Source organism: Macaca nemestrina, chromosome X, assembly GCF_043159975.1.
Source record: "Macaca nemestrina isolate mMacNem1 chromosome X, mMacNem.hap1, whole genome shotgun sequence".
In the NCBI taxonomy this organism is placed as follows: domain Eukaryota; kingdom Metazoa; phylum Chordata; class Mammalia; order Primates; family Cercopithecidae; genus Macaca; species Macaca nemestrina.
The window spans coordinates 36,523,141-36,648,422 of NC_092145.1; the positions used below are offsets into that span (position 1 = coordinate 36,523,141).

General features: G+C 42.2%; 2 protein-coding genes across 3 annotated transcripts; one reads left to right on the forward strand and one right to left on the reverse strand.

Moving 5' to 3' along the window:
- The first annotated feature begins 3,303 nt into the window (after positions 1-3,303).
- Positions 3,304-83,578, forward strand: LOC105468385 (KIAA1210 ortholog). 2 transcript variants are annotated; one of them, XM_011718503.3, is made up of 12 exons: positions 3,304-3,414; positions 32,604-32,674; positions 39,259-39,427; positions 46,667-46,793; positions 47,428-47,562; positions 50,750-50,905; positions 65,614-65,811; positions 68,576-68,684; positions 72,415-75,615; positions 76,617-76,780; positions 79,109-79,214; positions 80,719-83,578. In XM_011718503.3, exons 1-12 carry the CDS (start codon positions 3,380-3,382, stop codon positions 80,892-80,894), a joined length of 4,647 nt encoding a protein of 1,548 aa, XP_011716805.2. In that variant the 5' UTR covers positions 3,304-3,379; the 3' UTR covers positions 80,895-83,578. The 2 variants fall into 2 exon arrangements, with proteins under 2 accessions (XP_011716805.2, XP_011716806.2); XM_011718504.2 differs by lacking the exon at positions 3,304-3,414 and adding an exon at positions 27,608-27,719.
- A 1,223-nt stretch (positions 83,579-84,801) lies between these two features.
- LOC105468384 (cancer/testis antigen family 47 member C1) lies at positions 84,802-88,821 on the reverse strand. The gene is made up of 3 exons (XM_071088578.1): positions 87,808-88,821; positions 86,766-86,921; positions 84,802-85,728 (listed from the first exon to the last, which is right to left on the reverse strand). Exons 1-2 carry the CDS (start codon positions 88,601-88,603, stop codon positions 86,797-86,799), a joined length of 921 nt encoding a protein of 306 aa, XP_070944679.1. The 5' UTR covers positions 88,604-88,821; the 3' UTR covers positions 84,802-85,728; positions 86,766-86,796.
- Between the last annotated feature and the right edge of the window lie 36,461 nt (positions 88,822-125,282).

Below are 125,282 nucleotides of genomic sequence, written 5' to 3' on the forward strand. Positions count from 1 at the left end.
TCTTATCCAGCCTTATCCAGCTCCTACCATGTTATTCTAACATTTTCTACTGGTCTGTTCTAATGATGGGCTTTTGGGCATGTGGTCATTTTCAAGTCAATGCTATGACCACAGATCCCACAGAATAGTAACCACAAAGTCCCTCAACAAGGTGTTTTATTCACTACCTATGATTCACTCAGCACTGTACCATGGCAAATATAAGAAAAAAATGTGCAGTTTGGGAGGCCGAGGCAGGTGCATCACTTGAGGCCAGGAGTTCAAGACCAGCCTGGTCAACATGGTGAAACTCCGTCCCTACAAAAAATACAAAAATTAGCCAGGTGTGGTGGTGCACACCTGTAATCCCAATTACTTGGAAGGCTGAGGCACAAGAATCACTTGAACCCTGGAGGCAGAGGTTGCAGTGAGTGGAGATCACACCACTGCACTCCAGTCTGGGTGACAGAGCGAAACTCCATCTCAAAAAAAAAAAAAAAAAAAAAAAAAAAAAAAAAAAAGAAAAGAAAGAAAGAAAAGAAAAAAAGAAAATGTAAGAAATGTGTTGTTTTTTTTTTTCCTCCAGAGACTTCTAATCTAAGTTAAGGAGAAAAGTTATATGCATTTGAAACACCACGAGGACAACAAAAGACAGTATATAATAAAATGTGGAATGGAAATGGTATGATAATAGCAATTCCTATCAGTTATTGAGGTCTTCCTAAGGGCCAGGCACTATGCTAAAGGCATCACGCTTATTATCTCATTTTAATCCTCATAACAAAACAACCCTTTGAGATGGGTTCTGTTAATATCTCCACTTTTGAGCCAAGGGAACTCAGGTTTACAAAAAGTAAATAATTTGCTGTAAGGCAGCTGGTAAATGCAGGCAGAGCAAACATCCCATTCCCAACTTTTTATTTTGAAAACACTTCAAAATTACAGGTAAGTTGAAGAATACTGTAATGAAGACCCATATATGCCTCACCTACATTCACCAACTATTAACATTTTACCACATTTGCTTTATCATTCTCTCTCTCTCTCTTTCACCATACACACACACACACACACACACAAACTCCTATGCATTTTTTTCTGACCTAATTGAGCATAAATTGCAGATATCATTACACTTCCTTTCTAAATACTTCAGCATGTATTTCCTTTTTTTTTTTTTTTTGAGACAGAGTCTCGCTCTATCGCCCAGGCTGGAGTGCAGTGGCACGATGTCGGCTCACTGCAAACTCCGCCTCCCGGGTTCACGCCATTCTCCTGGCTCAATTTTTTGTATTTTTAGTAGAGATGGGGTTTCACCGTGTTAACCAGGATGGTCTCGATCTCCTGACCTTGTGATCCACCCGCCTCGGCCTCCCAAAGTGCTGGGATTATAGGCGTGAGCCACCGCGCCCGGCCAGCATGTATTTCCTAAGAACAAAGACATTTTCCTACACAATCACAATGCAGTTACCACACCTCAGAAACTTAAACAGTGTCAGAATTTGAACACAACTCTGACACCAGAGCCTTGACCACAGGTGCTATGAGATTTCAGTAGAAGGAGCCATCAATGCAGTTTGGGGATTATAAGATGGATTTTCTGTGGACTCTCTACTTCTGATTATTTGAAGTAATGGAAGGAAGGAGTTACACAGAGAATCACAAAGCATGCATTATCCAAACGCTAAATTAAAGCTCATCGTTTTCAGAGTGTGTTCTATTTGGGTGGGAGGGGAATGATACAGATTTGCCTTTCTAATTAGCTTCTTTTCTGGTCAATATTAAAATTGGTCTTTCTTAACTGCCTGCTGACATTACAACTGGAGTAGGTATTCCAGAAGTTATTCTTTGATTAAAAACACAATTACAGGAAATGTACTAAGTGGGTAAGCAACAGCCACATATGAATAATGGAGAACTAACCACAAATTTGAGTTAGAAAGGAATTCTAGTTAGAAATTCTAGCCACAGGTCAGAATTTAGCATCTACAACATAAATCTAGTACTTGCTAAGTTATGTGTCTTTTCCCCGAAGTTAACAAGAGAGGGTCGCATGTACTGCCCTGTCCAGAGACCCCAGCCTACCCACCCAGTGAAATTCCAGAAGCAGGGTGTTGGCTATTTCAGGCTGAAAGGAAGAAAAGGCCTCTGCTACCAGACTTGCCAAGATCCCCTGAAGGGACCCCAGCCTAAATTTCTTCTTTCTTCTTATTCTTATTTGGGCAAACCCAATTTGGAAAGCCTGTCAGATTAGGCCCAGCTGGACAGTGTTTAATGCCCCTCGTGAATACATGCACAGGAGAAATCACGACCTTTTGAAACTCTTGATTCCTCTAAGTCATTTTAAAAAGCCAGAATCCTGCATCTGCATTTGTTTCGCGTGTCGCACTCCCACTAGGCACTTTTAAAAAATCAAAATATTGCAGATCTCTGCATCTCAGAGGCCAAGGTAGGGACACACGCCTCTTTATGGGACTGAGACTGGGAAAAGTGCCCTACTGGGTCTTCCAGGCCGTCAACGTTAGGTCACACTTTTGCTCGCTGTCTCTCTCTCTCTCTCCAGTTCTTTTGGTTTTCTGTGGACACGATCTGATCTTCAACATCTCTGAATCCATGTAGTGTAAGCCATGTTATAACTGGGGTTCCCTGTGTACACACAACCTTTGGTAGGGACCTTCATCTCAAGAGCAGAAAATATTTCACAATTTTACGGAAATTCTTGCTTTTTTGGTTCATGGCCCCAGACTGGCTAAGGGAGTAAATAGTTTTCCTTAGGACTGAACAAGAACAGCTTAGAACACCTCAAAAACAGTGTTCACATCTAGATGGGAATGCTTGCAGCTATGCTACTTAAATTTTCTTTCTTCCCTGTCTTCTCTCTTCTCCCCTCTGCTCCCCTCTCCCTCCAGCCTGCACCACCTAAAATGCCAGAAAGCGACTTATTTACATCTCCTTCCCAAAGCCCTTGAGTGTCCTTTACCGCTCGGATAAAAGCCTCTACTCTTTCCTTAGAGTTTCATCTCCAAATTACTTCTCACACTCAGCCCTGCAGGGATACAGAGAGGCTAAGAAAGAGCATCTGGTATTTTGCACTAAGGATGCAGTAGTGGCGGGAAGATGGAGACAGAGGAAAAAGGGGAGTTAACAGTTCCCAGCCATGTAAGGAACAAGCCCAGCCCTTTTTGGAATGAGATCAGAAGACAGCGAGAGGCCTTGGAGAAGAAATTTTATCTGGCTGGTTATTGCTTCGGCCTGCGGGTCTGGGGCTGCGTGCGTGTGGGCGCTTGAAGTGCCGAGCTGCCCCCACGTGGCAGCCTCTAAGGGCATGCCCACAGCGCGGGCTCCCATGCACCTCAGCAGGCAAGGCACGTAACCGGCCAGCGGCTCCCTCAGCAGCACCATGGCTAGCTTTCATGCTTGCCTCAAGATTTCAGAGTAAGTGGCGGGCGCAGCCGACCTACTCCCCCTAGACACCACGGAGTGGAGGGTGGCAGAACGCCAGCCGGCCTTGCAGCGGCTCCTACCCGCCCAAGTGGTGCGCTCGCCGCAAAGACGGGCGGCGAGGTGACCCGGGGGTGGGCGGCGGGCAGCGAGACACCTCTGGGCTCGAACTTGCAACATCATTCCCCTGTGCAGCCCGCCGGTTGGGGGCGGTGTCCTCCTGGGAGAGCTCGCGCAGGTGTGCGTGTGTGTGGGAAAGCTCAGCAGCGGGAGAGCCCTCCACCCAGCTTCCGGGACTCGGCAGGTCGGGGGACACAGAGACAGGTCAACTCTATGTGGGGAAATGAGGGCCGGCTGGACGCCTTGAGGCTTCTCTGCGTTTCACGCTTCCTCTCCTTCCTGCCCGGCACCCCTACCTTGCTCACCTGGGCCCCAGGGACCCAGGGGCCAGGATGGGAAGTCGAACGTATTCCCAAGGCTGTTGCAGTTGTGGTTGGTTGACTTGCAAAGGCAAGACGGAGGGAAGCACCAAAGGGGAACTTGGCCCAGCTGCAGTGACTGACCTGGAAATACCTAGTTATTTCCGGGGTTTCCTGTCCCGCACACCGCGGTTCCCTACTTCTTGGTGCAGGGGTACTTTGTGGCACTCCTACAGCCTTGGCTTTGCCAGGGTTTGTAAGAAATGGCTCAAGTATGAGAAGGGAGATCTGCACAAGGGTGATGTTTATATAACAGACAGACCAGGGAGAGAGACTGGACAAAGCTATAGATTCTCTATGTGTCAAGAAACCTAGCCAACACCATCTCAAGGTAAAGCATCCCACAAACCTGAATTTTACAAGGCTCATTTCATTGATTAGTAACACCATTCAAGTAACTGACGGCAATAATTCTGTCAAATAATGTGGCTCAATTACATTGGAACATGATGTTTTGGCACTAGTAAGCAGCCGGCAAGCAGCTAGCATGACTGACAATAAATGATCTTGTAGGGAGATAAGGGAGATGGGGGACTGGGGCCAAGAAGTGGAAGAGAGAAGAGAGGAAGGCAAAGAGAGAGGTGGAAAGAGAGAGGGGAACACGGATGAGTAGAGAGGAATTACCTTAAATTTTCTGAGTTGTCTTAATTTTCTAAATTTGTTCCAAGCTGTACAATATGCAGTCTCCCAGTTACTCGATGGGGTATTATCTCCAATAAGTATATTCTTATTATGTGTCCACAGTGTTGTTTTTGGATGTTGTGTGTGCATATGTTTACATATTGCAAGCAATTCCAAAAGGAAGAAGATATTAACCAAAATGGATTTAGTCATATGGTTAATTAGTGGGTATGTGATTGTACATGATTATTGCCAATTTTCAATCATGGAGTGAACACTCTTCTTTTCCCTTAACTATTCCAACTTGGAATCACAGCCAGAAACCCATTTCACTCATTGCAAGTCTCCAGTCATTGGGAGTTGCATGGGTTCATCTCGCCCTGCAATTCTCTCCCTACATGGAAACACACTGCATAAACAAGAACTGGCAGCCTCCAGCCTGCAGGCCCAAAGTAGAATTCCATGTGATTTCTAATGGTACTCCACCTGGAATGCTAAAGTGAAGTGGTTCAGGTATGGACGTGTGGGTAGATTGGCTGCCCATTTCCGCTTCTTCCCCAAGATCAGTACCATAACATGCTCCCATTTTTCTGCTGGTGAGTGGGCCTGGACTCTTGAAATGCTGCTGATCCCCATAAAAAAGTGTCCTTGGCAACTATTGTAAAACCCTCTCTCCAGGGCTATCATCTCACTGTTGTGCCCTCAATCTATGGCCTTGAATGGATGCTGTGGATGTTACAAGGCTTTCTCTGTGTAATTCATGGTAGCACCAGATGACAGAGACATTGTCAGTGAGTGCTTTGGGAGGGCCAAGGGAGATGATAACAGCAAGCATTTTACTCCCAGGTGAGCTTCCAAGCCCTTTCTCCCTGGGGCTCAGTGTTAGCTTATGTTAGATTTTCCTACTTGTAAACGAGCAAGGGGCCTTTCTTGGGGCCCCTTCACCCTAACGTCTACTTTCTGTGGAGGGAATTTGGAGCAACCTGAGGTCTTTAGGTTGGAAGAGGAAAATCAGTGGACAAAATGGCTTGCTCTTATGGCCTCAGGTGAAGAAGTCTCAGTCCGAGCTCATGTTTATTGAATCTGGGCTGAAGGTACAGGAGAAATGATAAGAGGGCATTTGAGATTAAGGAGCCAGGGCCTTTACAAATAAGTGGCATAGAGTGTTTCACAGGACCTAAAAGGGAAAAGAAACTTGGTGTACATTTAAAAACAGTGTGTACCTACACTGTAGCTAGCTTTGTGCCGAGCCCTCTGGGAGAAACTTTTCCTTTCCCCTCCCGGAGCCAAGCAAGCACAGTGCCTGGCACAAGTATTTGTTGAAGGAATCTTGTTAACTGAACCAAGATGCACTTAAGGAGCTTGCCTTCTTAGGGGGTGACCAGGCCAGTAAACAACAGTTTGCAAGAGGTGGAGGGTGGGGACATAAGCTCAGTAGGAGAGAATGTAAAGGAGAGTAGGAGCACTTGGAAGCGAGCACATGGAGGAACTCTCGGGTCCTCTTCTTTGAGCTTTTTCCTAGGCTCCACGTGTTGTGGGAGAGGAAGACTGGGAGGGAAATGGTGCTGGCTCAAACATTCACTGCTCCCCCTGTAAACCTTGGGCACTCTCACACTCTCCATCCCCCTAACACTCCCACCTCCCCGCAACACAAGGAGGTTTCCTAGGATCACAACTTGGCCAAATCAGTAGGGTTGCACTTTCTCAACGAAGCCCAATAGGCCTTGAAATTCAAATTTGGGCAAAACACAGGATTGGTTCACAGTCTCCTCTCCCGCATACAATCGCAGTCTAGATTTTATATATAAATATATACATTTATCATAGTGGAGATGTTTGAAATGTCTGGCCGGTGGTGGAATGGGTATGTTCAGAGCAGCCATCCATATTCTTGTGGGTCTTGACTCCATGGCAAGAGCCTCAGTGGCACTTTGCTCTAATCAAATGAGTCTGTAGTTTAAAAACCCAGTCTGGGTTTTTAAATTCCTAACCAGTTACTGTAGATATAGATCTTGCTCAAGATAAGTAGTTATTAAGTTCTGTTACTATTTTCATAGAGATGGAAGGACAGCAGGTTACAGGAGAATTATCAAGAGTGGTGAATATGCTTATTGGAAGAAGGGAGAAAAGAGCAGTAGACTTGAATTATGTGACACCATATTGCACAAGTATAAAAGGAGATGAAGGCAAAGCAAAATAACTTTTTAAATCTGACAAGACCCTGTAATGGTGGGATGGGTGACAATGTCTTCACTTCAAGGGTAAACAAAGTGGGCCCCAGAGGTTTTAAGGTATTCTCTTTGGGTCATACAGTCAGTGGCAATACCAAGATTAGACTCCTAAGTACCCTGACTCCCAGCATAGAGCTGTCTAGCTTGGATAGATGAAAGATCGTCATCTGAGTAGTAGACCAAAATCATACATTGTGGGATACTGTGGCCGGCCTCTGGGACTGCTGCAGAGGTCAATTCAGCCTAAGGCAAAATGGTGAGCTCAGGCAACTTTTTGTTGTTGTTTCTGAACAGGGTCTCTTACTCTGTCACCCAGGCTGGAGTGCAGTGGAACAATCATAGCTCCCTGCAGCCTTGAACTCCTGGGCTCAAGTGAAACTCCTGCCTCAGCCTCCCAAGTAGATGGGACTACAGGTGTCTACCACCATGTCTGGTTAATTTTTAAAAAATCTTTTTATAGAGACAGGGTCTTGCTATGTTGCCCAGACTGGTCTCAAACTCCTGGGCTCAAGTGATCCTCTCACCTCAGCCTGGGATTACAGGCATGAACCACTGTGCCTAGCCCAGGGCAACTTTGTTTTTAGCAACCCCAGTCTCTCCTGTTACAACCCATTTCCGATTTCAGTACGCCTTCCACTCCACGTGTTCTGGGCCTGAACTTTGCCCTTCTCTCCAAGCCTGTCTTCTCCAGGCCTTTGGCCTTCTAGGCCGTGGATTTCCTCTTGGCCAACACATTGCCATCTTGTGGCCCAGGGGCTAGCTCTTAGCCAACTGACCTGTGATGACAGGTTAGTAGACATTAATGATTAACTCCTGATAATGTGTATTTCAACAGGACCTGGATGCTTTTGTGTCACTCCAGTGATTGCTGGTAATCTTGGGGATCTAGCCAGGATAGTGAGCCCCTCACATCATGCTAGTCAGCTTCTCCTACTCCAAGAACAGGATTCAGGAAAGCGAGGCTGAGAGCTTCTGCAACAGGTACTTGACACCTGACCAGGGAATTACTATTGTAAATTATGTGTCAGTCTGCTCCCCTTGGCTGCAAAACTTCCCTGATGCCCCTGGAAGCAGTGTGGGTTGCAATTTGCGATTAGAAGCCATAAATATTGACTTGTAATGCGGTCCAGTTGCTGGTATTCTGGGGATCCATGCATTCTCTTTTGGCCCTGAGTAGCCCCCTGGAATTCAGATGCTAGAAGACAGCCAACCCTGAAGTGCCCTCTACTGACCTGGGCCCATCTCCCCATAGCATCTGCAACCAGTTCTCCAGAACCCGAGACCTTGTGGCATACCTAGCTGCATGGAGAGAACAATGATGAACATGAAATTTGACTCTATGTGACATTCCAGTTGGGGAAGGCAAATTTAGGCCCTTCGAAAGCACCAAAAATGTGTAGCTGCAGCTTAGCCTGCCAGATCAGACCCAACTTCCACTCCTCACTATAATTAGGAGTGTTTAATGTGGTCATTAGAGATCACTGTGGCACTTCACTTCCTTCTCTCCCTCCCTTCTTTCCTGTTTTTTTTTTTTCCCCTAGTTTTAGAAGAAAGATTGTTAACTCCCCTGGCAAGGGGCTCAGTCTGGGCGTCGCATTTTGCTAGCTTGCATTCACTCAGTTGCATTTTTCATTCATGAGAGCAATAGGAGGATTGATAGGTGCCATTGGAGTGGCAGGTACCAGTGTAGGGGTCGGAGGGAGGAGGTACTGTCCCAGGCCCCTGGCCTCACCCTCTGTAGGGAATTAGGGGGAAACTGGCTCTTGGGTAATTTCTTGAATATATTATTTGCCATATTTACCAGTTTACCTAAAGTTTTTTCTTTCAGTTATTTAGAACATAAAGTATTTAAGTCTCTGCAAAAATTCATTTAGAAGAAAATGATTTTAAAAGCTTTTGGAGATTTCTCTAAACATGTAGTCAACAGGTTTCATTTGGTCTTTAGCAGCATTCTAAGGGATGTTCCATTTGTTATAGGGAGGTTTGGTTTCCTTGGGAACATATGAAAAATGCGGAAAAGTATATTATTTCATCAGGAGCCAAAATTTCAGCATATTATATGGGAATGCTTACATTTGTTTCTTTTAAAAAATTTATGTATTTTCTTGATTGACAATGGAATATTTGTGTGTATTTATGGTGTACAACCTGATGTTTTGATATATGTATACATTGTGGAATGATTAAATCAAGGCAACTAACATATCCATCACCTTATATACTTATTTTTTGTACACTAGCTTCTTTTGAATCCTTTGAAAGTGCATTTTCAGTTGTATCAACTTTAGCATTTTTAGAATTCTTTCCTCAGTTTCTCATATAGCACAATTTTTTGTTGTGTGTTATTTCTGGAAATTAGTAACCAAAATGTAAAATGCGATGTGATTGCCCCTGTCATTTCCTAATTGATTTTCTATTTTAGCATTCTTTTAGCTTTTTAAACCAATCTGCTTCTTACCCTTCCTTCACAGTTTCATAGTTATGGTCAATGGATAGCAAATTTGAGGAATGAATCCTACAATGTATTATAGTAATCCTTTCTTGGCATCTTTACTCTCCTTCTACTGCTTTACTCTTTCATGAAATCTTCAATAGGTATCAAAACCGCCCATTCAATTCAAATTGCTATAAACTTTATAATTCGCTAGAAGAAATTAGTTTTAGTGAATTGGATTGCTTTCAGAAGATCAAGTTAAGTTAGTGAAGGCTTGCCATTTGATTACTTCAAATACATATATAGTAAATACATATATAGTACTTACCTTGACCCAGTACCTCAGGGTCAAGGTAGGTACTTGTTCTCCTACCAGCTGGATGAGCTCACCTCACCTGCCACTCACCTCCTGCTGTGTGGCCCAGTTCCTAACAGGCTACAGACCAGTAGTGGTCTGTGGCTTGGGGGTTGTGGGCCCCTGTTGTATGCTATTACTTCAAATGCATATATAGTACTTACCCTCAACTGGAGGGTGACAGGGGCATGTGGGGGATAATTTTGCTCCCCAGGGGACATTTGGCAATGTCTGGAGACATTTTTGGGGCCAAGGTATGCTACTGACATCTAGTGGTTAGAGACCCAGGGATGCTGCTAAACATCCAAGGATGAGCAGGAAGAGCCATCCCCTACCTCCCACCAAAGAATTTTGCAGCCCCAAATGTCAATCATCCCTAGATTATGAGATTCTACCTTAAACTAATAACAGTTTCCCAAAGTAGAAGTCTGAGGAGGACCCACCTTAAGAGCATTTAGACCAGCACTGTCCACTCGAAGTTTCTGTGATAATGGAAATGACCTCTATCTCTGCTGTCCAATAAGATAGTCACTGGCCACGTGTGGCTACTGAACCCTTGCAGGGTGGTTAGCATAACTGAAAAACTGAGTATTTAATTTTATTTTATTTCAAGTAATTTAAAATTAAACAACCACATGTGGCTAGTGGCTTTCATATTGGATTCAGTGTTAGAGGCATTATGATCTAGTGGAGCATAGTCCTGGGTTCATGTCCACAGTCTACCACTTTCTAGCTTTATGGTCTTGAGTATGTCATCTAGGCCTTCTGAGCCTCGGTTTTCTCATCTGCAAAACAAGAAGTAACAATGGTACCTACTTTTCAGGATAGTGAGTATCAAATTCAATTATGCCTGAGAAATAAAACATGTAGCAGTATCCAGCACAGTAAGAATTTGAGAGATGTTAGCAATTATTGCTAGAGATTTGTGATAAGTATAGTAATTGTCATCATGTAAGTGAGTCTTGTGCAGGGCTTAAAAACAAGACCTCCCCTGCAACATTATTTAAAGGTCACTTCAGAGGCAGAGCTCCAACTCTCTGCCCTCACAGGATTCCTCTAGGCATGTTCCCATGCCTCTCTGGCCACATCTGCAAAGTGGGAATAATAAAATGCTTCTCTCCTAGCTGTCTATGCTACAGCATTGTTGGGATGTGCTCTGAAGAGTACAAAGCCCTCTGGAAGTATAAGGTTTGTGCCATAAGTTTGCACATTGCAGCTGTGCTTTCATCCAGATTCAGTACAAAATTCCTGCCTTGGTAAAACTGTCTTAAATTTGGAATGTAAGTGTCTGAATTGGGAAGGCTGTACCGGAGAGCAGCAGGAAACCGGGAGTTCCTCACGATGTTAGGCCCTGCTCTGTTGGTCACCTGACCAGAGTATGGCAGGACAGCCCATGCACCATTTTAAGGATGCATTGAAGCTTGGCATTTGGGGCTGGGAAGCCAGAGCACTATATGGACAAAGCTGTCTCCCAGGCTCCTAATGAAGGAGCAAGGCATCTGGTTCAAGGGGAAAGAAGAAAGTATACAAGGGGAAAGTATAGTGTGCCATCAAAGGCCATACTGCCCAAGGGTTCAGCCTCTTAGGCAGAGTGTCTGGACTGACAGATATATATGTACACATGTGGAAAATATTTTGGTACCATATAGTAGAAAGTGCATGGGGCTTTGGAGTCCAGTATGGGTTTGAATCCTCACAATGCTACTTACTAGCCATGTGGCCATAGGTGAATGCCTTAACCTTTCTGAGCCTTAATTTTCTCATCTGTAAAATGGAGATGATTCCTACCTCACAGTGTTGTCACAAAGATTAAATCAGGTAACTGGCGGGCACAAGTAGGTTGCCCTCAGTAAATATGAGTTCCCTTGTCACCTTATGTTGACAAACAAAGAGCGACCATTAACCAATTAGCTAGTCATGATCCCATTTCTGTTCCTTTGGGATAGCCAAAGGAAATAAAAGTTTCTGCTGTTGGTATAGGAAAGCCATTTAGTCCTTTCTGGAGAAGAGGAAAGGGGAAGGATTTTCCTTGCTGTGCCACTGCAGTGTCCAAAAAAGCAGTCTGAACTGTTTAAGAACAGACTCGGGTGAAAGGTTAAAAGCACAGGGCCTGGATGGTCACAAATACAGTTAATGAGGAGCCTGAGCGGCCTCACCTGGGCTTGATACTTGCCCCAAAGAAGTCACTACATTCTGTGAACCCAGAGAGAGGCTTTCTGGGGACAATCAGTTTCCCAGGAGTCTGGGATTGAAACTCAAGCCATATCTGTGGCCTATTGATCCAATGGTAGCTAATGGGCCAAGGGCACAGGTTGGATCCGGTTGGCTTTGCCCTCACACACCCATGGGCCCCAACCCCCAATACAGGTAACCGTTGGACAAACCTGCTGGTTACTGGGGGGCTGATGGAGAGAGTATGGGTAACTGCAGAAAGTCTCATCCCCTATTTTCGGGAAACTGATGAAGAGCAGGGAACATAGGTCATTAACACCATGGGGAGGAAAGCCTTCTGGTGGAGAAGAGAGAGTAATACCAATAATAGTGAACATGTATTGAGTGCTTACTGTGTTTTATGCCTCATGCCAAGAGCTTTATATGAGTGATATAGTTTAGATACTTGTACCCTCCAAGTCCCATGTCGAAACCTGATCCCCAATGTTGGAGGTGAAGCCTAGTGGGAGGTGTGTGGGTCATGGGAATGGATCCCGCATGAATGGCTTGGTGCTCTACCAGTGGTAATGAGTGAGTTCTCACTCTATTACTTCACATGAGATCTGATTGTTGAAAAGAGCCTGGAACCTCCTCCCCTCTCTTTTCTCTTTCTTTTCTTTATTCTTTTTTTTTTTTTTTTTTTTTTTTGAGATGGAGTCTCACTTTGCTGCCCAGGCTGGAGTGCAGTGGCATGATCTCGGCTCACTGCAACCTCCGCCTCCTGGGTTCAAGTGATTCTCCTGCCTCAGCCTCCTGTAGCTGGGATTACAGGCATGCGCCACCATGCCCAGCTAATTTTGTATTTTTAGTAGAGATGGGGTTTCATCATGTTGGCCAGGCTGGTCTTGAACTCCTGACCTCAGGTGATTCACCCACCTCGGCCTCCCAAGGTGCTAGGATTGCAGGCGTGAGGCACTGTGCCCACCTCCTTCCTTTCTTTCACCATGTAATCTTCACAAACCAGCTCCACTTCTGCCATGATTAGAAGCTTCCTGAGGCCCTCACCAGAAGCAGATGCTGGCAGTCTTATATAGGTTGCAGAACGATGAGCCAAATCAAAGTCTTTTCTTTATAAATTACCCAGCCTCAGATATTCCCTTATAGCAATGCAAAATGGACTAATGCAGTGAGTTAGTTCACCATGCTGTCTGTGAGAGCAGGGCCCTTCTCTTTACTGAGCACTGCTCTGGGCTCTTCTTAGCACATACCAGGAGCTCAATGAACAATTATTAAATGAATGAATCTTCACAGTTAGCCTATGATGAAAGTACTACACTTAGCCCCACTTATCAGCTAAGGAAATTTAGGTTTTGAGCAGTTCAGTGTCTTGCCCAAGATCACACACCTAGTAATTGACAAGAACTAGGATTCAAACCTAGATTTGTCCAGCTTCATAGCCTAAGCCTTTCACAATTATGTTATGCTTCCTCCTCAGAAGGTCAAAGTGCCAGATTTCTCTTTCTGTGACAAAAGCACATCTGCTTAGAAACTACTGGATCAGAGTCAAGAGCACTACACAAAGACTTATTATGATGTTCATACTTCTTTCATTCTACCTATTCCCTTCATCTCCTAAATTCTGTCCCCAGACCCTTCTATTATCATGTTCATTCTGTAAATCAGGAAACTGAGGCATGAAGGGATTATATGACTTACCTTAGGCCACACAGCTTGTCAAGATCTGCATTAGTCTGAGGTTCTGGTCCTCAAAAATTTCCCAGCCTCATAGGAAGAGGGAGAGTTTCATCTAATGAGGCCAAGGCCCCAGGAGAAAAAATTAACAAAGGGCCCCATATTGTTAAATCAACTTGCTTGAACTTTTAAAAGTAGAAAAAAAATACTTTACCCATCTAATTTGAACATTTTGAACCATATTTCTTGCTACAAACACAAAAACTTAGAACAATATAATTCAGTTATCTACTATAACATATAAGGGAGATGTTCAAAATGAGAAATAGAAACAAGAGAACAAGAAAAGAAGAGATATGGACCTGGGAAAGTCCAGATATGAGTAAGAAAAGAGCAACAGCACAGGAGGCAGTGTATTTCAGAAAAATATTGCTACAGAAAGTTGATAAAGTCATGTTGCATTTTTACATTAACGAGGTCTTTATTTCTTATTTCCTGGCCTGTGAACTTCATGAGCTAAGGACTAACTAGCCCATCCTATGAACTAAGGATCGTGATACTTCTTCCTTGCTGCATTTAGATCTTCCCTTTCCATAAGCCCAACTGTCCTGGGAAAATGGAAAGGAAAGTAAGTCAAAGAGAGAGTCTTCTGAGCCAATGGGAGAAAGGAAAGGGTCCTGGGAGCACAGGCGCATCTGCCTCCTCAGATTTGCAACAGAACCCAGTAGATCAGGCACGGAAAGTTTCCTCTCTAGAGTTTGCCATCAAGCATGTGAACAGAGGTTTCTGCTTTAGTTCACTGTTCATTTATGATAGTTGGAGGGGTATCCAGAAACCTGTTAAGGGAAAGAGAAGGGGGAAAATCCTCACTAAACCTCCAAAACCTTTTTTTTTTTTTAATGCGGTCTTGCTGTGTTGCCCAAGCTGGCCTCGAACTCCTGGGCTCAAGCAATCCTTTTGCCTTAGCCTCTCCAGTAGCTGGGACTACAGGAATGTGCCACCATGCCCAGCCATGCCCTATTTTTGAAGGACATAATTTTAAGTTCACATGTGAAGAATGTTTGTTCCTTTTGTCCTTGTGGCTCCAGAAGCCAAACATCAATGATCCTGAGACTTATTTTATACAGAAATGGCTTATGTTTGCTTCTTCAGAGTTAGAGGAAGGAGGAAACTCTTTGGGATGAGGTAGTTCTCTTTAGAAGTGGAGGAAATAATGAGTGGGGAATTTTTAGTTAAATCTGCAACCTGTGCTTTTTTTTTTTTTTTTTTTGGAAAGAGTCTTGCTCTGTTGCCCAGGCTGGAGTGCAGTGGCACAATCTCAGCTCACTGCAATCTCTGCCTCCCAGGTTCAAGCAATTCTCCTGCCTCAGCCTCCTGAATAGCTGGGATTACTGGTGCATGCCACCACGCCCGGCTAATTTTCGTATTTTTAGTAGAGATGGGGTTTTACCATGTTGGCCAGGCTGATCTCAAACTCCTGACCTCAGTTAATCCACCCACCTCAGCCTCCCAAGGTGCTGGGATTACAGGTGTGAGCCACCACACCCAGCCTGTGCATTTTTTAATGACAAATATAGCTTAGGTTTCTAAACAATCTGAAAGTAAGACAGTGTTCTGCAATATTGAAAGGCTTCTAAAAGGCTTGCTGTGAAGGCTGGGCCACCATTGGCCAACTCAGGGAGGACTTATAGTGAGCCTCTGCAAAATCTGGCTACTCTAGGATGAACTGGGAACTTTGAAAGATCATCTCAGGAAATAATGGAATCCAAGAATGCCTGGGCTAAAAATAACCCTAGACTTCAAGTCTAGTTCAACCACTTAGTCCTTAGGGGAGTAAACGGAGGCTCCAAGAAAGGACTCCATGTGCCCCAGGCCTCACAGCTAGTTAATTGCAGAGCTGGGGTTTGAACTGTCCAAAAATTGCTGGAGGCCTCATTGGAGGCTCACACCTTAGAAGTGTTTATTAGAAGAAAAATACCTCCATCTGTGGTCACGATTCTCTCTAGATATCATTCAAATTGCTTTTTCTTCACCACGCTTGCCTTACCATCCATTTCTTTTTATTATTTATTATTCAAGATATAGATGTAGGAGGTACAAGTGCAGTTGTATTACATGGACATATTGCAGGTAACTGCAGAATGTCTCATCTCCTACTTTAGGGAAACTGATGAAGAACAGGGAACACAGGTCATTAACACCGTGGGGAGGACAGCCTTCTTGTGCAGAAGGGAGAGTAATACCAGTAACAGTGAACATGTATCGAGTGCTTACTATGTGTTATGCTTCTTGCCAAGAGCTTTATATGAGTGATACAGTGTGGATACTTGGTGAAGTTTAGGCTTCTAGTGCACCCAACACCCTAGTAGTATACACTGTACCCAATAGGTAATTTCTCACCATCCACTCCCCTCCCACCTTCCCACTTTCCTGAGGTTCCAATGTCTATTAATCCACACTCTAGCTGCCATCCATTTCTTATGTCTTCCCAATTCAGGTTTTCTGTTTCAGCCATGCCCTGTACCCAAGGTGATTTACAGCAGAGTTTCCTTAAAGCGAGGTATTTGGAGCCCTCACCTCCCAGGAGTCACTTGGAAGGTTCTGGACTTGCAGGTTCCTGGGCCCCACTCCAACTGAAGAAGCAGCATCCCTGCGAGTGAGTGCCAAGGAATCAGTGATTGTTACACATGCTCTTGACTTACAGCCTTCCTCCTTGAACCTTGTACTCACAGTTCGCCTTTATCTGTCATGGAAGTTTTGAAAATCCCACTATTTATTGAGCACTTTCTTTGTGCTACTTTCTATGCATCTCATTTATTCCTCACATGCTGGTGTATACTTTTCTCTCATGCTCAAGTGGACAACTGGGCAGTGTCCAGCTGGGTCAGGGGCCAGCCACCTGCCACCCCCATTTAGGAGCTTCTCCCGGTCACTGTGAGGACAGATGCTACCCCCAGTGTGGCTTTTTCTTTTTCCTAGGTCATTCTGACTAGGGATTCTTGTGCCTGAAGTTTAGAGAAGCCCAACAGATTTCTGCTCTCCTGGCGTTCACTGCCACTTTTCTTTTCCTTCCAGGTAGCATACTGTAGGAGGAAGAGCTTGGGCACATTATTCACTCCTTCCTGGTCACTAGGGTTTGTGGATGTCACCTGCTCTCTCTGTCCTCATCCGTAACTCATCTGTGCTGTCTCTCAGTGCCTCAGTGCTCAAGCTGTCAGCAAACTTTTCTGCCTAGCACCTGGAGCATCTTAAGTTCTGCCTTCTTGGCCGGGTGCGGTGGCTCATGCCTGTAATCCCAGCACTTTTGGAGGCCAAGGCAGGCAGATCACCTGAGGTCAGGAGTTTGAGACCAACCTGGCCAACATGGTGAAACCCTGTCTCTACTAAAAATACAAAAATTAGCCAAATGTGGTGGCACATGTCTGTAATCCCAGCTACTCAGGAAGCTGAGGCATGAGAATTGCTTGAACCTGGGAGGCAGAGGTTGCAGTGAGCCGAGATTGCACCATTGCACTCCAGCCTGGGTGACAGAGCGAGACACCGTCTCAAAAACAAAAACAAAAACAAAAACAAAAACCCAACAACAACAACAACAACAAAAACTTCTGCCTTCTCTATTGAGCCTTTCATGGTGACTTCAGCCTGCATTGAGAGGTCCCTTTTAGTCCCTTCTGCTGTAGATGGAGCCACCCGTACAGGTACCTTCTGGTCACTTCTGTAGCTTGACGGCCTCCTATGTTGTTCCCCTTCAGTCTCACCTTCTCTTGTTCTTTGACCTCATTTACATCTAAATCTCAGCATACTAGCCTTGCTTTGCTGTTCCTTGCCATTCTCAGCTTTGCCATGTGTTATGGACACCCTTTTCTGGCTTGATCTTACCCCTCTGCCTCATTTCTGGCATCTAGCCCTCTGTACCACACATGTAAGTAAAGTACACTCCAGCTTTTTGTTCCACAACTCTTGGGGCCTACAGACTCCTCCTATATGTAGCCAGTGCCCTAGAGCAGGGGCAGCCAATATTTTGGCTTCCCTGGGCCACATTGGAAGAATAATTGTCTTGGGCCACACATAAAATACACTAATTACAGCTGATGAGCTTAAAAAAAAAAAAATCGCAAAAAAAAAAAAATCATGATGTTTTAGGAAAGTTGGCAAATTTGTGTTGGGCCACATTCAAAGCCATCCTGGGCCTCATGCAGCACAGTAGCCGTGGGTTGGACAAGCTTGCCGTAGAGTTTAACCCTGAGAATCCTTGTCCTAACACATGATAATTTTGCCTCATCTTATTTTACAAATGTGAGAACTGAGGTCCAAAGAGGGGCTATGACTCGGGCAGGGCTGCAAAGACAACTTTTTGGAACAGCAGATTTCAGGACACAGGCTTTCTGATTCCCAATGTAGTTCTATTCTCAGTTGTTTCATGTCTATTCTTTCTCTTTGTCATCAGAGAATCGGTCACTTTCTGTAGCACTTATTGGCTCTGGAGTCAAATTGCCTAGATTCAAATCCTACCTTCAGAATTCGAAGTTGTCATGTGCCCTGGGCAGTTACTTAGCCTTTCTGTTTCCTCATCTACAAAATGGGGGAGAAGTGAAGATAACTAGTACCTACCTCATAGGATTGCTCTGAGGATTAAATGAGATGATGCATCCAAAGCACTTCGAACAGCATTTGCACATATTCATTGTCAAGTAAATGTTAACGATTTTATTTTGTCATTGCCTACATAGCGCCTGAAACAGGTCTGAGCACATAGTAGCTGTGCATAAAGACCTTGGGGTTACTAATGAGACAGGCTCTGGGAAATAACGTTCTGACTTTGTTGTCTGATTCAAGGGGAATGATTCCGATGGTGGATATTTTAGGCCAGGTAGAAAGAGAGGGTGGTGCCGTGGCTGGGGTAAAAGGAAAGATTTGGGGCTAGAGAACCTTCGGATAACTCTTCCCATAACTCCAGGTAGGGAGCTGCCTTTGCCAAGCTGCAGGGCTGTCCATGGGATTAGGGTTAAAGAAATCTGAGGTCCTAAAGGCTCAGATGTCACCTTGACTGAGAATGTCCAGTGATCTCAGATTCTTGGAGGCGTTTTTATTTCTTTTCTAAAAAATTTTTAGAAATGTTCTAAAGTTTTAGAAATTTTTTTTGTAGAAATAGGGTCTTGCTATGTTGCCCAGGCTGCTCTTGAACTCCTGGGCTCAAGTGATCCTCTGGCCTCGGCCTCCCAAAGTGCTGGGATTGCAGGCATGAGGCACTGCACCTGGCCGTGGCATTTTTATTTCTGTGGGTATGTGCCCTCCGGGTACAACGACATCAGCATCACCCCTCCTTATGCCCATTCCCTTCCTGCTAAGATGAAATTCACTCAGAGACTTCTATATCCCTCCAGAACTGGGAGACCAAAGGCTACTTCTCATAACCATGGGGTGATGCTGAGATTGCTTTCCCCAACCTCCACCCCGTGGGCCAAAAAGCTGCAAGATGAAACCAGAAAGTTACAATGTGCCTGCACAAAGAACACAGATAGTTCAGCTTGGGCTGGGAACACATTCCAGAGGACTGGTTGTTCTTTCTCCCTTATCTCCCCTTCCTCCCCTGGCCAGAGAATGACTCCTGGTGTCTCCACTCCTTGATGGCTTTTGAATTCTAAGGGCAGGAGATGTCTATATCAAATCCCACATAATCCAATGAGCTATGTAAAATTCACATCCTCCACTAGCAACCCCCTTTACTTCTACTTTTTTTTTTTTGAGATGGAATCTCGCTCTGTTGCCAGGCTGGAGTGCAGTGGCATGATCTTGGCTCACTGCAACCTCTGCCTCCCAGGTTCAAGCGATTCTCCTGTCTCAGCCTCCCGAGTAGCTGGAACTACAGGCATCCGCCCCCACACCCAGTTAATTTTTGTATTTTTAGTAGAGACGGGGTTTCACCATGTTGTCCGGGATGGTTTCAATCTGTTGACCTCAGGTGATCCGCCCACCTTGGCCTCCGAAAGTGCTGGGATTACAGGCGTGAGCCACCACCCCCGGCCTTCTTCTACTTTTACTTTTTTTTCCTCTTTGGAGATTTTTACCTCCTCCCTCAACTGGTATGTTATTGACGGTTAGAAGCAGTAATAACAGCTACTGCAGTAACTCAACAATAAGATCAAAAGCCTTAGACACATTCTGCTGGGATGGGCTTGAGAACTGGCAGAGCATTTGGGGGCAGAGCTCTTGGCACCCAACACATGCTCAAAGCTGTGAAGTCCATCCTTAGGGCCCCTCAATTCTGACTTTTCTCTTGAGTCTTCTAGTATTCTCATGCTTTCCTGTCCCCCCCTCCCCAGTGCTGGAACAGTACTTCAGCCTGACCACCCAAGGGTCCCCATGCCGCAGACCTATCTCCTTTAAGATCCCTCATCACAATATACGTATCTAGTGGGTCATTTTTGGCAGGACTCTGCACTGTTAAAACGTCAACAAATATCTGCAAAGGTGTTAGGGGCTGCTAATGGCCTGGTGAGTTATTCTATTTTCAGGTGATATAATAGACCAGTAAGGAAGATTCTTTAGGGCAGCAGTGAGTGGGCATTTCAAATTGACCAGATTTTGCCAAGTGAGGAAGGAGAAGAGTATAGTGGTCGAATCATGGGCTTTAAAATCCAGAACTGGGTTTGAGTCCTAACTCTATTACTCATAACATGTATGACCTTGCACAGACTGCCTAATTTCAGCAAGACTCAGTTTCCTCATCTGGGAAATGGGGGTGAAAAGAATAAAAGCAAAATAACCATGCCTACTACATAGGACTCTTGTGAGGACTCAATTAGATAATGCACATAAAATAATTTTTTACAGTGCCTGCCTGGCACAGACTGAGGACTCAGAAATTTCATTAGTTGGATTAGTTGTATAATATTAATTGCCCCTCACTGCACAAGAACAGAGCCTTTGATCATAGCATTTGTGGACTGAAAGACGGAATAGGACTCCCTGTCTGCTAGGCTTCGAGGCCGCTAGAGAGATCTCAGAAAGGACCTTTTAGGCCACGTTCTTTGCATGTTCGCTGGATGACAATCAGGGTGCTCAGAGGTATTTCTGAAATGGGCTTCCTCGTGATGACGAGGTGGAGAGGGTAGATTCCATTATTCTCTGGCCTCCTAGTGTGTAAGAAAGGCCTCAGTGACAATTGCCCTGCAGCAAGTATCTGAGGCAGGCATCCCCTAGAGCCTATTTGGGCATCTGTTTGACGATCCAGATGTTCAAATACCCACAGGTGAGGGTGTGGGATGTAGAGGGGTGACCTTCTCTCCCTGGTGTGTCTTGCTACTGACATCCATGGACATTTGGAGGGTTGACTTTGCAGAATTTGCTGAAGATGTCATTTCAAGCAGTGTGCCATTGCAGTAGTGAAGATATGGAATCAATCTAACTGTCCATCAATAGATGAATGGATAAAGGAAATGCAGTATATATACACAATGGAGTACTACTTGGCTATGTAAAAGAATTAAATCCTGTCATTCACAGCAACGTGAATAAGCCTGGAGGACATTATGTTAAGTGAAATAAGACAGGCACAGAAAGGCAAATAATGCATGTTCTCATTCATATGTGGAAGGTGAAAAAGTTGATCTCATGGCAGTAGAGAGTAGAATGATAGTTACCACAGACTGGGAAGGGTGTATGGGTGGCAGGGATGAATGAAGAGAGGTTGGTTAATACAAACATACAGTTAGATAGAAGGAATCAGTCCTAATGTTCCATAGCAGAGTAGAATGACTATAATTAATAATATATTGTATATTTCTTTTTTTTAAATTTATTTATTATTATTATACTTTAAGTTGTAGGGTACATGTGCATAACGTGCAGGTTTGTTACATATGTATACTTGTGCCATGTTGCTGTGCTGCACCCATCAACTCGTCATTTACATCACGAATAACTCCCAATGCAATCCCTCCCCCCTCCCCCCTCCCCATGATAGGCCCCGGTGTGTGATGTTCCCCTTCCTGAGTCCAAGTGATCTCATTGTTCAGTTCCCACCTATGAGTGAGAACATGTATATTTCAAAATAGCCAGAAAAGAGGTCTTGAAATGTTCCCAACACAAATGATAAATATTTGAGGCGATGAATATCTACTAAATACCCTGACTTGATGATTATACATTCTATGCATGTAACAAAATATGACATGTACCCCATAAATATGTACAAATATAATGCATCAATACAAAATTTCCAAATTAAAAAATATAATAATGTGCCACCAAAGCCATGCATCAGTTTCTGCTTTGGGTAGATATCTACCCAGAGCTCTCAGAGCCAGCATAAATGGCCATCAAGATTGTTCTCCACCACTACACTCCAGCCTGGCAACTGAGACACAGTCTGAAAAAAAAAAAGAAAAGAAAAGAAAAAAAGATTGTTCTCCTCTTCTACCCAGGTTCCCATGAGGGTGTTCACACCTGCTCCTAGGAGCACAAACAAACAGAAGTTCAAGGCTAGCTAGCTGGCCCTGGGCTTGCTGAGAACTGCTGCTGCTCTTGGCCCTTGCTGGGCAAATGCCAATCATTTTGTCTACATCCCACAGCCCTGATTTGTGCATGGATGTAGTTGTATCCTGGGTGGAACTTGGTATCAAACCCCTACCCACCAAGTGAACTCTGCCAATCAGTGGGGTGACTTTCCACAGTGGAACCATGACTACTGGTGGACTCGTGGAGTAGGATTTCTGGGGCTCATTGTGTGATCAGAAGGGCAGCCATCTTCATTATGGAGTGTCCAAGGGCTGCATTTCAGGAGCTGGCTGGACCTCTGGTGCTCTCCTGCCAACCTCCTGCAAGAAAAGAGGAAGCTGTGGGATGATTATAGCCTCCTTTCCCCTGGAGGATACTTTATTTTTCAATTAAGGGGTATAAGGGCCCTTTCTGATACTTTCATTTAAGGTGGTTCCTGGTTCCTCGATGAGTTGGCATCCTGCCATCAGACACTCCCTCTAGAAGAATCCAATCACCACCATTCTCTCCTCTTACCACGCCTCAGAATGTTCAAACTCCAGGGCTCTTTAGCCACTGCTTGGTGGATGCACATTCTTGATTGAGGGCACAAAGTATAGCAATAGTTTGAAAGGGTGGGTGCAGTGGCTCATGCCTGTAATCCCAGCACTTTGGGAGGCAGAGGCAAGAGGACTACTTGAGCCCAGTAATTTGAGACCAGCCTGGCCAACATAGCAAGACCCCCCACCACGACAAGAAAAGTTTTTTTTAAAAATTAGCTGGGTATAGTGGCACATGCCTGTAAGTCCTAGCTACTCAAGAGGCTCAGGCAGAAGGCTTGCTTGAGCTCAGTTCAAGGTTACAGTGAACTACAATTATGCCATTCCACTCTAGCCTGGGCAACAGAGTGAAACCCTGTCTCAAATAAAATAGTTTGAAAGGGGTTAAAGACATTGTCCTGGGGGTAGGGAAAGCCATCTCAAACAAGCTGAGTCTTTAAAGGGATTTTGCATGTTCTAACATTTTGGCAGGGTCTAATCAGTTCAGCTGACAATTCGCTTGAGAGAGTAGCAACTTAAGTTCTTCGTAAAGAAGTGTTTGCAGTGGGGTGTACTGGGGGAAGGGAGCATATAATCCCCTTGGGTGCTTCTATACCAGGTCTGTGTTGCAGTTTACATGGCTCCAAACCTACCCTGGTTTTGGTTTCAACTGCAATTAGAGCTAGAGCCTCTAGGACTCTATTCGTCTTCTATTGTTGTGTTACAAATGACAAAAAAATACTGTCTTATGACAACACAAATTTACTATCTCTTGGTTTCTATGAGTCAAGACTCCAGACTGGGCTTAGCTGAGTCCTCTGCTCAGGGTCTCACAAGGCTCAATCACTGTTAGGGCTGAGATCTCCTCTGAGGTACAGGGTTATCTTTTAAACTGAATGGTTGTTGGCAGAATTCAGTTTTTTGAGGCTATAGGGCTGAGGTTCCTGGTTTCCTTTTGTTCCCCCTCTGAGGCAGGGTCTCACTCTGTCACCCAGGCTGGAGTGGAGCAATCACGGCTCACTGCAGCCTCGACCTCGTGGGCTCAATCAATTCTCCCACCTCAGCCTTAACTGGGACTACAGGCGTGCGCCACCATGCCTGGCTACGTTTTATATCTTTAGTAGAGATGGGTCTTCCTGTGTTGCCCAGGCTGGTGTCAAACTCCTGAGCTCAAGTGATCCTTTGCCTCGGCCTCCCAAAGTGCTGGAATTATAGGCGTGAGCCACTGTGCCCTGCCCGAGGTCCTTGGTTTCTTGATGACTGTTAGCTAAGGGGTTCTCTCAGCTACTAGAGGCCACATGTCATGCCCTGCCATGTGGCCTTTGACAACATGGCAGTTGGTTACTTCACGGCCAACAGGACAGCATCTGCTGCAGCTTTGACTGTCTCTGGCTTCTATTATCTGATCTCTAAACCCTCCTTTTTTTTTTTTTTTTTTTTCACTTATGTTCAAGTTTGTGTTTTGTTTATTTTTTCAACTTTTATTTTAGGTTCGGGGGTACTTGGGCAGGTTTGTTACATGGGTAAATTGCATGTTACTGAGGTTTGGGGTATGGTTGATCCTATCACCCAGGAAGTGAGCATAGTACCCTATAGGTAGTTTTCCAACTCTGCTCCCTCCCACCCTCTCCCCTCTGGTAGTCCCCAGTGTCCAGTATCTGTCATTCCCGTCTTTATGTCCATGCACACGCAATGTTTAGCTCCCACGTATAAGTGAGAGCATGTGGTATTTGTAAACCCTCCGTTTTAGAGGCCCACCTGATTAGGTTAGTTCCCCCCAGGCTGAAGGAGAGGGGATTTACAGGACATGCATACCAGGGGGTGGGAATCTTGTAGGTCATCTTAGAATTCTGTTTACCACAGACTCCGTGAAATACATTTCATCCTATTACATTGTTTAAAGAAAACCAACAACATGAGGCCAGCTGCTTCCCATTAGCATTATCCATTCTGGGAGGGCAACAGAGCTGTCAGGAAAAGTCTTCTGAATCCCTGAAGCTGAATCAGGCTGTGGTTTAAAAAATTCAACAACCTTGGAAGAAGGGCCTTTTTCCCTTCTTTCCCCCTCTTTTTCCCCCTCTTTTTCCCCCAGAGCCCTTGTTCAATCCTCCAATGAGTCAGTTTGAGAAGGAAAAGGCAGCTCTGGGCCCTAAGCATCTGGGGTCGGCCTAGAGAAGCAAACAAAGCACTTTAATAATGACTTGATAATGAGACTCCATACCTCTGCTCTGCCAGGTTCCCTGATAACCATTATTACATGACTATGTTTGGTCCTTGGAAGTGGTTCTGAAAGCCTGTCTTAATTTATGGATAAAAACATATAGTTCCTCTTCCCTTATTCAGTTTGCCAGCTTTTTCAAGGGACTTCATGCAGAAGGGTCTTTTACTGAGAGTGTGTCTCAGTGTGTCCCCATATGTTTAAAAAAGACCACTTTTCCCACTGACTTCTGTTTGCCACTGCAAGACCCTCTCCACCCCCTGCATTTATCCATCCATAAACATATACAGTGAGCACCTCCTGCGTACCTGGTATTGCGCTAGGTGCTGGTAATACTCAGATAATCAAAACAAGGTCCCTGTTCTCAAGGTGATATCAGCTATGACAAGAGGTATGTGCAAAGGGCTGAGAGCATGGGGCATGGGTGGCCAGTGCATTTGAGTTGGGTCTTGAAGCATATGTGTAATTTCAAGGATGTAGGAATTACAGGGATGATGTTCCAAGCCAAGTGCACAACCTGTGCGGAACACAGAGAAAACAAAAGAACATGGTGATTCTGGGAGGTCAGAGCATGGGGGTGTGAGTCGGGGTGGGCTGCTGGGAGACTGGACCCCCTCCAGCGGGCAGAGAACACCAGATTGCAGAGGGCCTTGAGTGTTAAGAACTTGGCTTTTATCTTGCAGGCAGCAGGAAGCTGGTGGACAAGTTTAAGCAGGGGAGGCTCATGGTTATATTTCAGAGAGAACACTGTGCCTTTTTTGAGATTGTGAGGTGACTGTAGCTTTTTCTAAATATCATAAATAAAAGTATAGCTCAGAGAAGGCAGCCCCAAGGTCACCACCAATGAATCATGGTATGATTAAGGAACAAATTTATTTTAAATTGATATTAGCCATAATGAGGCACATGAAAGAAATATACAGTGATGCCTCTAAAAGGAGATACTTGGGAAGGAAAGCTTTGTTTAATAAGATCAGCTTGTGGGGGCAAAAGGACAGAAAAGGTGGTGGCTGGAAAGCAGGAAGAGGCAGCGTTTCTTTTACTGAAACCTCTTTCTCCGTGAGGGTCCAGACCTAGCCCAGCTGAATGGGGCTCCACATTCAGGGTTCACCTGGCTAGGATATCTAGGAATGGGCTCTGTGTATCAAGGGAAAGAGGGGTCCAAGAGTGCTTGGTTCTGTACAGGTGAATAATCCAGGGCTGGGAGGGAAGACAGGTCTTGCTAAACTGGAAAACAAGGGGGTTCTTCTTCTAAGACAAGTCTTCCTCTGCCCCCTATAGCATGCCTCTGTGTCTGAAGAAATTTCTGACCACGAAGGTGGTTCTTTTATAGGAACCACTTTTATTTTAATAATATATTTTACTTAACCCAATATAGCCACCATATTATGATTACTTCAACATATAATCACTATAAAAATGATATCAATGGTATATTTTACATTCTTTTTGTTCACAGTAAGCTGCCACATCAGCTGCATCAGTCTCCTGCTCCAAAGCCCCGAGTGACTTGCCATCAAGCTCAGAGTAAAATCCACAAAGGTGGATTTTACTGAATTTTTCAATAAAAAATTGAAGAATTTTTTTCTTTTATTGAATTTATGCATTAATTCAACAAAGGTTTATTGAGTGCCTGCTATTCCCCTGACACACCACATCTGATTCAACAGTGAATCCTTTGCCTCTTTCATTGTAGGTACCATTCTGGGTCCTGGGAGATTCAATGATGACCAAAATAGACAAGGACCCTGACCTTATGGAATTTACATTCAAGTTGAGAAGATAGACAAGAAACTAGTAATTAACATAGAATATAATTTTAGGCAGCAGTGAGGGTTATGAAGATGTTAATAAAGAATAATTGGCCTGGCGCAGTGGTTCACGCCGGTAATCCTAGCACTTTGGGAGGCCAAGGTGGGCGGATCACCTGAGGTCGGGAGTTTGAGACCAGCCTGACCAACATGAAGAAGCCCCATCTCTACTAAAAATACACAATTAGCCGAGCATGGTGGCTGATGCCTGTAATCCCAGTTACTCAGGAGGCTGCAGGAGAGTCACTTGAACCCGGAAGGCGGAGGTTTCAGTGAGCCAAGATCACGCCATTGCACTGCAGCCTGGGCACAAAGAGGGAAACTCTGTCTCAAAAAGTAAATAAAAAATAAATTAAAAAAAATAATGGGATGGAGAGAGAGTGGGAACATTTTAACTAGGATGATCATGGACATGCTCTCTGGGGGGAAGTAACATTGGATGCTTGAATGCTGCAAAAAAGCCAACCATGCAACTATCTGGGGAAAGAGTCCTCCAAGCAGAGAAAGCAGCAAATGCAAAGATCCTGAGATTGAAAGGGGGCATTACCAGGAGGGCCAGTGAGGCTAGGTGAAGGGATGAAGTAGGGGGGTAGCGGGTTTGGTGATCAGTGGAGCATGGGGTGGGCTTGCATCACATAAGGCCCATGGTAAGGGGCTGGGATTTTACTCTGTGCTTAATGGCAAGCCACTGGGGGGTTTGGAGCAGGAGGCTGATGCAGCTGATGTGGCAGCTTACTGTGAACAAAAATAATGTAAAATATACCATTAATATTATTTTTATAGTGACTATATGTTGAAATAATCACAATATGGTGGTTATATTGGGTTAAATAAAATATGTTATTAAAAGCAGTCTCACTTGTTTCTTTTTTCTTGTTAAAAATGTAGCTACTAGAAAATTCAAAATACGTGGCTTGCAATTCTGCTCACGTTAACATTTCTATTTAATGGTGAGGGTCTAGGAAGTGACTGTAGTCAAAGAAGAGAGCCAAGGACAGAGCCCTGCAGTGCTACATTTCAAAATCAGGGAGAGGAGAGAGATCCAGCAAGGGCGACCCAGAAGGAACAGCCAATAAGGTAGGAGGAAAATTAAGGGAGTGTGGTGTTCCAGAAGACAAGTGATAAAATTATTCAAAAAGAAGGGCGTGGCCAATCACATCAGATGCTGCTGAAAGTTAAAGAAACTGGTGGATTCAGCAAGCGCAGTGTTGGTGGACTGGCTTGGAAACAGTTCACTTTGGAAGCCTGATTGGAGAGCTCATGAGAATAGAAAGTGAGGACATAAAGGCAGTAAGTATAGATAACTCTTTAAAGAGTTTTACTTTAAAGAGATGCAGAGGAATGGGATGGTAACAGCAAGAGAATTTGAACTCAAGGGGAGATTTGTGTTTTGCTGTCGTTGCTGGGTTGTTTAGGAGGGGAGACAGTTTTATATGTCCAGTTGGATTGGCTGATGGTGGCGTTGTCAACAGAGTGCCTGCTAAAAGCCTCAGGGTTTTTAAGATTTGGTTGGGGAAGTAAGGCAAGTATGCTACAAAGAATTTCAGACAGGACAGTCTAAGCTCAAGGGTTAAATGCGATGATTCTATTAGTGCTCTAAAAATTCAGATGCAGCCAGGATGCCCTCTTTCTTTGTTCTCCCTCAACTTTCATATTTTTTCTCTTTAGTGTTTTTTTTCCCTTTCTATCTTCTACACTTGACAGTGGTAGGTCAATGACAATGTTAGCCTACCATGGCTTCACATTTTGGTTAACGGGCTTTTTTTCCCACAGGCTTCTCTAAGATAGTTTATTTCCCCAATGTCTAAAAAGGCTTCTATAGCGGCAGGGGTAGGGGTACTGCTGTGTTTATTAAGATGGCCAGGAACTTACCAGTGACGCAAATTCCTCCTGTTCTCCCTCTGAATTTCCTAAGAGCTTTTGAATTATTATTATTATTATTTTTCGAGACAGGTTCTCACCCTGTCACCCTGGCTGGAGTGCAGTGGCGTGATCATGGCTCACTGTAGCCTCGACTTCCCAGGCTCAAGTGATCCTCCCACCTCAGCTTCCTGAGTAGCTGGGACTACAGGCATGCACCACCATGTTTGGCTAATTTGTTTTGTATTTTTTCTAGAGATGTGGTTTTGCCATGTTTCCCGGGCTGGTCTCAAAGCCCTGGGCTCAAGCAATCCACCCACCTTGGCCTTCCAAAGTGTTGGGATTGCAGGTGTGAGCCACTGTGTCCAGTCAGATGTTGAATTTTCATTCCTCTTTGCTCCTGCCAGATCTCCAGATCTTGGAAAACTAGCAGAGACAATAATGCCAAGGGTAAAGTCATTCTTTCTAGGACAATGCATTGGTGTGTAAATCCATTGATGTGGGCTCTCTTGAAGGTCTGTATATGATAAGAAAGGCGCTGTGGTTATGGAGTAGACGGGGTGTGTGTGTGTGCATGTGTCCCCGTGTGTGTGTGTTGAGGGGGGTAATTATTGATCACTGTGAGGGCCTGGGACTCAGTCATCTTCAGGCAGAATTGTAATATTAACTCATAAAAGTTGAGTGACTTAAAGTATCAATACCTTTCAGCCAGGAATGTACCTGTCATTGAACAAATTGGATTTATTACTTGTGGCAGTGAGGGGGAATTGTGGGGAACCATAGGGCATCTCGATAAGTGGGTCTGAAGCAATCTTGACACCACAGCCCTGTCAGTTCTCATGGTGACTTGGAACCTTTTGTTCTCTAAGGCTTCAGTCACTCTGGCTATGTGAACTCTCAAGTTCTCCTTAGCCTTACAGCCTGTGGCCACCACTCCCGCCCTCCCACCCCCCAACTCTGGAGATGCATCAGGGATTTACAGCTAGAAAGCAGGACAGGGTGGGCCTGAAGCCCACCCATGAAAGAGCAATGGCAGCGTAGCTGTCTGGGAACAGAGCAGATCTGGAGTGGCAAGGGAATTCTAGAATCTACTTAACCCCACTTTACAATAGTTCATTCAGTTACAGCAATACCTCAAGGAGAGTTATCATAGGGGCAAAGTCTCTGCTTGCCTTTCTACGGCCTTCTGGCGCGGATGAATATAGCACCCTTTCTCTGGATTATGGTGCTCATCAGATCCCCCACCCCTCACACACACATACAAACTTTCTTTCTTTTTTTTTTTTTTAGTTTTACAATTTTTAAATTATACTTTATGTTCTAGGGTACATGTGCACAACGTGGTTTGTTACATATGTATACATGTGTCATGTTGGTGTGCTGCATCCATTAACTCGTCATTTACAATAGGTATATCTCCTAATGCTATCCCTCGCTCTTGTCCCCACCCCACAACAGGCCCCGGTGTGTGATGTTCCCCTTCCTGTGTCCAAGTGATCTCATTGTTCAATTCCCACCTATGAGTGAGAACATGCAGTGTTTGGTTTTCTGTTCTTGCGATAGTTTGCTGAGAATGATGGTTTCCAGCTTCATCCATGTCCCTACAAAGGGCACGAACTCATCTTTTTTTATGGCTGCATAGTATTCCATGGTGTATATGTGCCACATTTTCTTAATCCAGTCTGTCATTGATGGACATTTGGGTTGGTTCCAAGTCTTTGCTATTGTGAATAGTGCCGCAATAAATATGTGTGGATGTGCCTTTATAGTAGCATGATTTATAATCCTTTGGATATATACCCAGTAATGGGATGGCTGGGTCAAATGGTATTTCTAGTTCTAGATCCTTGAGGAATCGCCACACTGTCTTCCACAATGGTTGACCTAGTTTACAGTCCCACCAACAGTGTAAAAGTGTTCCTATTTCTCCACATCCTCTCCAGTACCTGTTGTTTCCTGACTTTTTAATGATTGCCATTCTAACTGGTGTGAGATGGTATCTGGTATCTCATTGTGGTTTTGATTTGCATTTCTCTGATGGCTAGTGATGCTGAGCATTTTTTTCATACGTCTGTTGGCTGCATAAAAGTCTTCTTTCGAGAAGTGTCTGTTCATATCCTTTGCCCACTTTTAGGACAGGCACAGTGGCTCATGCTTGTAATCCCAGCACTCTGGGACGCCAAGGCAGGGGAATCACTTGAGTTCAAGACTAGCCTGGGCACATAGTGAGACCCTGTTTCTCCATAAAATAAAATAAAATAAAATAAGCTGGGCATGGAGGAGCACGCCTGTAGTCCCAGCTGCTATGATGGCTGAGGTGGGAGGACCTCTTCAGCCAAGGAGGTTGAGGATGCAGTGAGCTATGATTGCACCACTGCACTGCAGCCTGGGCAACAGAGCAAGGCCCTGTCTCTAAAACTATTGTCAACATTGATTTCTAAAAGTTTGATTATCAACTGGCATGCTTCCTTAGAAGCGTGACATAGAGTCATGGGAGAATTATCCTTTTCATGATCCCTTTGGTTGTTTCCCGTTTTTAACTATTTGAAACAATGCTGTAACACACATTCTTGTATGTATATTGTTGTATGCAAGTGTGAATATCTATAAGGTAATGTTCGAGAAGTGATGTTCCTGGATCAAAAGGTATGTGCATTTTAAATTTTGATAGATATTGCCAAATTGCTCTTTAGAGAGTTAGAACTATACTCCAGAGTGTATGAGAGTCCCTATTTTTTCCCACCTTCGTCAGCAATGCAATATCATCCAAATTAAGGATTTTGACAATCTGATAGATGACAATACTCATTTGATATGTTGATTTCTATCTCTTTCATTATTAGTAGGACGGAGCCTCTTCACATGTGGTTATTTGTATTTCTTTTTCTGCTAACTGCTTTGTATTCTTTGTCCCTTTTAGACCAAGTTGTTTGTCTTTTATTGATTTATATGAGTTCTTTATAAATTAAGAAATTTGGCCCCTGTATCTGTCATATTTGTTGCTAGTATTGTTTTCCAGTTTGTCATTCTTTTATTGCCTTATTTTTTTCCATAAGTTTTACTTTTCTTTTTGAGGCAGGGTCTTGCTCTGTCACTCAGGCTGGAGTGCAGTGGCATGATCATGGCTGACTATAGCCTCAATCTCCTGGGTTCAAGTCATCCTCCCACCTCAGCTTCTGCAGTAGCTGGGACTACAGGTAAATGCCACAATGCCCAGCTATTTAAAAAAAAAAATGTTTGTATAGATGAGGTCTTGCTATGTTGCCCAGCCTCAACTCAAACTCCTGGGCTCAAGTGATCCTCCTGCCTTTGCCTCCCAAAGTGCTGGGATTACAGGAAAGAGCCATTGTACCCGGCCTGAAATTTTCATGTAGCCAGATGTTTCAGTCTTTTGTTTGTGGCTCTGCGTATTTATCAAAACAATTTTGTCTCCCTGAGCACACCATGAATAGTAATAGGCATCCAAAGTTAATGGGCCCCAACTCACAAAACAATAGATCAGGTTTTTGCATTTGTCTTTTTTTGGTAACAGCTTTATTGAGCTATAATTCACATACCATACAAGTCACCTATTTAAAGTATACAATTCAATGCTTCTTAATACAGTCACAGATTTTTGCAACCATCACCACAATCAATTTTAGAACATTTTCGTCATCTCCAAAAGAAACCCTATCCGGGCACAGTGGCTCATGCCTGTAATCCCAGGACTTTGGGATGGCAAGGCAGGAGAATTGCTTGAGCTCAGGAGTTCTAGTTCAACATAGCAAGACCCTGTCCATACTAAAACTTCAAAAATTAGTTGGGTGTGGTGGCATGTGCCTATAGTCCCAACTACTTGGGGGACTGAGGTGGCAGTTTTGCCTGAGCCTGGGAGGTCAAGGCTGCAGTAAGCTGTGATCGCACCACTGCACTCCAGCCTGAGTAACAGAGCAAGATACTGTCAAAAAAAAAAAAAAAAAAAAAAAAAAAAAAAAAAAAAAAAGAAAGAAAAGAAAAAGAAAAAAAAAAGAAATCTTGTACTCTTTACCAACCCCCCCGGCCCCCCCCGCACCAAAAAAAAACCCTCCCAGCCCTAAGCAAGACATTCTCTGTGTCTATGTATTTGCTTATTCTGGACATTTTATGTAAATGGAATCATTCGGAATCATTGTCTTTTTTAAAGGAAGGATAACTCTCTGTAATGGCAATTCCATTTGTATATGTTTTCTAGGCTATTTTAAGAATATAACTGAAGGATAAGGGGTAGGGTGAAAGGATTGCAATACGCCCTGACTATCAAATGATGATCTTTTGCTTTTTATTTTATTTTAGTCATCCTACAATGGCTGAATCACTAAGTGAAATTTGTGACAGTCTGGATGTTCTGGAGGCCAGTGATGAGGGTAAGTAACCCAATAAAACTTTGATAACCAGAATTAGATTTGTTCACTGTGTTTATTTAGCTCCTAGGACAAAGAAGCAAGGCACAGGAAAACAAGCTCAGATCATTAGACTAAGTCACGAAGTTTACTTTTCCGTTTTCTAATTTCTTCTTTGTCACCTCCAACACTGATGGTCAAAGATTTGCCTGAGGTCCTGCAATCTTCTTTGAAAATGGTTACCAGATTTTACTTACTAAGGCCTTTTCTGCTTCATCAGAAAAAAAAAGCAATCAGAACAGACCATGATCTGACAAATTCAACTGAGGTTTTACTGTAGATAGTAATTCAGATCTAAGCAAGAGATTAATTTGTTGAGGAGTAAAAGGAGGTAGAAACAAAAGATGCCTCCACAGGCTTCTGTTAAATAGGATTCAATTGACAAAAATTCTCTTTGGCAAAACTTACTTGTGTATCCCTTGCCTAAACTGTGGCGCAATCTGTGAGTGATAGGTGATCATGCATGGAACAATTAGAAAGGGAGGCAAATGTCACTAAACAATGATAAGCTTTACACACACACACACACAAAATAAAAAAGAAATCATAAGATGTAATGTGAGACATTGAGCGTAAAGACATAATTGAATTGAACAGTTTATTGGGTTGTTCTTCCATTCTTTTGCCGAGTTTTCTTTAGTGGTGTATGGTACAGAAAACTTTGTCTGGAAGAACAGAGGGGAATCTCCTTGTGGCTTCCTGGGGGCCTGGCTTCACACATGATGTGGGGCAGGGGATGCTGAGAGCCTGATCACGGATTCTTAATGGCAGTGCTAGGGTCTTCTTCATCTCTGTGTTATCACTGTTTAGTATTGTGTCAGAGAGAGACAGACAGAGAGAGAGAGAGAGAGAGAATGAGATTAGGTGTTCCAAAATATTAAATAAATGAATGAATGAATAAATGAGTGAAAGGCCTTCTCACCAAAGCAGACCCAACTACCAAACCAACTGACCTATCTTTTTGGATATGAACTAAACAGATGCCTACAAAAGAAGATGGCAGCACAGTACATCTTGATGAAGAGTGGTAGTAAAGAAATGCCTTTTCTCTGTTCTCAAGTTTTTTTGTTTTGTTTTGTTTTTGTAAGACCAAATATTTGAGTACAATTTTAGAAGTTTTAGAACTAATCAGGGCTGGCCAGAGAATAAGGTGGCTGTTGGGAGGTTAAAGGGAGGAGAGCTTAGTTAGAAATGTTTTCTTTCCAGCTAGGTGTGGTGGCTCACACCTGTAGTATTAGCACTTTGGGAGGCCGAGGTGTGTGGATTACTTGGGGTCAGGAGTTCAAGACCAGCCTGGCCAACATGGAGAAACCCTGTCTCTACTAAAAATATGTTTAAAATTAGCTGGGTGTGGTTGCAGGACTGTGTAGTTCCAGCTACTTGGGAGGCTGGTTCCAGCTACTTGGGAGGCTGAGGCAAAAGAATCACTTGAACCTGGGAGGTGGAGGTGGCAGCGAGCCAAGATCACACCACTGTACTCCAGCCTGGGCAACAGAGCAAGACTCCATCTCAAAAAAAAAAAAAAATTGCCGGGCGTGGTGGCTCATGCCTGTAATCCCAGCACTCGGGGAGGACGAGGCGGGCAGATCACGAGGTCAGGAGATTGAGACCATCCTGTCTAACACGTTGAAACCCCGTCTCTACTAAAAATACAAAAAATTAGCTGGGCATGGTGGCAGGCACCTGTAGTCCCAGCTTCTTGGGAGGCTGAGACAGGAGAATGGTGTGAACCCGGGAGGCAGAGGTTGCAGTGAGCCGAGATTGCGCCACTGCACTCCAGCCTGAATGACAGTGCGAGACTCCGTCTCAAAAAAAAAAAAAAAAAAAAAAAAAGTTTTATTTCCAAGCAGCAATGCAAGAGAACAAGGCCATCATTATGCGATGCATTTTAAAAGCTCATTCAGTTCAATTCAGATGGGTTCCCTGTATGCATGGTGGATAAGCAAATATACAACTTAGAGGCAACCATTTCTCATTCGATTTAGCTGTGTTTTCTTCTCTGGAGAAAAAACAGTCTTCAATGAGCTGTTTTCTGGCATGTGACACACTGCAGACCCTGACTGGATGAGTATATTGAAAGCTACTTGCTGTTTGGGAATGCACAGTCTTTGGGCTTGGATGGGGAAATCAATGGCTTTGTTATAGAAGTCCAGACAGCTGTCACCTCTCAGCTGTCAGCTCACTGACTGCAGCTGCTGTACCCTGTGATGACATAAGTTACCCAGTGTATAGGTGACCTATATAAACATTGCTGGGTACAAATGTGAGTTTTTACCCATACCTGCTGTCTAGATCTCTCTACCCTTTGTGCTTTTCGTAGATTTTGAAAAACAGCCTGTGGAGGGCTCAGCTGCTGGTGATTTAAAGGTGCCCCCACCACACTTTAAAAAATAAAGCTTCAAAGGCCAAATTTATAGACTTGAATATATGGCAACAATCTCAGATTCCATTAGAGTTTCAAAAGCAGCATAGCACGTAGACAGTATCCAGCTTTGTATCTCACTCCCAGGGCTGAGACCAGGGCTTGTCTCCATACATGGGATAGCGGGGGTGGGGGGTGTTGGATACAGTTAGGGGTAGGGCGGTTTCCTAATGGAAAGTAGGCTGAAGACATAGACCCTTGCTGCTGACATTGTATGTCTGGCAGTGGGTTGTCACAAAGGCCGTATCCAGTCACTGACCTAGAACAACAGCAGCCAACTTACCATGTTTGGCAGTTACCATCTCTCCGTGTCTCCCCAGCTCCCTGCTAACAAAGCTATACCACCACTACACTCAGAGCCACACTACAGGATGGAATGGAAACATTCTTTTCCTTCTGGGGTCCATAGTTAAAAGAGACACCCATTGCTTTAGCTGTTGTTGAATCCTTGCTGGAAAATAAGTTGTTGTTTCTGCCCAGAAAAGAATGGAAAATTGGGGGGAAATTGGACTATATGCATACTTAACTTTTAGCACTTGTTATAGTTCCAAAGTCACTAGTCATTTTGTTAATTTAGGAACATAAAAATGTGTTAATGTATAATTTTGTCCGCTCATACAATGATTATGTTTGTTGAATTCATTATTACAGCCTAAATAGTTTCTTAGACATGTTTTTATCCAGTTATTCAGTGTTTATAGATTGTGTCACAAATGGAGCTACTAGCTGCTGACTCTCTTCTCCCTGTCTTTGCTGGATTATTAGAAGCAGGTTTGCAACTCAAATTCCCTAGCTTTGCTTTCCTCTCTTCCACTGTGGGATTTTGAAGCAAGAGGGGCAACAATTGCTGTGTTTCTAAATCTTCTGAGCATAAAGTTGTTCCCCTTTCAGAAGGCCAGAATGAGATCCACCTGTCAAGAATCAATAAATCGTCTGGGCACAGTAGCTCATACCTGTAATCCAGGCACCTTGGGAGGCAGAGGTGGAAGGATCTCACTTTGTTGCCCAGGAGAGAGTACAGTGGCATGGTCATAGCTCACTGCAGCTTCAACCTCCTGGGCTCGAGCAATCCCCCTGTTTCAGCCACCTGAGTAGCTGGGCATACAGGCACTAACCACCACCCCCAGATAATTTTTTAAATTTTCAATAGAGATGAGGTCTGGCTATGTTGATCAAACTGGTCTTGAACTCCTGAGCTCAAGCAATCCTCCTGCCTTGGCTTCCCAAAGTATGGGATTACAGGCGTGAGCCACCGTGCCCAGCCTTAAATATTTTATTATTGTAGAAATTAATTTTTTCTGAAAACATTTTTAAAAGGGATCTTGGAGAAAATATACATTTCCCATTTCATTTTCATTTTTTATTCTTTCTCTCTTTAGGTAGAATTGCGAAGTTTTCCCAACCATGCCCCTATATAGGCACATTCTAGTAGATAAGAAATTGCTGAAGTCATCCAAAACAGAAATTACTTAAGCAGCAATTATCAAGCAAATAGTCCTATAATCTTTCGTTGCTCTATTCCATGCTGGCTTCTGCCTCCAATTTTGCATATTGTACAGTTCACTATTCAGTTATAGATATGGGTCTGCTTCTAATGAACACAGAATTGAATCCAGCCTTGATAAACAAGTAATTACTGAGTCCCTAACACTAGCTCACATTTATTGAGCACTTACTACATGCCAGATCATATGCTAAGCTCTTTACCTATGTCATTTATAATTTGCATCAACTCCTATAAGGGCCAGTGTTGAAATTATAGTATGCTGAAAGATGACTCTGTTCAGTGGTCTCAAGTCAAGGGAAGCAACAAGCTGTGTTGGTATTCTGCGCCCCCACGTGGACACAGCTGTTACTGCATGCCTTGCACTGTGCTGGATGCTAAGGAGGGCTTGCCTGCAGCCTTGATGTGGGGGTAGTAGCCAAGACATAGGGAACTATAACTTATTTCTTTCTCACGGATACCCAGAACATGATAAGTACTTGACCTTAATAAATATTTGTTGAATAGATGAATGAACGAATGAATGAGTAAGCTAAGAACATTCAGATGCAAAACTTGTGATGCTAACAGCCAAGTTTTAGGTGTTCAGAGGACAGAGAGAAGCATGAGTTTCACTGATTGGTGGGAAACTGGACTTAAGGCAGGCCTTGAAGTTTAGGAACCTTTACCCTGGCAGGCTCAGGAGCAATTGGTGCACAAATAGGTCATAGCGTTTCAGAGCTAAAGGAACTCTAGTTCAGTATTTCTCAAAGTGTGTTTTGCCAGACATTCTGCTGACACACATTGGGAGATAATATTGTTGCCTGGTTTCTTGGAACTTCACCATATACATAACCATTTTGAAGTTTCAGAAAAGTTCTGTTGAAAAGAAGACTACTGAACTTTGTCTAATCCAGAATTTTCCAGATTGACTGGACTACAGATCCCTGTCTCATGCAACAAACCTTATGAGCATCCCTCTGAACACACTTTGGGAGATGCTGATCAGATGCAATCCTTTAATTTTCCTGCTGAGTCCCAGAGAGGTTGAGTGACCTACTCAAGGTCACAAAGCTAATTGATAGTGAATTTAAGCCTAGGATTCCAGAATTTTCTGACACTTGGATGGTGCTTTCCATTACACCATTAAGCCTTTCATGATGGCTGCTGCATTGGCAACTCCCTTGTCTGGACCCTTCATTGCCAGCACAGAATTGCTGTGCTGATGAGACCTTCTGGAGACCAGACAGTTGGGACTTGGAATGAGACAACTTAGTTGGCACTTTTTGCATGTGAAATCAATAAGAGCTAATTCCTTCCCTCTGAAGAATGCAGCACGAGCCCTCTCCCCCTTCTCCCCTTTAGTTTCTTAATAAGCACAATAAAAACATGTGCTTATTAAGAAACCAAAGAGGCCCAGCGTGGTGGCTCATGCCTGTAATCATAGCACTTTGGGAGGCCAAGGCGGGTGGATCACTTGAACCCAAGAGTTCAAGTTCGAGACTAGCCTGGGCAACATGGTGAAGTGTCATCTCTACAAAAAATACAAAAATTAGCCAGGTGTGGTGGTGCATGCCTATAGCCCCAGCTACTGGGGACGCTGAGGTACGAGGATCGCTTGAGCCCAGGAGGTGGAAGTTGCAGTGGGCCGTGATCACGCCATCACACTCCAGCCTGGGTGATAGAGTAAGGCTCTGTCTCAAAATAAATAAATAAATAAATAAATAAATAAATAAAGCCCAAACAGAGAACCTTAAGAGCATTTAAAGCTCACATTCCTCACTGCTGCCCTGGTAATTATTATAGATAGAGCAAACTCTCATTTATCTGCATGTGCAAAGGGCAGCAGCCCTGTAGATAATCCAAACCAATTGGCAAGAGTTGAAGAACACACACAATGATCATCTCACACACACACACACACACACACACAAACACACACACACACACACACACTCCTTGAAAAACTCTTTGGTATCTGATTTTGACATGCCTTTTACACAGGCAGCTTCTTCGCCTGGGCAGCTTTTTCTTCTTTCTGATTCCCAGCCATCTCCCTTGCTCATAAATTCCTTCCTCAAGGAAGTGTTCCTGGACTGCACTAATCAACCGCACTCACTCTTTGGGTCTGCATCCTTTGAGCACGCAGGCTAGGAAGTATCAACTCCCACTTAGACTTGGATTTCTAAGGGTTCTGAAGTGTTTTTCTCATGTGGGAGCTTGGCTCTCCTATTGGATTGCAATGACTCCAGCCATTGGGGTAGAGTCAGGGGAGTACCAAGTGCTTTCATTGGCTCAATCATTGCTTCACATGAATGAACTTCTTAGGACAAAGAAAGAGGTATATATGTTAATAGCTGAAATTGAGAGGCAAGTGAATTCCTAGTGAGTTTGGCCTGAATAGAGGCTGCCCAGAGATCACAAGCTGTGGCCTGGGCTTCTCCTTTCACCAGTAACTCAGACACTTTGTTACTGAGTTATTAATGAATGTTGAAGGGTGCTGTCAGCATTGGGGTTGAGTCCAAGCTCTGCAGGCTACCTGGGTGGGATCACGGTCCTCGTTCCTGTCATGAAGGCCCTATTTCCTCTCCTGTCTTCCCTTCTACCATCACACTCTGTCTCATTTTCATTTTTCACTTCCAGGAAAGAAGAAATGCAAATTTAAAGCCCTTAAGAGCTTTTTTGGTAAGAAGAAGAAAAAAGAAGCTGAAGATACCCAGGAAGAAGAAATGCTAGAACTGAGCTCGTCCAGCAGCAACATTAACATCTCTTCTCTGGAGCCTGCTCGAGAAAATCAACCAACTAAGGCCAGGTCAGCTCAGATGGGGTGGAGAGTGATGGGGAGACAGGAGAAGAGGCAGACAGTTGGATCTAGGTCACCTTTCGGCAGCCAAATCACCAGGGACACCAAGAGACCCCACCTGTGGGGGTCAGGCTTGCAGCCATTGCCAATGCAGTCATGTCTGGGGTAGGGAGTGGTGCTTTTCTCTCTGTGCATATGCATGTTTGTTGTCTGAGCTGCACAGCTCAGTGGGTTGGAGCATGGCAAATGCATACCCCACTTCCCAAGAGCACTGAGTAAGAGGGTGCAGATATTCAGGGAAGCCCTGCCTGTCACACAAAAATAACTTGAGATGTGGGGCCTGCAGCCAATGAGGACCTGAAGGCCTGTTTGATTTGGTAAGAAGGGCCTACATCATTCAGGAGGCTTGGTCTGGTTTGCTTGCCTGGCTCTCAGACTACAGATCTGGCCAAGATCTCATAACGAGTGATGAAAGCCTCATATAGTAAAGCTATCTAGCTGTGAGTGGGGTGGGTCATGAGCATGAAATCACTGTGTTGCTGTAAAAACACACACGCAAGCAAACAACCCAGATCCCTTTCTCCTTCCATCCCAGGAGACTAGGGGAAATGCTATAGTCACAGAGGGCATGGTGAAGACTGTTTCCAGCTACCACTGCCACCGCTATTCAGATATTCATTTGCAGCGCCCAAATTTCCACATCCTGTTGTGCGATCTGGACACCTAGGATCCCCAGCTGTCTCCCAATCAATCAAACCTCCCCCTATGAAGTTCTACTTAGGACTGTTCTCCTGGACTTAAATACCAGACTTATCTGGACTCCTCACAGAGCTCACCGGTCCTGCTGCCCATTCCAACCAGGGAAAACCTTCATGAGGCAGTTAGCTGACATGTTATACTGTCCCCAATACCTCCCCCAATACATTCTATAACATAATGGCCTCATAGTTATCATATACGGTTCCTTAAGAACAACCTTCATGAGTGCCTCCAGTGTGAGGAAGTTCAGATAGTCTTGCTGGAAGTAGGGGAGACGGTTTTGAAAGAGGGGCTTATGTAGTACCTCACAAGTAACACTATTATAGCCCATCACCTTGCAGTGTTCAGTAAGTCTAAGACTAGCCCTGCTAAAACCTGGAGGTCGGTCAGGGAGGGGCATTCAGGTTTACTATCTCTGCTAAAGTTCTACATTTCTCCCTCTTGTTCCTTCCTTTCCAGAAGTGTGTGTACACGTGAACGAGAGAGAGAGAGAGAGATAGAGAGAGAAGGTGGGGATTTAACTTAGGGGGTCTGAAGATCACCCCGATCTCAGTCTTTTGCTTAATGTGCTAGGGGAAGAAACCCTGGAAAATGTCACTCTGGAGAAGGGATATCAGCTTTCTTCATTCACTGAAGCAATCAATCATAACAAAACTTATGACCAGCCTTCCCCTGGCCTGTACCATAGGGCCAGCATCTGTTTCCAAGACTGTATTAAGCTGTATCTGATGGAATGGACAAATCCCGTTCCTTCATTTGATTTCTTAATGAGTGATGTTATAATAATATACTTCACTGCCCTTAAAGGCTGAGATTTTGTTTGCGATTTTTAATTTATTTTTTCTTTTCACCTCCAGGGAACAGATCGATGAGCACTAGATATGTTAAGTGGATAAGAGTTTTCATTTCTGACAAACTTGGCCACAATTGGTGCTAATTTAATCTTTTGATCAGGGAGGGCTTGGCATGATAGAGCCAATTCAACAGCTTCACTCTGGTTAATGCACAGCATGGAAATGAGAGACATTTCTAAGCCCACTCACAGCCCAAGATTTCCTCTCAGTTTTTTTGCACAAAGCAGAGGAGGCAAGGTAGTCACAGATGCTACACTGGTTCTGAACCTCTGAGCCAGTAGATCATAGAGCAGCAGTGAATGAAAGCATGTTATGTGTGCATACTGAGCATATGCGTGTATATAGAGATGTCTGGAAACATTACTCTCTCAATGCTGAGTCAATCATATATATGCCCATTAAGTGTTTATCTAGAGAGTCACAGTAATTTTCTGCTGGACTGCTGTTTTATAAAGCAGACTATGTTGCTTCCAACATCAGGGCCACCCGGATAGCAGAGTTTTATAGGGAAAAGGTAAATAGGAGTTTAGTAAAAAGTAGCAGACATCTCTCTCCTCTCCTCTCTTGTTGGCCCACAAGCCATCTTAGAGTGGGTTCTGTTTTGATCCCCATAACATGAGATTATCCTTATAGTGTGTCATTATCAAATATATCCATATGAAGGCCCCACTGGCTCATAAAGACAGGGCGGGTGCTAGCTCCACAATGCCCAAGCTGCTACTCTAGTTACCATTTAAAAATATTTTTTAAGTGCCAACATATATGTATTGTTTTGTAATAAAGACAATAAGTACAAAAAGGGCATTTAAACATTTTAAAGTTTATTTTATCTGTTTTTAAACATGGCTATCCCTCCCTAAAAGAAATCCTATACCAATTAACAGTTTTCCCCCTAAATAACCACTAATCTACTTTTTGTCTCTATAAATTTGTTTATTCTGGATATTTCATGTAAGTAGAATCATACAAAGGTTGTTTCACTTAGCATGTTTTAACTTAGCATATTTTCAAGAGTCATTCATGTTGTAGCATGTATCAGCTTACTTGCTTTTTTAATTCTTTTCTTCCTTTATTTTTTTGTATCTAATCTCATCTCTTATATACATATACACATTTTTTCCTACCTAACAGGAATAACTTTGTTATTTAAAATTTTTATGTTTCTATATAACAGCTTTCTTGAAATGTCATTCACATACTACAAAGTTCTACCTTTTAGAGTGTGCAGCTATCACTATTACCCAATTTTAGGACATTTCATCACCCTAAAAAGAAACCCTGCACCCACTAGCAGTAATTTTCCATTCCCCTCTCCTCTTTCAAACCACTGATCTGCTTTCTGCCTCTATGGATTTGCCTATTGTGAACATTTCACATGAATGGAAATATACAATATGTGGCTATTTTTGACTGGCTTCCCTTCACTTAGTATGTTTTCAAGGGTCATTCATTTAAAATCATGCATCAAGAACTTGATTTCTTTTTTTGGTAGCAGTTTTATTGAGATATAATTCATATATTATACAATTAAACCACTTAAATGGTAAAATTCAACATTTTTTTTTGTAAATCCACAGAGTTGTACAATCATCATCATAATAAATTTTAGAACTTTTCCATCACCTCAAAAATAAACTCCTGTACCCATTGACCAGTCCTCCCTATTCAACCTTCCCCCGACACCCGCCAGGCCCTAGAAATCATTAATCTGCTTTCTGTCTCTGTGGAGTTACCTATGCTGGACATTTCACATGAATGGAATGTGGTCTTTTCTTACTGACTTCTTGTACTCAGTATAATGTTTTTAAGGTTCATTAATGTTGTAGCATGTATCAGAATTTCATCCTTTTTGCTATTGAATAGTAGTCCGTTGCATGACTATACCACATTTTATCCATTCATCAGTTAATGGATATTTGAGTTGTTCCACCTTTTGGATATTGTGAATAATACTGCTATGAACATTTGTGTACAAGTTTTGGGGCAGATATGTGTTTTTATTTCTCTGGGGTATATGCCTAGGAGTGGAATTGTTGAGTCAAATGGTCGTTATATATTTAACCTTTTGAGGCACTGCTAGACTGTTTTCCAAAGTGGCTGGACCATTTTAACACCAGCAATGTATGGGGGCACCACCAGCACTGTATGGGTGTTCCAATTTCTCCACAGCCTTGCCAATGCTTGTTATTATCTGAACTGAATTTTCGATTCTAGCCATTCTACTGGGTGTGAAATGGCATCTCATTATGGTGTTGATTTGTTTTTCCCTGCCAGTTGGTGATGTTGAGGATCTTTTCATGTACTTGTTGGCCATTTGTATATCTTTGGAAAAGATATTTGTATATCTTTCTTGTTTGGAGAAATGTCTATTCATATCATTTTTTTCATTTTCTAATTGGGTTATTTAAATTTTTATTATTGAATTCCTTAAGAATCCAAGACTCTTATCAGATATATAATTTGCAAATATATTCTTCCATTATGTGGGTCATCTTTTCATTTTCTTGCTAGTAACCTTTGATGCACGAACATTTTTAATTTTGATGAAATCCATTTGTATTAGTCTGTTCTCACTGCTATAAAGAACTACTTGAGACTGGGTAATTTATAAAGAAAAGAGGTTTAATTGACTCACAGTTCAATCATGGCAGAGGGTAAAGGGGAAGCAAGGCACATCTTACATGGTGGCAGTAGAGACAGAGTGCAAGCAGGGAACTGCCACACACTTTTAAGCCATTAGCTCTCATGATAACTCACTCACTATCACGAGAACAGCATGGGGGAAACTGCCACCATGATCCAATCACCTTCCACCAAGTCCCTCCTTCAACATGTGGGGATTACAATTTGACATGAAATTTGGGTGGGGACACAGAGCCAAACCATGTCACTATTTATCTATTTTTTTTTCTTTTGTTACTTGAGCTTTTGGTGTCATATCTAAAAATCCGTTGCCAAATCCAAGATCACAAAGATTTAATCCTATGTTTTTTCTAAGAATGTTATAGTTTTAGCTCTCATATTTAGGCCTTTAATCCATTTTGAGTTAATTTTTAAAATTACACTTTAAGTTCTGGGATACATGTGCAGAACGTGCAGGTTTGTTACACAGGTATACATGTGCCATGGTGGTTTGCTGTACACATGAACCCATCATCTACATTAGGTATTTCTCCTAATGCTATCCCTTCCCTAGCCCTCCACTCCCCAACAGGCCCCAGTGTATGATGTACCCCTCCCTGTGTCCATGTGTTCTCATTGTTCAGCTCCCACTTATGAGTGATAACATGCGGTGTTTGGTTTTCTATTCCTGTGTTAGTCTGCTGAGAATGATGGTTTCCAGCTTCATCCATGTCCCTGCAAAAGACATGAGCTCATTCTTGTTTATGACTGCATAGTATTCCATGGTGTATATGTGCCACATTTTCTCTATCCAGTCTATCATTGATAAGCACTTGGGTTGGTTCCAAGTCTTTGCTATTGTGAATAGTGCTGCAATAAACATACATGTGCATGTGTCTTTATAGTATTTTTATATATGGTGTGAGATAAAGGTCCAACTTAATTCTTTTGCATGTGGATACCCAGTTGCTCTAGCACCATATGTTGAAGAGACTCTTCTTTTTTCATTGAATAGTCTTGGTACCCTTGCTGAAAATCAACCATAGACGTATAGGTCCATTTCTGAACTCTCAACTCTATTCCGTTGATCTATATGTCTACCTTTATGATAGTGCTACACTGTCTTGATTACTGTAGTTTTACAGTAAGCTTTGAAATTGAAGTATAAGTTATCCAACTGTGTTCCTCTTGTTCAAGATTATTTTGGCTAATTTGTGGTCCCTTGCATTTCACTATGAATTTTAAGATCAATTTTCCGGAAAAAAAAAAAAGCCAGCAGGAATTTCAATAGGAATTGCACTGAATCTGTAGGTCACTTTGTGAAGTACTGCCATCTTAATAAGTTTAAGTCTTCCAATGAATGAACATGGGATTTCCTTTCATTTATTCAGGCCTTTGCCATTTTTCTCATCAGTGTCTTACAGTTTTCAGATTATGAGTTTTGCACATCTTTTGTTAAATTTACTTTCATGTTTTTATTCTTTTGTTGCTATTGTAAATGGAAGTGTTTTCTTAATTTCATTTTCAAGTTGTTCATTTCAAATGTATAGAAATACAATTTTTGTATATCATTCTTGTATCCTTCAACTTAGATGAATTCGTTTATTAGTTCTAGTCATTTTTAGTGTGTTCATTAAGAGTTTTATATACACAATTATGTCATCTGTGAATAGAGATAATTTCACTTCTTCCTTTCCATTCTGGATGGCATTAATTTCACTTTCTTACCTAATTTCCCTGTCTATAATCTCCCATACACTGTTGAATAGAAATGATAAAAGCAGTCATCCTTGTCTTGTTCCTGATCTTAGGGGGAATACATCCAGCCTTTCACCATGATATTAGCCGTGATTTGTCACAGATATCTTCTATCAAGATTGAGTGCATTTATCATGGAAGGGTGCTGAATTTTATGAATTTTTTTTCTGCATCTATTGAAATGGTCATATAGTTTTTGTTTCTATTCTATTGATATAGTGTTTGGCATTCACTGCTTTTCACACATTAAGCCGATCATTCCTTGTAAATCCTACTTTGTCGTGGTATATAATTCTTTTTATATGCTGTTGGATTCAACTCGTGAGTGTTTTATTGAGGATTTTTGCATCTATGTTCATAAGAGATATTGGTCTGTAGTTTGCTCTTCCTGTGATGTCTTTGGTTGAAATTTTTAAAAGGTAAAATACATTACCACACTCCAAAAAGGAGTCTTTCATGTCTTTAGCCTTTCATTTGTTTTTCTCTTTCTTCTGATTTTTCTTAACATGTAATTATCATCAACCTGGTACCATTCCCAATCAGAAGGTATTTTCATCTGGATTTAGTAAGCTTGGGGAAGGGAGGGGCAGGTGGTACATAGGATGACTTTGAAAATAGGATAGATATATTGCAGAGCTCTTGTGTGAAAGAGGAAAGGATCTGATGAATGAAAGCCTCCTGTATCTGAGAAGATCTTTTATATTTTTTTAAATCAAAACAAAAACACTAGAGAAAAATTTGGGTGTGAAAGATCTTTTATAATTCTCACTGTAATAATAGCAAAACTCATGGCCTTTCCTCCCATTCCCCAGAATTGCCACTATTGAATCATATACTTTAAATGGGCAAAATGTATGATATATAAACCATATCTCAGTAAGACTGTTATGTAAAAAGGATATATGCTCATAATGTAAAAAGTAAAATTATACAGAAGGACATGAAGTGGAAAATGAACATTTCCTTCCTGTCCCTAATGTGTCATTCCTCAGAGGGAACCACCTCTAACAATTTGTGGATATCCTTCTAGATTTTTTTCTTTGAATATGAACTATATATGTGTGTATATATTAAATGGGGTCATACCATTATTTTTTTTCACTTACTATCTCATGAGCCGCTTTCTATGTCAGCACATATGCATCCCTGCTCTCCTTCTGAGGTATCTATGGTAGGGCCATATTACGAACATACATTTGTCTTCAGTTCCCATGGCCCTTGGGTTGCTTTTACAAGACCTTTCCTTTCTGTCCAGGGTCAAGAGCAGCATGGGGAGCAAAGCCCTATCCCATGATAGCATCTTCATGTTGGGTCCTGAGCCTGAAAGATCAGCAAGTAAAATGTGTCCTTCTATGGATCCCCAGAGAGGCAGACCTCGGCAGGTAATAGTGGACTCGAGCATCAGTGTCTAATTGAACTACTTCTCTTCTGTTCCCTACTCTAACCCTGCCAAAATTAAAAGGAGTGGGAACTTGATTCTGCTTCTCAGCTGATCCTGCCCCCACAGGGCTGTTGTAAGCCTTGAGTGACAGAATGTATAAATATATAATGTGCCTAATACCTGGCACACAGTGTTGATTAGTGTTGCCATATTCACTTCTTTTTTATTTTATTTTATTTTAATTTTTTGAAACAGATCTCACCCTGTCACCTAGGCTGGAGTGCAATGGCATGATCATGGCTCACTGCAGCCTCAACTTCCCAGGCTCAGGTGATCCACGCACCTCAGCTTCCCGAGTAGTTGGGACTACAGGCCTGTAATGCCTGGATGATTTTTTGGTACTTTTTGTGGAGACAGGGTTTCACCATGTTGCCCAGGCTGGTCTCAAACTCCTGGGCCCAAGCAACCCTCCCGCCTTGGCCTCCCAAAGTGCTGGGATTACACGCGTGAGCCACCGTGCCTGGCCTATATTCACTTATCTTAACATACCATAAGAATAATTATTTTGACAGCAACATTCCACTGTTTATATGCTGGCATACCAATCCTCAAGTTTTTCTCTCTCTCTTACACAGAGATCCCGTATTTCCAGAACTCTGCCTAAACCTAGGAGTAGTGTGCCTGGAGTTGTGTCTGGAGCCATGTTAGGAGCTGTGCTTCAAAATGTGCCTACAAGTGCATTCTGGATTACTGGCCCCAAGATCACTGAGGTAACAAAGTGGAATTGTTCCGAGCATGGGCAGCTCAGTCAGAAATCAGAAATGGACAGATCTATGCTTGAATTCTTACTCTGCTGCTTACTGGCTGTGTGACCCCTGGACTAGTTGATTAACTTCTCTGAGCCTTCTTTTCCTCATCTACAGTGGTTATAATATTAACATCTACCTCAAAGGGTTGCTTGTGAGGATTGAATGAAGACTCAGAGAAGTTAAAGATAGTGCTCAAGCTCACCCTGGTAGTAAGTTGTAGACTTGGAAATCTGACCCAGGTGTATTAAACTCAAACCCCATGATCTTTCCATTACCCCAAGATACTCAACTTCTTTATACCTGCCTGGAGAGAAAGAAGGGTACACCTTAGTGCCTACGTAATGTAGCATCTTGCCTCCAGCTAATCTTAAATTTATGGTAGGGATCCATTACTCAGTCAGACTATATCTGTGATCCAGAAATGCTTCAGGGGGAGCTGGAGATATTGTCAAGGAGACAACCCTTAACAGCTGTCTTCCCCATCTCAGCCTGAGGGTGGAATTATGCCCAAGGGTCCCTGTGTAAGTGGGAAAGCCACACAAGGAGGAGACCCTTCTCCACTGGAGATATGATTATTTTCCATTTGGCAAAAGGTAAGTGGGGCTTATTTCTGACATGCCTGCTAAGACCCCACATCTCTCACTCTGGTTTCCTTTCTTCTGGATCCATTAGCTGTACAGGAGAAAACACTGAGATAGACACTAATAGTGTTGACCCTAAAGTTGTTAAGCAGCCCCTAGGGTCAGAAGACTGTTGCCCTCTTGTACTACAGCAGGAAAAAGTCACTTCCATGAACTATTCAATCTTCAGTTTTAAACATCAACACAAGCTTTCACTCACCGCCATAGTTACACTCCCTGCAGCCTCACGACCATGACCAAGTGGCGCAGGGTTCTCACATTCAGAAAGAGGAAACTAGTTGCTTGGACTCATCCATCTTTCCCCTCCTCTCTTAGTCCCAGCAACAGAGAGACTCATATAGCAGAGATATTCCATTTTTTAAAAAAAATTATTTTTTTTGTGAAAGTTAAAGGAAAATATTCTAGGGGCATTACTTCTCACAAGGAAGTGGTTGGGGAAGGCCACAATAGCCTAAAGGCAAGCTTTCTTAAATGTTTGGTTTGGGCCTACACCTCACACTTTTGGCCTGATCCCTTAGTTGATACCCTGTAAAACAAGGTTGAAGACAGCATAGGGTATTAATAGGACCTAAGTAATCAACAACCAACCTGACCTTTGCATGGGAAACTTCCCTTAAGTACGAAAATGACAACTCCAAATGGAAGGATGGTTGATAGCATTAAGTCAAGGGTCCTGACACCCAGTGCTACATAAAAGCTGGGGCAAGCATGGAATTGGCCAGTGGGATCAATTCCCTTGAAGGGGCAGGATTCTAATGGATTAAGTGACATTCAGAACAACTAGGAGATTGTGAAAGAAGAAATCCAGGTATACAGTTATGTCAGAAATACTGACACTGAACCAATTTTATTTCCTGCCAGATTTTTACCTGATGTCCCATCTGAAGTGTTAGGAATGTGGATGCCTACGTTACTCTCCAAGACATTTTCTGTTCCCTTTATTTGAGTACAAATAGTTAAAAAGATACAATGGCAGATTATTAGCATCTTGCTGTTGTTGAATCAAATTGAATTTAGTCATTTAAGAAACTGAGACTTCAAAACAATTTTTCTTACTGCTCGCGGTCTTGACTGTCCCTCAGCCCTTCTTAAGGAAGCAGGCACACCATCTATTCCGGTCGTTGCCTTTAAACGTCTTGAACCTGGCCTTCAGTATGGGCTCTCCCTTTTCTGGCCCTTATAATTAGGAGACACCAGTTCATAGTGATCAAGAACAAGGGTTATCAAGCTGGACAGACCTTTCAAATGCTTGATCTGCCACTGGGAGAATTAGGGGAAGTTACATCATCTCTCAAACTTCGTTTTCCCCATCCGTAAAACGGAGCCCACAATAGCAAATGCTTTAAAGAATTGTTGTGAGGCTTCAGTGAGATGTATCTATGGAGAGCATTCCCTGCTTAGCACACCGTAAGCCCTTAGTAAAAGTTAGTTGTCATTATTGTAGTTATTATTAATAAAGCTGGGCTTGGAGTTGGTTGATATGGCCTCTCCCCAAGAGCTCCCAATGGGGCCTGGTAGTAATAAGGAAGCACTGGAGAACCTGGCCAGGAGCACCCCAGGAGCATAACCTTGGTAAGCTTCACTGTGGCCCCTTCTTTGGCTATAGTGTCTGAAGGCTGTCTGCCCTGAGCTGAGCAGAGTCTACAACAGAAGCAAGCATGTCAGCTTCATGACAGCAAGAATTTGTTTTGTTTATTGTTGTAGGCCCATTTCCTGGAATGGGATGTAATGCATTGTAGATGCTTAGCCAGTGTTTGTTAAACATAAAAAGCAGGGATTCTGACCCACATCAAGAGGACCATGGCAGGGACCACTGCCTCAAATTCAAGTGTACCATTTTCTTCAAAATGGAATCAACTAAACTGTCTGCTGAATCCCAAGGAAAATCCAAATGATCAATTTTTGTCCCTTTAGGAAACCATTCCGTAGATTTTCTTTAAAATCTATAGATTTTAAAATTCTGTAGATTTTCTTTAAAATCCCAGAAAGTCATTCTTGACAGGATTAAGATAAGCAACGAACACAGTCAAGATTCTATCCAAATAATTCATGGAATAATAGGAGCAAAGAGTGTAGTTTGGATGCCAATTCCAGGTCATAACTCAAAGATTCGCCTCTACGAGAACTGGACTTCCAAAGTCAAATTCAGACATTAAAAGAAAGATCAGAACTAAATAAGATTTGTATTTAACATCAGTAAGGAGATAACATCAGGATTCTGATTTTTCACGAACAAGCAATTTGAAGTTTCTGTCTTTGGGGATTGGCAAAAGTGTGCAGCACCCCAGAGGGGAAATCAAGGCTAGTAGTCTTTGGTTTGAGTAGGTATTAGAAATGAAGACGGGAAGGTAGGAAATTCTTCCCTGGGCTTATTTTTTTCACTTTGGATTCTTAGTTCTTCAACCAACTTTGGATTCCTTTCTCTTATTAAAGAATAAGAGAAAACCACTAATTTGAGGGAGAGCGCACATGTTTTAACTTGTTCCTTCTATTCTCCCTCTTGACAGAACCCACCATCACGCCAACGCCGACTCAGCATCATCCCACCTGTTATCCAACCTGACATAATTTCTAAGAACTTGGTAGAAATCTCTCTCGATGATGAGTCACCCAAGAATCCACAAAAGAAGGCTTTACCACATGAGAGTTTGACAGCCACTCAGGTGAGTATATATTAAGGGGCAGGTTGAGGGGGCTCACAGATCAGAGGCATAATTTCTTCTTGTGTCATCTATTCTCCCGCTGGAGCTCAACACTAGGGGGATGATTGGGGAAGGAGCTGACATTCTTGGCTTTTGATTTGCATGGTGGTTTTCCATCCAATTCTACAAACCAAATAATCACCTTTTTAATGTATAAGCAAGAGAAGATAGTATTTTGGAAAAAATAAGTTTGCAGATGTTTTGAGTTATTTCATGAAGATAAAAATAGAGACTTTTACTGAAGCATAGTCTCTACACTTTGAAATCCAGAAAATATCAGAGGTTAGGGCATATAATATTGTTTGACACATATCCATGTGAAAAATCAGCTGACACATGAGAGGGTGATGTGTCTATTTCATACGTCTAGGTTTGTCAACCAGATAATATCAATCAGCGTATAGTAGTGCGTGCCCGTATCAACACTTCCATTCTCAAACTAATGTGTGTTTAATTGAATTGGTTGTTGGTGAACTTGAAAGGGCTCTGAGAGTGAAGTAGAGTTTAGAATGATTAACCTTTGGAAATAAAAAGTAAACAGAAACCTAATTTTTAAGGAAGAGAATTGACCAGTCAGAACAAAACTCTATTTTGATGTTAAAAGATCCTATGAAGTGAAGCAGCCCTCAGTTAGATATGTCAACAAAGAAACAAATTAGGTTAAAACCAAAGTTAAAGCACAGACTGGTAGTAGGTGGATGGATGCTTATTGTTTTATGGATCTGGGTTACGACTACAAGTATTTTCTGCAGGATGCCACTAAATCAGATTAATTGGGATGCATAATCTGAGTTAGTGGAAGAATTGAATTAGATACCATTTTTTATTGTGGTAAAATACAGATCACATAAAATTTATCATTTTAACCATTTTAAAGTATACAATTCAGTGACAGTACATACATTCACAATGTGATGCAATCATCACCACTATCAAAGTCCAGAACCTGTTTGGTTCTCCCAAATGCAAGCCCAGTTCCTATTGAGCAGTCATTCACCATTCGTATCTCCCACCAGCCCCTGACAACAACTATTCTGCTTTCTATCTCTGTACTTGCCTACTCTGGATATTTCATGTAAATGGAATCATACAATATGTGGCTTTTGTGTTAACTTCTTCTACTTAGCATAATGTGTTTGAGGTTCATCCATGTCATGACATTTATCAGTACTTCATTTCTATTTATGATTAAATAATATTTCATTATATGGATGTACCACGTTTTGTTTAGCCATTCATCCATTGATAGACACTTGTGTCCTATCTACCTTTTGGTTATTGTGTATAGTGCTATTATGAACATTCGTGTACGAATTTTTGTTTGAATACCTGTTTTCAATTCTTTTGGGTATATACCTGGAGTGGAATTGCTGGGTTATATGGTAATTCTATGTTTAATCAAACTGTTTTCCCCAACAGCAGTACCGCTTTACATTACACTTGTTAGGTTCCTGTTTTAAAAAAATTATAGTCATGCTAGTGGGTGTGAAATAGTATCTCATTGTGGTTTTGATTTGCATTTCTCTAGTAAATAATGATGTTAAGTATCTTTTCATGTGCTTGTTAGCCATTTGTGTATCTTCTTTGGAGAAATATCGATTTCTCCTTTGCCCATTTATTAATTGGGTTATTTATCTTTTTGTTGTTGAGTTTGTAAACCAGAAAAGTACCTAAGACAAATTGTCAGAAACAATTTGAAAATTTTATTTTGCCATGGTTAAGGATGCGCACCTGGGAGGCAGGTCTGTACCTTTCTCTAAAGATGATTTTGAGGACTTCAGTGTTTAAAGGGGAAAAGGTGGATATTGGGGAAAGATGAACACAATTTTAAAAGGTGTGGGAAGATAAGAGACAAATAGTTGCGTTTGAGTCTTTGATCAGTCTTTCACTGAATACACAATTTACATATGAGAGGGGATAGAGAAATGGTCACTTATGCCTTCATCTTCCTCAGTGAATCTGCATTTTTACATCAGAAGAAGCAATCAAATATGCATTTGTCTCAGGTGAGCAGAGGGATGAGTTTGAGTTTTGTCCTTTGTTCCACACCTGTGAAGATAAGCTGTCAATATACCTTGTCAGGGTAAAATTCTTAAAGCTTAAAGTTTGGGCTGATTAAATTCCCTGGCCTCAGTCACATTGCAGGGTAAATGCTGGTAGTTAACATTTGGGGGTTAAGTTATTCCACTGAATTGGCTAATAAGGAGTTAATTTAGAGTGCTACAAGTTTGCCTCTTTTTGTAATGTCTCATGCTTTACCTGGATGACTTACACCATAATTCCACAGCATTGTATACAAATAAGTCTCCGAAGCACAGAGCCATCTTTCTTTTTTTTTTTTTTTTTTTTTTTGAGACGGAGTCTCGCTCTGTCACCCAGGCTGGAGTGCAGTGGCCGGATCTCAGCTCACTGCAAGCTCCGCCTCCTGGGTTCACGCCATTCTCCTGCCTCAGCCTCCCGAGTAGCTGGGACTACAGGCGTCCGCCACCTCGCCCGGCTAGTTTTTTGTATTTTTTAGTAGAGACGGGGTTTCACCGTGTTAACCAGGATGGTCTCGATTTCCCGACCTCGTGATCCGCCCGTCTCGGCCTCCCAAAGTGCTGGGATTACAGGCTTGAGCCACCGCGCCCGGCCGCCATCTTTTTTTTTAAGCAATCCTCTGCTGCGTATGCCTGTAGTCTCAGATACTCAGGAGACTGAGGCAGGAAGATCACTTGAGGTTAGGAACTTGAGGCTGTAGTGCGCTATGATCATGCCTGTGTGTAGTCACCATACTTCCACCTGGGCAGTGTAGTGAGACTCTGTCTCTAAAATAAAATAAAATTTTAGTTTTAAAATCCTCTAATACATCAAAGGAGAACATAATGCTCCTTCCCCCATGATTGCACAAAAATTTACAACTTTCAAAGTGATTTTCCATATATAGTTACATTCAATTCTCTCAATAACTCTGTAAAGCAGATAGGAAAGACTCTCATTGTAGATGAAAAAAAATTGAGGTTCAGTGAGGTGAAGTGACTTGGCCAAGGCCACAGAGCCAATCAAAGATAGAGCTGGGGCTTGATCCCAGGACTCCTGACCAAATCCATAGCACTTTTCACTGAACTATGTGGCCTCTAGCAGTCATCTAACTTTGTATAACCAATGCCCAGCAATAGCAACAACAGCTAACATTTATCAAGACTTTCTTAAGTAACGGGCACTATGTTAAGCACTTTCCTTGTATAATTTTATTTAATCTTTACAACAACAAACCAAAGTATATATTACAATTATTCCCATTTTACAGACATGAAAACTGAGGCTCAAAAGGGCTAGGGAACCTGCTCAAGGTCAGACAGCCAATAAATTGTAGAGCTAGGATGTCATATTCAGGCCTATTTGGTTTCAAAGTCCATGTTCTTATTCTCTATACTAGTTAAGAAATTGAAGAGATTGTGACAGAAGGGGGAGGGGGCTGCAGGGAATATCAGAAATTCCACCTTCAAGAACTTTCAAGTTGGCAAAAATATTGACCACAACAACTTTAAGTAACACAGATTTTGAATGAAGCAGCAGCTGTGCAGGAACTCTCAGGAATGGGCACTTTGCCACACCCAGGGAGTTAAAATCCCTACAGTCATTACTGGGTCTCACACTCTGTGCCAGTACCTCTTGGTGCAGAAGTTTCCCACCAAGAACTACTTTTCCCACCAAGAATTGCTTATTCTTGTGGAGATAGACACATGCTTTTAGTTTTGACTCACATAGAACCCAACTCTCCAACATCCCAGTGTCAGTTTCAGAATGTATTTTTTCCCAGAGTGACAGCTTTATGGGCCAAATGCTTGACGAAATCTGGGCCTAAACAGCCACCTGGTAATCCCCTTATTTAAGACATTACAATCAGAGCTTTCCTTTGTCTCAAGAAGACAGTCAACCTTCTCTCTGTCCCTGCTCAAAAGGGGAAAACCCTAGCATCATACAACAGAAAAATAAATCATTAAAAAGTACTACCAAAATGTGCATTATTGACTAAACTCCTTTGCACTGGGTCTAGAAACTTGACAGAAGGGAAAAAAGAAGTGAAAATGTGTTATTATTTTCCAAAGAGAAGCTCTTATCCCAGCTAACAGCAAATAAATGTCCAGCTCTCTAACAACCAGTGCTGAAGAATCCTTTCCCCTGGCCTGAGGTCCAACCCAGGTTCCTTATCTAAGATGATTCTGGATTAGTAGGTACCAGGCCGGGCACATCTCCCAGATGTTGAGGCACGAGAAGCCCATTTAATTCCAGATATTAATCTGAAGATGTCTGTGCTAAACTCTCTCTAAAACACAGGAGAAGAAATGAAAACATCTCAGCCGTACTTAATAATACGCATAATGGACCAAATGTTTTCCCTTATAAGTGGGAGCTAAATAATGTGTACACAGTGGACATAGAGTGTGGAAAATAAACGTCGGAGATTTGGAAGGGTGGGAGTGAGGGAGGAGGGTGAGGGATGATAAATTGCTTAATGGGCACAATGTATATTATTTGGGTGATGGTTACAGTAAAAGTAAAAGCTCAGACTTCACCTCTATGCGACATATCCATGTAACAAACTACGCTTCTACCCCTTACATTTATACAAACGAAAAAATAATATGCAGATTGGGTTCAGACAGGGTATGTCGGCTGTCAGAGTGCATGGAAGGAGAAGTAGGGTTGGAGGGGAGTGAGGATGGAAAAGTAGAGAAAGGTGTCCCACTTTCTCCACTTGTTTTTCTTTCAGAATTCTTCCAGGAAGGGATTCTATTTGCTTTTCTTGGGTAACTCATAAAATCCTGTAGTTGGCTCCTGTGGTAACTTTTTTTTTTTTTAAAGACAGTCTCGCTCTGTCGCCCAGGCTGGAATGCAGTGGCGCAATCTCAGCTCACTGCAACCTCCGCCTCCCGGGTTCAAGCAATTCTCCTGCTTTGGCCCCCCCGAGTAGCTGGGACTACAGGTGTGCACCACCATGCCTGGCTATTTGTGTGTGTGTGTGTATTTTTAGTAGAGACGGGGTTTCACTGTGTTAGCCAGGATGGTGTCCATCTCCTGACCTTGTGATCTGCCCTCCTAGGCCTCCCAATGTGTTAGGATTACAGGCATGAGCCACCGTGTGGTAACTTTTCAAGGTTGCTGCTAACCAATAGGACTGAGGGAAAGAGGACTTAAGAAGGCCTAAGAAGAAGCCACACTTCCCAAAAGGAGTCCATATATTTCTGACTCCTGTTCTAAGGCAACTGACAGAATTATTCCTGAACTTGCTGTACTCATATTTGAAAATGGGAGCCTTTCTCGTCATGCTAGAGGACTAGGCAGTGGTTCTCAACTTTGGCTCCTGGAAGACTCATTTGGAAACCCTGATAAAGCTCTTCTAAAGCCTTTCCTCTGATATTCTTACTCATTAGGCCTTAATATGTCCCCAAAACGTGCTTTTTCAACATTGGTTCCAGGTGATTTTGGTGCTGGGGGATTCCAGACCATACATTGAGAAATACTGCATAGACTTCCAGAGAGTGTATAGTTTATTTAACTCACTGGTGAGTTAAGGGAAGTCATAACATACACATATAATCTATACTCACATAACATACTCTAAACCTAACAACAGACATCCTCTTAAGACTGTTTTATTTATTTATTTATTTATTTATTTATTTATTATTATACTTTAAGTTCTAGGGTACATGTGCACAACGTTCAGGTTTGTTACATATGTATACATGTGCCATGTTGGTGTGCTGCACCCATGAACTTGTCATTTACATTAGGTATATCTCCTAATGCTATCCCTCCCTGCTACCCTCTCCCCACGATAGGCCCCAGTGTGTGATGTTCCCCTTCCTGTGTCCAAGTGATCTCACTGTTCAATTCCCACCTATGAGTGAGAACATGCAGTGTTTGGTTTTCTGTTCTTGCGATAGTTTGCTGAGAATGATGGTTTCCAGCTGCATCCATGTCCCCACAAAGGACACGAACTCATCTTTTTTATGGCTGCATAGTATTCCATGGTGTATATGTGCCACATTTTCTTAATCCAGTCTGTCACTGATGGACATTTGGGTTGATTCCAAGTCTTTGCTATTGTGAATAGTGCTGCAATAAACATACGTGTGCATGTGTCTTTATAGCAGCATGATTTATAATCCTTTGGGTATATCCCCAGTAATGGGATGGCTGGGCCAAATGGTATTTCTAGTTCTAGATCCTTGAGGAATCGCCACACTGTTTTCCATAATGGTTGAATTAGTTTACAGTCCCACCAACAGTGTAAAAGTGTTCCTGTTTCTCCACATCCTCTCCAGCACCTGTTGTTTCCTGATTTTTTAATGATTGCCATTCTAACCAGTGTGAGATGGTATCTCATTGTGGTTTTGATTTGCATTTCTCTGATGACCACTGATGATGAGCATTTTTTCATGTGTCTGTTGGCTGTATGAATGTCTTCTTTTGAGAAGTATCTGTTCATATCCTTTGCCCACTTTTTGATGGAGTTGTTTGTTTTTTTCTTGTAAATTTGTTTGAGTTCTTTGTAGGTTCTGGATATTAGCCCTTTGTCAGATGAGTAGATGGCAAAAATTGTTCTCCCATTCTGTAGGTTGCTTGTTCACTCTGATTGTAGTTTCTTTTGCTGTGCAGAAGCTCTTTAGTTTAATTAGATCCCATTTGTCAATTTTGGCTTTTGTTGCCGTTGCTTTTGGTGTTTTAGACGTGAAGTCCTTGCCCATGCCTATGTCGTGAATGGTATTACCTAGGTTTTCTTCTAGGGTTTTTATGGTTTTAGGTCTAATATTTAAGTCTCTAATCCATCTTGAATTAATTTTCGTATAAGGAGTAAGGAAAGGATCCAGTTTCAGCTTTCTACTTATGGCTAGCCAATTTTCCCAGCACCATTTATTAAATAGGGAATCCTTTCCCCATTTCTTGTTTTTCTCAGGTTTGTCAAAGATCAGATGGCTATAGATGTGTGGTATTATTTCTGAGGGCTCTGTTCTGTTCCATTGGTCTATAGCTCTGTTTTGGTACCAGTACCATGCTGTTTTGGTTACTGTAGCCCTGTAGTATAGTTTGAAGTCAGGTAGCGTGATGCCTCCAGCTTTGTTCTTTTGGCTTAGGATTGTCTTGGCAATGTGGGGTCTTTTTTGGTTCCATATGAACTTTAAAGCAGTTTTTTCCAGTTCTGTGAAGAAACTCATTGGTAGCTTGATGGGGATGGCATTGAATCTATAAATTACCTTGGGCAGTATGGCCATTTTCACAATATTGATTCTTCCTATCCATGAGCATGGTATATTCTTCCATTTGTTTGTGTCCTCTTTTATGTCACTGAGCAGTGGTTTGCAGTTGTCCTTGAAGAGGTCCTTTACATCCCTTGTAAGTTGGATTCCTTGGTATTTTATTCTCTTTGAAGCTATTGTGAATGGAAGTTCATTCATGATTTGGCTCTCTGTTTGTCTGTAACTGGTATATAAGAATGCTTGTGGTTTTTGCACATTAATTTTGTATCCTGAGACTTTGCTGAAGTTGCTTATCAGCTTAAGGAGATTTTGGGCTGAGACAATGGGGTTTTCTAAATATACAATCATGTCATCTGCAAACAGGGACAATTTGACTTCTTCTTTTCCTAACTGAATACGCTTTATTTCTTTCTCCTGCCTGATTGCCCTAGCCAGAACTTCCAACACTATGTTGAATAGGAGTGATGAGAGAGGGCATCCCTGTCTTGTGCCAGTTTTCAAAGGGAATGCTTCCAGTTTTTGCCCATTCAGTATGATATTGGCTGTGGGTTTGTCATAAATAGCTCTTATTATTTTGAGATACATGCCATCAATACTGAATTTATTGAGAGTTTTTAGCATGAAGGGCTGTTGAATTTTGTCAAAGGCCTTTTCTGCATCTGTTGAGATAATCATATGGTTTTTGTCTTTGGTTCTGTTTATATGCTGGATTACGTTTAGTGATTTGCATATGTTGAACCAGCCTTGCATCCCAGGGATGAAGCCCACTTTCTCATGGTGGATAAGCTTTTTGATGTGCTGCTGGATTCAGTTTGCCAGTATCTTACTGAGGATTTTTGCATCGATGTTCATCAGGGATATTGGTCTAAAATTCCCTTTTTTTGTTGTGTCTCTGCCACGCTTTGGTATCAGGATGATGTTGGCCTCATAAAAGGAGTTAGGGAGGATTCCCTCTTTTTCTATTGATTGGAATAGTTTCAGAAGGAATGGTAGCAGCTCCTCCTTGTAACTCTGGTAGAATTCGGCTGTGAATCCGTCTGGTCCTGGACTTTTTTTGGTTGGTAGGCTATTAATTATTGCCTCAATTTCAGAGCCTGCTATTGGTCTATTCAGGGATTCAACTTCTTCCTGGTTTAGTCTTGGGAGAGTGTATGTGTCCAGGAAATTATCCATTTCTTCTAGGTTTTCTAGTTTATTTGCGTAGAGGTGTTTATAGTATTCTCTGATGGTAGTTTGTATTTCTGTGGGATTGGTGGTGATATCCCCTTTATCATTTTTCATTGTGTCTATTTGATTCTTCTCTCTTTTCTTCTTTATTAGTCTTGCTAGTGGTCTATCAATTTTGTTGATCTTTTCAAAAAACCAGCTCCTGGATTCATTGATTTTTTTTGGAGGGTTTTTTATGTCTCTATCTCCTTCAGTTCTGCTCTGATCTTAGTTATTTCTTGCCTTCTGCTAGCTTTTGAATGTGTTTGCTCTTGCTTCTCTAGTTCTTTTAATTGTGATGTTATGGTGTCAATTTTGGATCTTTCCAGCTTTCTCTTGTGGGCATTTAGTGGTATAAATTTCCCTCTACACACTGCTTTAAATGTGTCCCAGAGATTCTGGTATGTTGTATCTTTGTTCTCATTGGTTTCAAAGAACATCTTTATTTCTGCCTTCATTTCGTTATGTACCCAGTAGTCATTCAGGAGCAGGTTGTTCAGTTTCCATGTAGTTGAGTGGTTTTGAGTGAGTTTCTTCATCCTGAGTTCTAGTTTGATTGCACTGTGGTCTGAGAGACAGTTTGTTATAATTTCTGTTCTTGTACATTTCCTGAGGAGTGCTTTACCTCCAACTATGTGGCCAATTTTGGAATAAGTGTGATGTGGTGCTGAGAAGAATGTATATTCTGTTGATTTGGTGTGGAGAGTTCTGTAGATGTCTATTAGGTCTGTTTGGTGCAGAGCTGAGTTCAATTCCTGGATATTCTTGTTAACTTTATGTCTTGTTGATCTGTCTAATATTACAGTGGGGTGTTAAAGTCTCCCATTTTTATTGTATGAGAATCTAAGTCTCTTTGTAAGTCTCTAAGGACTTGCGTTATGAATCCGGGTGCTCCTGTATTGGGTGCATGTATATTTAGGATAGTTAGCTCTTCCTGATGAATTGATCCCTTTACCATTATGTAATGGCCTTCTTTGTCTCTTTTGATCTTTGATGGTTTAAAGCCTGTTTTATCAGAGACTAGGATTGCAATCTTTGCTTTTTTTGTCTTCCATTTGCTTGGTAGATCTTCCTCCATCCCTTTATTTTGAGCCTATGTGTGTCTCTGCATGTGAGATGGGTCTCCTGAATACAGCAAACTGATGGGTCTTGACTCTTTATCCAATTTGCCAGTCTGTGTCTTTTAATTGGATGATTTAGTCCATTTACATTGAAGACTAATATTGTTATGTATGAACTTGATCCTGTCATTATGATATCAGCTGGTTATTTTGCTCGTTAGTTGATGCAGTTTCTTCCTAGCATTGATGGACTTTACATTTTGGCATGTTTTTGCAATGGCTGGTACCAGTTGTTCCTTTCCATGTTTAGTGCTTCCTTCAGGATCTCTTTTAAGGCAGGCCTGGTGGTGACAAAATCTCTAAGCATTTGCTTGTCTGTAAAGGATTTTATTTCTCCTTCACATATGAAACTTAGTTTGGCTGGATATGAAATTCTGGTTTGAAAATTCTTTTCTTTAAGAATGTTGAATATTGGCCCCCACTCTCTTCTGGCTTAGAGAGTTTCTGCTGAGAGATCTGTTAGTCTGATGGGCTTCCCTTTGTGGGTAACCTGACCTTTCTCTCTGGCTGCCCTTAACATTTTTTCCTTCATTTCAACTTTGGTGAATCTGACAGTTATGTGTCTTGGAGTTGCTCTTCTCAAGGAGTATCTTTGTGGTGTTCTCTGTATTTCCTGAATTTGAATGTTGGCCTTCCTTACTATGTTGGGGACATTCTCCTGGATGATATCCTGCAGAGTGTTTTCCAACTTGGTTCCATTTTCCCAGTCACTTTCAGGCACACCAATCAGACGTAGATTTGGTCTTTTCACATAATCCCATATTTCTTGGAGGCTTTGTTCATTTCTTTTTACTCTTTTTTCTCTACACTTCTCATCTTGCTTTATTTCATTCATTTGATCTTCAATCACTGATACTCTTTCTTCCAGTTGATTGAGTTGGTTACTGAAGCTTGTGCATTTGTCACGTAGTTCTCATGTTATGGTTTTCATCTCTATCAGTTCTTTTAAGGTCTTCTCTGCATTGATTATTCTAGTCATCCATTCATCCATTCTTTTTTCAAGGTTTTTAGTTTCTTTGCATTGGGTACATAGTTCCTCCTTTAGCTCTGAGAAGTTTAATCGACTGAAGACTTCTCTCAACTCATCAAAATCATTCTCTGTCTAGCTTTGTTCCATTGCTGGCAATGAGTTGTGTCCCTTTGGAGAGGGAGATGCGCTCTGATTTTTTGAATTTCCAGCTTTTCTGCACTACTTTTTCCCCATCTTTGTGGTTTTATCTGCCTTTGGTCTTTGATGATGGTGACATACTGATGGGGTTTTGGTGTGGGTGTCCTTTCTGTTTGTTAGTTTTCCTTCTAACAGTCAGAACCCTCAGCTGCAGGTCTTTTGGAGTTTCCTTGAGGTCCACTGCAGACCCTGTTTGCCTGGGTGTCAGCAGCAGAGGCTGCAGAAGATAGAATATTGCTGAACAGCAAGTGTACCTGTCTGATTCTTGCTTTGAAGGCTTCCTCTCAGGGGTGTACTCCACCCTGTGTGGTGTGGGGTGTCAGACTGCCCCTAGTGGGGGATGTCTCCCAGTTAGGCTACTCAAGGGTCAGGGACCCACTTGAGCAGACAGTCTGTCCGTTCTCAGATCTCAACCTCCATGCTGGGAGAACCACTCCTCTCTTCAAAGCTGTCAGACAGGGATATTTACATCTGCAGAGGTTTCTGCTGCTTTTCGTTAAGCTATGCCCTGTCCCCAGAGGTGGAGTCTACAGAGGAAGGCAGGTCTCCTTGAGCTGTGGTGGGCTACACCCAATTCGAGCTTTCCAGCGGCTTCTTTACCTACTTAAGCCTCAGCAATGGTGGGCACCCCTCTGGCAGCCTCGCTGCCACCTTGCAGTTAGATCTCAGACTGCTGTGCTAGCAATGAGGGAGGCTCCGTGGGCGTGGGACCCTCCAGTCTAGGTGTGGGATATAATCTTCTGGTGTGCCGTTTGCTAAGACCCTTGTTAAAGCGCAGTATTAGGGTGGGAGTTACCTGATTTTCCAGGTGTTGTGTGTCTCAGTTTCCCTTGGCTAGGAAAAGGGATTCCCTTCCCCCTTGTGCTTCCCAGGTGAGGCGGTGCCTCACCCTGCTTCAGCTCTTACTGGTTGGGCTGCACCCGCTGACCAGCACCAACTGTCCAATACGCCCCAGTGAGATGAACCCAGTACCTCAGTTGAAAATGCAGAAATCACCCGTCTTCTGTGTCGCTCACGCTGGGAGCTGGAGGCTGGAGCTGTTCCTATTCGGCCATCTTGGGCGCCCCCCTCAAGACTGTTTTAAATCACATGTCTGAGCTTGAGCTCCATAGTCAGATGAGGAGAATGCTTGATGGTTTTGCTCTTTAATTTTTATCTCTGGTTTGAGAATGGATGTGGGTCTGTGTTTAAACTGATGTCTATAGATTCCTTAGTGAGAGTTGAGCTAACACAAAGAGATCAGTGGCTGTTATTAAGTTTGATAGACTCTTGGCTTAGGCTGTGATTAGAAACAGATAAACTCTGTCCTGCACATACCCAATCTAGAAATTGCCATATTTTTGCTGAGCATGATTTTTCTGTTACGCTATAGAATGAGTTTCACTAAAGTAAACTAAGTATCTTTAGTGTTTATACCACAAGGTTTGGGATGCCAACTGAATTGAAAGGTCTTTATATTTATTAAATATGTGTTTACTTGCCATGTGGGCATCGTAAGTTGGCTTTCATGCAAAGCAAGTTGTATGGTGTTCTTTTAGGGTTTCCAGATTCAGAGACCTCCTTGTTTTTCTCCTTCTACCTTTGGCTGGAGCTAGTGAGGCCTCAGAAAGAATAACTAAAATAATACAGGGAACAGAGGAGCTTGCTCTGATGACATCTCAGAAAAGCAACTTCTGGTGGAAGCCTTTAACATAATCAAGTCACCAGTTCTAAAAACATGTTTTGAGCAACTACTATGTAGTGCTTGTGCAACTACTACAAGCACAGTTGGAGGTACTGTATCCCCAATACAGTAGTACATAGAACAGATAAAAACCCTTCTTCATGGAGTTTATATTGTAATGGGGGACATGGACAATAAGCAAGCTAAATAAGGAAAATGTATAGTATGTCAGACAGCGAGAAAAGTGACAGGGAGAAAAACAATGCAGGGAAGGGGAAACGAAGTGGCTCAAACATTTTAAATAGATTGGCCAGGGAAGACATCACTGAAAAGGTGCCTTTTTTATTTTTAGACAGAGTCTCTCACTTTGTCGGTCAGGCTGGAGTACAGTGGGGTGATCTCAGCTCACTGAAAGCTCCGCCTCCCAGGTTGAAGTGATTCTCCTGCCTCAGCCTCCCAAGTAGCTGGGATTACAGGCGCCTGCCACCACACCGGCTAAGTTTTGTATTTTTTGTAGAGACAGAGTTTCACCACGTTGGCCAAGCTGATCTCAAACTCCTGACCTCAGGTGATCTGCGTACCTCAGCCTCCCGAAAGTGCTGAGATTACAGGCATAAGCCCACCACATCCAGCCATGAAAAGGTGGCTTTTGAATCAAAACCTGAAGGAAGTAGGGGAGCTAGCCACATGGACATGGGGGAAGAGCATGCCCAGCAGAGGGAACAGCAGGCACAATGGCCCTAAGGGGAGAGCATGCCTGAAGTGCTTGAAGAACAGCAGACCAGCAGTGTGTCTGCAGCAGGAAATGGCTGGTAATGTGGTCAGGGATAAAAGGAAGACAGATCATGTGAGGTTAGTGGGAGCATAGATGTTATCCTCCAGCCCCAAAAGACCAGAACTATGACACCACTCTGAAGTATGAAAGATGTTCAGAACAATAAAAGAAGAGCTTTTACTCTATACACTGATACCAAATTTATATTTCCAGTACATAACATAATCTAACTAGACGATATCAGGAAGAGGCAGTATATAAATTCATAGATGAAAGTTGCACAAAGAAGTAAAGGAAATCTTGGGATCAATCCTACTTTTGTGTGATTGATCCCACAAAAGGCAACTGTACTATTTCTCTGCCTTCTCCCTGAATCCAAAGCAGAATGGTCTGCAGGATTTATCATCAGCCTGACCAATTAGCACTGTGTTAAGTCCCCATGTACTGGAATGACAGTGTCATCTTCATAACCAAGGTAGTAGCTAAGATTATCATTGCATCAACATACAATGGTGGTGGGAACCATGAAGGCATGTGAAAGCTGCAAGTACCAAGGGGATCCCTGGCACTGTGCAAAACTAGCCTGAAGAGAATTTGGTGGGTAACACAAGTGGAAATTCTGTCTACTTGCTAAATTATAATATATCGTTTGCTACTAGTATCTAGCAGAGACAGTTTACCAGCTGATCTTCAAAGGGCCTTCTGCTAACAGAAATTGAAATCTTCTTAGGAATGGAAAGAGGTCTGGGGAGGCTTTTTGAGATTTGGAAAATGCTATGTCCAGAAGCCCAGAGGAGACTATTTTGAAGGTCCTACAGAGGAATTCAACTAGGTGTCCCAGAACCAAATTGTATGGAGATATGGAGGCCAGCCATAATGAGGACGGGGTTACAGGCTCCATCACTATCCCACTGGAAGTTGGAGCATTCAGTTCCCGAGGGTCCTCCCATCAGTCTTGCACCCATGAATTGTCAATATAAATAAAAGCTAGTGTGCTGTCTATGAAAATGCACCTTGCAGACAGGCCCTCTTCCAACCTAATTTCCTCCCTCCACCCAACCCTCCAATATAGAAATCCCAGAGCTCTGCTGGGTTTCACTGATAACTGATTGTGCCTCTCACCCCAGCCAGATGTCCTGTTGATAAGAAGGGGATCTAGGACAAGAGAACAGGCAATCTCTCTGACTTTGCAAACTCAATTAAGTGGTTGTATTCTCATCCCGAGGACAAGGGGGTGCCCCTGAAAGTTTTCTAAGCAGAGGAGTAACCCAAACTTCTTCCTGTTTCTTGTTTTCATCTGCAAGGAAACCAGCAAAATTATGGAGCTTACCTCTAATGAATAAGCCTATTGACAGGAAATGTAAGAAAAAGGGACAGTAGTTCATGAAGGATTTCTTCTTTAGGAATTCTTCAGCCAGAAGAATATCCAACTTTTGAGACCAATAACAGCATACGGATTGACTCGTCTATTTTCTCCCACCTTCTCCAGAGCTTCTCTGAGTTATCATCCGGACCTGATTGCTCACAGTCCTTGACTGCATTTGCCACGCTTGCCTCTACCAGCAGCACCCAGCTGCCCATTGGTTTCAGCACCCCAGCCACCACCGAGGGCTGTTTGGATTCTTCAGCTGCTCGCCACAAGATGACTTTAAATCCCCGCAAACAAAAGAAGAACCTTCAAGTGATTGTAAGTCCTTCAAGAGACAGGGCACTAAACTCCTGTATAAGAAAAGATGAGTTCCAACCTTTGCAAACTACTACTAGGGAAATAGTATGGTGTAGGAGACTCATGCCCTAAGTAAGCTTGGCAAGGTCAAGGGTTCTGTCCCGAGCTTGACACCCGCAGAGGGGTGAGCAAGCTTGCATCTATTGGGTGTGGTTTCCTATCCATGTGGAACTCATATTAGAAGGGACTAAAATGAAGCAGAAACAGTGAATGATTTAAACCCCCATAAACTGCTTATTGGGTTAACATCTGGGAGTTCACTCAGCCCTATTTGTAGAGAATATTCAACCCTAGCCCGGATTAGGATTCTTTCAGTTATTAATCAGATGAGACCCATGAGTTACAAATTGCAGCACTATTCCACTTATTTGGAGGTCAAACTTTCAGCAACCCTAAACATACAGAACTTAGTTGTTAACCCATCCAAAGATCTCCAAATAGATGCCACATGACTTTCTAGGAAGCAGATCTACTGTGTTAAAAATATGGCCACAGATCAGACTCAGACCTGACAGCAAAGAGAAGTGACAGCTGATAGCAGAGAGAACGACGGAAATAATCTGGGGCCCTTTAATATAGGGGCTCAAGAACTTTGCCCACCTCAATATGTCCTTCAGGGTCACACTATATCATAGTCCAATGTAATAGATCATTTCGTTATTTGTCCAAGTCATCTAGAAAAAGTAGATTATTTTCCGTGATCCCCGTTTAAAAAGATAGAGAAATAATGCTTTTGGAAAAGGCTTTTAGTAAAAGTTAAGGATTAGGGCCAGGTGTAATGGCTTATGCCTGTAATCCCAGCACTTTGGGAGGCCAAGGTGGGTGGATCACCTGAGGTCGGGAGTGCGAGACCAGCCTGACCAACATGGAGAAACCCCATCTCTACTAAAAATACAAAATTAGCCAGGTGTGGTGGCGCATGCCTGTAATCCCAGCTACTCAGGAGGCTGAGGCAGGAGAATCACTTCAACCTGGGAGGCGGAGGTTGTGGTGAGCCAAGATCACGCCATTGCACTATAGCCTGAACAACAAGAGCGAAGTTCCGTTTTTGTTTTGTTTTGTTTTGTTTGTTTGTTTGTTTGTTTGTTTTTAAAGTTAAGGATTAAAAAGTGTTAGTGTTTAGTGTTTAAAAGGATGTGTCAGTTGGCTATAAAACTCACTTTGATTAAAAACTGAATTCGCCAGTGATTCTGGGCTGAAGGGAAGAGACTGTAAATCAGAGGTGAAGAGACTAAAAGATTGTATAGTACAAACATTTTACAGGGAAGGGCGTTAAAGCACAAATAATTTCAGATACTTACCCAAAGTCAAACACCCAGGTGGTGGCAGAGCTAGGGCCAGAATTCAGTCTTCTGACTTCCAGCTCAGCACTGTTTTCATCCCACCATCTTGCCTCTAGCTTAGGCATCTCAATTTCACTTTAGGTTGTAGAAAAAATACGAGTTGAAAGAACAGGTGGAGGAGCAGAGGGGCAGAGGGAAGCCCTCTGGTGGCCTTGAGAGTACCTTCTTAGTTTGGTGTCAAAGAAGGGGTGACCAATTACGAGGTGCCAAACCCTATACATGCATTATGCCCTGAATACCTCACAATAAACCTGGGAGATGGGGAAGGTTGGCTGAGGGAAGCAGTATGACCCTTCTAACTTTCTTCTTTCTGTATAGCCTAGTTGAGAAAAAGCCTGGGCATTACCCTCTGAGAAGGCCAGAACATCCGCTTCTTCCCTGTGACTCTCTCCCTGTCATGTGGATGAATATAAAAAAGATCCAGGATCATTTATGACACAGGGACTACTACCACTTTCTCCCTGCTCTGTAATTTCTTAGATCTGCAAGTCCCACAGGAGGTTTCTCCTGGTCTCTTATTTATCGATGTAGACACAGTGATTCAGAGAATAACTTGCCCAAGGTCACACAGCAAGTAAATGATGAAGAGATTTTGAATCCAGCCCAATCTGACTACATGGTCTCAAAAATAAATTATTATTAGCTGTGTCTGTTTGCACAGGTACTTTGAGTGGGAGTGTAAAGAGTTGTATGTTTGTCTTTACATGTATGACATAAAGGCTTACACTAAGCAAATTCCGGACACTGTTCAGTGCAGTGCTACACTGACATTTCCAGAGCTGTATTGTAATCATCAGAAAACCTTGTTTATGCTAAACCAACTTCAGCCCATCCAGTGTAAGGGCTGAACCTTTCAGCTTTTTCTCCTTTCCCTCCCAACAAAACCCCAATTCTTTTTCTTCTTTTGATCTGGAAAGAGATAATTCATGCTTTCATTAAATTCCCTGAAAAGAAGCCAAAATGGATTTGAATTTAGCTCACAGGTCTGGTGAAGCAAATCTGAGAATCCCAATATGGCCGAGGGCATGACTGTTGTCAGACCTAACGACCCCATTTTCAGATTCGTGACCTTCCAATGTGGTTCAGTCATTTCCAGGGTATTTTAGAGAGATCCCTGCAGTGTGTCACTCAGACATTAGAAACTCCAAAACTGGATGAACCACTTACAATAGGTAAAATGATCCCCAAGGATCTCTTGGTGGAAACAATTCCATTAAGAAATCCCTGGAAATATCTCCATTGAAATAACGTCCATCTTTAATGGTATTGTTACACGCCCAGCATCAGGAACTATTTTTCCTGATGCTTTTTCTTTGGCAACCATGCAGAAGTGGTTGGAAAGCACTTCAGTAGGATTCAAGCTCTTTCTTTTCCTGTTTCAGGTGGAACCAAAGCAGGAGGAGCCAAACCTTCCATTGGTTTCTGAAGAAGAAAAGAGTATAACCAAACCAAAAGAAACCAACCAAAAGAAGCTGGGAACGGACAGTGCAGGTTAGCATATCTTCACCCTCACTCAGAAACATGTATGACAGACTTCATTACACAGTGCTACGTTGATAGGAGCTGTACCCAAGAATTACCTAAGACTGCTGCCCTTGGTCTTCAGAGAGCTTTCAATTTTATGTGCAGAAAATGTGGTCCAGGCTTCTCCATCTAAACTGCCAAAGTAATACAATTGCCACTTGTGTGGGGTTCAGGTAAAGGATCATACCTGGATTCTTATTTTATCTAAATGAATTTCCAACAAGAGAGGTGTTTTGTTTGTGAATTTGTTTCATCCTCTCTGAGGCTAACGTACATGCTGAGTTCCTCAGTGAGCCCAGATACGGGAGGACGGTCACTGATTTCCCTTCAGCATTCTTCCTCAGCAAAAGAACCAGAAAGGAATAACATAATTGGCCAAAAAATCATTTTTTAAAAGTTGCCTTTCTCTTCCTGTAGAGAGAAAATGACTTTCTTAATAATGATACTATTGCCCACATCCATGGACAAAGAGGGGTTATGCAGCTGCGGACAGATGTCCTTGGCAGCCAACACCTATTAAATCGCCAAACAACAGATATCACCAGAGTGAAAATCTCTCTGTATGTTTATGCGTGTGCATATGTTGATGCTGGCTCCAGCTGATGGCAAGCTGATTTCAAGCAATATTTGATAAAAAAAATCCAGTTCCTCAAATTAAGTTGAACAGTTATGTTACGTTTTTGCCACAAAAGATTTCACATGTGGGTTCAAAGACAGGATATTCCTAAACACATTTTCCCATGAAAACTAAGAAAACCACAAAACTCTCCAGAAAAAAAAAAAGAAAGAAAAAGGAAGATTAGATGAGTACTTTAAAAAAAATCTTTTTGAGCTTTGTTTTTATTTATTTATTTACTTATTTTTTTGAGATGGAGTCTCACTCTGTCACCCAAGCTGGAGTGCAGTGGCGCGATCTCAGCTCACTGCAACCTCCGCCTCCCTGGTTCAAGCAATTCTCCTGACTCAGTCTCCCTAGTAGCTGGGACTACAGGCACCCGTCACCACACCTGGTTAATTTTTTTGTATTTTTAGTAGAGACGGGGTTTCACCGTGTTAGCCAGGATGATCTCGATCTCCTGACCTCGTGATCCACCCGCCTCGGCCTCCCAAAGTGCTGGGATTACAGGCGTGAGCCACTGCACCCAGCCTTTGAGCTTTATTTTTTAATAGTTGTCTCTTTTACACACAGAGGATAGAACTGAGTCAGTATCCATGGGGGCAGATACTTTAGTTGATTTTCCATATCATGGAAGTTGTTTGGAGCACAGTCAGCTATTCTCAGCGCTGTATGCTGGATATGAAACTACCAGATGGAGCTAGGGATGCAGCAGATAGTGAGGGAAGAAAGGCAGCGAGGGGCCCTTCCATCTGGGGATCAAAGAGAGTTCCTTAGAACTAGAAGAAAGGAGAGGAGTAATCTGTACGACTACTACCTTGTGCTTGACCTGAAGCCTGTGGACCAATGCAATTGTTAAGGCATTCCAAGAATTTCTTTGCATGTATATTACATATGATTGGTTTAAAAATGTTTTCATTTCAATAGCTTTGGGGGTACAAGTGGTTTTTGGTTACATGGATAAATTGTATAGTGGTGAAGTCTAGGATTTTAGTGCACCTGTCACTCGAGTAATGTACATTGTATACATTATGTAGTTTTTCATCCCTCACCCCCTCCTACCCTTCCCACTTTCTGAGTCTCCAGTGTCCATTATACCATTCTGTATGCCTTTGCATACCCATAGCTTAGCTCCCATTTATAAGGGAGAACATGTGGTATTTGGTTTTCAATTCCTGGGTTACTTCACTTAGAATATTGGCCTCCAGTTTCATCCAAGTTGCTACAAAAGACATTATTTCATTCTCTGTTATGCCTGAGTAGTATCACATTTTCTTTAGTTGATTTTCCATATCATGGAAGTGGTTTGGAGTGCAGTCAGCTATTCTCAGCGCCATATGCTGGGTATGAAACCACTAGATGGAGCTAGGGATGCAGCCGATAGTGAGGGAAGAAAGGCAGCGAGGGGCCCTTCCATCTGGGGATCAAAGTGAGTTCCTTAGAAAAGTACTAGAAGAGAGGAGAGGAGTAATCTGTACAACTACTACCTTGTGCTTGACATTTTCTTTATCTACTCATAGGATGATGGGCACTTAGGTTGATTCCATATCCTTGCAATTGTGAATTGTGCTTCAATAAACATATGTGTGCAGGTGTCTTTTTGATATAATGACTTCTTTTCCTTTGGGTAGATACTCAGTAGTGGGATTGCCGGATTGAATCATAGATCTATTTTTAGTTCTTTGGGAAATTTCCCTACTGTTTTCCACAGAGTTTGCACTAATTGACATTCCCACCAGCAGTGTGTAAGTATTCTCTTTTTATCACATTCATCCCACCATCTATTGTTTTTTGACTTTTTCATAATGGCCATTCTGGCTGAGGTAAGATGATATCGCATTGTGTTTCAATTTGCATTTCCCTAGTGATTAGTGATATTGAGCATTTTTCATATGTTTGTTGTCCATTTGTATATCTTCTTTTGAGAACTGTTTATTCATGTCCTTTGCCCACTTTTTAATGGATTATTATAGTTTATTGTCACCTGGCTTCACTCTTTCTGTTAAGTTCCTGTGTTGCTTCTTGGAAAAAGCTCACAGCAAGAATATCTACATACTATTTTGTCTTTCCAAGTGGGAGAGACACGCTAACAATGTCTCCAATCTGCATCTTGGAAATAAAAACAACTAGGATTGTTTTAATATGAGGGTAGAAAAAAAGAAGAAAAAGGGGCCATAATCTTGCCTCCCAGATAACTCCTATTGACCCCTTCTTAAAAGCAAAGCAATATGGCCGGGCACAGTGGCTCATGCCTGTAATCCCAGCACATTGGGAGGCTGAGGCAGGCGGGTCACAAGGTCAGGAGTTTGAGACCAGCCTGACCAACATGGTGAAACACCGTCTCTACTAAAAATACAAAAGTTATCCGGACGTGGTGTCATGTGTCTGTAATCCCAGCTACTCAGGAGGCTGAGGCAGGAGAATTGCTTGAACCTGAGAGTCAGAGGTTGCAGTCAGCCAAGATCGTGCCACTGCAGCCTGGTATGAGGTATGAATTCAAAGTGTGAAATTTGTCTTTTGGGTAGAGTGTAAAATAGAGCCATAATTAATTTTCAATTTCACTCCAGCCTGGGCGACAGAACAAGATTCCGTCTAAAAAAAAAAAAACAAAACAAAAAACAAAACAAAAAAAAACCCAAAAAACCCAAAGCAATACATGCACATGATATGAAATTTCAAGTAGTTCAGATAAATATTATGTAGAAAATAGAAATGCTAATTAGAAAGTAAAAAATTCCATTCCTCCTTCCCTAGTCAGTTTCTCCAAAGGTAGTCATTGTTACAGGTTCAAAATTTGCCTTCTGATGTGTCTCACACTGAATGGTGGACCAGACTATTGGTAAAAAGGTGATAAGCCAACCCTGGAATCAGTTTCTAGAGCTAGGATTTCTCTTTGGCTTAAAAATGTCCAATTGCAGAAACCTAATAGTGACCAAGTTGCCCTCTGTCTTCCGAATAGCTGCTTCCTCATACTAGGAAATTCAGTAGCAAATAGGTACCATTGGGCCAGGGCACAGTATTCTTATTTTAGGAAGTCAAAGTCACATGTATTTCTCCTTTCCTTATTTCTGTTTGGTGCAGATTCCTCAAGCCAGGAACAGAACAACAAAACTGAGATGTATGATAAGAAGACAACAGACCAGGCTCCAAACACTGATGCTTCTGGGAGTCAGAGCTATCCAATGTCAGCAGCATATGGAAGAAGACAGAGAAGAAAAGGAGCAAGTATTTCAGGATTGAGTGAGTGTGAATTCAAAGGAAGAAGCCTTAAACAATCCAGTGAAGGGTATGGCCTGGGCGATAGAGCTGGGTCTTCGCCTACCAATAAGACTGCCAGGAATGTCCCATTCTTGCACTTGTCCTTGGAGAAGGACAACATGGAGCAGCCTACAACTCCACAACCAGAAACCACTACCCCTCAGGGGTTGCTTTCAGATAAAGATGACATGGGAAGGAGAAATGATGGCGTAGATTTCGGATCCAGAAAAGCATCAGCAGCACAGCCCATACCTGAAAACATGGACAATTCCATGGTTAGTGATCCACAACCATACCATGAAGATGTGGCTTCTGGAGCTGAGAAGACAGAAGCCAGAGCTTCTCTTTCACTGATGGTAGAAAGTCTTTCTACAACCCAAGAGGAAGCCATTCTCTCAGTAGCAGCAGAGGCTCAGGTGTCTATGAATCCTTCTCATATCCAGTTAGAAGATAAAGAAGCTTTCAGCTTTGATTCACGGAAGGCCCAATCCAAAATGGAGTCAGCCCAGGATGTTCAAACTATCTGCAAAGAAAAGCCTTCTGGAAATGTTCACCAGGCCTTTACAGCAAGTGTTTTGGGTATGACAAGTATTACAGCCAAAGGAGATGTTTATGCCAAGACTCTGCCTCCCAGAAACCTTTTTCAGTCCTCAAGGAAGCCTGATGCTGAAGAAGTCTCCTCAGATTCAGAGAATATTCTTGAGGAGGGGGATGGTTCTGAAGAACTGGCTCATGGTCACTCTTCCCAGTCCTTGGGGAAGTTTGAAGATGAACAAGAAGTCTTCTCAGAATCAAAAAGTTTTGTTGAGGACTTGAGCAGCTCTGAGGAGGAGCTGGACCCCAGATGCCCCTCCCAGGCTTTAGAAGAGCCTGAAGATGAAGAAGTCTTCACAGAATCAAGCAGTTATGTTGAAAAGTACAACAGTTCTGAGGATTGCAGCAGCTCAGAGGAAGACCTGCCTCTCAGACACCCTGCTCAGGCCTTGGGAAAGCCCAAAGACCAAGAAGTCTCCTCTGCTTCAAATAATACTCCTGAAGAGCAGAATGCTTCCACACAGCAGCTGCCTTCCAGATGCCCTTCTCAGCCCATTATGAGTCCTACTGTTCAGCAACAAGTCCCCACCAGTTCAGTGGGCACTTCTGTAAAACAGAGTGGTTCCGTGGAGCCAATCCCTCCAAGACACCCTTTCCAGCCATGGGTGAACCCTAAAGTGGAGCAAGAAGTTTCCTCATCTCCAAAGAGCATGGCTGTTGAAGAGAGCATTTCTGTGAAGCTTCTGCCTCCTAAACTTCTTTGCCAGCCCTTGATGAATCCTAAAGTTCAACAAAACATATTCTCAGGTTCAGAGGATGTTGCTGTTGAGAGAGTCATTTCTGTGGAGCCACTGCTCCCCAGATATTCTCCTCAGTCCTTGACAGATCCTCAAATCCGGCAAATCTCAGAAAGCACAGCTGTTGAGGAAGGCACTTATGTGGAGTCGCTGCCTCCCAGATGCCTTTCCCAGCCCTCGGAGAGGCCTAAGTTCCTAGACTCAATGAGTACTTCTGCAGAATGCAGCAGTCCTGTGGCGCCAACACCTTCCAAATACACTTCCCAGCCATGGGTGACCCCTAAATTTGAGGAACTGTATCAACTCCCTGCACATCCAGAAAGCACTACTGTTGAAGAGGATATTTCTAAGGAGCAGCTGCTTCCCAGATATCTTTCCTGGTTTACTGTGGGAAATAAAGTCCAGCAACTGTCCTCAGATTTCGAGAGGGCTGCTGTTGAGGCAGGCATTTCTGGGAGCCCAGTGCCTCCCCAATACGCTACCCAGTTCTTAAAGAGGTCTAAAGTTCAGGAAATGACCTCACATCTAGAGAAAATGGCTGTTGAAGGCATTTCTAAGAAATCACGGATTCCCAGGCGTCCAACCCAGTCATTCGTGAAATTTATGGCACAGCAAATCTTTTCAGAGAGCTCTGCTCTTAAGAGGGGCAGTGAAGTGGCACCTCTGCCTCCCAATCTTCCTTCCAAATTTTTGTCGAAGCCTAAAATCAAGCACCAAGTTTTCTCAGATTCAGGGAGTGCTAATCCTAAGGGAGGCATTTCTTCAAAGATGCTACCTATGAAGCACCCTTTACAGTCCTTGGGGAGGCCTGAAGACCCACAGAAAGTTTTCTCATGTTCAGAGAAAGCTCCTGGGAAGTGCAGCAGTTTTAAAGAGCAGCTGTCTCCCAGACAGCTTTCCCAGGCCTTGAGGAAACCTGAGTATGAGCAAAAAGTCTCCTCTGCTTCTGCCAGCTCTCCTAAAGAGTGGAGGAATTCTAAAAAGCAGCTGCCTCCCAAACATTCTTCCCAAGCCTCAGATAGGTCTAAGTTCCAGCCACAGATGTCATCAAAGGGCCCAGCAAATGTACCTGTAAAGCAGAGCAGCGGTGAGAAGCACCTGCCTCCAAGTAGCCCTTTCCAGCAACAGGTTCATTCAAGTTCTGTGAATGCTGCTGCTAGGCGGTCTATTTTTGAGAGCAATTCTGACAACTGGTTCCTACGAAGAGATCAAGCTTTTGCAAACAAAACCAATAAATTCAGCCAAGGTTCCAAACACCCCATAAAGAGCATCCCGGCCCCTGCTACCAAACCTGGGAAGCTCACCACTGCCCCTGCTGGGCAAACATCCACTTCTGGGGACATTTGCTCTAAGAAAGAAGATCTTGAGAGTGGTGATGGTAATAATAACGAGCATGCAAACCTATCCAACCAGGATGATGTTGAAAAGCTTTTTGGGGTTCGACTGAAAAGAGCCCCTTCCTCACAGAAGTATAAGAGTGAGAAACAAGATAACTTCAACCAGCTTGCTTCAGTGCCCTCGGGCCCAATTTCATCCTCTGTAGGCAGGGGGCATAAAATCACAACAAGCACTTCCCAGGGGCTCCTGGAGGCTGCAGGGAACCTCACCAAAATATCTAACGTTGCAGAGAAGCAACAGAGCAGGCCCAAATCTGAAAGCATGGCCAAGAAGCAACCTGCTTGCAAGATCCCAGGTAAGGCTTTTATCTCTCCAGATGGCAAGTAGATATCACGTGGAAAGAAGAACTGGAAAGCAAAGCCTTGAATGGGCATTAAAGTCTATTCTAGCCTTGCTTACTGAATTGTGGCTTTGACAGGGCTGGCTTATGGGTTTGGGAGCAAAATAGTGCCCCATTCTAGATTTAATAGATTTGGAGGTAGTTAATTTTGAGTTTTCCCTTTCCCAATGGGGTCCCCCTCTGGACATCCATCTACATTCCACAGTAGACACATGACCATCTCCCCATTCCCTCTTCCTCACCCTCTGCACACCTTACGTTTGGATGGAATTTTATGCTTTTCTCAAAATACGTTTACATGCATTAAGCCCCTCCGTAACACCATGTGGATTTTTAAAGCCAACTCATTAGTAGAACATTATATTCAGTCTCTCAGCCTGAAATCTTAATTTGCCATAAATGTCTCTTCGCTCACCTGAAATATCTAAGAATTCAGAGCTAGGCGATCTTTTGGGCACGAATGTCTCCCAAAACCTTTGGACTTTCACACTCCATCCTTGGGAAAGTCTTTTATATTCCTGTAACCACACTTACGTAACCACACACTTGTACGAGGGACTATGAAGTAACAAATACTCTAAGATTTTTCTAGGAGTTAGAGGAATGGCATCAATGGCCTGAGCCTCTGGCATCCTTGGGATTTTCCCAGCCCACCCCTGGCAAGTGTTTCCTACCCTGATTTGCAGATGAGATGAGGGATGGACAAGGGAAGGGTCCAGTAAAGGGACAGGATGCCCACTTTTAAGTACAGCTTCTTTACTACCCAAGGAATTCCTGCCTTGCCAAGTTGTAGGGAGGGCCCAAAAAAAGGGGGGCCTTCTCTGGTTGATATCTGTTTATTTTCCTTTGGCAATTAACAAGGGTCCCATTTGGGATATTATTGTGGGTAAGCCCCAGCCAGGCTCAAGACCCTGCCTGCCTTGCTTCAGTTCTAACTCCTTTCATTTCTTTCTCAGGAAAGCCTGATGGTCAACAGTCAGATTATGCTGTCTCAGAGCCAGTTTGGATAAATATGGCAAAGCAGAAGCAGAGGAGTTTCAAGGCCCACATTCCTATGAAAGAGCTGAAAACTAAGAGCAGAGCTGGAGCCAATGCTGAGCCTAAGGAGCCTAAATATGGGGTAGGACCTGGGGTAGCCAAGAAAACACTCCAAAAAGGTTGCTGGAATCACTGATTAGGCTTCTATTGGGAACTTTGTGGACATGCAGCTCCCCCTCTCTTTGGGAGCATTAATCAAGGCAGGAGGAGTCTTTAGGGAAAGACTTGCTTTGCATTTATACAAATATGCCCTGCTTTTATGCTCTTAAAGGGTTTGTGCAGGCCAGGTGTGGTGGCTGATGCTTATAATCCCAGCACTCCGGGAGGCCAAGGCAGGTGGATTCCTTGAGCTCAGGAGTTCAAGACCAGCTTGAGCAACATGCTGAAACTCCATCTTTACTAAAAATACAAAAACATAGCTGGGTGTGGTGGCATGCACTGACATTCCCAGCTACTGAGGTGGGAGGCTGAGGTGGGAGGATCGCTTGAGCCCAGGCATGGAGGCTGTAGTGAGTCAAGATCACGCCACTACACTCTAGCCTGGGTGACAGAGCGAGATCCTTTCTCAAAAGTGCATGTGCGTGTGGGGGGGTGTTGTGTAAAGTCATGAATATAGAGAGATCTACAAAACAAATCCTGCCCTCAATATTCTAAAGCAAGTTTCCACAAAATTGGTTGAGAAATAAGGAGTAAGTCATTTTATTTTATTTTTTATTTTTTATTTCCATAAAAAAGGAAATTCTTTATTTCCATAAAAAAAAGGTTTGGGGGGAACAGGTGGTATTTGTTTACATGAGTAAGTTATTTGATGGTGATTTGTGAGATTTTGGTGCACTGTAACCCAATTCATAGTATTTTAACCCAATTCATAGTATTTTAACCCAATTCATAGTATTTTCCCTCACTGCCTTCTCACCCTTTCCTTCAGAGTCCCCAAAGTCCATTGTAACATTCTTATGCCTTTGCATCCTCATAGCTTAAAAAAATACCTAAAGGTAATAACTGGGGTAAGAGTTGAGTGATTACCTTTACAGATATTTTATGCCTATCTATCTATCTATACACATGTTTATAAATGGAATCAAACTATAAATACTGGGTTTTTTTTTCATTTAACATTTTATTTCTGGGCACTTTTCCATATTAGTACAAAACAAGTTCCCTTTCTGTGTTTGATGTTTGGATTTCTACATATTGATTTGGTTTGGTGTGGCACCTACCTGTAAGTTATAAAATGTGATGTGGTAAACTAGGCTAACTACCACATGTGGGTAAGAGCTGATGGGATGATGCCTTTCTCCTCTTATCAAACCTGCAGAAAACTGACTCAAGGAAACATACCAGATTCGCATATCAAGAGATATGTCTAAGCTCCTATACTTTTAAGTGCTTACTAAATTTGTTGAAGGACCATGCAAGGACCTGTGTAACTCTTTGCTTTAAAGGTCTTTTCTTTTTCATTGTTAGTATTTACACGGGGACAGGATCACACAGGGGTAAAGTCCACCTTTATTAAAGCTTTTTTTTTTTTTTTTTGAGACAGGTTCTCACTCTGTCATCCTAGCTGGAGTGCAGTGGCACAATCACAACTTACTGCAGTGTCAACCTCCCAGGCTCAATTATCCTTCCCCTTCATCCCCGCCATAGTAGCTGCGACTATAGGCACTATAGGTATGCGCCACCATGCCCAGCTAATTTTTAATTTTTTTGTAAATATGGGTCTCACTATGTTGCCCAGGCTGGTCTTGAACTCCTGGGCTCAAGTGGTCCTCCTGCCTGAGCCTCACAAAGTGTTGGGATTATAGTCCACTGCTCTCAGCCTGATTAAAGCTTTTGTCAGGAGAGATAGATTAGTGTATATAAACTCACTAATTTAGACCAATTATGAAGAGGTTAATTTGAAAAGAATAAACTGCAGAATTTTGGAAAGACCTACAGGTATATTACTTTCTAATGTGAGAAATGCTTCAAGTCATATGTCAGCTAGTTTTGAAAAGTAGAAATCTTATGGAACTCACTTGAATGAATTGATCAGATTTGTTTGCAACTACCATGTTCTGTTAGCTTGCTGTTAAGTGTTGGTAAAGTGCTAAGGAAAAGGTTGTTCTCAAGTTAAATAATTCTCTTGTTAACCTGCTTTCACTATTTGTAAAATTAAACAGCTCTTTCTTTCTGGTCTGAAAGGTGGTAAACTTGAGCCAGCTTAGGTTTTGTGAACCTAAATTTCAAGCCAAAAGTCTCAATGCTATTTCTCTCCTTATCTATCTATATATCTCTAATCTTTCCTTTTGGATACTGTTAAACTCATAGTACCCAGGACAGGGCTTGCACTCTATGGTCCTCTGAATAAGCAATCTGCCATTTTAATGTCAGAACTTACAAGCTTTCTGTTTTCATTTTTGTATTAAAGGGAGCTGGCCCTGAAAATGAAAACCAACCTAAAAAGATTTTCACTTCCAGTGTCCATAAACAGGAGAAGAGAGCACAGATGAAGCCACCTAAGCCTACAAAATCAGGTAAAAGCATACATCCCGACCACTCGGAAAACAGCCCCGGCAAAATGTTGTGAAACTTTTGCAATTTCAAGCTCAGGTAATACTTGTCTCTTACCTCCCAAGTCAGCTTAATGATTTCTCGCGTGGCTCTTTAATTAGATACAGCTTATTTTAGAAAAATCTAATTATTTTGACTAATACAAGTCCAGTGTATAACTTTCATAGGGTCTTCCAGTCTTTTGCCTCATCAGAGAAGCTGTCTAGGCACAAAACTGTGGTCACTCACTGAAACATTCTTCTGATTGGGTATGCAAGAGGAAAGTACCGAGTCACTTTCCAGTTCATAGCAAAGCGGTGTTTTCTCACTTTCTACATCTCCAACGAAACTGTTGAAAATAATTCACTCTAAAGGCCCAATGATATTCAATTGTTTTTAATTATTTAGAAGGCTTGTTTAAGCCTCTCTGTATTCTGAGCAGGGATGTGTAAGTGGTGAGGAAATGTTGACAGCTGAGAGGAATACTCTGCTGGGATATAATAAAATGTGATCTCACCAGAAAGAGTTGTGTACTAGAGAGAATTTTTTCAGCAGGAGCAGGGGAGTGGAGGATGGATTTATATTGAACCATCTTTGTCCTCTCCCTTAATCCCGCTCATGAAGAAATTAGACCAGGAATTCAGGAACCCATTTTCTGGCCATGAAATAGCAGCAGCTGACTTGCTCACAGCTTTTAATGGCCTCATGGGCACTATACTCCTATCAAGTGAATCACAACTGTCACTGTGCACCAGAATCACCTGGTGAGTTTTTAAAAAAATTACAGATGGTCCTGGCTCCATCCTTAGAGATTCTAATTCATTTGCTTCAGGAAACGGCACGGGTATTGGCGTTTTTTAAAAGAGCCCTAGGTGATTCTAATGTGTAGCCAGGATTGAGAACCACTGGTTGAGTCTAAGTCACTAAGTCAATTGACGATAAGCAGGATGAGGGAGGGAGTGGAATTAGGAGTAGGGAGGTAGTCTGCTTGGCTGGGGTAGTTGGGTTAGTACAATATTATTTACCATCAACTTTTACTGGGTGCATCTATTGAGTCATCAATCAATTCATTTCACATGAAATCATGGATTGGCAAACACAAATAACATTACCTTATTTGAAATTTTAGAAACTAAGCAGATACAGTATGTTTCCCTCTGGTCTCAGTTCAAAGATGTAAGACAATCCAGTAATAACCACCCAAAGATTGGCAGTTATAGGCACAGGTATTACCTCCCAGGCCTTCCCATGCCCAGGGCCCTGTGGCTATAGCCATGTTGATTTTACACCTTTGACATATCACACATGGCATCACACAGGCCCTAACTTTTAGAAGTCTGGCACCAAAGGGAGAAGGGTTTAGAAAGCACTAGAGCAGGGGGATCAGAGGAAGCCTGAAAGGAGGAAACATTTTGGCATTCCATAAACAACATACCCCAATATCTCTGGGATTCCTTATTGCTTGTGTGTTATTTGCTTTGGTTCCAGTTGGATTTGAAGCTCAGAAGATACTGCAAGTGCCTGCCATGGAAAAAGAAACCAAACGATCTTCAATTCTCCCAGCCAAGTTCCAGAAGCCAGTGGAGCCAGTTGAGCCTGTCTGGTTCTCCCTGGCCAGGAAGAAAGCCAAAGCATGGAGCCACATGGCAGAGATGATGCAATAAAGAGCCCTTGTGTGCAGCATCAGCATTTTTTAAAAAATTTTTATTTTTTTGAGACGGAGTCTCGCTGTGTTACCCAGACTGGAATGCAGTGGCGCGATCTCCGCTCACTGCAAGCTCCGCCTCCTGGGTTCACGCCATTCTCCCGCCTCAGCCTCCCCAGTAGCTGGGACTATAGGCAGCCGCCATCATGCCCGGCTAATTTTGTTTTCGTATTTTTAGTAGAGACGGGGTTTCACCATGTTGGCCAGGATGGTCTCGATCTCCTGACCTTGTAATCCGCCCACCTCAGCCTCCCAAAGTGCTGGGATTATAGGTGTAAGCCACCGCGCCTGGCCAAGCATCAGCATTTTAAATGATAATTGCTAATAGCTGTATTAATTCTATGTAGTGATCTTTTTACTGTGACCAGTTTTATTAAGCAAAATAAGTATTAAGCAAAATAAGAATGTATTAAGCAAAATAAGAATTTATTAAGCAAAATAGCCTTAGAAATGTGAATTAAAACATAATTATTTGAATGAAATAAATGCCATGAATGCTTAACCTTCCATATAGCCACTGCCAGCACCCAGAAACCCAGCATTTCCTCTATTAAAACTATGGAAAACATTTGCACTGCTGTAGAATTGCAAAATCTTTAACTTTGGAATGGAAACATTCAGATGATTTGACCCAAAGATTGGCCTTTAGGTTTTATGAGCCTAGATAGATGCTGCAATTATTTGGTTGTTGCTCCAAACTTTGCAAAGACTCCTAAAAGAGATGATGGAAGTGAAAATTCTGGGTCTCCAAGAAAATTTCTGCACAGCCTATCACCCCTTGACACATCTTCCCTGTGTCCCTGGGGGCCCCTGATGCCTTCTCCTTGGGTGATAGTAACACGCAGAGCACTTACACAAAACTCCCTCTTTGGACATGCCTCACGTCAACCTGTCACAGGCCTGGCTGCAGCGAGCACCTCCCTATGACGCAGAATGCTTCTTGGGAATTATCTTACTCCTCTGGATAGTGAGTCCATCAGTGTTTTGCTTCTTGTCCCAATACTACCGTGACCCTCTCTGATCGCACAGAAATCACTGTCTATCACATATATCCTGTTAAGCACTGAAGACCCTATTGAAATTAGAGTTCTACAGATGCCAAAAGCTGTACTTTCCATCAGGCATATGGCAAGCTAACTGCCTCAATGCACATCTGGGGCCACTGGAACTCCTTCCTCTCTGGTTCCAGCCTTAAGGTGGAGAACTCCATGTAGCTTCTTGTCCTTTTCCCTCAGCTATCTTTGCTTCACAAGGTTTTAGCCCAAAGCAAGAGCGCAATCCCAAAGCCACTGAGAAATGAACTTTCTGCTACCTGGAAGCGTTAAGTGAGTAAATCAGCTTTTCCGCACCCTCATTCCTAGGGGCACACACCTCAAAAGTTACTAGGCTGGAGAGACACTACCTTCCAGTGACCCACTCATCTCCCAGCCATGGAGAAGAGGGAAGACCAAAAAGGGAGAGTGAGAAAGAGAATGAGAGGGATGGTCAGCTATGAGGGGTGGGGGCAAGTAGCCTGCAAATGTTGATGCCTCCCTTCCCATCTTGCCACACAGTCTTTTTCTTTTGTAGCACAGCCTCCGTTAAGAACTCCTCGGCTAAGAATGAAGATGTAGGCACCTTTACCCCCAGAGCCAGTTCCTTAGTTGGCTGGCTTTCTGAGATGCAGACCACCCTAGAATCTCATCTAGGTTCACTAGAAGTTGGTTAAATCTTCCTTTCTATGTCTTTCCCTTCATTCCATCCCCCAAACCCACCAAACACTAAGGGAGAGCTCCCTTTGGATGTCTGGGGGGTAAACCTAGCTCGTTTTTCTAGGAGACCCAGAAGTGACTTCTCAGTATAGTTATCACTGTGTCTGCCTCTGTTACACTGTGTTGCTTTGCTTAAACAGAAATGAAGACCTGGACATCTGACTGTGCCTTTATATTCTGAGTGGGGTGCTGCCCCATGCAAAAAAATCCAGAGAGGTAGTGAGGTGTCGGAGCTAAACACTTGGTGCTGGGTTTTGCTGATGCTGGTATAATGTGACACAGTACAATTACATGCTAAATGTTGCATTTTCTCTATATAACATCTATTTTTCCTGATACCATGCCTTTGCCATTTTGATAATGCTATTTTGATTGAGTGAATTTTATTTCCTTTGTATTCCCATAGTGAACAATATATTAAGGTAGATGCCCTTTATCTGGGTACTCCTGGTAGATTGGCTGTTACATCTCCCTTCCCTTTTTCACAGTGAACCTGTATTCAGTTATTCTCACTCTGAGAACTCTCCAATAACAATTTCTTTTCCACAATTAACAACACAGCTGTTACACCTCCCTTCCTTTTTTTCACAGTGAACCTGTATTCAGTTATTGTCACTCTGAGAACTCTCCAATAACAATTTCTTTTCCACAATTAACAACACAGCTGTTACACCTCTCTTCCTTTTTTCACAGTGAACCTGTATTCAGTTATTGTCACTCTGAGAACTCTTCAATAACAATTTCTTTTCCACAGTTAACAACAAAGCTCTGTTTTTAAATGAAGAGATTAAGTTCTTTATAAATGCCTAAAGGCACATTCTGACAAGTTTTCTACTTCTTTAGCTTTTTTGATTTATGATATATGCAAAGCAAATAAATTTAATAAAGCCTATTCTGTAGTCCATCTCTGTCTGTGACATGGGACGGGAAATCAAATAGGATATTGACAATTCAGAGCTGAAGGTTGTCAGAGAAGTAAAATGTTCTTAAGAGGTGGTGCTGAGAATAAAGGGAGTCCACGCAGGTGTGCCTGACCAAGCTGATGGCTTTCAGGTGCGCACTGATATTTGGTATGGGGGAGAAGGGCCATTGAAGAGGTTTTGGGTTTGAACACCTGGAGAATAAAGAGGGGGTGTGGTTGGGGTGGGGAGCAGAAGAGACAAGGTGATTGGTGGTTGCACTCTAACCTGCGTCAGGGACAAAGTCCAAGTCCTATAGCAAGATGGGCTACTGGAACAAGCACTTTTCAGAAGCAAGGGGCCCTACTGTGCTCAGGTAACAAAGCGGCATGGAGAGAGAAAGGGAAAGGGGTTATAGGCCAGCTATTGACCCTGGTTCATCTGTAACATGTTCAGGGTTTAGAACAAGAGTTCAACTTGGGATCCACATACCATATGTCTAAGTATTTGAAATATTTAAATAAACAAATATAGCATGTTTTATTTAATGGTTTATCTCCTTCCATGACAAATGTACGTTCATAATGACCTCAAAGGCCAGGTTGGGTTCTAGAATTCTCAGCCTCCTGTAAGTCCTGCCCCAGTGATGTGGGAAGAACTACTCCCCTTTCCCCTCCCGCTTTAGAAATATTTCACACCTACACAAAATTGTAGAAAACATTACTATAAACATCCATGCATCTACTATTCAGCTTAAGAAATGTAACATTACAAATATAGTTGATGCCTGCTGTGGAGCCTTCTCTACTAGAATGCCCCTCCCTTTCTTTCCCTGAGAGGTAACTACCATCTCAAATGTACTTGTCTTTCTGTATGCTACACTTGTATGCATCTCTTACATGCACACCTTTTAGTCTCTCTATATGTACCCACAATCAATTTATGGTGATCATTTGTATGTTTTCTTCGAAGTCATACACATGGTATCATGTTTGTATCCTTTTGGACCCAACTTTTTTCTTTATGCATTTTTCCCCCTAGGCCTCAGCCCCTGTGAATTCTAGTCTCCTCCCCAGCCCATCCCTTGCTGTCCCTTTCAGTTTACCTGAAACAGCCCCGAGCCAGTGAATTAACCCTGGCTCTACAGGAGGTGCTGAACTTCTTCCTCTGTTGCCTGAAACCAGTGGTTCTCAAACCTTAGTGTTCATCAGAAGTCCCTGGGGGTCTTGTTAAAACACAGATTGCTGACTCCACCCTAGATTTTCAGATTCCGTAGGTCTTGGGTGGAGTCTGAGAATTCCCAAGTAATGCTGATGACGCTGCTTGGGGGCCAAACTTTGAGAACCACTGCTCCAAATCAAAGTCTGGGCCCAAGCTCAGCAATACCATGTGGCTTCTAGGCAACCTGGGCCATCCATGAAGTTTTCTTCAAAACCGTGCTCTAGAGCAGTATTGTCCAATAGACATATAATGTGATCTACATGGGTAATTCTAAATGTTCTAGTAGCCACATTAGAAAATAAAAAGAAACCAACAAAAACTTTAATATTTCATTTTAATTCAAGTATTATCATCTCAACATGTAATCAGTATGAAAATCATTAGTAAGATATGCAATATTATTTTCACACTTACAGACATATTAATAAGACTAGCCATATTACAAGCGCTCAGCGGCCACAAAGTTACTAGTGACTAAGGTAGTAGACAGCACAGCTCTAAAGACTTGAGCCCCATCTCTCTCTTTTCAAAAATGGTTTTAAACTTGACATTTTAATTGACTTTTGGCTGCAGTAAAATAATTTAAAACAATCTTACCAAATGGTGGAAAGTAATATCTTTCAGTGAAGGTATGGTGGGCCAAAACAAAGAGGTAAAAGAGAGATTTGAGTCAGAATTATTTATTGAAAAATCTCCCCATGTTTCAATTTATTCATTTAAAACAAACTCTTATTTTTAACTTGAACAAACACTGTCAAATATATTTGTGAAAGATAAAAGTTAGATGTCACTAGATACCACGTTTGAGGTAAAGAACTTTGGAATGATATGTGTTAAAATTCTCGCAGGCATCTGAATAAAATAAAATAAAAACAATGAACAGTAGAGTCTTCTTTCTTCATCTTCTTACTATTCTTCCCAACTACAGAATGAAATGAGAAAAAAATAAACAATGGTACATTAAGCAGCACCAGTGACTTTCTAAATAGAAGAAAATGGCCAGCTCTGTGTATATCTGCAACATTTGTGTGCTATATCTTAAACAAGCAGAGAAGAACACCTTTTCCTTTTGTAACTCGCAAGCTTAGATATCAGGGTGCTTGTGGAACTGATGGTTCCAGTCAAATGATCACACCAACCTTGTCTCCCTAGCACCAGAAAAGCTTGTTGTTGTTATTTTTACATGAGAGGCAATTCTGGGATTTAAATAAATCTCTCGAGCTTTAACAGCCTGTGCTAGTTCCACAAATGATACTCCCTTACCCTCCCAGACCCTTGGTTTCCATATCTACCATATGAGAAAGAAGCTGTTATGAAATATACAGCTGTGAAAATGCAAAAAAAAAAAAGAAAAAATATTAACCATTTAAATATACTCAAAGACAGATATGCCTTAAGACTTAATTACACACATTCTTTTCATTTGTCACATAAAATACAAAGATATATAGCTAAACAAATATTTAGGTATTAGTCATTAAATATGGTCCTACTTGAAATTCTTAGCTTTTTGCTATTTGTAAGTAGTCACTTTGTAAAAGGCATTGAGTTGCCTCCTAGTTACTATGGGAGCCTGCATTTCTGTGGCTAAGTAATGAAGGCCCAACTAATGTGTGGCCCAACAAAGTTAGATGCTGCGTCTGGCAACTGTTTTCTACACAAATATTGGTCTTAGGTAGTAGGTCTGATACATTTGACACTTGTTAGTAGTCCTGCAGCTAGAGGACAAAAGACCTCAACATGAACAAATGAGTAGCCATGAAGTATATTTCAGAACACACTGCAGTTCATATTACTAGGTACATGAATATTCTAGTAACATTTTAAGTAAGTTAAATTGAAGTTTTAAACTAAAACATTTTCTTAATTAATTTACTGGGATTTTTTTTTAAATAAAACTGTCAGTAACAGGTAAATGCCAGGAATAGTTGAGTGATCCTCAAAGCTATACACAGATACCTGGATTTTCTCAGCTTCCCCTCTGCTGCGTCTAGGTCCCTTTGGAGTTCTTCACCTTGTTTTTCTCATCCTTCTCTTTTTCTTGTTCTTTCTCTTCCTCGCCTGCAGAATCTTGGGCCTTTTCATCCCACTTTTCATGCTGATATTTAGTGACTTCTTTAGTGGAGAATAATAGAGACGTTGGGACCAGACATTCGCAGAAAATATAGCCCAATTTATAACTAGCAGCGGCATCCCGTACCCCACCCTCAGGAGAAGCAGGAGGATAGACTTAACTAAGGAAGGAATAGCTGGCCATCTTCCTACTGGTTTTCACAACAGTTCCATGGACCTCACGTTGCTGCTGCTTGATCATTTCCACAGTGACACTATTTCCCTTTTGTCCAGTAAATATCCCACCCAAAGCTGCTGATTATTTCTAGTTCTTTGGAGAAGAAGAGATTAGAATCATTGTGTCTGATCTCATTCCAAGTGTTTTGGTCAGAACTTTGTTGGGAAAATATTTGTTACCTCAAAAGACAAATTCTATGGTGAAGCTCATTGGTTCCTCACCCCCCTGAATGTTTCATTTTTACCAAGGGCCAATATATCACTTCATCATTTGGGGATCAACTTTCTAAGAATCTTTACACTTTGAAAAGCCATGAACCAAAAAGGATGTCTGCCATTTGCCTGTTCTTTTCTTTCCGGTGTCCCTTCTGTTTCCTGCCGAGCTCCCTCTTGAACTCCTATCTACCCGGCCATTCATCTGTGGGCCCCCCAAATGGCATCGATGATCTCAGATCTCCTATCAAATACAGGTTGGTAGAGGGCAGCATGTTTTCTCAAAATCATAGAGGTCGTTAGAGAATTGGGCTTCGACTCATTGGGACACATTTGGCCTTAAGTTTCAGGAGGGCCCTGACCCAAACTTCACCACCCGAGGCCCCGACCCCCGCTTCACCACCCTCTTCACCAGCTATGCGCTCACCGCGGCCCTGCCTGGAACCCTCGGATGCACGGGTCCCTGCCTCCCCGCCACTGCAGGTAGCCCGTTCCTCACCCTCGGGAGCAGCAGCCTCCTCTGTGGCCGGTTCCTCTGCGGCCTCCTCTGCAAGCTCCTCCTCTGCGGCCTCCTCTGCGTGCTCCTCTGAGGCCTCCTCTGCGGACTCTTCTGCAGGCTCCCTGGTCATCTCAGCCTGGTCTGCTGGCACCTCAGGTTCTGGGACCGACGCGGCCTCCTGGAGCAGGCCCAGGCCCTCGCCCTCAGGGCCCATGGCCCCCACGCCCAGCCTCTCACGCACCAGCAACAGTGCGGGCTCATTTGAGCCACTGGGCGCCGCAGTGCGGGGCCTCCGCATCAGGCGGCCGCCACGCATCCCGATCAGGATGTGGTCGTTGTGATAGATGCGGTGGAGAAGGGAGTGGACCATGTCCAGAAACTCCACGCGAAAGCCTATTATGGGGTAGCGACGGGTGGCCGCGACCAAGTCAAAGTTGCCCGCCTCATTCCTCTCTTCCTCCTCCTCCTCCTCCTCCTCCTCTTCCTCCTCCTCCTCCTCTTCCTCCTCCTCCTCCTCCTCCACCATCTCCACTACTATCCTGATCTCTGAGTCTTCCTCGGGGTTCCTGACCACAGGGGCTGCGGCCAAGCCTGCCGCCTGCTCACCCTCCTCCTCCCCGAGGCCTCTCGTGGGCCCTGTGACTCCGGCCACCTCGGCCACGGGCACCATGTCGCCACTGTCGGGGCCAGAGTCACCAGCCTCCCGGTCACCTCCCGCCTCGGCCTGTGCTCTCTCCTGGCTCACTGGGGCCTTCCGGTCCTCTTGGATCGGGTCTTGATCCCCTGTGGCAGACATGACGCCAGTCAGTGCCTCAACTGGAGTGGCGACTAGGCTGAGGCGACGATGGTGAAGTCGGTGGCCTCTGAGGTGGTTGTGGCTGAGGGGAGGTGAGGGTCTGGCTGCTGAGAAAATAAGAGTCTGTCTCCTTACTGAGGGAATAAGAGTCTGTCTCAGAGGACACCCTAAGGTGGGAAGGGCAGGGAGCCAATCCCAGGAGCCTCCTTCCAAGGCTGGCCTGAGAGGACTTAGACAAGGCGGGAAAGATTCCGGTTGGCAAGTGACAGGGGGCGGGACCGGGGAGGGTCAACCAGGGGTTCTCAGTGAGCTCTAAGCTCATTTGCTGAAAACTTCAGATTGACATGCTCTGCGTCCAATGAAGATCAAGGCCCTTAAGCTCTAGGACAACTCAGAATCCAGAACTCCACCTTTTCTTTGAGACCTTAGTGTCCAGGGCTAGCCTTTAGGTCCACACAAGTCCTGTCCTTTTAATTTTACGATTATTAGCAACACTATAGTGGTCCAATGTGGAGGCACCCTGGATTGGGGAAACTTCTGTAAAGGGCAGAGAGGAAAAATTTTAGGTTCTGCAAGGCCCGGAAGCAATATGGAGACTATTATGTAATTACTATCACTAAGTAGGTTTCCTGCCTTCCATAGGACACATACTCCTCTTTGTACCACGAATTTTTTTTTTTTTTTTTTTTTTTTTTTTTTTTTTGAGACAGAGTCTTGCTTTGTCGCCCAGGCTGGAGTGCAGTGGCGTGATCTCGGCTCACTGCAAGCTCCACCTCCCAGGTTCACGCCATTCTCCTGCCTCAGTCTCCCGAGTAGCTGGGGCTACAGGTGCCCGCCACCATGCCTGGCTATTTTTTTTTTTTTTTTGTATTTTTAGTAGAGACTGGGTTTCACTGCGTTAGCCAGGATGGTCTCAATCTCCTGACCTCATGATCTGCCAGCCTCAGCCTTCCAAAGTGCTGGGATTACAGGCGTGAGCCACCGTGCCTGGCCTGTACCACCATTCTTTTCTGTATTTGCCTGGTCAGTGCCCTCCGATCTTCTTCACCTCCTACCTAAAGTGATCAACCTTATTCATTAAACCATTTATTTATTCATTTACCAAATGTATCGAGTGTCTTCCATGTACCAATGCCACGCCTCCTTACAACTGTTATTTGTACCTCTTGCTTGTTTGACTGATGAAATCCAAAGATGACAGACTGCTCATGGTTTACATCTAGTACCTCTTCCCCCATCATTCCTATGCCCCTCTTTGGGGTGGAGGTTAGCTCAGACCTCTGGAAGCTGAGCCCTCCCAGCTGCATAGTGTCAACGTTCCAATATATTTGCCGAGACTCCAGTTTATACTAAATCATTCCCTCTTCAGTTGCCTTGTCCACTTATCAATGAGTGTGAAACACAATGTGATGACTGCTGTCAATTTTGAGGTCTCTAGTGCACAGCAGTAGCTGCTTCTTTCTGCAGGGAGATAGGACTGGGCACTGGGCTTGTTATGGAGCAAGTTGTTGTCAAGGAGTGAGGCACATCCTGGAGGAGATGGTTCTGTTGCAGTGGCAGTAAGCTATCTTAACGGTTGTTTCCAAGTCCCTGGGAGGGGAAACTAGTTAGCACCAGCAAACAGAAGAGAAAGGAAAAAGCTGAGCAGGTGTGCTTTCAAGAAGTGAAGTGAAACTACCTGAAGTGAAACTGAGGGAGAGTGTCCTCCCAGCTCCTGCATTGGGGCTCTCTTCATGGCAAGTACGTGAGCCAGAAGTCCATGGAACAATCTCCATAGCCTTGGTTATCTGCCTGAGCCTGTTGCCTGCAGATGCAGACCCATCCAGGATGTCACATTCCCTTATCTCTGGTGTGTAGTTGCTACCTTTCCTTTATTTCCAGCTATCCCACCAATGACATCTGATCTTTGCCAAGTCAGGTAGTTGGCACAACCCAGGATTTCAGATTTTCTTAGGGAAAGGTGCTCTCTTTCCCCACCCCACCTCCGTCTATCAGTCAACAGAAGTGGCCAAGTCCTTTCCATTTGCAGACCCACCATCAGGGTCAAAGTGGGCCAGAGGGAGAGACCTAAAGCCACAACAACCCTCAGAGATTTCCACTTAATGTTGGGATGACCAGCCCAAAGATCTCCTTTACAGGCTGGCTCAAAACTCATCCCCTCCAGGCAGCCTACTTTTCTATATCTGTCCCCCACCACCCTCACCAGACACGATCCTGAATGACAGTGATATGCATGGACATGGTTTAGCTCCTCTAAGAAAGCACAGGCCCTTTAGGGTGAATGTCCAGGCCTGCCTCAAGTTTGTAACACCCACAGTGCCTGCCACAGGGCTCTGCACCAGGTCAGTGTTTGATAAATGTTTGCTAAATGAAGCAAAGGGCTTTGGAATCACTATCACCATGAATGGTGTTCCTCTTCTACCTGCCTAGGGCTTGACCGTCTACAAAGGGCCTTGCTATCCCCCCTTCCTTTCTCTCTTGGGATCGTCTCCCTGGCCTCGTGTGAGATTTCTGCTTTTGCAACCTAGTGTGATTCTGCTGTGAGGCTGAGGACAATGAGGGATCTCACTCCTCAGGGGACACCCTGCCCCCGTCCCCCACATACAAGGAGTGAGTTGGTCCCTTGCTTGCCTCCTAGTCTACTGTGTCACAGCCAGAGTAGGCTGTGGGTGCCTACTCTGTGCCTACTCTGGCACAAGAGTCCCATCTCCCTGCAGGCGGGGGAGAGCCCACAGTCCTCAAGTCCAGCACTTCTTGCTGCTCATGGAAGCCACGAGAGGGGTGGGGGACAGTCTGGAATGCTGGTCTCTCTTGGGATTTGACCTTGACCCCCACATCCCAAGGGGTCATTGCACAGACTCTGTGACTTTGAGCTCAGCCCCTGGGAGTGGAGTTGCATGTCAGGGCTCCATTCTTCCAATTCTAGGCAAGTCTGCACCACCACAGGCTCCTTTTCACTTACAGGCTCATCTAGCTTGTGGGGTTTATGCCTTTCCTTGCATCCTCAGTCTTCTTCCCTACACTGAAGTTTGTTCATCATTCTTGGTGACTTTAACATCCACAGGGATGACTCATCCCACGCCCTGGAATTCCACTTCCATGACCTCCTCATCTGATCTTTTCTCCAACCTTACATCAGATGCTTACCCCCATGGTCCTACACTAGCCTTTTCCATTTTCCATTACCAGAAATGGCACCATTTAGAAAATTTTTTCTCTACTGCTACAATGTTTCAATTCCATCAGATTATTTCCCCAATCTGCTGACCTAACCACTTTTTCACTCTACCTTCCTACCATCTTCTTCATTTGCCTACTTACATAAATCCCATCCATTATGTGTTGTTATTATCACAGGCAGAATGCTGGCCTCCCCAAAGATGCCCGTGTCCTAATCCCCAGAACCCTGTGGGTCTGTTAGGTTACCTGGCAGAGGGGAATTAAGGTTGCAGATAGAGTTAATGTTGCTAATCAGTTGACTTTAGGATAGGGAGATTATTCTGGATTAGCCAGATAGGCCCAATGCAATCACAAGCGTCCTTAAAAGTGGGAGAGGGAATTAGAAGAGAGAACCAAAGAGGTGGCAGCATGAGAAAGACTTGGCCTGATGTTGCTGGCTTTAAAGATGGAGGAAGTTCGGAACTATAAGCCAGTGAATGCGGGCAGGCTGTAGAAGCTGGAAAAGTCAAAGAAACAGATTCTCCTCTAGAGTCTCCAGAAGAAATACAGCTCTGCCCACACCTTGATTTCAGCTCAATGATACTTCCGACCTCTGCAACTCTAATATTGTAAGTCTGTATTTTAAGCCACAAAGTTTGTGGTGATTTGTTACAGCAGCAATAGGAAAACAATACCTACTCACGTTAAAGTCACTCCATTCCCTTTCTCCTCTTAGCTGTCTATCATATCTACTAGGCAAAACCCCAACTCTAGTTGAATTGCATTCTATTACTTTTTCCTTGCCACTAAATGAAGCAGATAAAAATATTGAAAATTGGTTGACTAAGTTGATTAAAAATTTGTGGTCATGAGTACGTTCAAGACTGCTTGGCAACCACAGTTTCACTACACTTTCTCTCCACCTCAAATTGTTGACAATTTTGCCATTGAACACACAAACATTTTTGTTTCTTAACTTCTACATTTCCAATGATTTGCCATCTACCCTACCTCATCCACTTACTCTCAGGACCATGCCAAGGATCCTATACCTTTCTTAATGAAAATATGCATCACTCCCAAAATCTCAAGATTAAAAAATCTTAAGAATTCCACACTCTGACCACCACTTCTTATTTTGGGTGCCCCTGCTCCGATTATGGTCCCCAATGACCACCATGTGGTCAAAGCCATCAGTCTCTTTCTATTCTCAGTTTTCTTGATCTTTCAGCAGCAGCTACCCACATTACTCTTCCTTAAACAGCCTCTTTCAGGATTTCTGTGGCATTACAGTTTTCTGAGTTTTCTCCTCTTTGGCCACTCTTTATCTCATTCCCCCAAAACTAGAGTTTCTCTGGGCTCTGTTCTGGGACTTTGCCTCTCTATACTCCCTTCCCTCAGTGATCTAATCTTTGTTTCAAGGCCTTGAATATAACCCAATGATTATAATTTCCAAATTGATATCTGTGTCTCAAACCCCTCTTCCAAGTTTATAACAAATTTGACTTGGTATCTCCACTTGAGTATCTCACAGATCTCTCCAACCTGAAGTAGCTAAAATGTCATTCTTGATTTGTTCCTCCTCTCTGCTTGTTCTTCCTTCTTAAGAAATGGCACTTCTACCCACCAAGATGCTTTAATCGGAAACCTGGTTGCCCTCTTTAATTCCTTTCTACATCCATTCCATCTGTCAGTTTACCTCCTAAACGTCTCTCACATCTGTCCATTTCTCACCTCTTCAACTATTAATACTCTCATTCTAATGTAAACCATTAGAATTTCTGATTCGACTACTCAATAGCCTCCTAATTGGTTTTTCCCCTTCCGGTGGATTCTCTGCACATTTTAAAGAATATAATTCATATCCTTTCAGTCGTCCTGTTTAAAAACCTTCACTGACTTATTGTGAATTAAATAAGATACAAACTCCTTACCTTACCCCATAAGACCCTGTGTGATCTAGTCTTTGCCTGGCACTGTTCTCGTAATTTCTAGAATACATGTTCTTTCCTACACATGAAATTCCATCTGCTGGAACAATCCCCTTACCCCTTACTCTCTTGTAAGATTATGCAGATTGTTCTCTACGCAAAGGTATCCAGCTGAGGTGTAGGGTGGGCCGAAATCTAGCCTGCAGTCTGCTTGTCAAGCTTGCTCCTTGGTGTGCAAGACCTTGCTTCTACTCTTCCCATGGCTGGCTTCTTCTCAACCTTCAAGTCTTGGCTTCAATGTCAACTCCTCAAAGAGGCCTTCTCTAACCTCAGTTATTTTCTGTCTCAGTGCTATATCTGTCTACTACCTTCATAGAACCTATCACCATCTGTAAGTATAGATTTGCTGTCTTTCTCCCTGTAAGCCCCACAAGAACAGACATCTCGTTTGTCTTGTGCCATGCTATATCACCACAGCACCTAATACATAATCATGCACTGAGAAGTGATAGTTGATGAGAAAGAAGGAAACTCCTGAGAAGAGAATGCAAAGAGCAAAGAGAGGGTCTAGGTTCTGCTTTGCCCAGGTGCCTCCTGCCACACTGATTGGCATCAGAAAAAGCCTTCATGTCATAGAGAAACCACACAAGTTTGGCCAGAAATTCTCAAATGTGGCAGCACATCAGGATCTCGTGGGGATTAAATTAAAAAGTCCTCATGTCATAGAGAAAGCACAAGTTTGGCCTGAAATTCTCAAATGTTGTATCATATCAAAACCTCGTGGGGATTAAATAAAATAACATAATCGCCTCTCCTCTGTCTTTCGGGGTTCTGATTCATTGGGTCTGGGTGGCTGCTGCAGACACTCTCGGTGCACTACCTAGAGACTGCCACTGGGTGGAGCTGTATGACTCTGTTTCAGAGTAGAGGTCGCGCTTCGCTCCAAGAGAAGGCAAAAGTTATAGAAGGATTTTTTTTTTTTTTTTTTTTTTTTTTTTTTTTTCCCAGCTACCCTGACCTCAGATCTTCATTCCAGGAGGGTGGCCCAGGCAGTGTCTCCAGAAATGTTTAAGTTTTGGTTTCTTTTTGCCCAAAACTTCCTGTACTTTTCCTTCTCTTATCTTTTACGTCTCTATCTTGTCTTCCTCTTCTTTTTCTGGGAATCACTCTTCCTCAGTTTCCTTACTTGTAACAGGAGGATAAGGGTGGCATTGTGAGGATCTAAGGAGATACCACATACCAAATTGCATTGATCTAACTTGGCATGTAGATGTAGTATCTTCATAGATTTTTTACACCAATGACATTCTAATCCACACAGTGATGGTAGCTTCTCTATTCAAGCAAACACAATTTTATTAATGCATAATAAATTCCAGAAGACTCTGTGCTTTTAAATTCCAGAAGACTCTGGAGGTCAGTGGGCTGGTGAGGCAACCTGTTGCCAAACAGTGCCAAATGGTCATTTGACCATTTGGTTTCAAGAACATGTATTATACAAAGTGAAATACGTTTCAAGAACACGTATTATACAAAGTTTCAAGAACACATATTATACAAAGTGAAATATGTCCGAAGAGTATTTAGAGAGAAGATTTGTATGCGCTACTACCCTGCTTTTTGCGATGGGTCATGAACCAACCTCTGAGTCAACTGGAGGGGAAGGCACGGAAGAGGTAACAGAAGGGGCTAGGAAAAAGATTCTTCCAGGGCCTTAATCAGCCTGAAATGTTTTGAAACCAGCTGACCTAATAATTCTTCAGAGACTGTCAGTGCACTGGTGCCCCATGAATGCCTCCATACAAAGCTGCAAGCCCATTATCTATGGCTGTCTAGGACTGGGAAATAACCAAGCAAGGTTATAACTGAGCGGACCTCAGTTCAAAGAAATGAGAACAAAAATCAGGTCGCTCTTGGCCATATTGATTTATACATATATACATATATATACATATATACATATACACACACATATATACATATATACACACACACATATACACACATACATACACACGCATACATATATATATATGATTTTTCCCCTTCCTCTATATTCCAAATGGCTTGCAGAAGGGATTCTTGTTTCTCATGGCAGGGCTATCGATGGGGCAATTGAAGGAGCTACTGTAAATGACTGTAACTAAAGAACATTTCAAGACAGCTCCATGGGCTGTTTGACAGGTCTAGTTCAGGAAGCCCCATGCCAACAACCAAACAACTCTATTTGCAGTATGACCCACAGGCTCATCCTCTGGGCTGGTTCAGCTTCAAATGTCCATTTGGCACTGTTTGGCAACAGGTTGCCTCACCAGCCCACTGACCTCCAGAGTCTTCTGGAATTTAAAAGCACACATTCACTACCATAAGTTCTAAAAACCTATAGCAGTTTCCACTCAAGCCACTCCACTGACAGTTGGAGAGGGTGGGGAGAGATGGGGGAGGGCTGAAAGGGAAATGTTGCAGATAGAGAGCTTGTTTGAAATGCATTAGGGTACTTTCTCTTTGAAGGAATTTGTAGGGAAGGGTTTTGTAAAGGAAAAAGTGCTTTAGTATGCCAGTAATATGCAGTCATTTATCTGTGTACTAAGCTTAGATCTTATCCATCACTTTTTTTTTTTTTTTTTTTTTTTTACCCTTGAGCTCATCTCTATTAGGGAGATTCTGATTTCTCCAACTCCTTGAGAGACACCTCAGGTCCAGGGAAAAAAAGAATAAGGATGCCTTTCTCCAGAGGATGGTACTTTTTAATTCCAGATGTTCCTGCTGTGAATATAAAAAAAGAATTTGTCCAACTCGGGGGCTGAACTGCCACTTAGTACCTGCGTGATCTTGGGTAGTTATTTAGCCTCCCTGCACTTCAGTGGTTTTTTTAAAATATGAAAAATGTAGATAATAAGAGCACTTATCACATAGGCTTGTTGTGAGTATTAAATGAACTAATAGATGTAAAATCTTAGAACAAAGCCTGGCACATAAGTAACATATGGGTCCTCAGCATATAATTCCTGCCCTCAACTAGCTTAGAGTTCAGTTGGGGGGATAAAACCCATGCATTAAAGATTAAATAGCAGTACATGCTACCACTTCACTAGACCGTATGTAGTGTTAGGCCTTAGGATATGATAGTGAGCTGGAGAGTCTTGGTATAACCAGAAAATGTCAAAGAAACAGAACAAACAATAAAGGCACTGAGATCAGAGTAGTGAGAAAGTCTTTTGGTGTGGAGTGGTCAGAGATGTCTTCGTATAAGAGGTAGGACTTGGCCCAGAAATAGAGCAGGGGTTGGACAGACAGAAACAGAACAATTCATTGGGGTCAGAGAATAGGGCTTTGGAGGTAGAACACCTGTGGGATGGACGGAGGTGTTCAGGAGCCTATTTGAAATGCACTTAGGGTAGCTCCCTGTGCATGCCCTTCTGGTAAAATACTGATATGAGAAAGAGAAAAGCATCTCCTAACATCCGGGAGTTGGACTAGTACCATCAGCTAGGCCTTGCTGTTGCTAGGAGCTGGCCTAGCACTAGTAGCAACACCAAACTAGGTCTTGTTCTGTTGAACATAAATCCACAGAATGCCAATATCAGACAAGGCAACTCTGTGACTATGGTGGATCAAGGCAGAAGCAAGATCATTCTGTAACGGCTGAACCCAGACAAAATGTGAACACTGTCCAAACCCCAGAAATGACCAAACATCCCTCTCCCAGCTAAAATGAATGACTGCTACTCTTTACTAACTAGAGCTGTAGCTTCCCTCTACTCTACCCTCCCTCTAGCTAAAACTTATTGAAATACTTGATCACAGAATTGTTCTACTGTCCGACAGCATACAATTTAGGGCAAACCACAGCTTTTTTTGACCTTCCCCCAAGTCATCTAGCCAATGCCCAAATCCTATAACAAATCTTTTCTTTTCTTTTTTTTTTTTTTTTTTTGAGACGGAGTCTTGCTCTGTCACCCAGGCTGGAGTGCAGTGGCCGGATCTCAGCTCACTGCAAGCTCCACCTCCCGGGTTCACGCCTTTCTCCTGCCTCAGCCTCCCAAGTCGCTGGGACTACAGACGCCCGCCACCTCGCCCGGCTAGTTTTTTTGTATTTTTAGTAGAGACGGGGTTTCACCGTGTTAGCCAGGATGGTCTCGATCTCCTGACCTCGTGATCCGCCCGTCTCGGCCTCCCAAAGTGCTGGGATTACAGGCTTGAGCCACCGCGCCCGGCACAAATCTTTTCTAACACACTATTCTTGAGATGCCTCACAGTTCTTCATGGTGTACATGCCCCCTCACTTCAACAAGTGATAAACCCAGGTTGATCAACATGTGTGTGCCTAGTGATCTTTGGCCAAAGGATATTGACAATATCACTAAAATGATTGAGGGGTATGGATGCATCCTTCTTCCTAGGGTTCATGTAAAAAATTCCAAGAAACAAAGAAATGTCTGAAATAAGTGCAGTCTCACCTCATACAACACAGCATGGTAAGTAAAATGACAGAGGCAATTACAGAGCACTGTGGGGATAGAAGAGGGACTTCTTTCAGCAACTTTTCCTTAACAACCGTTGCCAGGCACTGGGGATACAACAGGGAACAAGATAGACAGATAAAAGAAAGAAAAAGGCTGGGAGCAGTGATTCATGCCTCTAATCTCAGCACTTTGGGAGGCCGAAGCAGGTGGATCACTCTAGGTCAGGAGTTCGAGACCAGCCTGGCCAACATGGTGAAACCCTGTCTCTACTAAAAAATACAAAATTAGCCAGGTGTGGTGATGCACGCCTGTAATACCAGCTACTCAGGAGGCTGGGGCAGGAGAATTGCTTGAACCCGGGAGGTGGAGTTTGCAGTGAGTGGAGACTGCGCCATTGCACTCCAGCCTGGGCAACAGGGCAAGACTCCATCTCAAAAAAAAAGATAGATAGATAGATAGATGATAGACAGATAAAAGATAGATTGGACAGATAGGGAGAGAGAGAGAGAGAGAGAGTCCCTGCTCAATGAACGAAGGAAGAGTACTTGCAAATGTTTAAAAACCAGAAATAGCAAGTATGTTCATTAACAGGGAACCATCGTCAGAGGCAGTGTAACCTAGTGGTTGAGAGCACAGCTTGTGGATCCAACCTGCCTTGGTTTCTATCTCAGCACTATCACTCAGCAGCTGCCAATAGGGCACAATCTCACAATCTACCGTGGACAGTAATTTCCTTTTTTACTGATCACCCCCCAGTTAGGGAGGTAGCTCAGCTCCTATCTGCTGCTATTCCTACACCAACACTTGAACAAGGTCTTTCCACTTCCAACCAAGACATTCACCCAAGGCTGCTTTTTCTCTGTGGTCTCTGGCTGAGGGCCCAAGGAAAATAAGTCCAGACTTCAGCCTGGTTAAATACAGAGCCCAACATAATGTACGCATGGTTTTAGCATCCAGGAGAAAATTGCAATAGGTGTTCATGCAAGGAGCTCTCTTGAAGCTATTTTTAAGTGCTTTACAGGGACACAGACTTTGTCATCCCCATCCCCTTTCTTGGTTGCATGTTTTTGAACAGACGTTTGGTTCTAAACTATGCTAACCCAGTGAGGGGGCTTGGGGAGGCAGTATGACTAAGGTATCTGACACCAACCTTGTTCTCAAGGAGTAGACAACCTGATTGGGGAGAGAGTCAATTGCTGACAAACAGAGCAAGAACATAGACCCAGAAGAATGTGCTAAATTACATGGCCGTCTGAAAGGCCACCTGAACTTGTATCATAAATACAGGAGGAATTCTCACAGGAAGAGCTCACTGCGGGCCAAGTGAGTCTACGAAGGCTTTGTGGAGGAAGAACCAGGGATAAAATACAATTTAGATAGAAGGATTTTCAGAGGGTATTTCCTGCCTTAAATTATCTTTGGTATAAAATGAATTGGGAAAATTAATTTTGAGAAAATTGTGCAAAAATGTTCCTTTGAAACCACTGAAGCCAATCTAGGGTGTTCCAAAAACAGTGCCAGAAATGGTCCCTTTTTACTGCAATCCCGGCTCTCCTGGGAAATGTTGCCAAGCAGCTGGCTGCACATTTAGCCAAATATAAATTTTCCCACATATGGAAAAATCATAGAATTACAAGTGTATAAAGGCCTGCTACCTCTGATTTGAAGAGTCTCCAGGGAGAGTTCCTGAACTACCACCATTAGCAAACCCCCACCTTTCACAGGTGCCAGGTATTCATCCTCACCAACATGCATTGTGATCATTATTTCTTATTTTAGCCATTCTGATAGGTGCATAGTTATATACTCATTTATTCTCCAGCTTTATTAAGGTATAATTGACAAATAAAATAATTATATATATTTACAGTATACAACATGATGTTGTTATATATATAATATATATGTATATGTATATACACATACATATTGTGAAATGATTAAATCAAGCTAATGTACCCATCAACTCACTTATTTTTTTTTGTGGTAAGAATACTAAAGATTCAGTCTCTTAGCATTTTCAAGTACACAACACCATAACTGTAGTCACCGTGCTGTACAGTAGATTTCCAGAATTTATTCATCCTACATAACTGAAACTTTGTTCCATTTTACCAACATATTTCCACTGCCCCCACTCCCAGGCCCTGGCCACCATCATTCTACTCTCTGCCTTTATGAGTTCAACCTTTTTGGATTTCACATGTAAGTGAGACCACGTAGTATTGGTCTTTTCTGTACCTGCCTGGCTTCTTCCATTTAGCATAATGTCCTCCAGGTTCATCCACATTATCACAAATGACAGGATCTCATTCTTTCTTAAGGCTGAATAGTATTCCATTGTGTATATATACCACATTTGCTTTATCCATTCATTCATCAATGGACACTTAGCGGACTTAGGTTAATTTCACATCTTAGCTATTGTGAATAATGCTGCGACAAACATGGGACTGTAGATATCTCTGTGACATACTGATTTCATTTCTTTTGAATATATACCCAAAGGTGAGATTGCTAGATCATATGGTAGTTCTATTTTTAATTTTTTTAGGAACGTCTACACTGTTTTCCACAATGGCTGTACCAAGTTACATTCCCACAAACAATATACAAGGGTTCCTTTCTCTTCAGATCCTTGCCAGCACTTTTCTTTCATATTTCTGATAACAGCCATTCTAACAAGTGTGAAGTGATCTCATTGTGGTGTTAATTTGTATTTTCCTGATGATTAAGCATGTTGAGCATTTTTTTATATACCTGTTGGCCATATTGATGTCTTCTTTTCAGAAATGTCTATTAGGTCCCTTGCTCATTTTTTACTGGGTTATTTGTTTTCTCGCCTTTGAGTGTTTGAGTTCCTTATATATTATGGATATTAACCCCTTATCAGATGCATGGCTTGCAAATATTTTTTTCCATTCTGTAGGTTGTCTTTTCACTCTGTTGATTGTTTCCTTGGCTGTGCAGAAGCTTTTCAGTTTGTGCAATCCCAAACATTTATTTTTGCTTTTGTTGCCTATGATTTGAAAGTCATATTCCAAAAATCATTGCCCTGACTGATGTCAAGAAGTTATTTCCCCCATGTTTTCTTCTAGTAGTTTTAAATTTCAGGTTTTATATTTAAGTCTTTAATCTCTTTTATTTTTGTATATGGTGTGAGTAAAAGGTCTAATTTCATTCTTTTTCAAAGGAGACATGTGGATATCCAGTTTTCCAGTGCACTTTATTGAAGAAACTGTCCTTTCCTCATTGTGTGTTCTTGGCACTTTTTCAAAGATCAATTGACTATAAATGCGTTGACTTATTTGAGGGCTATCTATTCTGTTCTGTTTGTCTGAATGTCTATTTTTATGCCAGTACCATGCTGTTTTGATTACTGTAGTTTGTAGTACATTTTGATATCAGGTAGTGTGTTGCTTCCAGCTTTGTTGCTTTTGGTCAAGATTGTTTTGGCCATTTGGGGTCTTTTGAGGTTCCATACACATTTTAGGAATTTTTTTTCCATTTTTGTGAAAAACTCTTGTCATTTGAATTTTGACAAGGATTGCATTAAAACTGTTGATTTCTTTGGGTAGTCTGTACATTTTAATAATATTAATTCTTCCAACCTATGAACACAGGATATCGTTTTATTTATGTCTTCTTCAGTTTCATCAATATTTTATAGTTCTCAGTGTGTCATGTTCTTATTTTTATGTATAATGTCTCATTTGCTTTTTTTCTGTTTATTTTTTCATGGTTTCATTTCTCAATTTATTGTGTGCAGGATTCAATACAGTATAAAGTTTCACATTGTATTTCCAATTGGAGTATAATTTTCTTTAGTTATGCTAATGACACATCTTTAGTGAAACAAAAATGAAATATTTAGTTTCCAGCATGGTTGTTGGGATCATTCTTGATTCGTGTTTTTATTTTTAGTTTATTGGCTTAGATCCTGATGAGAAAGAGAAAAAAGAAATGTGTTTGTTACTTTAATTATAGATGTCCAGGTTTTTTCAGAATATTTCAACTGTTTTGCATGTCCACCAATTGTGAAAAGAAATTTTTGTTTGACCAAACAGTTAACAAAACGTATTCGGTTTTTTAATTTATTGCTGAAAGGCACATTAATTTCTGGTGGTAACGTTTTGCTATTCCTGTAGGTGTAGAATGGTTAAATTACATCTGTTTTTTGCATGCTTGTTATTTTATTTTTTAAATGGTTATAAATATATATGCACAGAAAAAACGAAAAGAGAAAAGTCAATAGTGGTTTCTGGGTGGTAAGATTGTGGGTTATGTTAAGTTTCTTTATACCTTCGTATATTTAATTTTCTACAATAAGTATATATTGCCTTTTTAAATAGAGTTTATTTTTTAGAGAAGTTTTAGGTTCACCAAAAAATTGAGCAGAAAGTACAGAGAGTTCCCATATATACTTTGCCTCCATGCATGCACATATATTGCTTTTTCTAAAGACAGGATCTTGCTCTGTTGCCCAGGCTGGAGTGCAGTGGCACCATCTCAGATCACTGCAATCTCCACCTCCTGGGCTCAAGTGATACTCCCACTTCAGCCTCTTGAGTAGCTAGGACTACAGAGGCACGCCACTACACTTAACTGATTTTTTAATTTCTTGTGGAGATGGGGGGTCTCACTATGTTTCCCAGGCTGGTCTTGAACTCCTGGCCTCAGGCAATCCTCCTGCCTCGGTCTCCCAAAGTGCTGGAATTATGGGCATGGGCCATTGTGCCCAGTCTACTTTTTAAAATCAGTAAAAATGTTATCAAGGAAATCCAATATAATGTATGTGGAAAAGCATATCATATAGGAAGTATAAATAAGTGTTTACTGAACCTAAAAGATAAAGCTTTTGCATATTTTATAGATTTCATTTCTTTTGTTATAAAAATAGTGTTAATTTATTTCTCTTTTCATGCATGTAGATCCTAGGTTTGGCTATTCAATTTATTTTATTTCATGTGATTTGTTTTCAATACAATACCAGTAGTCTTTTCGGTTGGTTTTCAGCTTCTATTATTGTCCCATTTGTTTTTTTCCTCATACTTATCACATCTCATCAGTGTTACTAGCACCAAAATAATATATGCTGCAGAAAATAAAAAGTGGATATGAAATGACTGTTGACAAGGTGTTCCCGCATAGAAATATTTTAGTTTTATTTTTTATAACTACTCTACATTGAAGGATAATGCTTACATACTAAATATCCAAGTCTTTTTCTTAAATGTACCTATTAAAATATCCCTTGTAGACCGGGCACGGTAGCTCATGCCTGTAATCCCAACAATTTGGGAGGCTGAGGCTGGAGGATCACTTGAGGCCAGAAGTTTGAGAGCAGCCTGGGCAACACAGTGAGACCCTACATATATATTTTCAATTAACCAGGCATTGTGGCACATGCCTGTGTTTCCAGCAATTCAAGAGGCTGAGATAGGAGGGTTATCTGAGCCTGGGAGATTAAAGCTGCAGTGAGCTGTGATCATGCCACTGTACTCAAGCCTGGGTGACAGAGTGAGAGCCTGTCTCAAAACCAAATATGTATATATACATATATATCCCTTATAAAACAAAAGCTAAACTCTTACCCATTCTTTTACAAATAGTAATTTTAAATATCTGAACCACAGTTTCAGAAATAATTAAACTATGAAACTGAGGCTGGGTGTGGTGGCTCAAACTTATAATCCCCACACTTAGGGAGGTCAAGGCGAAAGGATAGCTTGAGGCCAGGAGTTCAAGACCAGCCTGGGTAATATCTCTGCAAAAAAAAAAAAAAAAAAAAAGTTAGCTGGGCAGAGTGGTGTATGGTTGTAGTCCCAGCTACTCGGGAGGCTGAGGCAGGAGGATCACTTGAGCCCAGGAGTTCAAGGTTGCAGTGAGCTATGATTGGGCCACTGCACTCTAGCCTGGGCAACAGAGTGAAATCCTGATTCAAATAAAATAAATGATTAAATAAGCAAAGAGTAAAACTAAAATAACAGTTCTGTGTGTGAACTGGCATTTCTATGTTTAATAACCAAAAATACTCAATTTCAGCTGTATTACATTTAAAAATTTTAAAGCAAGTTGACTCTGATTACAACTATTAAACATATTTTGCTTTTTATGTATTTATTTATTTTTTTTGAGACGGAGTCTTGCTCTGTCATCCAGGCTGGAGTGCAGTGGCATGACCTCCTCCTCCCAGTTTCAAGCGATTCACCTGCCTCAGCCTCCTGAGTAGCTGGGATTACAGGCGACTGCTACCACACTCAGCTAATTTTTGTATTTTTAGTAGAGATGAGGTTTCATCATGCTGGCCAGGCTGGTCTCGCACTCCTGACCTCAGGTGATCCACCCTCCTCAGCCTCCCAAAGTGTTGGGATTATAGGCGTGAGCCACGGGCACCTGGCCATATTTTTTTTTAGAAAATGTTTTTAGCTTTTTGATACATTATCTTTTCAATGAAAAACGTGCTGGCAACATTTTTCTAAAATTTAATAAAGTATTTCTTTTTTCTTTTTTTATCCATATTTTACAGATGATCATATTTCTTTAATTATGAATGAATCACAGACCCACAATAACAAACTCAAATTCATACTCCTGAGCCGATTATCTCAGAAACTTTAAATTTAAATTTCTACTTGCACAGGAGCAACCCACTCACTAACATAGAGAAGAACAATATGGAGACTGTCTGTGTGCCACGATTTTAGACGCTTTTGAAATACTTACAATATTCTTAGTAAAATGTTCGGTCCCATTATCTTTGTCTCATCGAATGAGCTAATAATGGAAACCAGTACTGAAGGACTCCAGTCTCTGGCTATGGAATCTTTTCAATTACTTAACATTGTTTCACATGTTTTTCTTTTCTCCCATAGTCTTGTCCCTTGATGAGTTGCTCTGGGTGACACAATCTAGATGGGAAACTGTAACTTGGCAACGTGTATCTTTCCTACTCCATCAAATCCATACTTTCTTTCCAAGTGAAGCCCTGAGCAGTAGAGACCTAACAGCCTTAGAAGTACTGAAAAACGGCCAGGCGCGGTGGCTCAAGCCTGTAATCCAGCACTTTGGGAGGCCGAGACGGGCGGATCACGAGGTCAGGAGATTGAGACCATCCTGGCTAACACGGTGAAACCCCGTCTCTACTAAAAAATATGAAAAACTAGCGGGGCGAGGTGGCGGGGGCCTGTAATCCCAGCTACTCGGGAGGCTGAGGCAGGAGAATGGCGAAACCCGGGAGGCGGAGCTTGCAGTGAGCCGAGATCCGGCCACTGCACTCCAGCCTGGGCGACAGAGTGAGACTCCGTCTCAAAAAAAAAAAAAAAAAAAAAGAAGTAATGAAAAACCTGTTAGGATCATTAACACGGAAAGGTTACACAGCACGTGTTTCTAGATTTGGTGGGCTAAGTTTGAGATGATAACGAAGACAATGTTATGTTAAAACTACTTGAAGTTTATGAACCTATAGGTGTTGCAGTTTCATTTGAAGAATTCTCAAGCCATTTGAAAAATAGAGGCCCTCCAGGATGATTCTCTTCTTCATAGCGGACATAATGAATTTTTTTTCCACCAAGAAAGTTTTAAAACAAGAAGTATGGCTGAGGAGTAAATTACTACACTTTATCTCTTTTTGGCCACAGCTCAGTCAGTTTTTGTGACTATATATATATATATGTATTTTTTTTTTCCAGAAACAGAAGCAGGCTTGTCACACAACTTGACAAATCCAATTGGCATTTTGCCTCAGTCATTAGAATATTTCAATCTTTAAAATAAACTACTCATGTCATGGAATACAGAGCCACAGGATTTCCATTTGCCTGCCTCTAACAAAGCTTATCTGAGCAATGGATTTGGAATTTCTCTCCATTGTTCTCCCTGTTTGGCTCCTGTGTCTCATGCTTACCCTCAGACTTCTACATGTGAGAGATAAAGCTGCAGCAAACCCCTTGTTCATGCCACGCAAGAGAGTCTTCTGTCACTTTACCTCTATTCCTAACCCCCCACAAAGTCCCTTTGTTAGAGTAGGCAGATAGCCAGGAACGAGTAGGCAAAGGAGGCTCTGGGAAAAGAAGTCGCGGAGATGTTGCCCACTGACAGCAAAAAAGACAGGCTACACTGGCTACTTCTGACCTTGTGGTTGGGCTCCTCCAGCCCTGAAGGAGACTTACCAGGCCCTAGCCAGAGATAACCATGGTAGGGACTTCCCGGGCAGATGTGCATACACACTCCTCCAATAGCTTGCCCTAGAGTACCCTTTTGCTCATTATAATAGCAAAAAACAGACCCTTGAGTGGGGATTTTAAATGTTAATGAGACATGTGTCATGCATACTAACATGTACAATCATCCAGCACGTGTGCCCAAGGGGACCACCTAAAACATGATTGCAAGTGACACCTCGTTATGCCCCTTCATGAATAATCATGTAAGATTCTCTTAGAGTCCCCTAGCACCAGCTGCTGCTAGCCCATTCTTTTGAGCAGCCTGCTCTGACTCGTGCTTCCAAGTGTACTGTCCGTGTAAATAAACCTTGCTGCTACTGCTGCTGCTTTCCAGCCAGACCAGCCCAGAGCTGTTTTGCAACCAAGTTAACTGGCTCCTCTCTTGGGTTGTACTCTTATCTCTTTAACAAACCTTTGACTTGCATTATTAATTGTCCCTTGGCCAAATTCTTTCTCCCAAATTAGATAAGAACCAAGGATTCCTGTACTTCCCAGTAACACCTTCACTTTTTCCATCTTCTCACTTCCACCCTCTTGAACGGGGCTAGAAATGGGGATGTTATAGAAGAGCAAAATTGAATCATACAGAGCTAGGGTCACTTGTGGGCCTACTTCATAGTTTTCTCAGACCTGGCCCTAACTCTTCTGAGATGTGGCACTTGCTTTTCCTGGCTTGCTCACCAGTTTTTCTCATCTTAATAATCCAGAGTCACCTTTAACCAGCAAGCAGGCCATGCTCCTTCTTCCATGAACAGAAAGTAGATGACCTTAGAATAAGAGTTATGCCTGAACAGAGGGATCTTGTACCATTCTCCTGTCACACTCATCTTTTTCTTAGTATGTTAACACAATGAGGATTTCTTGATTGTTCATTTTTAATGACGTAGAGCATAAATTAGACAAGGTAATATTTTATGGACAAGAATGCTCATAGTAAGAGAGATTTTCTTTAATCACACAATCAATCCATGTTCAATGTAGAAAATTTAAAACTGCACATGATTCAATAACACAAAGAAAATTAGTGTATGGCTGGCCACAGTGGCTCATGTCTGTAATCCCAGCATTTTGAGAGGCCAAGGTGGGCAGATCACTTCAGCCCAGGAGTTCGAGACCAGCCTGGACAACATGGAGAGACCCTATCTCTTAAAAAATACAAAAATTAGCCGGATGTAGTGGCACGTGCCTGTAATCCCAGCTACTTGGGAGACTGAGGTGGGAGGAACACTTGTGCCTGGGAGGTTGAGACTGCAGTGAGCTGACTCACGCCACTGCACTCCAACCTGGGTGACAGAGTGAGAGGTAAGAGCCTAAGGGGCTTCTAAAACGACATTGAAAACTATCACTTGAGTTTTAAAAATCATCTTACTTTTAAAATATTAATATATGCACAGAAAGACAATCAGTGAAAAGCAAGATTTCCTCCTGCCTTTCCCTTAAACCATCCTCCTGAGATAAACAAGGTTACTGATTTCCTTGAGTACATTAAGAGATGTTGCACACTTACACAGTCTGTAACATGTTTTTCTTAGAAATGTTGCATACTAGACACTGTTGTGTGCTTTATTTTTCCCTTAACACTACATCTTGGAGATCCTTCAGTATCAAATTACGGAGAGCTGCCTCATTTTTTAAAGGCTGCATAGTATTCTATTATATATATATATCGTATTTTGTAGAATCAGTCTTAATTGAAGGACATAGTTTTCAATTTTTTGCTATTATGAATAATGATACAATGAGTGAATATTGATAGATGTGTGTGTGTGAGAAGGGTAAGTGCATTTTTGGTTTTAATAGACATTGCCAAATCACTCTCCAGCTTGATAGTATTGTCAGTTTACACTCTTGCCAGCAATGCATGAGGGTACTTATTTTCCCACATCTTGAATCACACAAGGTGTAAACTTTTTGTCTTTGCCAACATAACAGGTAAAAATGGTATCTGAGTGTGGTTTCATTTTGCATTTCTTTTGTTACTACTATTGATGGGCATCTTTCATGAACTGATGTAGCTCTTATATTTCCTGTGAATTTTTTATTTATTCCTTTGCAAACTTGAGTTGAATTGATGGCTTTTGTTGTTGTTGTTGTATCAATTTGTAGGAGTTCTTTATGTATAATAAGAAAATTATCCTTTTGTCTATGATACATGTAATAAGTATTATTCCCAGTCTGTCATTTTTATTTTTTACTTTTTTCTTGGTTTATAGTGTATTTTGAAACACAGAAGCTGTTTTACTTATATGAGGTCAAATTTATCAATGCTTCCTTTTATGGCTTCTGGATTTCTGTCATACTTAAAAAGGCTTTCTCAACTGCAAAATTATATATAAAACTTATCCTGTGTTTTCTTCCATTTCTTCATGATTTTGGTTGTAAAATCCTCGACCCATTTGGAATTCATTTTGGTGTAAGGGACACTCAGGTTTCTTAAAATAAGTGATATTTCCTGGATTGACCCAAGCTACCAAGTCTTCCAATCACTAGGTCTTAAATTCCTCTTAAAATGTCATCTAATTTTCTCTTGCTATTTCAGCAAGCTGAATATCCAACAAATATAAATATAAAATAATATGGTATGTAAGTATCAGTATTTATAGTCCAAAAAGATTTTATGGATCATAATGTACGGACTAGTCACCCAAGAAACCTGCTGAGGCCATCTTGCAATGAGTAAGAACTTCAAAATTTTTTACAGTTAACGTAAAGAAAACAGGAACACAATGTATAACCGAGACCAACAATTTCAAAATTAATCCACTCACTCTACAAAAATTAATTGGGTGTTTCAATAAATGGTGCTGGAACAACTGGGCATCCATATACAAAAAAAAGAGAATCTCAACACACACTTCACACCTTACACAAAATTAACCCAAAATGAATCATAGAGCTAAATGGAAAATGCAAAACTACAAAAGGTCTATAAGAAAACATAGGAGAAAACTTTATGATTTGGAGTTTGGCAATGTATTTTTAGATATAACACCAAAAGGCTAATCTGTGAAAGAAAAAATTGATATGTTTGACTTTATTACTGTTAAAAACTGCTCTTCAAAAGATTCTATTAAGTGAATGAAAAGGCAAGCCACAGGCTGGGAGAATATGAAGAGGCTGATGGGATGTTTTGAAAGCAAATCTAGGACTATTTGGACTCAGGAGACAGTAAATCCAATCTCAGCAGCCATTTTCAGTTCCAGATGAAGACGGCCCATGTTCAGAATGATGATCCTGAGGACCTCCTCTTCTCAGAGCATTAGTGTTAGGACTCAGGCATGAAAGTGGATTCACCCATTTTGGATAAAAATTTTAAGGGCCAAAAACGTGGTAAACTATACGTTCTATCAAACCCTCCATTAATCAGAAGACTGATCCCTTTGGCATTTTAGTGGTTGGTTTTCCACCAGGCACAAGGATGGACTGTATGTCTTTTGACTGAGGTTCTTCACTTGGGTTCCTTTCCCAGACACTTACGTTGACACCAAGTAAACAAAAACAAAAACAAAAAAACAAAAGAAGAAGAGGAAGAAGAAGAAGAAAGAAGAAGAAGAAGAAGAAGAAGAAGAAGAAGAAGAAGAAGAAGAAGAAGAAGAAGAAGAAGAAGAAGAAGAAGAAGAAGAAGAAGGAGAAGGAGGAGAAGAAGGAGAAGGAGGAGGAGAAGAAGAAGAAGAAGAAGAAGAAGAAGAAGAAGAAGAAGAAGAAGAAGAAGAAGAAGAAGAAGAAGAAGAAGAAGAAGAAGAATTATAGCAGGAATATAAGGAAAGCTGTGGTTACTTCAAACTATTTTATTATTTTTTAAAACTTTTATTTATTGTAGCTTTAAGAAAGTAATTAAATGTGACTATTAAAAGTGTTGGATAGCTCTTGAGTTAGGAAATCAGTGTTTTGGTTCACTTTACTCCTAAGAGCATCCGTGGCCCATATTCACCCATTGGTGAAAGCATCCTTAAAACTGATTAGATGAAGCCAGTGATAATAAAATGGATATTGTCTATTTCTTTGAGTTATCGATGGAATGTGGTATAACTTGATTAAATGGCTAGATATATTTTACATTAAGAAATTACAAGCTTCAACATATTAGTTCTCAAATTTTAGAAAAGGGGCAACAAAAATTCTAAAATAGGTCAATAAACAAAATCTGTTTAAGGACAAGTTAATACATAATAAGAAAACAATAAATAAGACACTTGAAAAGCAATATGGTTGAAAATTAAGCAAGTAAATCTGTAAATTAAGACATGGCCTCAAATGACACTCGGGCAGTTAAAAAGACTTAGGTACTTTGCAGAGTTGGGGGGAGGTAGGTTGAAGAGAACAGCACTGGCACTCAGTAGTCTCTCACTGCAAGATTTCCTCTGTGCACTTCCAAATCTAGAAGTTTCATTATGTCTGTATATGCCCACCTTCATTTCCACCTGCAAAGACTCTTAACTATGACTTTTATGTCTTGCTATCTTCCCAGTATCTGGCATATAATATATTCTTTTTCTCTCAATATGTATGTGTTTATATTTATCTTTATATATTTATGTATATATGTACCATATGTGCATGTACACATATATTTCATGTCATACATATATTGAATTAAAGAGTAGTGAAGGATCAGAAGTCTCAGCATTCCATGACCATATGGCTAACAAAGGGCTAAAAACTCAGCAGGAATTCAGAGATGGCTATAAAACTGTTGAGTCTAAATAACTAAAAATCATAGTATTTAAAAGTTTTAAAAGAGCAAAAGGGAAATCTTATTGTGGAGCATTCTTAGTTCAAGGTGAATTCATTTCAGTTCCTAATTGTTGCTGAGCTACATTCTGCAGGAATGTAGCAAAACAGACATGAATTGTGACCTCAAGGGATTCCAGCCTAATTATGGGCATAAGACAACAACCAATAACTACAATACAAGTTAGAATATGTGGTCAGTGACAAATGAATGGAAATGAGTCTTGGAGGATGGATGAGATTTCCACAGGAAGAAATGAGAGGGAATTAGTTGAGGTCAAAGAAATGCACAGACGCAGAAAAGTGTGGATGCTAATTGGGGAATGGAGTTAACCGAGATTTGGCTGAAGGCCGCAATATAGGTAGAACAGTGGTGAGAGACAAGGCAAGCAGGAAGAGGCATGGACAAAATAAAAAATAACTTTTTTTTATTTTTTGACATCTTTATTGACATATAATTCACATATCACACAATTCACCTATTTTAAGTGGATAAGTCAATGTTTTATAGTATAGTCACAGAGTTGTACATTCTTCACCACAATCTAATTTTATACTGAAAACTACAAAACATTATTGAGAGAAATTAGAGACCTCAATAAATTTTTTAAGAAGTGTAAAATCTAATTTTTCTGTTTCTTTTTATTTATTTTTTATTTTTTGAAAGGGAGTCTCGCTCTGTTGCCCAGGCTGGAGTACAGTGGCGTGATCTCAGCTCACTGCAACCTCCGCCTCCCAGGTTCAAGTGATTCTCCTGCCTCAGCCTCCTGAGTAACTGGGATTACAGGTGCATGCCACCATGCCAAGCTAATTTTTATATTTTAGTAGAGACAGGGTTTCACCATGTTGGCCAGGCTGGTCTCAAACTCCTGACCTCAAGTGATCTGCCCACCTCGGCCTCCCAAAGTGGTGGGATTAAAGGCATGAGCCACTGCACCCGGCCTAATTTTTCATTTTTGTTCCCCTTAAAGAAACCTATAGGCATTAGCCATCAATACCCATTATCCTTTACCCACCCTACCACCATCTCCCCCTACCCCCAGCCCTAGGAAACTACTAATCTACTTTCTTTCTTTTTTAAAATTTGTCATTCCTTTTATTTCATTTGTCAAGTTTCATATATGTGTGGTTATTTCTTGGATTCTCTATTGTTTCTTTGGACTATTTGTCTATCTTTGCTCTGTTACCACATTGTTTGTTTTTTTTTTTTTCCAGCTTTTATTTTAGGTTCAGGGGGTACATGTGCAGGTTTGTTACATGAGCAAATGTCCTGAAGTTTTCTTCTTTCATTATGTCTCTGCCAGGTTTTGGTATCAGTTTTGTTCAGGCAAAAATCCTCTCTAGGGAGGTTGGGAAATTTTCCTTGGACAATATCCTCAAATATGTCTCCCAAGTTGCTTACTCTCTCTCCCTCTCTTTCAGGGATGCCAATGAGCCATAGGTTTGGTGTCTTTACATAATCCCACATTTCTCAAAAGTTTTATTCATTCTTTTTTATTCTTTTTTATTTTTGTCTGACTAGTTGATTTGAAGAACCTGTATTCAAGCTCTGAGATTCTTTCCTCAGCTTAGTCTATTCTGCTGTTAATAATTCTGATTGTATTACGAAATTCTTATAGTGAGTTTTTCAACTCTACCAGATCAGTTTAGTTCTTTCTTAAAGTGGTGATTTCACCTTTCACTCTTGTATCATTTTACTGAATTCCTTAGTTTCCTTGGACTGGGTTTCAACTTTCTGCTGAATCTCAATGATCTTCAGTGCCATACACATTCTGAATTTTATTTCTGTCATTCCAGCCATTTCAGTCTGGTTAACAACCATTGCTGGAAAGCTGCTGCATTGTTTGGAGTTAAGAAGACACTCCGGCTTTTTGAGTTGCCAGATTTCTTGCACTGGTTCTTTCTTATCTGTGTGGGATGTTCCTTTAATTTTTGAAGTTGTTGTCTTTTGGATGAGGCTTTTTGCTTTTATATTATTTGATGTCTTTGAAGGTTTGACTGTGGTATAAATTGAATGTAGTTGACTGGCTTTGTTTCTGGATGATTTCAGGAGGCCAAGGCTCAGCTCAGCACTCCTGGACTGCATGGTCATACACTGGGGGTTGGGATTAGGCGCACAGCTTTGTTCTCTGGCCCCTCAAGGGAACTTGCTGTGCTGGAGGGGCTGAAGTGTCTCTGGTCCGCTGGCAACAACACTCCAATGGGGGATACCAACAAAAGTACCTCACTGGGGCAGTGGCAGCAGGGTCTGCGCTGGCACACACATGCTAGCAGCAGCAGGGCAGCGGTACAGTGGGTCTATGTGCACGCCAGTGGCAGCAAGGCAGCAGCGTTAAGGTCCACACACACACACATACATGCCAATGCGAATCTACTTTCCTGGTTTTCTGTTTGTTTGTTTGTTTGTTTGTTTGTTTGTTTTTTGAGACAAAGTCTTGCACTGCCCCCCGGGGCTGTAGTGCAGTGGCGTGAATTCGGATCACTGCAACCTCCGCCTCCCAGGTTCAAGTGATTCTCCTGCCTCAGCCTCCCAAGTAGCTGGGATTACAGGCACCCGCCACCACGCCCTGCTATTTTTTTGTATTTTTAGTAGAGACGGAGTTTCATGAAGTTTGGCCAGGCTGGTCTCAAACTCCTGACCTTGTGATCTGCCCACCTCAGCCTCCCAAAGTGCTGGGATTACAGGTGTGAGTCACCACACCCAGCCAATCTACTTTCTATTTCTTTCTTTTTTTTTTTTTTTTTGAGACGGAGTCTCGCTCTGTCGCCCGGGCTGGAGTGCAGTGGCCGGATCTCAGCTCACTGCAAGCTCCGCCTCCTGGGTTTACGCCATTCTCCTGCCTCAGCCTCCCGAGTAGCTGAGACTACAGGCGCCCGCCACCTCGCCCGGCTATTTTTTTGTATTTTTTTAGTAGAGACGGGGTTTCACCATGTTAGCCAGGATGGTCTCGATCTCCTGACCTCGTGATCCGCCCGTCTCGGCCTCCCAAAGTGCTGGGATTACAGGCTTGAGCCACCACGCCCGGCCTCTACTTTCTATTTCTAAGGATTTACCTATTCTGGACATTTCATATAAGTGGAATCATATAAAATGATTTTGTGACTGGCTTCTTTCTTTAGCAGAATACTTTCAAGGTTCATCGTGTTGTAAGGTACTTCATTTTTTTTTTTTTTGATATACTGTATGGATATGCTGCACTTTATCCATTCATCAGTTCATGGACATTTGGGTTTTATGAATACCCAAATGTGTTTGGCCATTATGAATAATGCTGCTATGAATATTTATGTACAAGATTTTGTGTGGAAATGTGTTCTCAGTTTATTTAGGATATATACTTAGGAGTGGAATTGCTGGGTCATACGGTAATTCTAAGTTTAATTTTTTTTTTTTTTTTGAGACAGGGTCTCACTCTGTTGCCCAGGCTAGAGTGCAGTGGTGCAATCATGGTTCACTGCAGCCTCAATCTCCTGGGTTTAAGTGATCCTCCCACCTGATTCAGCCTCCCAAAGTGCTGGGATTATGGGTTTGATACACCGTGCCCAGCCTTTGTTTAACCTTTTGAAGAACTGCCGAACTGTTTTCCAAAGCAGCTGTACCATTTTACCTTTCTACCACCAATGTATGAGGGTTCCAATTTTTCCACATCCTTGTCAACACTTATGATTGTCTTTTTTATTATAGCCATCTAGTGAGTGTGAAGTGATATTTCATGGTAGTTTTGTTTTCATTTCCCTGATGGCTAATGATGTTGAGCATTTTTTGTGTACTTATTGCTCATTTACATATCTTTTTTGAAAAAATGTCAACTCACATCCTTTGCTAATTTTTAATTGGGTTACTTCTCTTTTTATTGCTTAGTTGTAATTGTGCTTCATATGTTCTGGACACAAGTACCTTAACAGGTATATGATTTTCAAATATTTTCTCCTATTCCTTGGATTGTCTTTTCACTTTCTTGATGGTGTTCTTTAAAGCACAAAATATTTTAATTGTGATAATGTACAATTCATCTAATTTTTCTTTGGTTGCTTGTGTATTTGGTCATGTCTAAGAAACCATTGCCTAGCTAAGATCACAAAAATTTAAGCCTATATTTTATTTTAAGACGGTTAGACTTTTAGCTCTAATGTTTAGGTCTTGGGTTCATTTTGAGTTTATTTTTATATATGGTGTGAGGCAGGTAAAAGCCCAACTTAATTCTTTTGCATGTGGATATGGTTGTCCCAGCATCATTTCTTGAAGAGAATATTCTTTTCCCATTGAATCATCTCGACACCCTTGTTGAAAATCAATGGACTATAGATGATGGGCCTATATCAGGACCCTAGATTGTTCTGTTGGCCTATATGTCTATCTTTATGCCCAGTACCACACTGTCAAGATTATGGTAGCTTTGTAGCAAGCTTTAAAATCAGGCAGTTTGAGTCTTCCAACTATGTTCTTTTAAACATTTATCTTGGCTATTCAGGATTCCTTGTCCTTCCCTGTGAATTTTAGGATCAAATTGTATGTTTCTTCGAAAATTCCAGCTGGCATTTTTTTTTTTTTTTTTTTTTTTTTTTTTTTTGAGACGGAGTCTCGCTCTGTCGCCCAGGCTGGAGTGCAGTGGCGCGATCTCGGCTCACTGCAAGCTCCGCCTCCCGGGTTCACGCCATTCTCCTGCCTCAGCCTCCCGAGTAGCTGGGACTACAGGCGCCCACAACCGCGCCCGGCTAATTTTTTGTATTTTTAGTAGAGATGGGGTTTCACCGTGGTCTCGATCTCCTGACCTTGTGATCCGCCCGCCTCGGCCTCCCAAAGTGCTGGGATTACAGGCGTGAGCCACCGCGCCCGGCCAGCTGGCATTTTGATAGGGATCATGGTGAATCTGTAGATAAACTTAAGGAATATGCCATCAAACAACATTAAGTCTTCCAATCTGTAAATATGATATGTCTGTCCATTTAGTTAGGTCTTCTTTAATTTCTTTCAGCAATGTTTTATAATTTTCAGTGTGTAAGTCATGAACCTCCTTGGCTAAATTTACCCCTAAGTATTTTATTATTTGTTATGCTATTATAAGTAGAATTGTTTTCTTAATTTCATTTTTGTAATATTCATTGCTAGTAGAGATAAATACAACTGCTTTTTGTGTATTAATCTTATTTCTGCCATGGAAAGCTTTTCACTAGGGGCATGACTTGCTTAATATTTAATTCAGGAACCATTATATTAGAGCTTAGTCTGGGTAATCTCTAACTTTTTTTCCAAGCTCTGTGCTTTTAGAGATGATGAGGTCCTGAAATAGGAACAATTGAAATGTAGAGGAAGAAGTATTTATGAGAGAAGAGAACTTTGGTTTTACTTTTTAGAGATTTTCTGTGTGTATCTTCTCCTCTCCACCATCACTATCACTGCCTCAGTCCAGGCCCTTGTGATCTTTCTCTTGTAGTTGCATTAACAATGATCATTTAACTGTTATCACCTTGTTACCATTCTTGCCACCACCTCCCACCCACACAAACCCTTTCTGCATGCGGTTATTAGAGTGATCTTTTGGACATAGATCTGATATGATGCAAAATCTAGTGTCCATTTTTCTATGTGTTTCCTTCACTTTTTAGCAACATTCAAGATGCTTTACCACACTCTCCTTCATGAAACACTTTCCTCTCTAGACTTCTGGGGAACCACTCAATGGATTTTTCTTCCTATTTCACCAATCTCTTCTAAGTTTCCTTTGCTGCATCCTACCCATCTGTTTAATCTTTAAGTCTTAGAATGACCAAGGCTCTGCCCTGGGACTCTTGCTCTCCATCCCCTCTCTCTCTAGCAATCCTATCCAGTCCCATGGCTTTAAATATTGTCAATCATGTTGACACCCTTTTTTCATCTCCAGACTTGACTTTTTCCAAGAACTCCAGACATATATCCAGCTCTCCACTTGTATGGAATCTTAAATTTAATATATCCCAAATGGTACTCTTGATTTTTTCCCACCTCCAATTACAGTGTTTCCCACCTCAGTTCTTAGTTGCTCAAGCCAAAAACCTAAAGTTCATGTTTAATTGTTTTTATTTTTTTATCACTCACCTGCAATATCTTAAGAAGTAGTATTTTCTGTAGCTCCAAAACTTATCCCAAATCCATCCATCTCAATCACCACCACCTTAGGCCAAGCCTAAGGTTATTATATTATTAAAATGTATTCTATTATTTCTTTGCCAGATGACTACAAACACATACATACACACACACTTTATTCTCTATACAGTGACCAGAGTGAACTTTTAAAACTTAATTAATTAATTTATTTATTGAGACAAAGTCTCACTTTCTTGCCCAGGCTGGAGTGCAGTGGTGCAATCTCTACTCACTGCAACCTTCACTTCCTGGGTTCAACTGATTCTACTGCCTCAGCCTCCCAAATAGCTGGAATTACAGGTGTGCACCACCACGCCCAGTTAATTTTTGTATTTTTAGTAGAGACGGCGTTTCAACATGTTGGCTAGACTGGTCTTGAACTTCTGACCTCAAGTGATCTGCTCGCTTTGGCCTCCCAAAGTGCTGGGATCACAGGCCTGAGCCACTGTGCCTGGCCTGCCTTCTTCTTCTCCTTCTCCTCCTCTTCCTCCTCCTCCTTCTCCTTCTCCTCCTCCTCCTCCTCCTCCTTCTCCTTCTTCCTCTTCTTCTTCTTCCTTTCTTCTTCTTCTTCTTCTTTTTTTTTTGACAGAGTCTCACTCTGTCGCCCAGGCTGGAGTGCAGTGGCGCGATCTTGGCTCACTGCAACCTCCGCCTCCTGGGTTCAAGCAATTCTCCTGTCTCAGCCTCCCAAGTAGCTGGGACTACAGGCACATGTCACGATGCCTGGCTAATTTTTTTTGCATTTTTAGTAGAGACGGGGTTTCACCATATTGGTCAGGCTGGTCTCAAACTCCTGACCTCAGGTGACCTGCCCACCTCAGCCTCCCAAAGTGCTGGGATTACAGGTGTGGGCCACCACACCCGCCTTTTTTCTTTTCTTTTTTTTTCTTTTCTTTTCTTTTCTTTTTAAGAGACAAGGTCTTGCTGTGCTGTCCAGGCCAGTCTTAAACTCAAGTGATCCTCCCACCTCAGCCTCCTGAGTAGCTGGGACTACAGGTGAGCACCACCACACCCAGCTCAAGTGATCTTTTAAAGACATGAATCAGATCGTGGTACTCTTTTACCTATAATTTATCAATGGCTTTTTCTGGCACATAAATCTATCATGCCCTACATGCTTTATATGATATGGTTTCTGCTTATGTCTGTGACCTCATGTTGTACTAATTTCTTATTCACTATGCTCTAGCCTCTCTATCTCTGTTTCTATTTCTTGAACACACCAAGTTCAACACAACCATAGAGTCTTGCTGCAACTCTTTTCTGTTTCCCCCCATATCTTCCCATGGTTGGCTCTTTTCTGTCATTCAGTTCTTCCTTTAGAAGTCATCACCTCAGGAAAGCCTGATCATTTAATCTAAATTAGCCTGTTTACTCAATTCAATCACTATCACATATCTCTGTTTGATTTTGATCAAATAATTTATCATTGCTGGATATTTTCTTCTGTATTTACTGTTTTGTTTATTTTCTCTTTCTTCTTCATTAGAATATAAGCTCTATGAGAACAGAGACCTTGTTTATCTTATTTAGCACCTCATCTACAGCACCCAAACAAGCATTCAATAAATATTTATTGCATAAATGAACTCTTAAGTTTGGAGCAAAAGTGAGAGGTTAGAGCTAAAGAGTAAGAAAAGAGAGAGGCTGGGCGCAGTGGCTCACGCCTGTAATCCCAGCACTTTGGGAGGCCGAGGTGGGCGGATCACGAGGTCAGTAGATCGAGACCATCCTGGCTAACACGGTGAAAACCCGTCTCCACTAAAAATACAAAAAATTAGCTGGGCGTGGTGGTGGGCGCCTGTAGTCCCAGCTACTTGGGAGGCTGAGGCAGGAGAATGGTGTGAACCTGGGAGGCGGAGCTTGCAGTGAGCTGAGATCGTGCCACTGTACTACAGCCTGGGCGACAGAGCGAGACTCCGTCTATAAAAAAGAAAAGAAAAGAAAAGAGAGAGAGAGAGAAATTATAAGAAATTGGCCCACATGATTATGGAGACAGAAACATCCCAAGATCTGCAGGATGAGTTGGCAAGGTGAAGACCCAGAGGAGTGATGGTGTAGTTCCAGTCTGAGTCAGAACAACTGAAACCCAGAAGAACCAACAGTGTAGTTCCAGTCCAAAGGCTGGCAGGCTTGTAACTCAAAGAAGAGCCAGTTTGAAGAGTATCAGGTAGGAGGAGTTCCCAGTTACTAGAAGGAGGGTCAGCCTTTTTTGTTCTATTCAGGCCTTCAACTAATTCATGAGGCCCACCCCCATCCACGTTAGAGAGAACAATCTGCTTTACTCAGTATATTGATTATAATGGAGTTTTGTTTTATTTTGTTTTGTGTTGTTTTCTTTTTTGAGACAAGTTCTCACTCTGTCACCCAGGCTGGAGTGCAGTGGCACAATCATGGCTCGCTGCAGCCTCTGCTTCCTGGGCTCAAGTGATCCTCTCATTTCAGATTACAGGCATGCACCACCATGCCAGGCTATTTTATTATTATTATTATTATTATTATTTGTAGAGATGGGGTCTCACTATTTTGCCCAGGTTGGGCTTGAACTTTTGAGCTCAAGCAGTCCTCCCACCTCAGCCTCCCAAAGTACTGGGATTACAGGTGTGAGCTGCTACACAGCCCCTAAATGTTAATCTCATCCAGAAACACCCTCACAGACACACCCAGAATAATGCTTGACCAAATATCTAGGCCTAGTCTGGTTGACACACAAAATTAGCCATCACAAATGATAATTTACATTTGTATAACTTGTAACTTTTCAAAGAACATTCACATATTTTCTTATGTTGTCTTTATAATCACTGTGTATGTTGAAAAAGTGGGTATTACACTTTGGGGAAACTGAGTTTCTGAGGGGATGGCTGACACTATAATCCAATTCTCCAAATTACTAACTCTGTCTATTAGTTCAAACTCTACTTCCAATGAAGGGTGGAATGTTTGGACAATGCTATGGTTTGAATGTATCCCCCTAAAGTTCATGCGTTGGAAACTTAATTCCTCTGCCTTCATGAATAGATTAATGTCAGCTCTGGCCTCATGAATGAATTAATGTTGTTATCATGGAAGTGGGTTCATTATCTCAGGAGTGGCTTTGTTATAAAAGCAAAGTCTCTCTGACTCTTTTGACCTCTCGCTATGTGATACCCTCCACCATGTTATGATGTAGCAAGAAGGCTCTCACCAGATGCCTGCAAGGCTTGGCATCTTAGACTTCCCAGCCTTCAGAACTGTGAGCTAAATAAATTTCTTTATAAATTACCCAGTCTATGGCATTCTGTTATTGCAACAGAAAACAGACTAAGACATAGTCTTGTGGAAATCATAGAGACCCAAGTGATTTGAATGGAAACTGAAGAAGACATTTGCTAAATAACCCCACAGGTTCTCATAACCTGTACATTCTAGCATAGTTTCTCTTGTGTTTTTCTGCCCATTTGTGGTAATAAATGAGTGGCTTCAAAGTGTTGTTTTATGGTTACCTGAGTGATATAAAGGACACCTGGTGCTCAACTGCAGAGGAGCAGAGTGGGAAATGCATATGAAGAAATCTTGTGGGGGGAAAAAAAGAGAATAAAACAGAAGATAGCTTTATTACCTCAAGTAGTTTTTATTTAAGTGGCTTTATTCTACCAAAAATCAACAGAAGATTTATGAAGAGTTGGAAATGACAAATGGAATAAATAAATGTATCTTTTCTGAGCAGCTGAGAATACTCAATCTGTTTGATCAATATTTTAATTGTCGGCCGGGTTTGGTGGCTCACACCTGTAATCCCAGCACCCTGGGAGGCTAAGGTGGGAGGATTGCTTGAGGCCAGGAGTCCGAGACCAGCCCGGCCAACATGGTGAAACCCCATCTCTATGAAAAAAAAAAAAATTATTCAGATGTGGTGGCACGCTTCTGTAATCCCAGTTACTCAGTCACTTGAACCTGGAAAGTGGAGGTTGCAGTGAGTCGAGATCATGCCACTGCACTCCAGCCTGGGTGACAGAGTAAGACTGTCTTAAAAAATATGTATATTTTAATTCTCAAATCTCTACCTGCCCACTCTTAATTCCAACTTGTGCACATTTGTAAAGGCTCATCCTGTTCCCAATCCTAAACATAGTGGTGAATGTCAATGAGAGCATTCACAAGGGGGAAGAATCTCCCAGAAATAGACTTGTAAGTGTTAACACAGGAAGTTATCTTTTCAGGATAAAAATTTTAAAAAATGTACACAGAATTCTGACATTCTGCCTTGTAGATTCTGGTCAATGTAAGTATCTTCTCTAGTCTGAGTAGTCTTCTTGGATTGGATTGGTTAGCTTAGTAAGGTAAACATTAAAAGAGTTGTGCAGTGTGATGTGCAATTTTGGTTCAGTTACTTGGCCTGTCTAAACCTCCATCTCTTCATCTATAAAGTGGAGAAAATAAAAGTTCCTACCTCCTAGCATTTGTTTTGTGCTTAGCGCAATTCTGGCAAATAGGGAGTAATCAATAAGTATTAGCTGTTATTATTTAAGGTAAAACATATGATATTACAGTGGAAAGTTGCATGCTGTCCTGGAAAGGGCACTGAATTGGGTATCAGGGGTCCTGGATTCTAGTCCTGATTCTGCCACTAAATAAACATAATGGCCTTGGGTAAATGACAAAACCTCTCTAGAACTTAGTTTATTCACTTGTTAAAAATGTGGACATACGAGCCCTTCCAAAGTTAAATATCATTCCACGACAATTCCATAACTCCCTTATTACTGAAAAGTCCACTCTATCTGACTTCTACTACTCCAAACGTCAGGAAACAGAAATGTTTTCCCATAAATTATTGGATTAAATGTCCATGAGGTTATCAGAGGAAAATACAGGCTCCTCACCAGTACTGTAGCACATTTCTCCCCATAGCAGTAGTCTGTTGTGAGGGGTAAAGTACAACAGGAGCCCTGGAATAACCTGTTGGAGAAGGTTGGCACAGCCTGTATGTCATTAGCATGCCCAATGAGGCTGTCAAGGCCACACCTTATTGTCAACATTTCAGTGCCTCTACTCTTTGCATTTGGAACACATGGGAGTGCTTCAGGGGTGCCCACATGATAGTTCTTTGATGACTGTGTCTTGGACAATTAAAATACCTGCACAGATCTTGCCTTTGGTTTTGTGTGTGTATACCATTACTGAAGCTTTGTTTCTGGGGGGAAAAAAAAGTTGCCTCTGGAGGTTGGAATCCTATCTATTTCCTATGACTACAATCTGAGATCGAAAAGCTATGTAGTGAATTGGTCTTCACTGATTTTGGGGTGGGGGGGAGGTATTAAAAGCACTCCCTGCCCTGAAATTAGATCTCTGAATCTGTCATGGAAAATACTTAGTAACACTTCACACAAGCTCACTTCCAGAGTTTCCTTTCTCTTGAGGGAAAAACAAAAAAACAAATTAAACATAAAGAAATTTGTTAGAAAACATCTTGATTAGGCCAGGCGCAGTGGCTCATGCCTGTAATCCCAGCACTTCGGGACGCCGAGGTGGCTGGATCATGAGGTCAGGAGTTCAAGACTAGCCTGACCAATATGGTGAAACCCCGTCTCTACTAAAAATACAAAAATTAGCCAGTTGTGGTGGTGTGCGCCAGTAGTCCCAGCTACTCCAGAGGCTGAGGCAGGAGAATCGCTTCAACCCGGGAGGCAGAGGTTGGAGTGAGCCAAGATTGTGCCACTGCACTCCACCCTTGGCGATAGAGCGAGACTCTGTCTCAAAAAATATATATGTATTGATTAATGTGCTGTTTCCAGAGAATGAAACTCGCTAAATAGCCTTCAACTTGAGAGCTGGTCAGTTCCATTGAGAGCTGAGTATGATGTTAGGGCATCTAAGGGATGCCTAAAAGGTCAAGTGTGCAGAAGAACCCAGGGAGCACCCAAGTGGTCAAAGGCCAAGTTATACTGACAGTGATGAACAACGACATCATCTTCTATATGGGCTGGACAAATCATTCCATTAGTATGAACACAGAGAACCCTGGGATAGACTCTAGCAGAAGTCTAACAAGGTAGTTAACAGAAGATAGTCACTACATTCATGGTAGAAGGTAGTTAATGCATTCATACACTCCTTACCAAGCACCAGGGAAGCTCAGAGAGAAGCCCATGTGTTGTTTCATGCCTAGCTTTTTGGGATATGTGGCCTTCAATTGGGTCAACATGTGCTGAGGGTCGATCCTCAGCTTTTAGGATGCAGAAATTAGATTGGATCACTGCCTCCTCTTCCAGGGTGATGAGGTTCTGGGGAGATAATTCTCACTAATCAAACTCATAATAAATGGATTTTAAACACACATGGCCAATGTAGTGATTTACAGTGGAGATAACCTTCTACTGACCTCTATATAGCAGTGACTCCAAGATGAGATTTCATCAACTAATTTAACTTCCAAAATGATTTGGGGGAGTAATGTAATAATGATTCACACTCTTCGAGCACTTACTGTATGACAGGGACTTTGAGACATTTTTCACATGATTTATCTTATTTAAACTTCATGATAATTCTGTGACATATTATAAAGCACCATTTTATCTCCTCATTGTAGATGAGGAAATTAAGTCTCAGACAAAGGAAGTAATCTACAGGTGGTAAATGACAAATCTGTATGACTCTGAAGCCATAAAATGTCATAATAATAATAGAAGACACAGCTCCTTCCTCAATTAACTGGGAAGAGTATGGGAGGGAATGAGGAAGGAGGCCTATAAGCGGAAAACATAGCTTGTCTCCCACTGCCTATGACTCAGCTGCAGCTGTGACTCATAGAGGACTGAAGGTCACTCAGCAAGCTGGAAATGACCCTGGACTTTAGTATTAGAGCCAACGCATGAGTGCTGTAGCTCTGGTTGTTATCCCCAACTGACCTCTCTCACTACCACTCCCCCCGAGTTATACATTCTTCAGTCCTGCACTCCTACCTTCTCTCAGACAAACGTGATCAAAGGTAATGAATAAGCCACCTGGGTGTGCTGTTTGGGGAATGGGGAGGTCAGAGGTGGGTTCTGAGACAGCGAGGATGTTGACAAGAAAGCAATTTTCAGGGCTAAGGAGTTGAGCGGCATCCCAGACTGGTCTTTTAGCATTTACATGATTGGTGAGAATGGGGACCCTGACCCCTGTGATAGGACTGATGTGGATCAGGCGACAGGCTTTCCTGCCACAGGATGCTGAGAAAAGAGAATCCATCTCTCTCTCCTTCAATGTGTGACCCAGGCTGGAAACAATTTTTTTCTAAGTCAACCCTCGTTCTCTTCAGCAGATGCAAAAGAAAACAGTTGCCTTGTATAATGCTCTGCAATTCCCACATTAAATGAAACTGGGTTGATTAATCTATTTGCATCTGGTTTGCAGAGGGGTTGCTAAGATAAAAGAGCCTAACCATGGGTATTCATTTCCAGCAGTCTCTGTATTAAGCACCAGGTTTTTATCTGCAACTTGTAGGCATAATGGGAACTTACAGTGGTTGGAATAGGTTGTGGGATAGGGAAGAATGAAGACTGAAAGGAATGTGTCTCTTGGATAGCTCAGCCTTCCTAATGTTGGCAAACCTTCAGGTTCCCAAGCCTAGGTTTTTTGTAACTGCCAGCAAGCCCATCCTGGTCGTCCTGTTTTCTTGTCCTCATATCGCTTTACTCCCAAGTCCAGCTGGCTATAGGGGGATAACAGTAGGCCTCCCCGCTGACCCTTCTCCCCCATCAAAAAGAGGCCTGCCCACTCTTACCAGATTAACAGGAACAGCAGGGATCATCTAGACTGGGTAGTGCCAGACTTCTAACTCAAACCTTAAGCGTTCTGTTTTCTCAGGGTTTTTTTTTCCCCCTTCTTTAATGCATTCCCCCACCACCTTCCATCCTGAAAACATAGGAACAACATGTTTCTGTTAAGCTGTCTGTTTTCTTAGGTTTTGTTTTTTCATTCTTTAATGCACTTCCCTACCACTTCCCATCCTGAAAACATAGGCACACACTTTGTCTCTCACCCCAGGTGAAGGCCCTCCTGATAATAGGGAAG

What these genes read in the sequence shown, in the direction of transcription:
- LOC105468384 (XM_071088578.1), bottom strand. Translation starts at nt 88,603, where the DNA reads ATGTCTGCCACAGGGGATCAAGACCCGATCCAAGAGGACCGGAAGGCC. An exon ending in GGAGGCTGCTGCTCCCGAGG is followed by an intron (nt 86,922 to 87,807) that starts GTGAGGAACGGG and finishes TCTCCACTAAAG; the next exon opens with AAGTCACTAAATATCAGCAT.
- LOC105468385 (XM_011718503.3), top strand. Translation starts at nt 3,380, where the DNA reads ATGGCTAGCTTTCATGCTTGCCTCAAGATTTCAGA. An exon ending in AGAGTTTGACAGCCACTCAG is followed by an intron (nt 50,906 to 65,613) that starts GTGAGTATATAT and finishes CACCTTCTCCAG; the next exon opens with AGCTTCTCTGAGTTATCATC. An exon ending in AGAAGAACCTTCAAGTGATT is followed by an intron (nt 65,812 to 68,575) that starts GTAAGTCCTTCA and finishes TTCCTGTTTCAG; the next exon opens with GTGGAACCAAAGCAGGAGGA.